The sequence below is a fragment of the Epinephelus moara genome, chromosome 21 (assembly GCF_006386435.1).
Source record: "Epinephelus moara isolate mb chromosome 21, YSFRI_EMoa_1.0, whole genome shotgun sequence".
NCBI lineage: Eukaryota > Metazoa > Chordata > Actinopteri > Perciformes > Serranidae > Epinephelus > Epinephelus moara.
The window spans coordinates 16,143,559-16,285,007 of record NC_065526.1 but is presented as its reverse complement, the minus strand read 5'-3'; the positions used below and the strand labels follow the sequence as shown (position 1 = coordinate 16,285,007).

At 41.4% G+C, this 141,449-nt stretch overlaps 12 protein-coding genes across 12 annotated transcripts in view; 5 read left to right on the top strand and 7 right to left on the bottom strand.

Annotated features, from left to right (window-relative positions):
• Positions 1-5,745, bottom strand: part of LOC126382681 (uncharacterized) — a 17,005-nt gene extending 11,260 nt beyond the window's left edge. Inside the window, exons 1-13 of the mRNA XM_050032698.1 lie at positions 5,635-5,745; positions 5,352-5,556; positions 3,645-3,799; positions 3,458-3,570; positions 3,279-3,360; positions 2,962-3,099; positions 2,242-2,404; positions 1,976-2,091; positions 1,713-1,859; positions 1,245-1,358; positions 1,024-1,140; positions 777-935; positions 302-463 (exon numbers count right to left, since the gene is read on the bottom strand). Of these exons, the coding sequence (XP_049888655.1) occupies positions 302-463; positions 777-935; positions 1,024-1,140; positions 1,245-1,358; positions 1,713-1,859; positions 1,976-2,091; positions 2,242-2,404; positions 2,962-3,099; positions 3,279-3,360; positions 3,458-3,570; positions 3,645-3,799; positions 5,352-5,556; positions 5,635-5,640 (1,677 nt within the window). The 5' untranslated portion in view covers positions 5,641-5,745. The remainder of the gene's footprint in view (positions 1-301; positions 464-776; positions 936-1,023; positions 1,141-1,244; positions 1,359-1,712; positions 1,860-1,975; positions 2,092-2,241; positions 2,405-2,961; positions 3,100-3,278; positions 3,361-3,457; positions 3,571-3,644; positions 3,800-5,351; positions 5,557-5,634) is intronic.
• An 859-nt stretch (positions 5,746-6,604) lies between these two features.
• LOC126409177 (uncharacterized) lies at positions 6,605-8,001 on the bottom strand. Its single transcript, XM_050075143.1, has 4 exons — positions 7,849-8,001; positions 7,235-7,570; positions 7,025-7,156; positions 6,605-6,619 (listed from the first exon to the last, which is right to left on the bottom strand). Exons 1-4 carry the CDS (start codon positions 7,999-8,001, stop codon positions 6,605-6,607), a joined length of 636 nt encoding a protein of 211 aa, XP_049931100.1.
• Positions 8,002-36,862: 28,861 nt separating this feature from the next.
• Positions 36,863-44,000, top strand: zgc:153115 (uncharacterized protein LOC768186 homolog). The gene is made up of 2 exons (XM_050032580.1): positions 36,863-37,655; positions 39,363-44,000. The coding sequence occupies exons 1-2, from the start codon at positions 37,151-37,153 to the stop codon at positions 39,611-39,613; spliced, it is 756 nt and encodes a 251-aa protein (XP_049888537.1). The 5' UTR covers positions 36,863-37,150; the 3' UTR covers positions 39,614-44,000.
• A 700-nt stretch (positions 44,001-44,700) lies between these two features.
• On the bottom strand, positions 44,701-52,634 carry colgalt2a (collagen beta(1-O)galactosyltransferase 2a). Its single transcript, XM_050032755.1, has 12 exons — positions 52,175-52,634; positions 51,787-51,897; positions 51,534-51,651; positions 51,169-51,303; positions 50,871-51,075; positions 49,277-49,396; positions 48,857-48,930; positions 48,671-48,777; positions 47,057-47,189; positions 46,791-46,918; positions 46,296-46,502; positions 44,701-46,219 (listed from the first exon to the last, which is right to left on the bottom strand). The coding sequence occupies exons 1-12, from the start codon at positions 52,417-52,419 to the stop codon at positions 45,940-45,942; spliced, it is 1,863 nt and encodes a 620-aa protein (XP_049888712.1). The 5' UTR covers positions 52,420-52,634; the 3' UTR covers positions 44,701-45,939.
• A 720-nt stretch (positions 52,635-53,354) lies between these two features.
• Positions 53,355-56,321, top strand: tsen15 (TSEN15 tRNA splicing endonuclease subunit). Its single transcript, XM_050032537.1, has 4 exons — positions 53,355-53,556; positions 53,639-53,720; positions 54,827-54,962; positions 55,070-56,321. Exons 1-4 carry the CDS (start codon positions 53,491-53,493, stop codon positions 55,239-55,241), a joined length of 456 nt encoding a protein of 151 aa, XP_049888494.1. The 5' UTR covers positions 53,355-53,490; the 3' UTR covers positions 55,242-56,321.
• A 153-nt stretch (positions 56,322-56,474) lies between these two features.
• zgc:55943 (uncharacterized protein LOC406337 homolog) lies at positions 56,475-64,369 on the bottom strand. Its single transcript, XM_050032538.1, has 7 exons — positions 64,263-64,369; positions 63,968-64,139; positions 62,730-62,871; positions 60,044-60,123; positions 58,057-58,127; positions 57,819-57,882; positions 56,475-57,409 (listed from the first exon to the last, which is right to left on the bottom strand). The coding sequence occupies exons 3-7, from the start codon at positions 62,818-62,820 to the stop codon at positions 57,371-57,373; spliced, it is 345 nt and encodes a 114-aa protein (XP_049888495.1). The 5' UTR covers positions 62,821-62,871; positions 63,968-64,139; positions 64,263-64,369; the 3' UTR covers positions 56,475-57,370.
• Positions 64,370-64,399: 30 nt separating this feature from the next.
• sec22ba (SEC22 homolog B, vesicle trafficking protein a) lies at positions 64,400-67,173 on the top strand. The gene is made up of 5 exons (XM_050032535.1): positions 64,400-64,539; positions 65,794-65,903; positions 66,049-66,209; positions 66,317-66,463; positions 66,665-67,173. Exons 1-5 carry the CDS (start codon positions 64,465-64,467, stop codon positions 66,817-66,819), a joined length of 648 nt encoding a protein of 215 aa, XP_049888492.1. The 5' UTR covers positions 64,400-64,464; the 3' UTR covers positions 66,820-67,173.
• A 22-nt stretch (positions 67,174-67,195) lies between these two features.
• Positions 67,196-71,714, bottom strand: imp3 (IMP U3 small nucleolar ribonucleoprotein 3). The gene is made up of 7 exons (XM_050032536.1): positions 71,487-71,714; positions 69,901-70,008; positions 68,753-68,827; positions 68,585-68,664; positions 68,390-68,441; positions 68,187-68,259; positions 67,196-67,927 (listed from the first exon to the last, which is right to left on the bottom strand). Exons 1-7 carry the CDS (start codon positions 71,621-71,623, stop codon positions 67,901-67,903), a joined length of 552 nt encoding a protein of 183 aa, XP_049888493.1. The 5' UTR covers positions 71,624-71,714; the 3' UTR covers positions 67,196-67,900.
• Positions 71,715-74,037: 2,323 nt separating this feature from the next.
• On the top strand, positions 74,038-91,822 carry slc35a3b (solute carrier family 35 member A3b). Its single transcript, XM_050032781.1, has 8 exons — positions 74,038-74,253; positions 82,917-83,163; positions 83,335-83,477; positions 83,658-83,780; positions 83,982-84,156; positions 89,465-89,583; positions 89,705-89,838; positions 90,918-91,822. Exons 2-8 carry the CDS (start codon positions 82,959-82,961, stop codon positions 91,009-91,011), a joined length of 993 nt encoding a protein of 330 aa, XP_049888738.1. The 5' UTR covers positions 74,038-74,253; positions 82,917-82,958; the 3' UTR covers positions 91,012-91,822.
• A 305-nt stretch (positions 91,823-92,127) lies between these two features.
• fam78ba (family with sequence similarity 78 member Ba) lies at positions 92,128-97,949 on the bottom strand. The gene is made up of 3 exons (XM_050032782.1): positions 96,705-97,949; positions 96,265-96,544; positions 92,128-94,876 (listed from the first exon to the last, which is right to left on the bottom strand). Exons 1-3 carry the CDS (start codon positions 97,037-97,039, stop codon positions 94,634-94,636), a joined length of 858 nt encoding a protein of 285 aa, XP_049888739.1. The 5' UTR covers positions 97,040-97,949; the 3' UTR covers positions 92,128-94,633.
• Positions 97,950-98,045: 96 nt separating this feature from the next.
• cmpk (cytidylate kinase) lies at positions 98,046-108,103 on the top strand. The gene is made up of 6 exons (XM_050032785.1): positions 98,046-98,303; positions 101,409-101,555; positions 102,708-102,860; positions 102,986-103,062; positions 104,155-104,251; positions 107,346-108,103. The coding sequence occupies exons 1-6, from the start codon at positions 98,160-98,162 to the stop codon at positions 107,385-107,387; spliced, it is 660 nt and encodes a 219-aa protein (XP_049888742.1). The 5' UTR covers positions 98,046-98,159; the 3' UTR covers positions 107,388-108,103.
• A 2,635-nt stretch (positions 108,104-110,738) lies between these two features.
• bcl6ab (BCL6A transcription repressor b) lies at positions 110,739-116,797 on the bottom strand. Its single transcript, XM_050032773.1, has 9 exons — positions 116,678-116,797; positions 114,276-114,447; positions 113,955-114,176; positions 112,986-113,849; positions 112,753-112,880; positions 112,487-112,654; positions 112,267-112,397; positions 111,655-111,792; positions 110,739-111,454 (listed from the first exon to the last, which is right to left on the bottom strand). The coding sequence occupies exons 1-9, from the start codon at positions 116,706-116,708 to the stop codon at positions 111,311-111,313; spliced, it is 1,998 nt and encodes a 665-aa protein (XP_049888730.1). The 5' UTR covers positions 116,709-116,797; the 3' UTR covers positions 110,739-111,310.
• Positions 116,798-141,449: the final 24,652 nt, after the last annotated feature.

The following is a 141,449-nucleotide window of genomic DNA, read 5'->3' as shown; positions in this document are numbered from 1 at the left end:
GTTTCAAAGGGTTAAATGTGGCCTACGCAAAAATGTGAAAATGCGAATGGCCATATTAATAGCCAGTGTTTGGTTTGTCTGTTGTGGGCTACTGTAGAAACAATATGACAGACTCCTTACAAGAGGACCCATTTGTTATGTACATATAAACACTTATTCTAAGGTAACGAAAACACAATGACTCTGAATATTATATACCATTTCTGTTAATAGATGTTCCTAAATTCTACACACAGGATGTTTCTTTACAGTTCTTAACTGTGACACATCACTGAAAATTAATTTCCAGAGGGTTGTTCACCTCAGAGAACAGAGACATGTTGGAGCCCTGAGCAGCGGAGGAGTTGGTCAAGGCAAAGGTGAGGCTGCACTGGTAGGGCCGTCCTGTCACTGACAGGCGAGACTGCGTATACAACAGCTCCTCTCCTGAGTTCACTCTGTGGGACCCGGACCACGACAAACTCTGAGAGGCACAAAGAGAAAATAAACCACAGCTGAAGAAAGGAAACAGGCACAGCCGCACCCATTAAGTCTACAAACTTACAAGACACACAACACAAAATAAATGATGTAAAACACCTTTCCCAAGGGATGTATGTTAGGAGACTGCGCAGATTCATTACAGTAACCACATACAGACAAACCATTAGTCATTCATAGCAACACAGCAGCTCCATTCCACCACAATTTGTCTTCAGATGTGGTAGAAAACCCCAAACTATAAATCACCACATGAGAAAGCAGTAGAAACACAGGATGCACATGTGTGGACTCACAGGCTGTGGTGGGCAGAGGCCCAGCAGCACTGTGTGCTCCAAGCGATCCCTGAGGTTGGTTTGAATCTTAGTCAGGAGTGTGTGTGACGGACAGGGCGCAGGAGACACTTTGTCCAGGCCAACATTCACCTGAAGGCTGTGCATTCCCCGAGGACCCCTCTAAGAGATAACACAGGAACACAAACATGAGTCAGCTGCGATCACATGCTAAGAGAAGAGAAAGGAAACATCACAGCTTTCAGAGCACCTGGTACTTCAGGCCTTGTTTGATGCTCCTGTTGTCCCATCTGAGCTCTGCATTCTGGGAATACGAGTTTCCCTCCTGAGCTGCTGACACACAACCTTTGACAGAAGACACCACCATCTACACACACACACACACACACACACACACACATGCACAGATAAAGTAATTAGGTTCTCAGTAAAGACAAATACACACAACACCTCTGAGGAGTCCACACCAACCTGTTGCGCTGAGAACAGAGCACACGCCTGCCCCCTGCTGGAGTTGTTCTGCCACTGTTTGTTCAGGCTGACGGAGATATTGACAGGGACTGCGCTGACCCATGACAGATGGGTCTGCATGCAGAGTAAGAAAATAATAAGTATACAATAATATACATAATAAAACTCTCAGCTGTTCATGTTTGTGCTTAAAGTAAACATATTGATCAATTTCATCACTTTTTGCTGTGTAAAATATTTTTGCTATGGCTGCCCATTTCATAAGGTGCACATATAGAAATTATGGAGAAAAAAATAAAGGTTGTTTCTTGTTCAACCTCGAAACTCAGAAAATACTAAAGCCATTTTGAGGATTTGTTTCCGTACTAACTGTGCCCCCCCGGTGAGACTCATTTCTGAGTTTAATGACTTCCTGAGATAATTCATACTTCAATAGTGTAAAGAAAAGGTTGAAGTGTTGCACCCTACCTGGTGGCTGCTGCGTTGTTCCCTCTGTGAGCTGTGTGACAGTGTGTGAAGAGACATCTGGCTGAGCGTAGAAGAGAAAGGCTGCTTCATCTCCAGTTTGGTCTCATTCGTCTCCTCCGATCGACTCCACAAGCTCAGAGCTCTGACCTTGAAAGACCATAGAGAGATATTTTTTTCAGAAGGAAATACACATGAATCTATTGAACTTCATACACTGGATTCATGATGCCCAAACATTTTTCACACATGTTGTACAGTCTGACCTGCTCAAGTCGACCATGCCTCGTCCAGCCCAGTAAAACACTGTCTAGTCGGCCATGTAAGGATCGCTCGAGAGTCAACTCCAAACTAGTCCAACGGGGAATGCAGTTGATCTGAACTGAAGTCAACAACAAGAGGAAGACAACAATCCATAGTCAGCCAAAGTCGTATGTGGTTACTCATCAAAAGCTGCATCTTTTATCTGTCTGGACAAACATTGTCCCTGTGATGGTTTATCGCTCTGCAGAGTTGGTCTACAATAGTTTACCCTTCAGGGTCTGGTTCCCCATCTCCAGTGCTGCAGGTGCAGAGTAGAGACCAGACAGGATGAACTCCTGACTGCCCCACACAGCTCCATGTTGAACTTGGTAGCTCCAGTTCCTGGCCTCATACACAGTCCTCACTGCGACAGTCCTGGGCAGCGGCTTCAACTACAGAACAAAGACCATCACTGAAACATTTAGGATGTCCGTACAGCGTGATGTTCAGGGTGTGGAAAGACAAAAATGTCTATTAAAGGGACAGTTCACTTCACACCAAAATCAAACATACAAATTATTCCTCTTACTTGTAGCGCTATTTATCAGTCTAGATTGTTCTGGTGTGAGTTGCAGAGTGATAGGAACTGTTTTCTTATTTTTTTGGCGCTTTGAGCACCACAAGCCGAGTGCCATCTAGTTCCATTATATTGAAGAGAAGGCAGACATCTTTTCAGCCGATATCTCCAACACTCTGCAACTCACACCAAAACAATCTAGACTGATAAATAGCACTACAGGTAAGAGGAAAAATATGTGTTTTTTATTTTGGGGTGAACTGTCCCTTTAAAGTTGATCAAGTGCACATTTTTAGGTCTGAACATTCTGTGCGGTCATCTCTGACACAATGAAAATGTGACGTATGCCTGCATATTTATAAAGTCTTACATGTACTACAAAGTAGGACTGTACTGTTCTCATAGTCAAGAGATACTTCAGGTGAGAAATACCTGTGGGTAGGAGTGTTTGAGCTCTAGAGCCTGTCTGTATCCACTCTCTATAGCAGCCAGCTCCCCCAGAGCCCACAGCCTCCTCCTGCCTGACATCACCTCCACCAAACCTGCCACACTGGACTGAGACTGGTTCAGCTGGAGAGAGGGAAGAGAGATGGCGACACATGCTGTGACATGTCATGCCTATAAAACTCTGTAATTACTAAAACAAATGCATGGAAAATAATAACATAACGACAGCATAACATAAGTAATGCCAGCACATATTTTGCAGAGCATGTTCTTGTTTTACTGTGTTTAGAATAAGACCCCACCTGAGAGCGAACGTTGAGCTGAGAGGGTAGATAAACCAACATTGTGGGAATATTGTGGACCACCTTCACCATCAGGTCCTTGCTGGACAAAAGAGCAGCTGTCACTTTAAGAATGTGTGTGTATGTGCATGTGTTTGATTGAACAATGACGGAGTGTGAGCGATGTGTGTTTACAGTACCTATGTGGCAGATGGTGTCCCTGGATGATGAGTGCCAGCGAGGAGCTGAGCTCAGGGTTCACAGCCATGGAGCACCTCAGCTGTGACTCGGTAAGTCTTCCCCATGCCTCCACCTACGTCCACAGTCACAGAGATGGTTAGCACAGACGAGTAAAGTTGTGGTAAGTCTGGGGTGTGTTACCCTCACCTGTAAGGCAGGGCTAGATTGTCCCTGTATGGTGTGTTTTAGTGTGACTCTGGCCTCCTTGGACCCTCCGCGTGCCCCCCAGCCTCCTACGTCCCCCACCACCCGGACTCTCCAGTCGTGAGAGTGAACGTCTACTGAGGCGCTCCGCAGAGGACCTGCAGAGAGGATCAGCACTGTTGTTGAAGGTAAAAGCCATGATACTTAAAAAGCTCATCATAAGAGTACAACTTGTCTGAAAAATATTTTGTTTCTGCAAAGAGAAACTGAGAGCTGTCTGCGTTTCAAAAATGAAATATCTGTGACTTTTACGTCATGATAAAATTCATCTTTAAAATACACATAAAGTCAAATGGTGACATCAGCTGGTCAGTCTATGATACTGCAGTTGAATGGTAGAAAACATGATGACACAGAGAGGGAAAATACAGACCTGAAGTACAGAATTTATGGTAGTGCTGGTTATATGAGTTTTGACTTTCACCCATATAAACAAAAAAATAGATCATCTTGTCATCTTCACCTTCAAAAGAGAAACAACTGCAGCCGCATTTACACATCTCAAACTTCGCTGAGTGCAAAATCCAAAGACAGAGAAAAGTCTTGATGAACTGAAGTAACAGGTTACCGTGTTTAACAACAGCAAAACTCTATACTCCGTGAATCCAGACCCTTTAAAACACCAAAGTCTGATCGAGGCAGTGGTAGACCAGCATCTCCCATGCTCAGCAAGAACAAAAAAATCACTCTTTTATCAATGGAGAGCGGGTCTGAGGGGAGGATCGAAAAGTTTCGCTTTCAGGTTAGTTCCCCTTTGGACAGAGCTGTCTGTTTGGGAAGTACTAAGCATACGACTGGATAAATGAGACTTGGATTATATTGCACAAGTTGTGTGAGAGCTTAATGGATGTTTTGATGTAGTTTTGTTGTTCATCAAAATTTATCTCCGCTTTTGGATTCTTCATTCACAGCAGGCATGCAAGAAAAACAAAGTTATCTTCTTGAATTCGAGGTAACACAGGGAGTTTATAACCTTGGACAAAAATGCTTTTTTTTTTAGATATCTCCACATCAGAGACTACTTCAGTAAAGAATTCAAACAAATAAAGGATACTGAACCCAGTTTGATTAATATATGCACTGATGTATGCAAGAATAAAGACAAATATATATATCAGATTACAAAATTCCACAAATTATTCCATTGGCCAGGTCAAACAGAAATGGGAATCAGGCCTGGAGATATCTGAGGATGATTGGAATGATATTTGGGAGGGTCAAGATAGGACCACCAATTCGAGATCCTGGTGGGAGTTCTGCTGGGGAAAAACATAATATGATATTTTGTGACTCCAAAACTGAAATCTCTACAACAGGAGTCTCAGGGGCGGGATGATGCTAGAGGTTGCGTGGTAAGTTAATGGCAGAACATTTTTATATTTTTTGGGGATGGCCTCTAATTTCTCCATATTGGCAAGAGTTTACCAAAAGCATAAGGAACATCTCAACAACAGATAATCTCATGACCCAGGACAAATACGTTTACGAAATACTTTTGGCTTTTCTTTAAGACTGCGACTTGATCAATATACAAAACATTGGAAAAAATTGGACCGTATACACAAAGGGATGTAACCTATTGACTGGTTAGTTGAAAACCCTGCTCTGTACCACTGTGTACAAATAGATCCAGCTGTTATACAATCTGACCTTTGAACTGAGCAGTCAGGGTAGCGTCCATGCTGCGCCGTGTCCCTGTTTGATCAGAAGCTGGTGGAGAGTAGGAGAGCAGCAGGGCCAGACGTCCATCGGCCACACTGACATTCAAGCCGGAGGCGAGCAGCTTGTGTCCATCCACAGTGAGCCGAGCTCTGGACTGAAGCTGAGAAAAGACCCCCTGGATGGAACACAGAGCCTTGGAGAAGAAAATCACGAGAGGTGTTTTAAATATCAATTCGATAAACCAATATGATGTAAAGATGTGTTATGTTACCTCCATATTAAGTGGCAGTCCTCTGTCCTGTAGCCACGACCAGCTGTGCCACACGGTTCCTCTTATCTCTTTGGTCACTGGGAGACATTTTATCCTCAGTCTCACTCCTGCCTGCTGACCTCCAAACTGGGACTGTAAGGTCAAAGCATTCCCCTCAGCAGAGCTGAGCTCTACCTGCACACACAGTCACTGTGACATCAATTTCATTCACTCAGTGAGCTGTTTTCAAGGGACAGTTCACCCCAAAATTAAAAATACATATTTGTCCTCTTACCTGTACTGCTGTTTATCAGTCTAGACTGTTTTGGTGCGAGTTACTAAATGTTGGAGATATCGGGCCGTAGCTATGTCTGCCTTCTCTCCAATATAATTGAATCAGGATTAATACATCTTTCATGTACTAACTATATTCTGTCAACCAAATTACACCTGGGGAAGGGAAGTGTGCATTTTATTTTGGGGTGAACTGTCCCTTTAAGTCAATGAACTGTTAGTTCTTTATGGTTGAGTTTCTAACCTGGATGCTGTTGTTTGCAGGGACTCCCAGTTTCTTCAGATAGTTCACCGTGTGTCTAAAATGACTCCTCACTCTGAGTGTTTCAGACGTCTTTGAAAATGTCATCTCTTGAGTGAGCTGTAAAACATTCAGAGTATCAACTGCAGCAGCTGTTACATGCAGTAAATGTGATAAAGCTGATAAATGCACATGCAGTATATCGTTATGGTCTGAGACTTCAGGCTTGTGAAGTTGAAAGAGCATTTGCTGATGCTGCCTCCTACCTTTTGGCTTCCTGTGCTGCTGTGTAATAGTGAATAGTACGAGCCATTGCCGTGATTCCCAGAATTCATTGTCACTGCAGCATGAACAGGGAGACCGAGCTTCTTCAACAGGGGCACAGAGTGGTTTAGACTGAGTGCAGCTTCATTTTTATTCTGAAAAAACAACAACACTGAATTACTGTACATGACATCACGTCCTTTGTCTCTGAAAAGAGATAATTTAGGGCTACAGCTTTGTTAGATGTATTACAGGGCCCAGTTGTACAGACGTAATCTGATCTTATTTCGGCTACAGGATTGGGTCAAATCTTGAAAATGGGTTGCTGATTATCGCAATTTTTTTGGATATCCCAATCCTGCTACATAGTTTTGAACAACACATACTAAGTGTTTGATCTAGATCAAAACCAAAACTGGATTATGTGATCTAATCCGACTTCAGAATCCTTTTTTTTTCTCTTTTGAACAACCCATTTTCAAGATTTGATCCAGTCTGACGGCTGACATCCTGAACTCTGTCCTAGTGAAATGTGATTTTTACTGGATTTTAAAGGAAATAAATGACATTTTTTAAAAGTAGAATCACAAATGTTTTAATGTATTTCCACACCTTATTTTTCTTAAGAGCCACTGACGCCTGTAACTCTGCATCATCCATTGTCATGGAGACCTGAGATTCTGCAACAGTTGGGGAGACAACCAACAACACAGAGGACTGCATCCCGTCCGGACTACCCCACTCCTAAATATTGATAGCAAGTGATACAGTGAATCTATTTGAGATCCAATAGGCATTCGGATAATCTCGTAGTATGTTTACCTGAATCACTGTGCAGTTGTTGTGATACACCAGCGACCCCCGCAGGCCAGGCTGTGACATCACAACCCCACTGGCTCCCACAGTGCACTCCTCCGTCTGTATGACGGCTTCAGTGTCATATCGTTGTTTTCCAGCCCTGCAGGTGACTCTCAGTCTGCTGTGCTCAGGTAAGTCTTTGAGAGCAGGAAGGTTGTGAGTGAGCTCGCCCTCCACAGTCAGCTCCGGCCAGGGCCTTGCATTCAGCCTCAGGAAACCCCTTTGGCCATCCAGATTGGTGTCCACCGTCGCTGTCCAGATACCCTGAGGGTTACTCCACACTGAGCCATTCAAATGAGCCTAAAATGGACAGAACAGCAAGGTCATTATCACTGGTGGTAGTTGCAAATAAAACTAATTAATGCACCTCAAGATGCCTCATTCTACCACATTTTAACAAACAACATTTACCCGTAAAGGACCTTTTAATCTGGCAATCAATTATATTTGTAAGAGTAGTTTGACCTTTGCAGCATATTCAGTTTTGTTCGGATTATTAACTGTATGATGGAAACGGCCACATTTCTAAATATTAATGTGATGGACAACGGTGCCAAAGCTTTAGTAATCATCCACACCTGTAACATTGGGCACTTTGACTCCAGAGCCCAGAGCCACTGTGTCCTTCCTTTGGCCTCTACGACTCTATTGGCTCTTATATAACACGTCCCCGCTTTAATGAACAGGGCCTGCTCAGAGCCTCCAGGAGCAGTGGCCTCTATGGTGATCATCTGGGGCACACCGTGGCTCCTCAGCCCAAGGAAGGAGTGTGTGAGTATCCCAGAGAGAGTCAGAGGCCTGCAGGACTGACTCAGCTCCAGGGAGAGGTCCTGGTTGTCTGCTCTCAGAGACGAGGTCAGGGTAAGCTGGCAGGGGACGACTGTCAGGAGAGACTGGAGAGCCAGGGATGCTGGAAGGACTGTTCCCTGTGGTGCAGACATACGTGGAGAATGTTAATTGGTGTTGAGAGACTGGTGGAAGGAGAGTGATTCTGTCTCTCTCCACAGTGGCAGCAAGTCAAACAGGGCTCATAGTAACCTATCTTAGCAGCTGTGTCATCTGTTGTGTTGTTCTGCTGCTGTAATAAATTAGCTTGACCTTCTATTGAGCTGTAAAATGTATTTAAAAGGACAGACGTGAATCATGCAGGAAATCCCAGTTCTATAACTGTGATGAAAGAAATGACAATGTATTGTCACAGTCAGATGTAGCAGTAATATTTACAACTTAAACATATATGTTTATTCAGGTTTCCATGAGCAGTATTACAGGGAACTGATGGATAGTCTGACCTGTAGAGCTGGACAGTAGTTGGTCACATTCACAGCATAGGAAGACTCCTCTGTCTGTGAAGCCTCGGTTTTCCCCAAACTGCCCCTGAAATAACAACGTCCCAGCTCCAGGCCAACCTCCACGCCAGGCAGATGTGAAACCTTTAAGATTAAAGCTCCGTGAGCAGGAAATCCCAGCGTCTGTATTGCCTCTATAGAGTGCTGCACAGATGCTCTCAGGCTAAGGTGGGGGTGACATGATAAATGCAGACTAAGGCTGCCTCTTTGCTCGCCGTCAGCCTGGAGAACGGTGCTGAGATTTGTGGAGCAGCCAGAACGGGTGATGGAGATGTTGGCTGACGTCTGCGATGGCAGGAGAGTCTATAGAGGAAAAATTAAAAAAGGGAAGATCAGAGCCAGGACTATTCTTCATGCTTTCCAGACAAATCAGATACAAGTACTCACTTTATAAAGTTGTGACACATGTACAGTCCTACAGTTAGATTGCTTTTCAACACTACATCAGTGACACAAATACAGAATTACACAAACAAGACCATTGCTGAAAGGATTCACTGCTTTAGAGTTTACATTAGTTGCCAAATACTGTTGAGATCATTCTGGGATGCAAAACTATGATGTCATTAGTTCTGCAGGTACTTGGTCATAAACCAAAGTACTAAATATATTTAGTACTTTGGTTTAGACACTCACTAGCAAAGCTTGGAGAGCACTGCGGCACTCGTCTCTGACCTTAGTCCTGACATCTGTGCTACTATAATGCATAAAGTTTGCGGTGCATGGGTCAGGTGGTGAATTAATGCGCATTTCAAGCATTCCGTGCATCTTTTTTGTTTTACTTTATATCAATTTCTAAAGCTATTAAATATGACAACTTGTTTGGGGTTCACTTTCTGCAGGAGTTCCTCCACTTCAGAAGTTTTTTTTAAATGTTTGGAGCCATGTGCACTACCCTCTATAGAAATTTTGTTTGGGATTTCTTGACTTAACTCTCCTGACTTTTCTGTTTCTTCGTTTCTTCCTCTATTTCTGTGTGTGCACATGGCCCCTCAGTCTCATGCCATTTTATGGTAATTGGTGGGGCGTTTACCTATGCTAATTAGGATCAACTGGCACAAGCTTTCGACTTACGAGGGCAATCGGATTCAATATTATAAGAACACAGGTGTGAACAATTCTGTGGTTTAAGAACACGTCATGAATCTGACGTAGACTTTTCTTAAGGCCTTTTTTAAGGACAAATTTAAAGGGGAACACCACCTAAATAAGGAATTCCAATATGTTTTTTTAAGGCCGAGGAAAGTAGGAAAGGTCAATCAATATTTGTGAACATGAGCTACTCTCTCTCAAAGCCAGAAACAAGAGAAGTAAGTCTCAAACTTCTGATGTCATCAGGTATAAAGTCTGGAGCTGCTCCATCCACAATGAATGACAGCCTGATTTTGTGGACCCATAGAATGTTTGTTTTCCTTTTAATACCCAAATTAGCTTTATCCTATTGTAGTATTCTCAGCTCTGAAACAGAAAATGTACCCATTAGCCCAGAATATTCCCCTGGCTGCTCTCAGTGTTATCTATAACACCTTTCTCCATTCATTGTCTATGGAGCAGCTCCAAACTTAAAACCCTATGACATCGCACATTTGAGATTTAACACTAGTTTTAGAATTTTGGAGAGAGTTGTTCATGTTTACTAATATTTTTGGACTGTGTTAGACCATAGGAGTAACACGTATGAATCTTGAAAATGGGCGTAGTTCCCCTTTAAGAAAAAAGCAGGAAGATGTTGGTGAATGAGGCTCAAAGGTCGAGGCAATCCAGCCAATAGTTGCTGAGATGTTTCGGACTGGGCCAAAGCGACAGATATCCCTAAAGCCATGCCACAGGTGTAAAACCCATTGCATGTATGGTCTTGTTATGACTTTCTGTTTACTACAGTATTGGTGTTATCAGTGTGATTTGTGCAAATGGAAAGACAAGAGTCATCTCCAAGGTGAAGATGCTTCTTTTGCTTTCCTTCCGCTGGGAAACAAGATTCCTGACACTTCTTGTTTCCTCTCTAACCTTCAGTAAGACACATCGCTGATGGACAAAAAAATTCCAGCTGATCCTCCTGTCTTCTCCTCTCTTGTGTTGATTTGCCAGGAGGAGCAAGGAGCACACATCACTTTCCACCTCCAATTCAGCTTGACCAGCAGTGGTCGACATGCTAACAGTGACCTCCTGTGGTGCAACAGTGGTGGCCAGGTTCTGTTGAAGTGTGACCCTGAAGGAGGTGGAGGGCTCAAAGGCAGCAGTGAGGTTGATCAGAGCAGAGCAGGTGTTGAAAGAGACCTGAGCACTTCCAGAGAGGGATGCGTCACTGAGCTGACCTGACCCCTGGAGGTCTACTCTGTTGGGGATAATGGAGGTAAGAGAGGCCCAGTGATGCTGGAGAGTCCACCCAACTTCAGCCTTTTGGTGCTTCAGCAGAACAGACAAGACGCACTGACACGAGTCCTGCTCATTTTCTAAGCTCAAAGAACATTTGAGTCCATCTTTCCCTGCTTGTCCCCGTACGGTAAAAGAGGTTTTCTGTGGTTCTCCTCCCTTGACTCTCCTAACCTGCACCCAGGCCAGCCTCCCCACCCCTGTACATCGGACAGAGAGCAACAGACTTGAGGTGTTTGAGTCCCATGCTACGCTGACATCTGCCCAGATGTGACACCAGCTTTCCAACCTCATCCGACCTGTCACCTCTGCTTTGTGTGTATCACTGCGGGTCCCAAACTCAAGCATCCCGTGCCAGCCATAAAGCCCAGGCCTCTCCAACCTCAGGCCCACATTCAAGTCCATTCTCCAAGGGCCAACAGCCAACCCGACCCCCAGGGCCCATCGCTGAGGGCCAGGCCGCAGCAGGAGCCTGACACTAGATGTAGAGGGCACGCCCAGGTATGTCAGCAGTAGCAGGGAAGAATGCGTGAGGTTAGCTCTGAGCTCCCTCTGACCATTGGAGCTGTAACAGCCTTTAGCTTGAACACTGAGGCTAAAGTGAGTGAGCGACAGGCCATAGCAAAGCCTGCTGTGTGGTCTATAGGAGCGAAAGACTCGTACCTCCACAGGGCGACCCGCCACATTTCCATAGCACTGGGCTGAGAGACGGTCTGCGGTGGCGTCCCCTGTGCAGTTCATCTGTGAAAACAAAACCCCCTGTTGGCAAAGTTTGTTTTTCAAGGAAGAAACTGAAGGAGGAGACACAAGGATTTGTGATGAATTACTGAACTTTAGACCAGACACATACAATTTTGTGGTACACCAACATGCTAATCTGAGCCCTTACTGTAAAACAACACATGCTTACAGTTGAAACGGTATTTCAGTTTTATTCTTTGTGGTTCATTTGATGCTACCGCTCATGGTGGAACGGTGGGTCAACTTCTTTAAAGGAATATTTTGAGAGTATGCTCATTCTCTCTCTCTTGCTGTGAATTATATGAGAAGATTGACACCACTCCCACGTCTGCTCTGCAAATATAAAGCTAAATCTAGAGACCTGTTAGCTTAGCTTGGCATAAAGACTGGAAGCAGGGGAAAAAGCTTTGACTTGAAGGCAAAAGGTAACAAAATACCAGCACCTCTAATTAGCTGTACTTTTCAGTATGTCACACTATTTCTGAGGTTTATGTCCTACATGAAGAGCACAAATATTGTTGTTCTGCTTTTGGAATGTACTATGTGAAAAGTTAAGTGCGGTGTCCCTCAGGGATCAATCCTTGGGCCCTCTTAATTCAAGTTATATATTCCTCCATGTGGACAGTATTTCAATTCTCTCTTATATAATATCCAACTCTTGCCTATTCTACTCTTACATATATATTTTGCACACTTGTAGTATAATGCAAATACAGTATTTGTAAATATTTCTTGGGCACATATGTGCACATATTTAATTTATTTCTATTTTTTTGATAACATAGCTCATATTTTTATATTTTTTTCCTATATTTTTATGTTTATATGTATATATTGTAGCATCATGCACATTTTTTCTTGCATACTTCTTACTCTACGTTTATCTTCTTATAATTTCTCTGTCTCTAAGTAGTATAAAAGCAACTGTAACATTTTCTAAATCTGTGACACACAGATTTACAGATCTTCTCACCATTGATGTCGGGCCTGTGGATTAACTGATGACTATATGTACTTAAGATTTAAACACAATGCTCCACAAATATGTAAAAAATTGTGGATAAAGATAATTTAAAAAAATTCATTCACAGGCAGAAACTTGAAATGAACACATGTAAATTATGTAAAATTCACCTGTAAAGAGGTGGGTATGACTCCCTGGAGCAGCTTCATCTGTTGCCATAGAGACAATACCAATATAGCTGCGCCGTTTTTTGATCCAATATTAAAAAGAACGTTGACCATTCTCTCATCGTCCATGTGAAGGGTCAAGCCTGTGTCCAGACCTTCTGTCTCTAACTAACAGTGGGAAGAAAAACATACAAATAAAGGAAAGATGGAAATGCATGTGTACATATTATAAGACAAATAACATATGACACATCAGATGTCGTTAGGAAAAAAAAAAAAACGATAGTCCTGCACCTGGTAATGTGCTTTGGCCTGTACGGAGTTTGATACACCGCTTTTCAGCAGGACTTTGACTTGATGCTGCAGCCTGGAGAAGTACTCCCATCGTGGGGACACCTGGTCTGTCCTGCCACCACTGAATTCAGCTTTAAGATGTTCAGGTCCAGCCTGCAGCTCTGCAAGGACTGACAGTCGACCGCCATCCTGGGCCCACCTCACCTGGACATTACTGCTCGCAGGTACACCTGTATCCAGAAGACAAAGGGATTCAGACACCAGAAGCGATTATGATGTATAAAATATAAAATATGTACGAAGTAATGATTTACCTGTGGCATTGAGCAGGTGGAAGGAGTGAGACAGTCTGGCGTTGACCTCACCCATCCCTCGATCCCAAAGTTGGCGACTTGCATTCACACACAAATGCTCCGCCCCAAACCAAACACACAGCCAATCACAGGCCACAGGGACTTTCTTTCCCATCGTGCTCTCTTCATCTTCTCTGTCCGGAGAATCTCCGGGATCCTCCTGATGTCTCAGCTCCACACTGTACAAGGTCTCCATCACTCTAACTCTCAGCTGTCCTACAATTAGACAAAGGAATAGTTCAGATCTTTTGAAGTGGGGTTGTATGAGGCACTTATCCATAGTCAGTGTGTGACATACAGTAGATGTCAGTCAGCATGCCCCCAGTTTGGCAGCGAAGCTAAGCAATGTACTGATGTTTTTCACATAAAGAAAATGTCAAAACAAACTGACATCATGTAATTATATGTTACTGTAGTTAGTATTTTCAAATGAACCTCTACCTTCAGTGAGGGTGTCCGACCGCCCCAGTGCCCCATCCAACCCCAGGACTGGAGGCAAGATAGCGAGGTTGGCCATGGAGTGCCTCAGGTCCCCAGACACAGCCAGCTGGAGACCCCGGGTGTCTTTTAGAGACCCTTTGACCTGAGCTAGCAGAGCCTCATGCCCCTGTATATAGGAGCCATGCAGAGACACTCTGGAGGAGACAGTAATGAGTTCAAAAGTCCATAAAGAGACATTCAACATCGTTTATTACATATATGATCATCTCTGTATATCTGGGTGCACAGACCTGTCTGAGGACATGTTGGCAGCCATGTTTATATGCAGGTCAGTTGTAGAAGGCAGCAGGCTCTGGGACACATTCACCCACAGTCCCACGGCTCTGTCTCCCCTCTGGAAGGAGTGGGACATCTGGGCGTCCAGCTTCACCCTGTCCTTCCCATCAGCCCTCACATGTACTGAGCTACTTCCTGTACCAGCCACTGAAAACATATCTGCAGTGGCCTTCACCTTAATAAGAAAAACAGCAAAATGAAAAGATAGTTCAGATGCTAAAAGGCAGACAATTTTATTATTTGTTCTTAATGAAATAAATTTATGGTAAGACACAGCCCACCTCTAATGTTTTGGGAATCTTTGATTTGAAGGGATGGCTGAGAGAGGAATAAAGGCCGACTCTTCCTGATGTTCCATTGAGCTGTACAGAGAGCTAAAAGAAATAAATTCATCAGACATGCTGACCATTAAACAGGCAATAATTAAAACACCGAGTTGTTCTTACTCACTTGACACTCCTGTCGCTCTATTCTCAGTTTCCCTCGGGCCTGATAATCAAAGTCACTGTTGTTTTTGGGGTTCCAACATACATTTCCTTCCACTATAGCGGAGGAGGGGAGCTGCAGCTGTAACAGTAATGACAGGTCACAACTTTGGCCTTTTCTACTGTAAACTACACTGTACGCTGTCGGAGGTGGACTTGCATCACTTGTTAAACTGCTGACTGCAATCACAATACATCATTCAAGTCAGCACTTGGCCATTGCGTTATAAGAGAGGCCAGTTTACCTGAAGCTGATGGGTGAAGTTGGCGCTAACTTTTATCGTTTGTTGACCTGAGTGCAGAGGATTCAACTGAACTTGTCCGAAGAAAGTCAGTTTCTCCTTGCTGCCCACTCGTAACCTCCCTTGTACGTCTTTCTGGGTCTGAAAAAGAGTGTGACACATACAACATGTATTAGATACACAAATGTTTCCAATATCTCGCTAGATCTTTCACCAACAGTATATAAATTAGATGCAATCTTCCACATGTTTTGAGATCAACATCAATGTGTATTTTGCGGAAGTTAGGGCATACTTACACTGACTTAAATATTCAAATCCAACACACCATTTTAATGGCTCTGATATCACATTAAAACCTCATAGAACTCTGCATGTCTGCATATTTCTCTGTAATTTAGTTCATAACCAACATGTTTACCTGGTTGCTGGTTACAGTCACACAGATTTCTGAGTCAGATGGAATAATGTCTGAGGCGAAAGGATGGATGAGTGCAGAACAAACCTAAACATGGAGGAGAGACACAAAAAATAATCACAGAATTTAATTCTCCTTTGCTTTATGTATCATACATCGATATATCAACTTGAACTTAACTTACAAAAGGGCTTGGTGGTTTGTAGCCAAGGGTGAGGGTGTGGATGACCTCTCTGTTGCCGTGAAAACCCGCTTTCGATTCCAGGACGTAGAGGCCTTTGAGGAGGTCGACGGTGAAAGTCTCACGCAGGAGGAGAGTCTGAGGAAAGGTCTGGAAGGGCTGTCTGTGCGATATGACATCGCTGTTAAAGTCAGCAATGTTCTTGCTGCCATTGTTTATTGTAATAAATTCACAACTATCCTAGAATACATCAACAGATTGATTCCAAGTTGTTCGGTCAGAGGCACAGACCTGAGCTGCAGCATGGCTGTTTTCTGATACATCTTCTTGTCCTTCTTCAGCTCCTCTACTGCTCCCTCAAACTCCAGTTCTGTGGACGGACTTTTCGGCTTCGAGAAGGTCATCTTCAGTATCGCTTGCCTCTTTTTCAGATTCTTAAAGAAGTCAGTAGACAGTCATTCTATAATGTGTTAAAAGCATTTAAAAGGGTAGAATTTGTTCCCAACCTGGACCCTATTTTCCCAGGTTTTTGTGTCTAAGTGACTAACGAGAACAACAAGTTTTGGAACTGGTCCAGTATTGAGCGAAATGGCTGCAAGGAATCGCTTGGGGCATGTTCGCATCGTCAGTTCACGCCCAACTAAAAGTGCTTGTTTTGCAACTGACAGGCTCAGACTGTTATTTTAAGTGTCTTACAATATTATGGAAAGTAGCTCAACAGAAAATGCCCTTTGTGTTATAGATTGAGATCCTTTTTTAAGCAAAAACAGCCCCAAAATCGCCATCACCAAACCCACCAGACTCCATTTAAATAAACGGTAATTTTTTCACTTTAGAACACACTTCATTTAAAGTTGACAGAAACAAAATAAAACTCACAAAAACCATCTTCTTTCATCTTGCCACTGTCCCAACAATCCCCAGCTCTGGTTTGGTTGAAATAAACTCTTAATTCACCCTGTCAGATGTGAAAATACGCTGCCTCTGTAAACGCTAAAATGACTGTTTTTTTCAATGAAGTCTGGTGGGTTTGGCGATAGCAATTTCGGGGCTGTTTCCGGGTAAGCAAAAAGGATCTTAGTCTTAAACAAAGAGGTCTATGACTGTAGGGATCCTTTCCATAATGTTGTCAGACACTTAAAATAATTATCTGAGCCTGTCAGTGTCAAAAACAAACACTTAAAGTGGACGGTGCACAAATGCCCTGTTTTGCGGCTGTTGGGTGCAGCAGTCTCCTTAATACTGGGCCAATTTTAAACTTGTTGTTCCCGGTAGTCACTTAGACATAAAAACATGGTAAGATAGGGACCAAGGTGAAAAACACCAAGGTTTCCCTTTAACACCCATTCAATGGCCCAGTGCCACCACCCACCTTATCCACTGTGTTGAGGGCAGCAGTGAGGCTGACGTTGTGCTTGGCATAGGTGGAGGCCATCTGCAGGGTGTGGCTGAATTTCGAGCTCTCCAGAGAGACATCTCCTCTCAAGGTCGGAGTCCACAAGGAGCTTAATGAGCCAGAGGCCTTCACACTGCGCTTCCCCACCACGCCCCACCCTCCTGCCTTGGGGAAGGACAGAGGAGTTGCAGAAGGTATGCACATGTAAAAATGATGTAGCATAATTTCCCCAGCTGGTGCAAACAAATAAAATCTCATTATAAGAGATTTAAATTTTCCTGATACAAATATAGCCCCTCATCTCCTCGCCTTACTTGGATGTAGGTGGCAGCTGGTGTGTAGAGCTCCAGACGGGCCTCCCTCTCCCTGCCCCTGTCCCTGTAGAAACCCTCCAGCATGAGGCCACGGATGATCAGCCACTTGTTGGCCGTCAGCTCTGAGGTGAGCTGGAGCGTGTGGCGCTGGTGCTGGCTCAGTCTGTGGGCAGTGTAGATGTACAGCCACGGCGTGTCCATGTTAAATGTACCTGGATGATAATACGAGAGATGCTGACCAGTGCCGAAATGCTTCTACATAATAATTTGAAAACATTATATGATCAAATATAGCTGTTTTACCTTCCCATTTTTTCTGCTGGGTGTCTTCAGGAGGGGTTTTCCAGTGTAATCCAGCCACCAGCGGCATCAGGTTGTTGTAGTTGATTTTGAGGTGAGTGCTGCTCTCAGACCCGAGCTGTCTCAGGTGAGAGTGCAGAAGCTGAGTCCTGTAGTTTAAATTCTTCTCTGGTACCTGGAGACTGAACTGGAATAACAAGAGAGCAAATATTTTATTGTATTAGTTTGGAATAGAAAGTATTTTGAGCCATCATAGACGCAGTTCTGTGTACCTCCAGTGTGTAGCTGGTGTGATTCTGTGTGGATTGGTTTTTGAAGGACTGGCTCAGAAGAAGTGTGCGCTTATTGTTGATCTCATCCCAGTGTTTGCCGTAGCTCAGGTCCAGGGATGATTTAATGTGGCTGGGGCTTTCCTCGTGCCTGAGGTGGATCTGTGGACGCACAGAAAAGAGAAACCGCCGAGCTCTTGATCACAGAAAGGACCTCTGCTGTTCACTTACCTGTTTCACCCAACCAGGAATGTATCAATCTCAGAGGCATGCATGGCAAGTACCTTGTGGTTGATAGGAGCCGTGTTGGAGCAGTAGAATTCATGATCTGCTCTCATGATGTACGTGAGGTTTGAGTCCCTCTCGCTCCTTAGCCTCTGAGACGTGTAGCACTCCTGACGCAAGTGCCTGGCATCACCTGTATAGAGGTCAAATGTCAGGGCAAAGTGATGTCAATGATATATTTGTGAAATGCATATTCTCCCTAAACTTTGCAGTCCCTCACCTCCCAGACCATATTTGAGCCTGAGCGCGGAGCTCCACAGTGAGCCCTTCTGCTCCATCAGTCCCAACATCCTGGTGCCGACCACGCCAGGTAACAGGAGCTCCGCCTCCACAGAGTACTGCCTGCTGCTGCCGTCCCGCCTGCGCTCCAGGGCCACTGACGTGGGTAAAGATGAACACATGTAAAATACATGTAAAATGTAAACTAGTGTTGTTAGAGATAATAGATGCATATTATTTGGTTGGATACCTGACAGTGATGCGGTTTCTCTGAACACATTCTTCACAGTCGCAGAGAAGCTGGTCTTCCTGCCCAGCCCACGAGTAACGTTAGCAGAGAGGATCATTGGATGTCTATTAGCGGCCATTTTGGCTTCAAGATGGTAGCGCGTTCTCTGCTCTGACAGGAGTGTGTGAGTGTCGACCAAACCCTAATGATGACAAAATGATTAACATCTTTTATGGTTGGAAAATCATTTCAGGATTAAATCCACTCTGCAGGAAAGTTACAGACAATCTCAGTACTTACCATGATATAATATTGAACACCATCAATCAACAGCTCCAGCTTTCCTGACTTTATGTTCCTCTCTTGCTCCAGTTGCCCTGAGAAGACAACACATTATCAGTATTAAACCCTGACAGATGGTGAGTTGTTTTTTTTTTATATCTGTGACCAACCTTGTATGTGGATGGTTTTCAGAGGATGGGTGATCCTCAGCAGCAGCCTGTGAGGGTTGAAGCTCAGGTCCAGAGACATGTCCCTGGGGATGGAGGACTGAGGTGTGGCCAGGAGGAGGTGGATGGAGGCCTCTCTTGGGAGCCAGGTGCCTCTCTGAAACATAAGTAGGGGTAGCTTTGGGTGTTAGCCACTGTGAGACAACGTAAATAGAAATATTCAGAGTGAAGACAGAATCATCTCAAAGGAGAAACCCATCTGTAGAGCTTTGTACTTCCTCACACCTGAGGGAGCAGTGAGTAGGCAGCCTCCAGCAGGTAGTAATGGAGGCCTCTGTCCAGCTTCAGCAGCCTGAGGGAGAGGTGGACTGGTCCTGGAGCGGGAAGTGAAACACCTGTGGCAGGTGACGGGTAAGAGGCATTGGAGCACAGCTGCCAGCCGACCATCTTGGACCCTGTGAGGAAGCAGTTACATGGTGGCCAAAAATGGCAAATAAGTACTGTGAGAAATGTTTCATTCCACATTTAGAAAGGTAGAGATAGTAGGGATAGGAAATAGTCAAAAGCAATTCAAAAGAGTTAATATAAACAATTGAATGATTTCTTTGTGTCATGTATGATGCCACACACAGTATTTGAGGACTTACATGTCTTTGGTGTGCATGTCGTCTTCTGGACTCGACTCTTTGGCCCCTTTATTTCCTCTCTGTGGTCTCCACTCAGCTGAAACACTCTGGAGCTGAAGAACACAAAAATAACACACACTTTAAGGAAAACATCATTCGAAACACCTCCTAAAGTTTGTCATTATATATTATTATAACATATCCACATATCATTATAAATACCAACTAACAGACACTAGGTTTAGTTTTTTTGTGTTGAATTCAATAACAATGTATTACTGCTATATACTTGTTATTCTAAGATAATGCAACCATTTTAAAAAATATACAAAAAATAAGTGTAAAATATACGGAAGCGTAATACGTAGCATAATGCATTAAAAAATATTTTCCCTATTTTTCTGAACTAATATGATTATCTCAGAATTCCAAGAAAAGTTTTCACAGAAAAAAAAATCTGCTTTTGTTTTTCTGAATTAAAAAGATAATAACGTCATTATTTCAGGATGACAAAAATATATCAGATTATTATCTTAAAAATCATTTTTAAAAAAAACTATTTTTTTTCCTCTGAAAGATGTTCTGAAGAAATAATCTTGTAATTTTGGAAAAACAGAGCAGAATTTTCTTTCCTCAAGTGAGTGCATTACATTTCATTGAAAGAAAAGAAGTGAAAAATTCAGCAAGCAAATTTATAGTAAAGCACTGTACAATACAATATGATACGATAAGACATGGTTCTGCCACCGCCTTATTTACTGGAGGCAGCGTCACATTGTAGCAGGATGTCAAAATAAAAGTCCTCTGCTACTGTCATGTTTGTATTGGGGGCGTCAAATGCACATGTTCTAAATATTGAGGGGGGTGTGTTCCCTGCATCCGAACCCAAAATCTACACCTAGGCAATGTATTGCAGGTAATAAACCTATACGATCTGTAGGAAAGAAGCTGAAACATGCAAAACTCCTCCGTCCAGCCTCATCCCCTAGTTTATTGCCCACATAATACATGTAAACCCTCTGCTAATCCTTGTAATCAGAGCCCACACTCACCTGAGAGAGATGATGTCCATGACGTCCTCCGGTGTGTTAAGTGTGACCCTGACATCCCGCCCCTCCTGCAGCTGCACACTCCCATCCAGACTGGTGGAGCTCCTCAGTTCAGAGACCCAGTCCACTGCAGCCTGACCCAAAGCTCCATCAACCCCCATCCTGGCAGACAGCCCCACGTAGGCACTGAAAATAAAGACAGATATTAGACTCTACTGAAGGTGCAGTTTGAAACCAAATGTCAGAGTTGCAGCCCCTGTTCCATGTGGTAATAAAAAGGTACTTGGGTTTGATGTATCCAGTCAGGGAGAAGTGGGAAGTGTCTCTGTAGTTGATGTTGCCCTTCAGACGCAGCGACAGGAGGGAGGTCATGTTGATGCCCAGTTTGATGGGCAAACCAGACAGAGACGGTAAAACCAGCTCGTCTGTCATCAGCACGGCCCTGTGGTTCAGCTGAACCTCATGACCCTGGAGGACAAAAGAGGAAGGGCGGCAGAGAGAGAAAATGAGAGGGTCTAAACAGACAGAGAAGAGACGTCAGACAAAGTTAGCGACTGTGTGAATAATCTACCTCCAGTATACCTTGAGCAGTTTGACAGCCAGTCCTGCCATGCTCAGCGACAGCTGGTCGATTTGTCTGTAGAGATCGTCACATGTGAGCACACTCAGCTCATTGCCAAACACCTTCACGCCGACCCAACACTTGAGACGGTTCTCCTCTGTTCTCCTCGTCCCAAACAACTGGAAAAGACAAGGACCAAACATGGGGTGCAGACTGATTGTTATTAATGAAATTACCGTCTTTCAATGTAAACGTTACGAGTAGAAATCTTAAAATGTATAAAATGCCCCTGCAGTGTAAACCCTTTTCACTTGATAATGAAGTCATTTTAGCTTTTGTTATTTTCCCATATGTACCCTTAAAGTACATTTATATAGGTTTCTGAGTAACTGGTGGTATTTGTTACATGTAAATATGCAGAGGAATTTATAATTATTTAACAGCCTCTGTAATGACTCCTTATGTGTCCTTATTGTTCATTTTAAAGTATAAAACTCCAGCAATGCTTTGTTAGCAAATCATACTGTAAGTTCTCCCAGATTAACCCAGCAAGAGCATTTCCAGGGTATTAAAAATGTACAGCAATTTGTACTCCTCTCTAGAATTAAAATTTGACTAGAAATATTCCTTGTGTTGTTGCCTAATCTTGTCTTTTATCTTAGCAATTGTCAGAGCACTCCGTCTTCGTCTTTGCTGTCTTTACTCGTCCGATTCATCGAACTAATCGTCAGTTGTTTTTTGCTGATTTATTAATGGTTTAACTTGGGTTTTTTGTTTTAGCAAAAATGCCAAATATTTGATTAGTCCTGCTTCTCAAATGTGAGAATTTTTGCTTTTCCTTGTCTTCTCATTCTTGTAGACTTAATATCTTTGGGTTTGCAACTGTGACAAAAAAAGCAATTTGAAGACATCAGTTTGGGCTTTTTCTGACATTTTATGGATCATGAATTGACTAGTCAAGAAAATTTATAGGTATACTATGCAGAAGTTGTTGGTTACTGTTTTTTAAACAATACTGCCAGCAAAAGCAAAATTAGAAGCAACCCCAGATTAGTGTTTCGCCTTGCCATATTTGCATTTTTTCAGATCTGTGTCTGAAATTTTCGTAGCGTCCTCTTGCTTGCGTGCTGCAAAGTCCCAAATTCAACTGCGTGCTGTGCCCAGGAACATCGCAAACACAGCAAAAAAAGTAGAAAATAACAAAATAGAGGCACAGGGTAGAGTCCCTACGTATTAATACACCACCACACGCTTTGAGAAGGATTATTTTTCTTTTTTTTTTTAAGGAAAATCCTGCATAGTAAACCCTTAATTGATATGAACTAATCATTAGTTGCAGGTGACCCTAATCTCAGCATTTACTTTCACTATCTCAGAATTTTACAAATGCACTGTCAAGAAAACAGTATTGACGAAAAGTCTAAAATCTCAAATGAAATGTAAATGGCTTCTGGTCTGCTGCAAAAACCTCCCCGCCTGTCGTACAACAGTCCTGATCTCATTATCCCACGTGACCAAGCGTACATGTTAAACTTGCTGCCCCCTGAGACGTGATGACAGTCTGACAACAGTCACAGTGACCTCACCATGGCCCTGGCCTGGCTCAGATAACTGTTGGTGCTGGATAAACACTTCTCTTTTTCTCCTCTACGGCCATCATCTGTTTTTCTTCTCGTCCTCCTGGCCTCTTTGGACTGCGACTTTTGACTTTGAGCTGCAGACTCTGCATTGGAGTCATGAGTCTGGTGACCGAAAATGTTCTTCAAAAGTGCCTCAGCATTTTCAACGTGAAGGTCCACCTTAGTTGGGAAACAAAATACATGCATTCAACATTATTTTGTAAGACTTAATATACTTTTGGGAATCAAATGGATACCAAACTCACTTCCAGAAGGTTGTGCGCTCTGCCATGAAAATATAGTGTGAGGTTTGCAGTGGCAGATCTTGGTAGAAATGATCTGGGAGAGAAAACCAAAGATGTTTCCACATTTGTAATTCCCATACCTGAAACAAACAAAGAAGCAGAAAAAGGAACAGAGTACACACGCTGCACCTTTAAATTCATCAGTTTATCTCTGTTTGTCATGCATGATAGTTTTGTTTTTGCAATCATGGAAAAGTTTGACAACTTGCAGCTGAGGTGAAGGCATCATTACCTGATGAAACGGTGTAGTCTGAGTAGGAGGAGTATTTCAAAAACTCAGCTTCGAAGTCTCTGCTGATGATGTCATCGGGTAGTAACTCGATTAGGGCCTGCTTCATAGGGTCCTCGCTCCTCAGGACATTAGTCAAGTGACTCCATACATATGAGCCCACTGGAGAAGCAGAACAAGAAGATAAACAAGATAAGATGGAATCACCTGCCATTTCCTTTGTTGCCCTCATACCGTTCACTACATTTAGAACAATTACAGCATCAATAACTAAAGAAATTCCATCAACCAATTTAACTCTATAAATCAAACAATGGTTTCAAAATAACCAATTCATAAACAGAAATCAAACGTGCAGCTCAGAGATACATAGGATACTTTAATAAACAATAAACAATAAACTATAGATATTTAATTGGGGCTACAATTCCGACACAGCCTTTTTGTAGAAGAAAGATTTTGTGACTAGTTGTAATATAGGTACTCAGACTATATTGCAATATGAGAAGTAGGCTACGGTTAAATTAAAGCAGTGGTTCCCACAAAAGTGGGTGGTGGGTCTATTCTAAATTAACCACAAGCGACTCGCGAATGTGTCAATTTTTCAAAAAAACACACTTTATATTGAAGTACAGTGAATTTCTGGAACATAACTTTTAATTTGAAGTGTCGTTTCCTGCTGTAGAGTGGGCGACCAATGGACAGCTACTTGACAGAGACAGAAAACTAGCTCAACAACATGGCTAAACGCAAGTATGATTCTGAATATATCAAACTGTGTGGACCTTGAAGTAATGACTAAGGATAAATCTGGACCCCGCGGCTGGACCAGTTGGGAACTACTGGATTAAAGAATAATAAAGCGTATGAAGAGGTTGTGTGTTCGCAAAATAACTTAATCGCTTAATTATACCAAAATATTCGGTTACATTTGAAACACATAATCAGTGTCCTAAACAGCTCAAGTTCTCGTCAATCACTGTTCAAAGGAATTGAGTTGCCTGGATATGAGGCCTTCTGTTATTCTCAAAATTAGTTTTTACAACATATCAAAATTCTGAAGTTGGATTTTGGTTGCTTTGAATCATTTTGCATCAGCAGATAACCAGAATTAGCGTCTTTATCGATGACTGAATAATAAAATGTGAAAAAAATACATTTTGTGCAGTCTACAAACATTATGGAAGAAATTCTGCTGGACAAATGTAGTAAATCATTTATACAAATTGAGAAATAACAGTGACCCAAGAATGGAGCCCTGGGGCACACCAAACTGTAATTCTGTTTTGTGAGAATGGTGACCCAACATCTGAACAAACTTTTCTCTATTCCGAATATAATTTTTTTGGCCATGCAATTGCTGAGTCGTGAAAACTATATTTCTGCAGTTAGAGTAATAAAATATAGGGATTCACTGTCACAAGTGCTTTTAATTGATACAGAAATATGGTACAATTTTTTTTTTTTTAATCAAATGCAGGTGAGATTGTATCTGTCATAAGTGGTGTAGTCTTTATAAGCCATACTGATGTGTGTAGGGAATATAGCTGGATTTTAAGTCGGTGAAAATTTTTATAAACAATTTTCCAAGCATTTTTGGAGAAACATGGTAGAATTGAAATTGGTCTATAAACAGAAAAACAACACGGATTGTCAGAACAACTGTAGACACTTTTACGCCTTGTGGCACAACACTAGCCCTAACCAACTACTCAGAGATGAAGAAAATATATGTAAAAGCGGCTACAATTAAGAAGGTTTACATGTTTGGCTAAAGCACAAATATGACCATGTGTAGCAGAGGCCATTTTTTACTCGGAGAAGCTGCTATTAGCATCTCGTCTACAAACCACGAGGTTTGATTCAGACCTTGGCTGGAGGTCTCGTTCCTCAGAGTCGTCTTCACCACTTCAAACACGTCCTGATCAGGGCAACGCATGAGCTGCTGGTATGCAGCGATTCTGACCTCGGGATCCTCCTGGGAGGAGCGGTACAGCTGCAACAGCACAGACCTCTGAAGGAAGGAAACTGCTGTCAGTCACTGATGTTAGACTGCCTATCACCTCTTCACCTCCACCTCAACTCATCATGAATCAATTAGAAAGGTAGCCTCTGTATTACAAACATATGAGAGATGAAATCTTCTTTTGAAAATTAACATTGGCTTATAATCAATCAATAGGTACGGGATAAGTGCCTTGTCAAAATAGTTTGCTATGTAGAGTGAGCTGGAAGTGATGTATTTCTACAAATGCAGCAAAAGATATGTGAAAAAGTGTGTTGAAGAAATGTCATGATGTCATTGTAACAAATGATAAAATTACTACAACTGACTTAAGAATTAGTTTGAGAATTAACTCACATCAGCTGAGCAGGGAAAGCGTCTGAAGGCTTGGATGGCAGCAAGTCTCAGCTCCAGTGCAGATGAATGGCCGACCATGAAGCAGTTTAGCAGAGGAATGAAGGTTGGAGCAGACAGACCAGTGTTTCCCACTGATTTCAGTGTATAAAAAAGCTGTCAGGTGACAAAATATGTACATATTAGGCACTGCTCACTAGGTTCAGTGTCAATATATGATGTGAAGTACACCTCTATCTGAGAGCACCTTATCTTGGGTGGGCCGTTCTCCCTCGCAGCCCTCCTTCAGGGTGTCCTCAAGCGTCTGCATGAAGGTCTGTACCGGAGGAAGTTCACTACAGGAGGCTTGAAATGTTTGGCACAGCTGATAGACCAGAGATGATCCAGCTAACAGCGCCTTGGGCCGCACTTCATGGACCTCCAGTAAGGCCTAAAACAGACAGCAGAGATACAGTGACGCTGAGCCTTCAGGCCTTCATGTGTCTTTCACAAGAGTTATAAGAAATTATGAGGATGTTTACTCGTATGGATGGATGCAGACGCTACTTATCTAACACATTTCTATATGATAACTCTGACTTCATATTGACTATTTTGTCTCAGGAGTGAACACCAAGGCCATAGTTTCGGCCTAGAGTCGGGTCTTGAGACCAATTTTTTGAAGTCTTGCACTTGTGTTGGCTTCATGCCATGTCGGACTCGGATTGTCTTGGTCACAGGCTCCACTTTTGAGAAGTGGTCAGATTGTTCCTGGCTGCTGATTTGGGTTCAGTTGTACAAAACTTTGCCTGATTCTACCAAGCCACCAGGAACAGCGCCTGGCTTGAAACAAATTTGACATAGTGGCCAAAAACTGAAATCAAGTGATGCCTCTGGGGCCAAAAAGACTTTCCACCTAGACTTACATTGTGAAATAGACATCTGTAAATCTCTAGATACATTATTTTGAGCACCACAACCCCCATAAAATGACTAATTTCACTATCAAAATTCGATTCATTAGGTCTGATCACTTTTCTAAAGTCAAGAAGAGCCGCACAATAAAATAATTTTGTGCCAGTTTTGCAAGCAATGCTGGCTCTGAGCTCAGAACTTGCCACCACATACTGCTAACAGTAACATCACATAGCTACCTCAGCTAACGTTAGATGGCAAAATATCTGCAAATTCCACCATAACTTAATTTGTTTTTCGAACAGGATTCAATTTGCTCTGGACTCGACAGTTTTGACTTGGTCTTGACCGCCTTTGGACTTGGTCTTGACCCTTCGACTGAACCTGGACTTGGACTCAATTAAGTTGGTCTTGACTACAGCCCTGGTGAATACAGAAAGTAGCATTGATAAAAGGTTTGGGTCATCATTAATGTCACATTGCAGTTCCTACATTGATGGAGTCGATGATCTGTGGCGATGGATGAGGGATGAGGGCGATGGTGGTGAGAAAAGCATTAGCCTGCTCCTCCTCCAGCTCTCTGTTCCTCATCAGGTCGGTCAGTAGTACAATGCAGCTTTCAGATCCACAGGCTGGTAATGCATCCAACAAAGGCTGCCTGCCCAAACAGTTAATCAGCATCAGTATCAACCCCTGTCGTAGAGTGTAATGTGCTGTTGTAAAAACGGCTGCCAGCTGTTTCCTATGTACAGTCTATGCTAGGCTAACCAACTGCTAGCTGCAGTTTCATATTCAGACGTGAGACTGGTTATCAGTGGCCCGTCAGGATGTTGTACTGTTTCTTTAAAGGGACAGTTCACAACAAAATAATAAAGTCTTACCTGTAGTGTTACTTACTGGCCGTAGAGATGTCTGTTTTCTCTCCAGTATAATGAAACTAGATGGCACTCGGCTGGTGGTGCTCAAGGCAAAAATATTTGAAAAACACTGCTACTGCTAGCTCACCTAGTACCACTGAGCTAGCTAACGTTACAGCTCAGCTGAGAGGATACTATTTATGTTTATATCTCGCATTGTCACGAACATGAGCTTCTCATTAATGAGTAGTTTGCCCTCAGGACCACTGCTTGGTCTTGCGTTCACTTTTACCCAGTGGCCATTCGTGGTATTGCAGCACAAAAAAATTCCCTGTGACACACAAAGCATTTTCTCCACTGACCTCCATAAATGACACAACACCTTGAACTGCAAACAAGGTCAGTTATTATTCTTCCATTATGAAGTTTTAATCCATGGAGGTTTTATTTTCGTAAAACTTTCCTTAAGCCGAAAACAGCAGTTTAAGAATCCATCGTGTCATCACAATGTAAAGTCTATGAGCCGAGCAGGAACTCGCAGGAGGAGGCAGCGGGAGAAACACTACTGTGCATATTCAGTGGGCTGCACACCCTGGAAGTAAACCCGGATGCTAGAAACTTTTTTTGGCGTATGCACAAGGCAAGCAATTCTGTTGGACTAAATAGGCGCCATCTTGGGGTCCAGTATCTCGTATGAGTAGATGCACTCTTCCTTCTGTGTGGTGATATGGTTGGCAGGTATAGTTTGGTACAAATAGTTTCTACAAGACACTGCTCAAAAGAAGGTCTGTGGATTATCTTGAGTATCTGGGGTCATGTTTTCTGGCAAGAGACATTGCTGTAGTGTTTTACAAATGTTTTTTGTATGTATTTTCAAATTTTGGGATGGAACGTTCCTTTAATGTTGCCTCCATTGAGTCATGTCAGTGACTCATACAATGAACAAGAATGCACAACATGACTGTCACACATAACTGAAATGACGCCACCGTTAATTATGTGGTCAGTTACACCTGTGTTTGACAAATGTCCACAATGATAAGGGTGTATTTGCTATATTTTGTGATAGATGATATTAAGGACTGGGGGAGGGGGGGTGCTGTAAGTCATCTGTGTGTCAGAGTAGTTTCTGATTGGATCAGCTACGGTCCCACACAGACTGTCTTTTGTCTACTTTGTGACTTGGCCAGAGGCTGTGCGTTTTATAATTATAACCCGTAAAGAGGAGTCCGTTCAGCTTTAATCAAATTTACCGGGAGCACAAAATATTTTATTAACTATAACTGGTGTGGAAATGTGCAACTCAAACTGTCATGTGGAGAAATTGATGAAGAACTAGGCATAAAACACTGAGGAAATACTGACCAGTCATTGCGGCACTTGAAAGACGCCTCTTGCCAAAGTGTCTTGAGTTGAGAAAGAGTCAGATCTCTTAGCTGGAAAGCCAGTTGAAGGAACTCTTGTGACACCTAGGAGCAAATCCAAAACACATATGGACTTACATTAAAGGCATAATAAAACTAATGAAATGCTACTCCCGCCCCACCAGAACCAATAACCTCCTGCAGAACTGTGAACACACGTTTTCATTCCATCAATCACCCAATCCTCACACAGTAATTAAATTGCAGAGTGTGTCAGGCTCTGGGTCTGACTGCCTCTTTTAAATACCTCCCATGTAAACAGACTCTGATGAAGGCTGCCAGGAGGTTTGACTGGCCTCCTGTGTGTGGGAGACATTAAAATGATATGCAGCATACGCTCAGGGGAAGTCACATCGTGAATACGAACACAAACAAGCCAACAGTGGCCTGGCAGGGTACGGGCTCCTTAAAAGTGATTCATATTCTTTGATGAAAAAGACTGCAGCATGAAATTAAACATACAATAAATGTTCCTTACAGATAAATACAGTTACAAGCTGAGTAGAACCTGTTGAGACCTACCAGCTGTGGGTCTGAGGTGAGGCCACATAACATCCTGACAGTTTGACTGGCTTGCTGAGGCGTCGATGCTCTGGCTTTTCCTGGCCTCGCAGCCCCTTCATCCTCAAACTGCAGGTCAGTTTGCACGCCAAGATGTAGTAAATCTGCGTGAGCATTGAGGAGAACAGGTATCAGGGTCATGATTGTGACACAGTATAGCTCCTAAGGGCAACTGTGGAAGTGTAACTCCTGACCGACCTGCTCCTGAAGGGGTCCCCGACTGGGCTCGGAGCAGGAGCAGGGTCGACACTGTTTGGGTCTTCACCAGCCCTGCAGTCTTGGACCACGTTGCCATGGAAACAGCCTCAGTACAATTGACCTCTTCCATCACTGTAGATCCATGCCTTTGAACACAGTGCAGCTCTGACTGCACTGACTAGTGAAAAAAAAACAAGAAAACATAAAATCACTGATGTAATATTGATGATAATGGGCTAAAAAGGGACATCCTCTTATTCAGTGGTGCAGAAAAGTGACAACCAGGCAGCTTCAAAGCCGTCTTTTAACTTCCTGTTTTCTTGAACTCAGATACTAGAGAACAGAAAAAAAATCTACAAGCATAATGCACCATTAGGCCATAGCGAGGATTTTAGAAGTACTGAGGTCATGAGTGGGAGTCCAACAAAGCAACACACCGTGTCTATTTTGTGTTTAATTACTGTTTATATCCAAATGAAGAAGAAGATAGACTTTATTAATCTCAAAGAAGAAAATCATTTTTTTCACTCTGTTGTCATATAGACACAAACAGAACCTATACATGCATTAAATGGAAAGATGTCGGGTTTAGGGGGCACCCCGAGGACTTGGGGGTTCAATGCCTTGCTCAAGGGTGCCTCAGCAGTGCCCAGGAGGCGATATGGGACCTCTCAAGCTACGAGTCCACACTCCATATTTGGTCTGGATGGGGACTTGAGCCAGCAATCCTCCGGTTCCCAACCCAAGTCCCTATAGACTGAGCTACTACCGCCCATGATGATCTAAATGCTATTTTTAAGATTATTTTTTGGCCTTATTTGATAGGACAGTTGAAGGTAGACAGGAAAGGGGGTCGAGAGAGATGGGATGACATGCAGCAAAGGGCCAGGGGTTGGAATAAAAAACCAGGCAGCTGCAGGCCGCTGCAGTAAGCACTCAGCCTTTCATGTGTTCTATGATTCAAAGCTCCAAATGGCAAAATAAAATTGAATCATTTACATATTTATTTGACCTACAGACATTCTGATTTACGTATACTGAGCCTAACAATATTTAAATCAGCCTATAACATAACCACCAATGTGTAGGTTTGTAATTGTAGAATGTAAAGCCCCTAAAAGTTGCAAAAAAAAGAAAGAAAAAAAATCCCAGAAAAAAACACCTAAATTTACAAACACAGTACAGAGGCTTCAGTGTCCTTAGTGGTAGCCACATTTTTAACAAAGAAAAAAGTGAGGCAAACTCCCCTAGTGGTGTGAAAAATATGAATTAATTCATAAATAGCGATTCTAAATATTTTAATACTCATCTTCCACTGCTGCACTTTCACACTTTCTCTTATTGTATATTTGCTACAGTTATTCTGCTCTTGTCTACCACTTACCAAGAATGCTGTTATATTTATCTTTTAAAATGTTACCTTGTATGCCCTCAATGTCAATTTGTCTCTGTGATAACAAAAATTATATCAAACATTGACATTTTTTGAGGTATTGTGAGCCACCGCCAACAGGGGATACTTGGATGTGTGTCGTGCACTCCAGACAAGAAATATAATGTTTACTGAGAGGGTTTGCAGAGTTGTACAGTCTGGGGAACACTCTAACTCCAGTGCAGACAGACTTTGAAAGTCCACACCAGAGCCAGCAAGCGAGCGCAACAACACATGTACAAAAAGCGAGAAGTGAAACCTAAACACATCTACGTAGTTCCGGTAGGGAGGTAACATTTCCGTAACAAATACTGCTATTATTTCAACATGCTGCATAACATGGGGGCATAGGAACACTAATGCCATTAATAGTACCATTATTACAGTATCAGATTAGAAATTCCAGTATCGTAACGACACTAAACTCACCGTGTCTTCAGTTAAAGATACTGAATGGGGCCAGAAGTTTGCCAGCCTGGACTGTTGGCACTGTTTTAGATCCCTGCTCTTCATCAGTAGATGTCCTCTCCTCTCATACGTGCTGGTGCACATCCCGTACACATCCGTCTGAGGCATTAAAGAAAAGTCGGATAATTACCATGTGAATGCCCTGTATTATGTCAAGATGATGTTAATGATGGTTATCGTTTGTAGCAGGAGTAAAGGAGGTATTTGTCAGACTACAAGACGTTTTATAATATATATGTTGAAATCTCCATGAAGATTGAGGAATTGCTGTGTGTATACATTTTGCAATTGGGCATGTATAGAGTGCTGCAGGAAGGAGTCCTGAAACGAGGAAACGACGAGATAGCATTTTTGCACTTCCGCTTCCCTCATCTTGCAGTCAGTAGGTTAAATAAGGACTGAAGTTAACTCAAGTTTATAAGAGACTTTGTTCTTTGGCGTAAAACACATCAGTAAATAGCACATTTGTGAATTTTGAAGCTTTTACATGACTGAAAAAAGGCAGTAACGGACAAGTGGTTAAATGAGATGACAGAACATCATCACATGTTGTGGTGGTGACATTGAAACCATGCAACTGTGGTGTAGTTCATTTAAGGCCCACCATTAGCTTTTTACTTCTGGCGATTGCATTTACGCTTCAAAAATAATAAAAGTGGTGTTTATTTGTGAGGATCAATCTTACTGAACAAAACCGTGCTTATTTTCTGCAGTAATTTAAAATCCAAAGGAAAAATCCCGCAGGCTTTTTGTCGAGGAAACGAGGGTGACTAACTTCCAGGTCGACCTACAAAAAAAAACGTCATCCCTGCAGCGCTCTATTACATAGAATATAACCCTCATTAACCCTCACCTCCTTTTCTAATTCCTGTTTGGAGGACATGCGGGAGGTCTGGAGCATGCTCAGTAGAGCCCTTTTAATGTTGAGGGCCCACACCTGCTCCCCCTCCTGGAGACAGAGGGCCATGACCTTTCCCCCCTGGAGGGAGAACTTGAGGCGCGTTCTCTCCAGTGACTCCCTGGGAAACAAAAACACCAGATGAGCCCCCCGAGACCCGAGAACACAGACAAGTGGAGCATCTGAACAGAGTATCACATTCATAGGAAAAACAGTCGGAGCATTCCAAAAACGATCTGGACTTACACTTTGGATGCTGAATGCAGACAGAAACACACGTATACATGCAAATTCACATTGACTCAATCATTATACTCAATAAAAACACATGAAATTACAGACCTTAAGCTCTTTAAACGCTGCACAGAGTGTTCCTTCTGAGGGGAAAGCCGCTTTATCTGTGGATTCCTGATCTGTTGGACAAGCATGTGCATACATCATTGACTTTTGCAGCATTAATTGATTCCTTCATTCATTTTCCGTAACCGCGGGACTCTTTTGCAGTACTTCATTTTAATTTTTCCACACTTTCATTAAAGCTGACCTGCATCATTAGGTGACACTTGGAAACCACGTCGATATCAACCACACAGTCCAAAGCCAGTCCGTTCCTGCCAGCGTTGGAGCCATGAAGGGTTGTGGTAATTGTTGTGCTATACCTGTAAGTGTACCTCACTCCTCTCTGATAGGATAAATCAGGAGTAGGAAACCCTAGAGACATAAAATAATAATCAGAAGATTCAATGAATAGAAATCTTGAAGTACAAATTTAATGTCTGGCATGCATCATATATGATATGAAACAAACTGGATTCTCACCGGCACAACTTGAATCACAAAGATTTGGCTCTGTCTCAAAGCAATCACCAACTGCACAGAAAATTAGATCAGGAATCTCACACATAATGACAAAAGCGTGCAACCCTTCTCAAAGAAAGCCTGACAAACTTCTATACTGAACACTCAAAGTCATGTCACCTAGACTGAAGGCAACTCTGCTTTCAGTGCAACATTAAAGAACCACTATAGCACACAGTAAAAGACATAAAACTCACCATATAGCAGGAGAAAAATCAGTATAACATGCAGACAATTGAGAGGTAACAAGGACACAGCCATAGCAACCCTAAGCCACTGCAGGTCCGGCTGCCTCCACACCTCCACATGTAAGCGAGATGAAAACCAAGCACTGTTCACAGCCACTGAATGACCACGCTTGTACAGGGGCTTCCACAGTGACCCACGGTGCTCACAACGACCAATCAGGAAATACCTTCCAGGCTGGAGCTACAAACACTCACTGAGCCAATCACTTGACAGGGCACCGGGCCTCACAAAAAATTGGGGTTTCTCATCCCCCCCCCCATTCACTTGGACAGACATTAGACATGAGCTACATGTGGAGGGGGAGCTCTGTTTATTGCAGGACAGTTTGAAAATCTGGGACATATAAGAAAACCTTATATAGTGCAGTAGGACTGTAAAACAAAGCATGTAATAGTAATCATCCAAGTGTTTCATCATCATCTTCAACAATAACAAAGATTTGCTTGGAGATTACACACCCTCCTACACACTTACACACACTGCCAATATGGCCATAATCAATAAGCCACACAACCAGTGTGTGCTCTAACCTATTAAAAGCTGATTCATAAACTTCAACAGAACAAACAACCACAGTTCAGAGAGGGAAGCAGAAGAGAAGAGAGACATCTAGTGTCTTATGGACAGAAACTGTTGACAAAGTAGATGTTTGTGGTGCTTTCATGGCTCCTGATTGAAGTATATTTGGCGGAAATGTGAAATAAAAAGCCCTGCACCGTTCAGCCACGTTCTTCAACCTCTGACTGAGCTACAACTAAATTACCCATCGCGCCTTTCATCCACATCTCCTCCTTCCCCCCATCATTACCCAAGCTGCCTGCCTGCCACCTACTTTCCACGATGCACCCGCCGCTTCGGTCCACGCCCGTGCTGCGACGTCAGTCACTGCGTGCTGCTGGGTGACGCTGCGTTCGCAGACACAGAAAAAATTGTATTCAGGAACTTCCTCCGAGAATACCGTCAACCCGGTTTAACCCCAACTTCTAAGGCAGTTGTGTAGTTTGTCACATTAGTTATGCCAATTATACTTTAGTGTACTAAAATATAAAACAGTTACACTTTTGATTCAGTGGTTTTATAAAATAAAAAAAAACACTTGAAGAACCCAATTAGATGCTAGATGTTCACTTTTCTATTATATTAAAATTTGTGATTTTCTGTACGACAATGTGTTAAATGTAACACTCATCAAATCAATATTGGGGTAATTGTAAAGGCAAAATAAAGTTTTTTTTTATGTGTAAATCCTTTATTTGACTTTATTGATACAAACAAGCCAGGCACTTTTTCAAGCCTTATTCATTAGGTAGCTTCTGTCTCAGGTTGAGCAAAGAAATATAAAGCCACATACAAAATGACAGAAAAAGAACAGAAATAAAAGCAAAACAAATAAATATATCAATTAAAACAGGACTTTCTTAAATTAATTTAAAAATATCTAGTAATAAAAACAACTTTGACAAGTTTCAGTGACTTACTCAAGAGTTTTAACTCATTCTTCCAATGAATCAAACTAGATTTGGTCTTAAAATATCTACATTTGTGTATGAAAACGTCCATGGTAACAAGACAATATTGAGAGCAAAGTCTGCATCCTTGTTTCTACACAAACACCAAATCTGACTGTCTTCTAGGGTTGCAACGGTATTAGATTTTCACAGTACAACTGTCTCAGAAAATGTTGCGGTTTCACAGTATTACAGAATTTATATTATTATCAGTCAGAATGACCCTTAAAGGAATCATATTGGAAGGATTATTCTTGGTTGAAAAAACATTTTATTACTATAATTAAAACTTGAAACCATTTTGTTGATGGAAATATGTGTAAAAAGTCTCCCCTTAAAAAATAACAAAAAAAAGGGGAGATTCTCTGTCCAGTTGCATGTTTGTTTGGTTTTTTTATTACAATATCTTAGTTTAACAAATGTACACAGTATGATAACCACCAACTTTTATATCCTCCTGAGACCCAGACGTTTGTTTGGTATGCATTTTTAATTCCTCCTCGTTATTTAGGATCAGTAGGATCTGATAAGTATAAAAAACCAAGCATTGTCTATGATAATAAAGTCTCAATGTCCTCAAATGAGAACATCCTAATTGTGGTCTTATTACCACTACATGGCACAAAAAATTGTCTATAAACAAGGACAACAGGTCTAAGTCAAGCAGAATGAAGAATAAAGTGAAGGAAATCAAAAATGTGATGTCCTCATATGAAGACACAGGGTCTCAGGATGATATTGGTATATACATTAAAACAGGTATATCACTGCAACCCTACTGTCTTCACTGTGAAGGGTGACAACTCAGCCTCTCTGGTCTGCAGCCTGCATTGCACATCACTCCAAAGGGGCTGCTCTGATTCGTATCTTTTGTTGCTTTGTTTTATTTGTTGAATTGCCTTTGTTGTTATTGATTGCATGTTTTATTGTTTGATTGCTTGATTGTATTTTGTGAAGCACTTTGTGAATTTCATTTTTGTGAAAGGTGCTATATCCTCCTGAGACCTGAACTTTTGTTTGGTACGTGTTTTTAATTTCTCCTAGCTATTTGGGATTGAAAGGACGAAACATTATCAGTGATAATAAAGTCCTAATGTCCTCATATGAGGACATCACATTTTGGGTCTACCTGACCTTATAATTCATTCTACTTAATTTAGACCTGTTGTCCTCAATCATGGACACTTTTTGTGCCATCTATTGGTAGTGAGAGCACAACACACTAATCCATGTAAAAACAAGATGGCAGCCATCTCTGTCAAGTCAACCTGCAGCCGACCCTGACACAAAAGTGGACAAGGTCCAAAACCTGATCACATTTTATGGTTGAAACTTGTTTATTTATACTTAATAACGTTTGTAGGTTCATATGGCAACAAATTTGACCAACAGTATCAAGCTAAGACTGTGAATTAGGAAGTACTCATTTGAAGACATTGGGACTTTATTATCATCTCGTTTGAGGGTATTGGAACTTTATTATCGTTCACGATGTTTAGTTTTATCGGGTCCTACTGAGCCCAAATAGCTAGGAACATTTAAAAAAGCATACAAAACAAAAGTTAAGGAAGCTAAGTACTAGTGTGGCTTTTAGAAATTCAGACAGTAACGCCTCCCTATAGTTTTTAACCGACAGGCCCTGAACGCATCTTTAGTCCGGACCAGGGGGCGTAGGTTTGACCGGCTTGTGAAGCTCAGACACAATGAACCGTCAGACGGTGCGGGGTACGCATGTTGGGCCGGAGGCATAGGCACGGTTTTAGCACATTATTCTTCTTAATTGTGCCTTTTCTTGGATTTATTTAGTAATCTCCAGACTGCTGAAACACTGTATGGCGGTAACAAGGCTCAGCTGGAAACGGTTGATTCGTCGAGTTTGATGAAAACGAGGTCAGGCTCAGACTACCGTTAGCCCCTCCTGGTGGATTCTGTTTCCGTTGTTTTTTCTAGATAAAGCCAACAAACCGAGGCAGATAACAATGTCGTTGACTGCTTCGTCTGATTATTTCGCTGCCGAGTGTCTGGTGTCGATATCCAGCGGTCCTGTCCTACACAGACCCACCCCAGTCGCCCCCGCCAGCCAGCCGGCCGTGGTGGGCCTGCTCCCCGGGGAGCCCGACGTGTCGAGTGAGGACAGGGAAGTGCGGGAGACGCTGAGGCTGGAGGGGGCCAACATGATGGCGGTGGCCGGTATCCTCACCGACCTGCACGGCAAGTTCCGCCCCATGTCGGCCTACTCGGAGAGCAGCAACTCCTCATGTGGTGGGGAGAGCGGTTACACCACGTTGTCCGACCCCACCACCCCTACCATGACCCCCACCGCCACCCCTGTCCCGGGGCAGCAGCAGCTGAGGGGGGGTGGAGGTGGAGGAGGCGTGGGGGCCCCGCGGTCCCCGGTGAAGCGACATCAGTGCACTTTTGACGGATGCGACAGAGTTTACGGGAAATCGTCCCACCTGAAGGCACACATCCGGACACACACAGGTAGGGAGACAACAACAGCTTGGGTCACATGTGTACAGCTAACCTTAGTGTAAACTTTGTCTCCAACTTCTGCTCTGTCGATGACGCCCATTTTGTTATTATCACTGTAATCAGAAAATATGGGAAGTGTTACGCTCTTTTATTCTTTATGGGATTAACTAACAGCGTGGTGGTGCCAAATGTTTCCCATACAACCCTGACTTGGTACAATAAGGTGGCCAAACAAAGAGGCAAAGACAGAAAAACTCCCCTCCAGTGACTCTGACAAAGAAGTAAACTAACAAAAGAACTGGGCTGGACGTTAAAACCGGTGACGAAGGTCTTCCTCCCGACTGGATTTGCATATGAAATGAACGTAAGACGAAACCTTAACGTCGAGGGCTGGGAGTTTATTGTCGGGCATAGTCTGCCCTGTTGATGGCAGCAGCAAGTGCTGGATGATTTGGCTGTTGGAGTTTTTCTTTGGGGCACCACCTCCTCTCCCTGGCGTCTGCTGACGAGTTAAAATCGATTTTATTCCCTGCATTGTGTAAATTATTGATAAAATACGTTTGGGGAAGAGCTGCAGGAGGCGCGTCCGATAATGGATGCGCCACCCCTTCTGTCTAAATGAACACATTTTCATTTATTTTTGGATGTCTGCAGAGGAAAATAACTGATATGTAGCTGCACCTCACTGCACAGTCCGTTTTATACCTCACGATGTTTCAAGCCAGATGGTTGGACATGGACCCGCCCATCAATATGCAAACACAGCTCTTGCTACTGAGTCAAATCGTGCATGGGATTTTTCACAAAATGAGGGGAATCGGTGCGTTCAGGGTCACTGAGCAGGCGCAAACGGATTAAGGGCAGGAAACGGCTCAAAGAAACTGTGGTGGGAACGCCCATAAAGAGTTCTGCAACAACAACGTGGCCTGGCTTTGTGATCTTGAAAATGGCACCGAGCATCCTACTCGCTTATCCTGGTTTTGCTCATGTTGCCTGCAAGAGATTAAGGCTAGTAGTAGTTTAGGAAGACTAATCTGGAGAATCTAAAGCCTAGATGTGTTTTGTCACGTATTTAATTTACGCAGAGATTAATATTTTTGCCTATATTTCATAATGCGTCATTATCTCGGTATTTAATGTGCTCAGGTATAATTTAATGACGTCGTAGGGATGCAGTCACACATTTCCTACCTGTATTTTATTAATTAACATAAATGTGCAGTGACCAAAAATATAAGCAAACTTATTCTGATTTAATTTGAAAGCATATGATTATTTTATCTTTAAGAAACATTAAAACAAAATGCACAGACTATGAAATACTTGCAAAAATTAAATTATTAAAGGCATGCTAGATGAATTATTAAAGGCCTGCAGAGCGGATACACATGCATAAATTGCACATATTGGAGTCTAAATGATTTGTGGATTAATGGATTTGTCATTTGACAGAAAAGTAAGCTAAAATCTAACAAACATTTTCTAATTTTAGTTTCAATTGTGAGGATTTTTAAAGATCAAGATTAATCGATAATGAAAATAATTGCATATCCTCACTGGTTTGTGGTATAGAATGGAAATAAATTATCCTTTTCCAAGTGTTTAAGTTATTAATATATTTTAGTCATCAGAAAACTCGGGTGCTTGTGGGGCAAACTGAAAGGTATGATAAATAATATGGTGGTAAATGTTCTCCCCTCTCTTCTCTGCCAACAGGTGAGAGGCCCTTCCCATGCACCTGGCCAGACTGTGAGAAGAAGTTTGCCCGCTCCGATGAGCTCGCCCGCCACACCCGCACCCACACCGGTGAAAAGCGCTTCCTGTGCCCACTGTGCGAAAAGCGCTTCATGCGTAGCGACCACCTGATCAAGCACGCCCGCCGCCACCCTGACTTCCAGCCCTCGATGTTGAGCCGCACCAAGGGCGCCTCCTCCTCCTTGTCTCCCAGCCCGGCCATGCACCATTAGGATGGTCTTGGTTTGGGTGGGGGGGGGGTTTCCTAACAGGAGCACAGAAGGTCACGGTGGTTTCAAGTTAACCAGCTACAATCAGATCCACTGATTTAGGATTTAGCATTGCTGTGTTGTACTCAACAAATGTGCACATAACACACACAACACACACAAAGCTGGATGTGAGGGGGGAAAGCGGCTTCATCCCTCCATCTGCACAGATGAGTCATGTGACCACTATCCACCTGCTCAATAGAACTAGGGTTGGGTATTGAGAACGCTCCAAATCTTAAAGAAGTGAGGATTCGTTAAGAAATGTGCTTTTTCGATTCCACTTATCGTTTCCTGAAAGCAAAGTTTGGACCTACTTTACTTCATTTACATCGCAGATTACACGTGTATCAAAGCACGTGTATAATGTTTACAATAAGACGGAGTGGGGCCTGTTTTCAAAAGTGGCTGCGCTTCACGAAAGACCGTAATGATGCGGTGAAATGTAATCACTGCATGAAAATAAATATATGCAAGGAAAGAAAGTCTAATACAACAACACATTTACTACAGAAATAAGTAGAAGGCAGCATTTTTATAAAATCCTGTATCATAGTGAAATGAATTTAAACATTTTTATAGATCAAATAACCAGATAGGAACGTCTGTTTTTGGTAAAAACACTCGATTAATTTCAGGGCAAATCAAGGTACTTCATCACATTGATGCAAAAAGTCTGTAAAACCAATTATGCCACGAAGCAGTCCTGCTCATCGATTTACAACACAACATTAATACAAGGCTTTAATGCCTCAAAAAGCAAAATCAAATGTAAAACATTCAGCTTTTCTGTGGCACAACAGAGAATGTTTATATATATTTTCCTTTTTTAACCAAAAATCACAAAACACTTCCTCATTTATTACATGTTTATGGCAGCCTAAACCTTTTGGAAATAAATGTGTGGTGTTTTTTATGTTGAACATACTTTGTTTTCTTTTCTTTCTCAGGATTCGATGAGAATGGGAATCATTAAGCAGATTTGAGTCGATGAAATAAACCCAACCCTAAAAAATAACCTCAGTTTCTCAAACACTTCCACAAATTGCAGGGATTTTTCACATTTTTCTGTAAAAGTCTGCACATTCATCAGCCAAAACTCCTCTGTTTTCTAGTGGTTCATTTGTAGACTGTTGTTGTGCTCCTCGTTTATTTCCCATGAGTAGCATAAACTTGTGATGTTAGGTAGCGAGGCGCCGACTAGAAGCCTTTTAGCTTTTCTTTTTTTTAGCTTTGCTGATTCCATATAAAAGTTTATTTTAGTGGTGACACATTCCTTAATTTTTATTGCATCGGTAACCATCGTTGAGGCAATTTTGTAATGATTTCTATATATTCAGTTTAACTATAGATCGAGTATTGATTTTGCCAGAAAGTGGATCAAACTTCACTGTAGAAAAGCTGATTGCACGCCATCCTTACGTCTAGATCAGTTATCACACATGAAATGCTGATACATAATACACAGTATTATGTCTAATACTGATGCAAATGTATATAAGCTTTAAGCTTTTAATGTAGATTAATGGTAATGCTACTAGCAACTGAATTAATACATGTGATGAATTGTAGTCCTTATATTAGGGGTAACGGTATACTCTTGATAGGATGGCATTGCTTGTGAGTGTCGGTGTGTATGTGTTTTTATTTACATTTTTGTTAGCGACAGAACTGGGGAAAAAGTGTGTATGCGATGATATCAAAATGTTTTGGGGAAACAAAAATGACATGAGTCGAGCTTGACTTTTAGCTGGCTGCCTTCGAAGTTAAAGCCATCACCCCATTCATCAGGGGTGTGGAGCCAGACGGCAGAAGGCATTTCAGGATCAGGAGTGCCAGGTGTTTCTGTACACGGTTTGAGTCTTACATGTAGAGTCACAAAAAATAACCTGTTATAACTTTTAGTGTGGGAATCAAAATTGGTCTAAAACTTGTGCTAATCTGCTCCCATTGAGGAAAGCTAATACCAGTAGATCTTTACTGAGTTTGACTTATCAAAGCATAAAAGCACAAGTGCAACTGATAAAGTTAATAATGGCTTTATGTTATGTACAATAGTCATGAACCAGCAGGCACTTGTAAATGGGATGCCGCCATTAATAATGTTATTAGTTACACCTGTGTCTGACAAGTCAAACTGTCCTCTGTGATAAAGAAACATTACAATGTTGGAAAAACAAACGGGGATTTGTTAAAGGGTAACTTACGTATTTTTTGGGCTAGACCCTGTTTTCCCTTTTTTTTCATCCAAGTGAATAATAGGATAAACAACTTGTCCAGTACTGAGCAAGAGCGCTGCAGACGGCAGCCACACAACGGGCTACAGTGTCACCACCGGGGGAAATTATGTGTTGTCAATTTACACCCATTAAAAGTGGTTATTTTTGCCACTGAGAGATTATTAGAGGAGTCTGACGACATTATGCAAAGGATCCCTACAGAAATAAAACATTTGTTTAAACATAAATTACCCTGAAGTCGGCATTACAAAACCCAACAGACTCCGTTTAAATTAACAATAATTTTGTCATGGTTAAACATGCCTTATTAAAAGTTAACAGAAACAAATTAAAACCCACAAAAGCCCTCTTGGTGTGTCTTTCCACTCTTCCAACAATTGTCAACTCTGGTTTGGTTGAAATAAACATGTTAAACAGCCAGTCAGATGTGACAATATGCTGGCTCTGTACAGGCTAAAATTACTGTTTTTTTAAATGGAGTCTGGTGGGTTTGGCAGTAGCAATTTTGGGCCTGTTTCTGGTTAAACAAAAAGGATCTTTCTCCTTAACATAAAGATCTATCTTTGTAGGGATCCTTTCTATAATGTTGTCAGACACGTAAAATACTAATCTGAGCCTATCAGTGGCAAAAACAAGCACTCAAAATGGTGCACAGATGCCCTGTTTGCGGGCTGTCTGCGTAAGCCCTGTTGCTCAACACTGGACCAGACTTTTTGTTGTTCCCATTAGTCACTAAAACACAAAAATGTGAAAATAAGATCCAGGTTTACCCTTTAAAAACATGTTTAGTACATTCAAGAAAACTGGCACCTGAATATTCCTATATGCCAAAAACAAAGTCAACAATCCTCACGTATTTCAGGAAAAATTAACATTCAGGAGCAAACCTCAAATAATTAAGATATTTAAAATCTATCAAGTACATACAGTGTCCAGGTCTGATTATAGAGAGGTTGATTTTTTTTTTAATGTTTCCACACTGTTTGTCCAGCTCATGGACATATTCCTTTATCTCAGTGAACAACACTTAAAGCCTTAAACTATGTCATAACTACTTTGCACCATGTTTACAGTTGGATCATTGTATAGGTGTATATGCCCCCCTGTGGGCTCATAACAGATACTCATTATGCAATATGGCACTTTTTTCTTACAGGTGTATTTGGCTGAATAGTGTAATGGCTTGCACTGTCACTATGCTTCTACAAGCAAGCACTGTGGAACTTTGCTGATGTGTTGATAACCAATGGTTTGTAAAACTGCCTTTTTGTCCAAGTGCTTTAGAAAGCGTGATACAAGAAGTTGGTAGGTTTTTTTTTTGTTTTTGTTCTTTTTTTTAGTGCGTAGTCATCCAGGCCATCTCTTGTTGTGGATTTTTTATTTTCTAAAAGGAACACGCTTCATTTGTGTTTCCAGATCGGTCGACTTTGTCTCCTCCACGCTAAGACTTCAGATGTCTTCCTCATTCACATGTCAAACCATCTTAACCATTTCACTGTTGATCTCATTTTTAATGGGAGCTGTACTCAATTGAGTGATTGCAATGCTTTGGAATTTTGTACACATTTCTTCTTCTTCAGAGGTTCAATCTGTTGACAGTTCGTGGTTGCTGCTGGCAGTAGCCATGAACACATGGACTGTATAACAAACACACACAATATACCTGTTTTTTACGTCTTGAAATGGGAAGATTTCCCTCCGTCTCCTCTCACAGATGGGGGAGTCGTCTCACACAGACTCTGTCCGGGTCTCAAAGCTATAAAATCACAATACGAACATACCTCACTTTTTTTTCTGTGTCTTTACAAAATCCATCCAACCCGTCGTTCAGAAAGTCCTATAAAGCCATTGAGCCTTGGATTTCAGAAGTTAGTCTTTATCAGCTAGATGGTCTGCTATGTACCCTTGTCCTTATCTTGTCTGTATATGCAACATCACTACTACCTGTGTAGCAGCAGAATTTCCTTTTCCCTGCCTCAGTGAACTTCTGTTGTTAATGGACAGTAGCAAACGAATCTCCGGGATGAATCCTGCACCGACAGCCTCTGTCAGCAAAGCCCAGCAGGAGTTTTAGTTATCAAGGGAAAGACTCGCAGCTGACTCGGGGGGGGTGGGGGGGGGCTTTTAAGGNGGGGGGGGGGGGGGGGGGGGGGGGGGGGCTTTTAAGGGGTTTTAAAATGTAAAAAAAATACCTGTAGACTGTCACTTCACTGCAGATTTCAATTGAAAGAGCTCAGTCCAAATCTATTTGTTCATATCACTGAATGTGGCTTGATGGCAGAAAGCGTTATCCACTTTGGATTTAATTTTTTCGCTGCCTCACTGAGAAGAAAAATAATTCTCTTGTCACCACACTAATTCAGATATGCACATTGTACAGAAACGGATGTTTTTTAAATTGATGCCTAATTTTTACATTAATGTAATTTTTTAAAAATCCTCTTATCAAAGCTTTAGTTAAGGTAAATAGGAGGAACTGTGGAACTAAATAATTGCTGCAACAAGCTGTTTTGATATTTATATTCTCAGGTGTCTTAAAAATTTTGAGCATTGGAGTTTCAATATTTCCTGTGCAACACCTAAGTACAAGCATGTTTTATTTCTTTTGTTATGCTGATTAATTTATTCCAAAAAATGTATCATTTGTGTGGTTTAATTATTCTTTCATAACTCATTTTGTGACATGGAACAGTACTAATATTAAATGGTTCCATTGTTTGCTTGATATGAAAATACCAGTGCTTTTTTTTAAGAATAAAAATCCTCAAGTCGACACCTGTGTTCATCTTGTGTTTTTTATCTGCACCATAAGCACATACAGACAAAAATAACAATTAAAAAAATGTCAGCCATAATAACATGAACAGAAGTGAGTCTATTTGATGTGTACAAAATGCTGTCGCTGAATCTCAATTGGTCAGCATCGTCAGCTCACAGCAAGAGGGTTCCTGGTTCGAACCTGGCATGGGGGAGCCCCTCTGTGTCAGCGTGGGTTTACTCCTGGTACTCCAGCTTTCTCCCACAGTCCAAAGACACGCAAGTTAATTGATGACTCTAAATTGTCCGTAGGTGTGAATGTGAGTGTGAATGGTTGTCTGTCTCTATGTGTCAGCCCTGTGATAGTCTCTCGCCCAGTGTCAGCTGGGATAGGCTCCAGAAGACATTTTGCGTTTGAAAAACACATCACTGTTATTTGCCAGTCTTGGTCTCGGCAGGTGGTTTTGGTGTAACCTAGTCATCAGAATAAATGTTGGCACTGTACATTTCTGCAAACCACTGATATGTTACATTTCTACATTTCATATGTAGTAGATCTGTTGAAACTTTACATTTCGATTTCCAGCTTTATGTTGTGACAACAACTGTGGTTAACGTGTGTTCGGCACACACACCACTTGGTAACGTTTAGGAAAAGGTCATGTTTTAGCTCAAAATACCCACTTTGGTCGCTACAAACACGGCTGAAAATGTACTGAACGGTCATTAAAAAGCACCTGCTTTTGCTGGTCTTGAACAGTGGTCTGTTTTGCTGCTTGTGTGTTACACCATCCACCATCCCTTCCTCCCCTTGATGAGAAACTCAGCTCATAGACATGTAATCAAAAGTACTTCATACTGTAGGTATAAAACGTGTAAATGTAACATAAACCGGGGTTTGCAGTGCCGACATTATATTCTGGTGACCGGGCTGCTTGATGTACAGAGGGCTGAATTACCACTATAGCAACTGCACTGGAGGTGCACAGCTTGTGGGCCCCCGAAAGCTCCAAACATAAGAGGCTTAACTGGCTTTTGCTAATTAAATTGAAAATTTGTTTGAAAAACTGTACCACTGAAACCCTATATCAACAAGTTTTTATTCCTTACTATTAGCTTTCTGCCAAAGAACACAGAACACAGATAATGTCCTCCATCTTAGAAAAACTCTACACACTGCACAGAAAGGGGGAGGAATAAAGTTGAATAGGGGCCCAGTTGCTAATTGGTGCCCCACGGCCCCCCCTGAGGATATTCAGCTGGCCATAGTGTGTAACATGACATGACATGGCCTCAGAGTTCATCTCTGTTTGCACTGGCAGAGAGAGGAGGCACGCCACCGCGAGCAGAGCGAGGAGCCTCAGGTCCAAACCCTACTTCCTCAGTTTCACGCCGCTGTTTGGCCCCCTCTCTGTCCCAGTCTGTTTCCACGGCCTCGTCGTCCCAGATGGTGGAGGTCTCTGTGTCGCTGAAGTAGCCGGGCTCGCCGGTGTAGTGTGTGGGGAAGAGCAGCAGAGGCTCAACTGAAAACGCTTTCAGGTCCCTCTGCTCGAAATGCTGCATGTACTCATCTCTGAAGGGGCAGGAGAAGACTCTTACTACACTTCAAAGCCAAACATTTGTATATGCACACAGTGGGTGAGACTCACTTGGGGTGCTTGTTGAACATGATGGGTAGGAACTCATCAACAGGCAGCATTTTGTTCAGAGGTTTTGCCTGCAGGAGTTTCCGGGCTCCGCTCAGTGAGAGGACGTATCCCAAGGTCCAGTAGGAGTAGTATGGGTGCACGAGGTTGCTGACTCCCTTCACCCAGTGCTCTGGCTCCTTCACCTGCAGCCGCTTACGGCCTACATAACTTTAAGAGGACAGAAAAGTGACTGACAGGCACCACAGACATTAAGAAGCGTAATTTGAGTATGATGAAAAGCATTAAAGGGATAGTAAGGATCTTTTGAAGTGGGGTCATATGAGGTACTTATCCAAAGTCAGTGTATTACATGCAGTAGATGTCTGTCGACACACCCCCATTTTGGAGAAGCAGGCTGGCACTGACAGACATCTACTGTATGTAATACACTGTCTATGGATAAATACCTCAAACAGTCCCACTGCAAAACCCAAACTATTCCTTTAAAACACTAACATGAGGTCCCATTCAAGCCCCACTCGCTGTACATTTTCCATGACAGCCACCACTCTGCTGCAAAACCTCGGCTCAAATCTCACATCATCCTCCAGCACGAGCACCTGCTGCAGTTCCTGCTCCACCACCTAGAGGGTGACACACAACAGCTCAAATTTCTTTATGCTGTCACACCCATAGACTGTGTACATTTAAGCCTACTGCCACATCACCTTCACTGAACTTAGATAAGTTATGTTTGAAACAGTCACGGAGCAAAGCTGCACCTGTTTCCAGATGTTGTAGTGGCTGAGGAAGCAGCCGATCTCCCCTCTAGTCAGCACACGGCCTGAGTATGGGTCTTTGTACCCAGGCAGCATGTCTATACCCATGGCCAGCAGCTGAGAGGAGTTCAAGGCTCTGTGGACAACACATGGAAACACATGTCCTCATAGTCAAAGTCAGCTATAAGACATTTAATATTTTCTTACAAGTGAAGCCTCATTTCCACTGTTAGTTTCTACAGCGGTAATTCTAAATACACCAAGTTAAACTGTTTAATCAAAAGCAGGTGTAAATATTACTCTTTATTACATCCCAAATTAAAAGCAAATATGTGGGGCCATTAAACTAGACCATTCACATATTTTTTTGTCCTGAAATTGTACAGTTGTAGAGAAGTGTTCATATGGTATTCTATGATATACCTAGGTCATGCAAAACACTGTACTTTGGCAGGAGATATTGTGACTCAGAGAAGACACGTATCGGCTGGCAGTCTTGTTCTTAGCTTGTAAAAAGGCCTCTACAAAGAGATGTCACAAGGCAGAACCACCAACACAAAAAGGATGTCTGAAAATTATGAATGATGTGTATGATATGGAACAGTTAACTCACAGGATAAGAGCTCAACAGGAGTGATGTTGAATATGTCACAAAAATGAGTAGGTTTTGTGAGACAGGGTGATCCAGAGCTGTTGTTTTTTTCTCTTTCGTATGTATGTGGTGTTTCTCCATAGATGCAGATTTCAGGGGGGACAAAGGGGACAGGTCCCCCTCAGTATTTAGAGCATGTGCTTTTTACACCATAAATTGATGCAGAAAATGCACAAATTAATGCATTAACATTTACCAGAATGCAGGAAATCAAGTGTTTAACACTAATAATTTTCTGGCATATGACCTCCAAACCCCTCCTGTTTCATATGTGTCTTTTCCGATGTTGAAATGAAACCTATTCAACTGTGTTTCTGGAAAAGCCAAAAAAAAAGACGACACAGAAGATGAACGTATAAAATGTGATGCACTGTTATGAAAAAAACAACCCAGCATTACATGAAGTAACAAATCAGATCTTGCCAGTTTATTCCTGACCTTGAAAACAGCAGTTGACAAAACCAATGTCCACTTACTTGCTTGTCCTACAGCTTTCAACCACATCACATGGTCCTCATCAGCAGACTTAGTTTGCTTAGTTGCCACGGAAATATAAGCAACTCTAGCACTTCTTATCTGTGTTGAAATAAAAGCTGGCCTATTCATAATATGCTGATGAGGACCATTTAACGTGGTCAAGCAAGTAAGTCAGATCATGTTGTGAGCAGTTTAATGTGGGAACTACTTTCTGCCCACTGAACTACACCTGCCAAGCGAATCACCATGCAGAAAGAGGTGTGTATCAGCTGACATCTCTACAGCTGATATCTCCAACACTTGGCAACTCACAGTAAAACAATCTGGACTGATAAATAGCACTACAGGTAAGAGGGAAAGTATGTATTTTTGATTTTAAGGTGAACTATCCCTTTAATGCTGGTAAACATTTGACTGACTTTGACTCCTTAAGTATCTGAATGCTACTTCCACCACTGCACGATGAGAGGTGTTACTGTATATCATACTTGCCATCCACGGCTTCTGTCAGTGTGGCGTCGATGCCGAGGACAGTCAAAGAACTCAACATCCTGTCCCGCCGGTCTGAGCGGCGCTTCAGATTGATCAGATAGATCTATAAGTGGAGAATAAAATGACTGTTCACTTAAACAGCACTCCATAACTGGAGAAATACCTCTTTAGTGAATCTGTACCTCATCAAATCCCATCTTTCCTGGTTCTTTAGGCAAAGTGTGCACATACTGTGAAGGCTCCATGGTGTAGGCAACTGGAAAGTAAAGTTACACATTCACATTTCACATGAAGTATAGTAAATTTGCCTTTTCCTGCACAGTCGTTTTGGTTTCAAGAGAACTTCTTAGATCAGTTGAACATCTAACTGATGTGAAAGAGTCAAATGAGAGGGGGAGAAGAGGAAGTGAGAGGCAGAGGGCCTTAACAGAGGAGTGAGACATGTGTCAGGGCTGTGAGAGCAAAAAGGCCCAAATATGCTCACACAGACGCAGGGAGACAGCAAAGACTGGAGATCGAGGGCCTGAAAATTACCCCCGTTGTCCAGAATTGTCAATTATCAGTGTCAACAACATTTCAGCACGATTAGAGGAAGTGCCTACTGAGAGCCTCCGTCAGTGTGTGGGTGAAACTCTCCTCTTCTTCCTCCAGTGTCTGGTCTTGTTTAAGAGGCACTGGTAAGTATCCATAATGGTCCTTATTGCACACGTACATCTGAACCCCTGCAGCAGAGCAGAAAGATCAGGTCGCAGTGCATCTTTTCTTTATTAGACATGCAATATTAGATACATTTCACCTCCAATAGTTAGCATAGTGTATGGTTCGACAAGACATTGATGCAGTTACAAAGTCATATGATTATGATATTATTAAGGAGGGTGATAATAAAGTTCATATGTCCATGTTTTATAGAGATGTTAAGCACATAGTACAGTACCTATTGCTTCATTCTAATCAAGATTTAAAGAGTAATTTAAAACAGTGTTTTATTTTCAACTAGGACTCCTTTTTGCCCATGATTGTGCATCTAACTTTTTTTTTTCAAACCAGTCCAGTATTGAGTGAGAGCGTGCATCCAGCAGCGAAACACGGTGCAAAGTTACCACGCATGGAATTTCCCTCTGTCAATTTACGCCCACCAAAGTGCATGTTTTTACCACTGACAGGCTCAGATTGGTATTATCAGTGTCTGACAACATTATGAAAAGGATCCCTTCAGAGACAGACTTTTGTAAAAGAGTAAGAGCCTTCTTGTTTAAATCGCTGTCACCAAACCCACCAGACTCCATTTTAAATAAACAGTAATTGTAGCGTGTATAGAGCCAACATATTTTCACATTTTCACATTTAACTGGGTGAATTATGGGTTTATTTCAACCAAACCAGAGTTGGTGATTGTTGGGACAGTGGAAAGATGAACTAAGACAGTTTTTGTGTGGTTTATTTTGTTTATATTGACTTTGAATGAAGTGTGTTTTACAATGATAAAATGACTGTTTATTTAAATGGAGTCTGGTGGGTTTGGTGATAGTGATTTCTTGGCTGTTTCTGGTTAAACAAAATGGATCTTACTCTTTAAAAAAAGGTCTATCTCTGTAGGGATCCTTTCTGTAATGTTGTCAGACAATTATAATAACAATCTGAGCCTGTCAGTGACCAAAACAAGCACTTTATGTGGATGTAAATTGGCGGTCCAACTACAGTGGCGGGTGATTACATCCCTGCTTCAGAAATTGTTCCCATTAGTCACAAAGACACAAAAACATGGGAAAATAGGGTCCAGGTTGAAAAACACCAAAGTTACCCTTTAACTATTGTTATTGCCTTCCTAAATGTAGTAGAGTTAAATTTTAACATGAATTATTGCACATGAGCATTATCATTAGTGTATACTAATGTATATAAACAGGCATTATAAGTAATTATTTAAAATATTTTTTAGGGGTAAATAAATGGTAGATCATGTTTTTTGCCCCTCATATTAAAACACAATAATATATGCCACTATTCCATCGTTCTGATGCATTTTAAAAAAGGGAAAAATGGGGAAAATAATCTTCCTACCAGGTAAAAAAACACACATCACAGTGTGCCACTGATGACAACCACCAAATGATAATCAGCAAAATCACAGTAACATAATCTCATGAGGTGCAACTTAAATTGAAAAGCACATATTGACAAAGACCTGCTGACCTGCTTGCTGTGAAGAGAAAGCGAAGGCCATGATGTCATCTACATTGTAGGAGTACTGGGGGTGAGGAGGGTGGAACGCCAATGCTTGGCTGGCTCTGCGCCTCAGGTCCAGCAGGAAGGTGGAGTGCACCATGGGGACAGCAAAGCAGCCCAGCCACTTCCATTTACGGATGGGAACATACTCTGGGGTTCGCCTGTAGTAGCCCTGTGCGTGTAAGAAGACCCTGGACAATCAGTTTCCTGCAGTTTTCAGTCAATATTCCACACAGGAAATATATATTCTGTTCTGGTCTCTTACCTGAGGAGTCACGCCACACCAGAAGTTGGAATAAAGGCTCTTTGATTCCAGCATTGGAGCCACAATTGTCAGATTCTCTGCTATCATGTCAGAAAGCACCTGAGGGTTTGTCAGCAAGTTGTCACTGTCCACAAACTGAGGGGAAAAGAGGGAGCATGACAGAGTGGTGATTTGATGCACCAGATAATTTGATTGTGGATAACTCCCCTGCACAGCAAGATATCTCCAACACTCAGCAACTCACACTAAAACAATCTAGACTGATAAATGGCACTACAGGTAAGAGGAAAAATATGTTTTTGTTTTTGTATTTTTTTCCAAATGTCCATTTAATTCTTGCTCTTTATGCTCTGTTACTGTCTCACCAGTATGTAGTCAGCCCAAAGTCGTCTGGCAGCTCTGAGTGCCGCCTGCTTTAACCTCATCACGTGGGTGAACCGAGAGTCAGGCCAGTGTTTGGGACCCTGCTCATCTGCATAAGAGCTGAAAGAAAGAGGGACAGACTAATGATATGAATATTATAGGATCAGAGGATATCAGATTTACCACCACGCTGTTAAATATATAGGATGGCTGATAATAAATGGAGCTGCTGCCTCAGAGACAAAGTTTATGCACCTCGGTTGCTCTGCAGGCCTCCACTCCACTGAGTGGTAAAGGTGTTGAACTCCTCTGAGCCACTCGTGAAGCATGGCTGTGCTGTTGTCCACACTGTGGTCAGAGGCCGCCCTGAGGTCACAAGGAACAGTTCTGAACACTGACTTCATCTCTTTGTTTTCAGCTCTCTTTCTTTCTTTCTCACTTGTCTGAGAATGACTTGTTTGATGATGAACAGTGTTGTAGTATGTGAGGAATGACATTTACACAGTGCTGTTAAAATGCCCAAAAGTTGGTCAAAATCTTCCATGAAGCAAATTTGACAGCAAGGGCAAGTTTTCCAACTTTTTTCCAGAAATATGAACTCAGTTTTTAATCAAATGCAATAAAGAAATTACTGTAATTTTACCAGATGGCGACACGGTCCTTTGGATAGTCCAGTCTCTCAATGCATCCTAAGAAATAAGGGAGGCTGTGCTGTGCATTGCGGGCGAGGATGGTGATCAGCACTGTGGGCTTCAGCACAGAGGACTCCTGCTGGGCCGGTTGGAGGAGACGATCAGCTGACAGCTCCTCTGTGCCGTCCGTATGCAGGAAAAACTCTCCTGCTAAAATCATGAAATATAATCTGAATCCCACAAATCCAAAAGGCATTATTCCAGCAGGGCACCTTGATGTCTCTGTAGCCTCAGACTGGTGCAAGTCAGGAAGAGAGAGAGAGATTCTCACACACACGATAACACACACACACACAGAAACAGGGGCAGAGGGAAGGAGAGAAGAGAGACGAAAAAGAGATTGAAGACAACCGACATAGATATCAGAAGTTATACATTACTATTATTACTACACATTTATCTATAATTCAAATAAACGATTATTATCACTAGTACTATTATTATTATTATACAATAATGTTTTTTAATCTTATTTTATACTTGTAAAATTGCTATTTTTATTTGATTGTAAATTGTAAATGAAATGTTAATTTTTACATTTGTTTTATTTTTTGTAAATTTATTTTTATTTTTATTATGAAAAGGTACAATGAATAATGTTATATTTTTTTTATCATTTGTGAATGCATATTATTATCATTATTATTATTATTATTATTAATAAAAGGTGTTGTAAAACATATAAACAATTTATAATGTTTTTATAACCTTATTTTATAATTGTTATAATTGCTCTTTTATTTGTTTATGTATAACAACAATTTATATTTTTTTATTTTTGAAAATGTATTATTATTAATACCATTATTATTAAAAGGTGTTGTAAAACATACAAACAATTTTTATAATTTTATAATGGCTATTTTATAATGGCTTTTTTTTTTTTTTTTAAATCATTTTTATGTTTAACCACGGTTTAGATTATTATTAATTAATTTTTCATCTTTTGTATTTCCTTAACTATTTTTTCTAATATAATATATATAAATGTACGGTCTTAAAAAGGATTAAAAAAAATATTTTTTGATATTGAATGCTTCAGCAATGGTTTGGTGTTATTGTGCTTTTTCTGACCTTAGTTTAATTTGCTGTGTGAGGTCTGCCATGCTTCCGCTGACAACAATTATGTCTAACAGTTTCCACCCGGACATATTACACTGCTGCACGCCGGCAAACCTGAAAACAGACCTCACACATGCCGTGACAGCAGCAATATATCCTGACATTAGACCGTGGCTAATGAGACAGTTAAGGTTTACTAAATAAAATGTCGGAGGCTTCACACAGAGCAGAGAAACCTCCACCTCCGAACTGGATCCTTCAGCATCCGGCGGTGAGTGTTTGAGGAGCTCCGTGCTGCGTTCACGGGTCTGATGATAAATCATGCAGTAACCAGAGTTTGTTTCTTGTTTTAGTATCTGCAAATGAAGAGTCTAGAGGTTGAAGACAGTGAACAGCTACACGCAGCTTTCCTCGTGTACATGGATCTCACTGAGGGTGAGTTTGACAAGTCAAAGAGTTTAGCAGGAGCCATTACTTTTTTATTTGTTTGTGTATCATGCAGAGACAGGGGGTGATTAAATTAGCTGTATGAATTATAAAGGTGCCATCTCATATGTACTCTCACAGATTTACATAACAAGATCAATTCAAGTGAGGCATTTTAAAGAATAAAATAAAAGATTAACTAAAGTCTAATCCTGACCAGTTGATATACTACACTTACTGGCCACTTTATTAGGTACACCTGTACAGCTTGTTAAGGCAAATAGCTAATCAGCCAATCACATGGCAGCAACTCAGTGCATTTAGGCATGTAGACATGGTCAAGACGACCTGCTGAAGTTCAAACTGAGCATCAGAATGGAGAAGAAAGGTGATTTAGGTGACTTGGTTGGTTTACACACAACCATCTTTAGAGGATAGTCCAAGAATTTGGTGTAAACAACATGAAAGCATGGATCCATCCTGCCTTGTATCAACGGTTCAGGCAGGTGGTGGTGGTGTAATGGTGTGGGGGATATTTTCTTGGCACACTTTGGGCCCCTTAGTACCAACTGAGCATGGTTTAAACACCACAGCCTACCTGAGTATTGTTGCTGACCGTGTCCATCCCTTTATGACCACAGTGTACCCATCTTCTGATGGCTACTTCCAGCAGGATAACGCACCATGTCACAAAGCTCACATCATCTCAAACTGGTTTCTTGAACATGACGATGAGTTCACTGTACTCCAATGGCCTCCACAGTCACCAGATCTCAATCCTGGATGTGCAGCTGACAAATCTGCAGCAACTGTGTGATGCTATCATGTCAATATGGACCAAAATCTCTGAGAAATGTTTCCAGCACTGTGTTGAATCTATGCCACAAAGAATTAAGGCAGTTCTGCAAGGTGTAAGGGAGCAAGGTGTACCTAATAAAGTGGCCAGTGAGTGTATATTAACCTATAATGTTTTTATTTGTGTCTAGCCTGCCAAAGAAAAAGTTAAAAACATGTTCTAAACTGGAAAAGGTCCTGCATCTCTGTAATAATGTCTGAAGTACCCACTGCAGGAGGCCATAGACTCAGTTAGGCTCTGTGTGTCTTGCTCTCTGCAGTGCGTCAGTGGAAAGAGGTGTCTTGTGTCAAGAGCCCTGAGCTGCAGATGGTTTTGCTTGAAGCGAGGGAGAAGGAAGAAGCCCCCGTCCAGACGATTCTTCCACTTCCTGTTCACCGATCTCTGAGCCACAAAAGGTAATGAGATGCTGGAGAAGCTCTCTGCCCTCCTCCTTCTTTTGGTTTAATGACTGTTGATGTCTCCTCAAACTCACAACCTCCTCCTCCTCCTCTCTGCTGTGCAGCATACGTCACGTGCTGGACAGAGGCTTTCCTATGTTGCTGTGTGCCGTAGCTGCTGACTCCACCCTGGTCTACCAGAGGATGACTGACGGATTGGTGACGCCAGACCCTCCTGTTGGACCCTTCCAGGATTTAGGTCGCCGGCAGCACCGGAAGAGACGGCAGAAGCACTGACCAGCTGGGGAGAGGACACCTTGGTGTTGTCGGTGAAACACAGTCGATCAGTTGGTCCGTCTGTCTGTGTAAGCTGCTCCTAAAAGAGAGCATGGCAGCCGGTGCAAATGGTGCTCTCAGTGAGAAACAGAAACTTGCTTTTGGTTTCGGACTCCTTAAAGAGAGGTTCGTGGACAGTGTGCTCACACCACCGTACACCTCACAGTTTGTGGTCGCATGCCTTCCTCAAAGTCTTTGAGCAGGACCTGATGAGTTGGATCCCAGGGAATCCACAAGATATTCTGGATAAGTAACTATTAGAGCCTGACCGATAGCAGGTGTTCGAGCCCTGCCTCCTGCACTGCTCTGTCAGCTCCTGGTACTTGTTGTTTTGAATCAACATTGTTTTCACTATTGTTTAAACTATGTTCATAAAAATTCCAAAACATGTCTAATGTCACATGAAATGTTTCATGTCTTACTAAATTAAAATCTAGTACTTGCTGCCTTGTGCTATCATGTGACACACACCAGACTGGCATCATCGCCAAGGCCACACCTCTTTTCGGGTCTCTGATCCACTTGGACGAGGAAGACTGACGGGACATGACTATGATCAACCTTAATTTATTAAGGTATCTTGAACGTTCAGGTTAAGGCAGGGTCGCAAAACATATATTAGACATGTCTATAGAAGAAATGTTTATTTAACAAGAAATAAATGTATAGAAACTTGTGAAAATTATAATCCAAACATGTCAAATTGCATCGACATCTGCAGGACCTTTGGTTTTCTGTTCCCAAAAAGGGGCGTGGCCTTGACGTTTTGCGAAATGTCTGTATGCGACAGTCTGCTCTGTTGTCGTACGCAGCTATTTGCCTGCAGGAATGTCTAATGAGCGAGTAAAGTTAGCTAACACTAGCAGTTTGCTCATCCACGAATGCCTGTGAAGTGCGTGTTTAATAACATATGGCTGTATTACTATATAGGCAAATCCATTTAAAGTAAAATCATGGAAATGGGGTAAAATTTTATGAAAAGTGATGGAATTTTTTTTGAAAATTAATTGGTAAAAAGACGTGGTAACCCTGTATATGGTTGAGCATATTTAATCTGCAGTAATAGGGTATTCATTTGAATAATATCACAACTGTCTGAGCTGTAATAAGTATTATTGTTGACAAAATGATTCACCTGGCAGGTTGTTCTGTTGGCTTTTCTTCAAAGTAAAACCACATCATCATCTGGGTGGATAACTTACTGAAAACACTTTTTATTTTTCTAGAAAAACAAAAATTCAACATAGAAACTGAACACAACAACATAACACTGGTGAGCGAAATCAGACTTCTATGTGACGTAGCTGTGTCCACCCTGCGGGGTTTTAGTAGGGACGGATACTGACGCAGGGGACGTCAGTAACCCTGCAGTGTGAGTGCATGAGTGTCTTTTTAATGGTGCAACAGTGTCTTAATGGGAGGAAGGACTTGACTACATGAGACAGAGATTACAACACTTCAACCCTGAGCCTTATTCAACATAAATACTCTACATCATCGCAGAAACAGACATGGACAGACAAACACACCGTACTGGCCGACGTACTGTAAAAAAGAGGTTCATACTGTGTCTTGGAATGCAGGAAGTTTCAAAACTGTTGACTTCTCAGGGAGGCATTCAAGGACGAAATATTCAAAATGATGCAGATAGAGACGTTATTTTCGCTCTGAGTGTCCACGAGAGCGCGGGTTGCTTCTGCTGTTGATTTATATGTGCAACAGTTTCAAATGTCTATAGGAAGTCTCAGTGACGGCCACGTTCCATGACTTATTTCCAAGGAGGGAAAGAAAAGCAGGTGTGTTTTAAATCCCAACATCTCTGGCATCCTGTAATGGCTTCATTAAGGAATAAAAATACTAAACCATCTTTGATTTGGGGTCATTTCTCTCTTGGTTGATATATGAACATGAACTGAGGTTGTGAGCAGGAGCGCAAAAAGGTGCTTGATTCAAGTCAGTAATCTGTTTTTCACAGGCGTGTACATACGAGGGACAGTCCCCCTCTACATAGTAACACATGGTACGATCCATCCATAACACTGCCATGAAAGTTTTTTGATATTGGGACTGACGGATACACGACCACAGTGCTATGTCATATCGTCCTCCTCTGAGCAGTAGTCACGGCCCTGTAAAGAAAACAGACAGATGTTAGTGTGCATTACATTTTTAGTCCGTCTATTAGTGTGTATTTCATATTCTTACTATCACGATATTGATATATATCATGCTATGGCAAATGTATTCAAAAGTCAATGTATAATAACAGTTGTGTACTTTGTCCACCACTGCAGCACTCAGTGAATCCTGTTTTCAACAATACGTACTTTAAATAACCACACCAGTGAAAAGCACAGGACGTGACAGATTGAGGCTTTTTTTTTTTAGGTATCATCGTGTCATCTGTCATGTCCTCACTTCCTACAGATTTGCTGCTATGATAGGATTAACCTCCATTGTGTCATTTAGCAGGAGCTTTTTGCGAAAAAAAAAACAAAACAAACTACAGAGACAAAAAGTGGTGCTCCAATTTCTTACTTTTTCTATTTTCTCATCCAACATCCTGAAAAATTCCTGCTGACTCTCTGAGGAGTGGATGCTCCTGCAAAGAAAAACAGTACAGCAGGTTAAGGCCTTCCGATGTAACTCAGGGCATGATGAACAGTTTAGATGATGTCGAACAAAATAGACAAACACACAACTAATGTACGACATATAAATCCATGTTAATGCTACTGCAATAGCAACAATAGCTTCATCAGACAGTGACACTTACAGAATCTTTCCATTCCCGTTTGACCCTGTTTCATCCATGTGTTGACCTTTACCGAGGAGAGCACTTTTCTCCTGCAAGATATCCAAGCCAAGCACACACATGATCAACCATCTGATCCAAAAGTGGTCTCATGTCCCATTATTCAGCCAAATGGAAAACACAGCATGAAATAAAAATAACAATTAACTAAGAAATTCTCAGCCCAGTCGGCAGGAAAAATGTTGTCATTGTAAGTTTCTGCAAACCAAGGATACGTTACATTTGCACATCTGCATGATGTAGCAGATACACTGAAACTTTATGTTTCTTGGTTATGGTTAGGAAAAGATCATACCTGCTTTTGGGGGCGCAATCCTGGAAATGCAGTGGTATCTTAGTTTAAAAAAAAACAACAACAACACTTTCGTGCCACTATTATGGCAGAAAACACAGCAAAGTCTCTGAAAAAACAACCACCTTTCATGGCACAACCCCCACTGGAAAAACCGTGACAGTTTGCCACAAAACACCCACATTTAAAGCCCCAAAAGCCACAGGGAAAACAGTGATGGATTGCTACAGAACACCCAGGTTTGGAGCCTAAAAAGCTGGAGAAAACACTGCGAAAGGTCACCACAAAAGACCCATGCTTAGAGCCTAAAGAGCTGCAGAAAACACAGTGACTGGTTGCTACAAAACACCCATGTTTAGAGCCTTAAGAGCCACAACAAACACAGGGAGGGGTTGCTACATAACACCACTGTCAGGAGCCTGAAAAGCTGACGGAAACACAGCGATGGGTCTCTACAAACCCTTATTTAGAGCCTCAAAAGCCATGGGGAAAACAGTGATGGATTGCTACAAAACACCAAGGTTTGGAGCCTGAAAAGCTGGAGGAAACACAGCGAAAGGTCACCACAAAACACCTATATTTAGAGCCTAAACAGCTGCAACAAACACAGTGATGGGTTGCTACAAAACACCCACATTTAGAGCCTAAAAAGCTGCAGGGATTACAGTGACAGGTTGCTACAAAACACCCATGTTAAGAGCCACAACAAACACAGGGAGGGGTTGCTACATAACCAACTGTCAGGAGCCTGAAAAGCTGTTGGAAACACAGCGATGGGTCTCTACAAAACACCCATATTTAGAGCCTCAAAAGCCATGGGGAAAACAGTGACTGGTTGCTACAAAACACCCATGTTTAGAGCCGCGAGAGCCACAACAAACACAGTGACGGGTTGCTACAAAACACCCATGTTTAGAGCCTTGAGAGCCACAACAAACACAGTGACAGGCTGCTACAAAACACCCATGTTTAGAGCCTCGAGAGCCACAACAAACACAGTGACGGGTTGCTACATAACACCACCGTCAGGAGCCTGAAAAGCTACAGGAAACACAGCAATGGGTCACTACAAAACACCCACATTTAGAACCTTAAGAAATACAGGAAACATAGCAACGGGTTGCTAAATAACGCCCACGTTTGGAGCCTAAAGAGCTGCAGGATACACAGCAATGGTTCGCCACAAAACACCCACATTTAGAGCCTAAAAAGCTGTTGGAAAACAGCAATGACTCGCTAAATAACTACAGGTTTTGTTGTTTGTTGCTCTCCATCAGTAGCCTGCAATGCTCTGCAGCTTGGCAGGCATCTCCCCTGGGTGACACCCCATCTATCCCCTTCAACTCCAGATGACAAAGTCAGCTTATAAACTACATCACTTTAGAAACGATGATATGATACTTGTGAAATGTGCAAATGTAATCTTTTTGTGGTTTACAGAAAAGTATAATGGGAACAATTTCCTCTGGCGACTGGGCTGAGAACTCTACAGTTGCCTTAATAAGGCAAACATGTCTAATTACAAAGTTTACGTCTTGACATATTTTGACAACAAATTGACTATTTTTACAGATAAACAGACGCTATCATAATATACAGTAAATGTCCCATTACAGATGACAAATAGAATACAAAGAGTAAAATAGAGCCACGCACTGTGCTGTCCTGTCCGTCCACTCCTCCCTCGTCTCCACTGATGTACTTGACTTTCTCCACCCCTTTCATCTTGTACTCATCTGTGACAGAGTGGGAGACAGAGAGAAAGGGGGGAGCACATCTCCTCTTATTAATACGCGACAGCAGAGGACGACACACACAGCCACCCTGATCAGCACAATCCTCTGGGTTAATAGTTCTCACAGTTCAGTACTTGGCAAAGTAATTATGTGCTTGAGTTCTCACGCTCTGGACTAAATCCTCTCTTAACAATGGTTGGCGAGCCGCGAACACATGAGCTGTCAGCCCGATTCTCTTCTTTCCTCTGCCTCTCCATCTTTTCTCTCGCACATGCACAGCCCCCTCCTCCATCTCACTCCCACGCATGTAGAACGGAGGAAATGAAAATACAGTTGCGATGCATAGTAATGAAGGCCAGATGGACTCATGCACTCACAACTCATCAGATTAAAGGGATAGTTATGATTTTTTACAGTGGGGTTGTATGAGGTCTTTATCCATGTCAAGTGTATAACCTCCAGTAGATATGAATTTGAGGCAGCTCCGGTGTTCTGTGAGCTGAAACTACTGTTTCTGCAGAAGGAGTCTGGCTTTGAAGAGAGCATATGTAACAGCTTCAGTTGGAAATGACACCAAGGTCAAGTGCTGAAAATATTCTAAATGCAGCATAAACCTTAACTGATATTGGTTTTTCTTAGATAGCTAAAATACATTTTGCTGCTTCTCCAAACTGAGGGCGCATCGACTGACCTCTACTGTATGTAATACACTGACTCTGGATAAGTACCTCTTACAACCCCACTTCAAAAAACACAAACTATCCCTTTAATGGGGTGCAAGATATTATTGAAGTTCACAGTTATTTCTCTTTCCAGAAATCATAACTTGGTTACTCAAGATAATCCACAGACTTTGTTGTGAGCAGTTTCATGTCGGAACTATGTTCTTTCTACCAAACTACATCTGAGGAAAGCGTGCATCTGCTCATGGACGAGAGGCTTGCACTCATGACAGTGTGAGATGTAATGGCGTCCTCTTCGGCTGAGCTGTAACATTAACTTGCTCAGTGGTGCTGGGTGAGCTAGCAGTTGATGCACACTTCCCTCTGTGCCATGATACGGTTGGTGGGTGTAGTTTGGAAGAAAGAGAATAGTTCCTACATGAAACTGCTCACAACAAGGTCTGTGGATTATCTTGAGTAACCGGATCATGATTTCTGGAAAGAGACATTGCTGGTGTATTATTTCTTGGCACTTTGAGCACCACTAGCCGAGTGCCATCTAGTTGGAGAGAAGACAGACATCTCTACGGCTGATATCTCCAACACTCTGCATCTCACACCAAAAAAAGTCTGATGAAGACTGATGACTGATGAATAGCACTACAGGTAAGAGGAAAACTATGTGGTTGTGGGGAACTGTCCCTTTAAGTTTGCATTTACACAGTGTTCTTCTATTATCATTATTATCTTTTTTTTTTAAAGCACAACTTTTCTGTCCCATCTGACCTCCAGTTTATATTAAAAAACTTGAGATGAAACCTATGAAAATACTCATTCTGTTTACAGAGCAATATGAGATATTCTTTTACATCCCAGCAGTGACTAAGGCTTACTCATACCTGCAGCTATTTTTGTACTTTCTTTACTTGTATTTCAGTCATTCATTTTCCGTAGCCGCTTATCCAGTTGGGGATCATGGAGGGGCTGGAGCCTATCCCAGCTGACATCGGGCGAGAGGCAGGGTACACCCTGGACAGGTCACCAGACTATCACAGGGCTGACACATAGAGACAGACAACCATTCACACTCACATTCACACCTACGGACAATTTAGAGTCACCAATTAACCTGCATGTCTTTGGACTGTGGGAGGAAGCTGGAGTACCTGGAGAAAACCACACAGACACGGGGAGAACATGCAACCTCTGCACAGAGGGGCTTCCCTACCCGAACCGGCAATCCTCTTATTGTGAGGTGACATTTTGAGTTCCTTTTCAGGCAAAAATACCACACAATTACAAGCTTGTCAAGTGTGAGAATCTGTAGCTGTTTTCTTACATAATGCTAAATTGAATATCTTGAGGATTTAGACTCTTGTTCAGATAAACAACACATTTGGAGATTTACATTTTTGGCTTTGAAAAATTGTGACATTTTTAAAAGCATTTCATGGGCCAAACGATTAGCACAACATTACTGCTCTATTATCTGATGATAAAATTCATTGTTAGTAGCACCCCTAGAAAAGATTAAATTTAAAAACAATGGTAGCAGCTTATATAGCTCTAACTGACCTTTCATGCACACCCGCCTTTAATAAAGCACTAATTAACAGTTCCATCATTATCTGACAGCATCTGGATCACTATTCAATATTGCTAACAATTTTCAAGAAAAATAAATGTTTCTTCTACACAGTGGACTTTTTTTTTAAATACTCATATAAACATAATGTTGCCTAACCTTTAAAAATCCAGGCATTGCAGGAAGTTTTACAAATAAACTTCCATGTCAACAGTGAATAACACTGATGAATGGTGGCAAATATTTCATATCTATCAAAAGTCCAGTCTCAACCAGAACTAAAACAAGGATATTAAGAGAGCAGAATAGCACCTAAACATAGAGGTGCATGGGAAAATGTGTGCAGTAAACAGACTGACCAGAGAGAAGGTCCCCGTTGCTGTAGGCTTTATTCTGGCCCTCCTCACCGTTGGGCACGGCTGACACCTGCTTGGCAGAGGTGCAGCCCATCTCCTCCTCCTCAGCTGCTCTCCTCCTCACCCCTGAGCATTACAGGCACACCTGAGGTCGTGACACAGTATGGTGAGATATGTGAGTTCAGGAAGTTATTTTGTGAGCCTCAGATCACTGACAAGCCTCTTGATTAAGGTCTGTCTCTGGGGAAATCATCTGAGGAGCATCTCTCCTTAGAGACATCCATTTGAGAGTGTGGCCCCTGTAATTATCATTACTGAAAGGGCTTACCTCTTAAAGGAAATAACAGTAAACAGATCTTTATTTCACAGAGGAAGAATTCCCCTGAACTCCAGCTTGGGAATCACTCATTTTTCATAATCAATTAGTCATGAAGCGCCCCACCCTAGAGTTAAAAGACGCGGGCATCCCTATTTATTCATGAAAAGACAGTAAGATAGACGGTGCAGTCGGGCTGTGAATCATGCACACGCCGGTCTGGGAAAGCACCAATCAGAACGTGCGCACGGCGGTGCCAGCTGCACCGCAACAATAAGGCCTTTCAAGCTGTCAGGATGCCACCGTGCCAAGCAGACGGGTCATTTCTATTAGTGAATGGGGGGTTTCTGTGGCGCTCAGAGGATTAAACTGTGGCCGCCGCACAAGTGCGCCCATCTCCATCGTTATATCGGCTTGTAAAACCCGCAGCACTATGGCAAACATGACGGAGCGTTTGACCAAATCACTCGGTGGTGTTGTGCATTAAAGCTCTGTAATACGCAGGGTGATTGATCTCCATATGGCTGATCCTAAACGCGCTGACTGCACAGCTGAGTGCAGCTGCAGAGTCAGCTGCTCCGCACACAGCATCATCATCGTCCTCACTACATTTATGCATTTATATTGATACAAGCTGCAGCACATAGACAGTGCATCACTGGGGTATCTCATGGTATTATAGGCAAGCAAATAATAAACGAGATTTGCATTCGCTTTAACCTGCAAAATGTCAACCATCGTGTCATTTCACAACATCACAGAGCGGGGGGAACGATCGGGATTCCTTAAACAAATAATAACAATAGAAGGTGCGAAAAGAGCAGCCATTGCACGGCCAGCAGGAAGCGCCGACACGATATGGCAAATACGGAACCAAACAAACAATAGATTGCAAAATAAACATGCACCAATAGGGCAGAATTACCTCCCTGGTTTGTCCATGGTTCCTCTGGTTGTAGTTCAGAGAGGCTTCACTCCAGACGGAGGACCCAGACAGACCGCATCATCTGCACCTCTCGGCTCAATACAGGCATCAGCAGTGGAGATGCAGTCAGTCCGTCTGCCAGCTGTCTGGTCGGAGCTCATGGCCTCATACTCTGTTAAAGTCATAACATGGCGCCAAACGGTTAGCAAATAAATAAACAAGTAAAAGAAGAATTGAATTTAATATATTTGTTGAGGGCTCGCTGTTATTTACGGCGCAAGACACACCATCTTACCTTTTTAAGCGATGGAAATTTGACGACGAAGTTTCATCAGTTGCCACTCGGGCCTATTTCGGCGGCGCACCAGGAACTTCCGGTCTGCTCGTTCTTTCTGCATCATCAAAGTTGACAGCATAAAAACATTCAGAGTTTTTAAAGTTCACTCCCTGCGACAAAACCCGACAGCTAACGCCGCCGATTGTTGACCTGCATCGACATGACTTCACTAACGATGATCGCTCGTGTGTCGGACGGACTTCCGCTCGCTGCGTCGATACAGGAGGATGAACAGGTATGAATGAAAGCTAGCTTCCCCATATAACCCCTCTATATGAGGAGCACTACACGCCAAACCCCATTCAAAAAATGTCGTATTTAAGACTGCTAGCTTATCCGCCAAGGCGTAGACCTCCCAAAAACAAGCTTAAAGACTTAATTTTGATTTTTAATAGTGAATTGGAAATTCGGTATATAAATACGGTAGGTAATCCACGAAGCAGCAATTTATTTAATAACACTATAACTTAAAAACATAACGTTAACGTACGCAGCTAAGTTAACATTTCTGCAGCCCATCACTGTGTAAATCATTTTACCGGAAAAATGTGGAAATAAAACAGCTTATTCAAAGTTTAGCTAAAATGAACATATATTTAATGCCGAAAAATTGATCAATTCTTTGAGGTTTAACATTGAATATTATTTCCGTCTACCAATAAGCATGACTTTCACATTAACCTGTCAAATATATTAAAGGGGGACGCCATCTAAATTAATAATTCCACTATGTTATTTCTATCCCTTGGAAAGTTCAATTAATATTTGCGAATATGAGCTACTCCCTCAAAGCCAGAAACCAGTCTCAAACTTGTGACATCGAGATATAACGTAGGGATGCACAATAATATCGACCGATATTGGCTGTAAAATAAAATATCGGAATCGGCCAACATGCTGATAACACTGGCATGTCATCGGTATGGGCCAGTATCTCTTTACAATGAACTATCAGAACACATTTTTCTTAATTTGCACAATGACTAAATATTACATATATTTAAAATTACTGTATTTCATGTCTCCATCTGCTGGTGGGCCATCACAATAAGAGTATGCATGCATAATATGATGTTAATTCCACTACAGAAGAGACTTGATGATCACTAAAATTAGGTGGGGAAAAGTGGATATATTGATATCATTTAAACGAGTTATAACATATCAGCATGTTGTGCATCCCTTGTATAAAGTCTGGAGCTGCACCACATATTAATTGGAGCCTGATTTTGTTAGCCTACAGAATGTTTGTGTTTTTTATACTCAAATGAGCTTTATTCTAATGTAGTGATCTCAGTTCTGAAACGGAAAATGTACCCCTATACTCAGAACATTCCCCTGGCTGCTCTGAATGTCACCTATAACATCTTTCACCATTCATTGTCTGTGGAGCAGCTCCAGTCTTTAAACCCTCTGACATCACAAGTTTGAGTTTTAGCACTCTAGAGTGTTGTTCATGTTTACTTACCTATTTTTTTTGCTTTGTCAGTCAGGAAGAGACCTCCAGCAGTACCAGAGCCAGGCCAAGCAGCTCTTCCGTAAACTGAATGCTCAAAGCCCGGAGCGCTGTACCCTGGAGGCCGGGGACATGAACTTCCAGTAAGTTACAACTAGCACCAAAAGGAAAATTTGCGTTGCTTCTGTAATGTTGTGCAGTTAGTTTGGTGAGATTTAGTTTGATACCAGGCATCAAACTCATAAAATAACCACTGAGTCAGACTGAACTTGTATTTTTCGTTCTCAGCTATGTAATAGCACAGGGTGTATGCTACCTGTTCCTCTGTGAGGCTTCCTTCCCCAAAAAGATGGTTTTTGCATACCTTGAAGACCTCCACAGTGAGTTCTATGATCAGTATGGACGGAGAGTGCCCACGGTGACGAGGCCATACTCTTTCATCGAGTTTGGTAAGACTGTTTGTGATCTGGTACATTTTTACCTTCTGCAGAAATAATAAAAAAAAATAAAAATAATAAAATCTGACTAAAATTATGTCATACATGCATTGTTCCAGATACATACATCCAGAAGACAAAGAAATCGTACATCGACAGCAGGGCCAGGAGGAACTTTAGCAGTATTAACACGGAGCTACAGGACGTCCAAAGAATTATGGTGGCAAATATTGAGGAAGTTCTGCAAAGAGGAGAATCTCTCTCTGGTAAGTACAGGAACAAAAAACTAATTTAGCCAGGGACAAAATACCAAGAACCAAACCAGTAACAACTTTGCTGTCACTACTACCTTTGTGAAAATCTAACTTTACTGTGTGTGTGTCAGAGATGTCGATTGTACTTCAAAGTCAGTTTTTGTCTATGAAAGTGTCCTGTTCATCTCATCTCGATACTTTTATTCCCCTCAGCTCTTGACACAAAAGCAAGCAATCTGTCCAGCCTGTCGAAGAAGTACCGTAGCGATGCCAAAGACCTCAACACCCGCTCCACATATGCTAAGGTGGCTGCTGTGGCAGTGTTCTTCATCACACTCGTTGTTTATGTGCGTTTCTGGTGGCTCTGATGGACTCTCAAACAAGGACTCTGACATATGGGAGAGGGTGAAAATGCATCTACACTGATCCTGTTACCTTTGTTCTATACCAGGGTGCCTTAAAGGGATCATCAGTCCCTACTGAAGGTAGAAATCCTTTTCTGTGCTTTATCCAGCTTTGACTTGTGCCATATATACAGTATAAACTGAGCCATTATAGGTCTGTGATGGGACTCATCTGTGTATAGAAATGCTTCATGTTGAGTTCAAGTACATCTGCTAACTGGAATATTTAGAGCAAGGTGTTGATAGTTAACATGTCTAACCTGGTATAGGGGTTTCTTTCAGAGTTTGAGCATTAAAGAGAAACCATGTATGAATCTGCAGGTTTTGTTTAAAGTCTTAATACTGTGACAAAAGAATGTTTATTGGTCAAAAAGTTTACATTGTGACAATGTCTTAGTGAAAATATTAAATATTTATCAAATTGTCGTTTCTGATTCACAGCTGTATTTCTGACACAAGTTATGTTAAAGGTATACCATGCAGGATTTCACTGGGCTTGGCTTTCATTTTGTCTGGCGAGCACTGAAGGAGAGGATGGGGCTGACTAACCAACAATTCCTGCACAGTATACCTATAATATCATGAACACACACAGTGACAGTCACATTCTGTACATACACACCCTGTGAATCCAGCTCATGTTCGCACAAAGAACATGCAGAGTAAACGACATGGACGTACAGGAGAAGGAACCGTCATCTACACACCTCTGGAAGCTGCTCTGTACAACCAGAGAGTGGACGATCAGTGTTGGAGTGAAACGACAGAGTCTGTGGAGGAGCACGTGATGCTGACAGACATAAATACAGTCTCAGATGGTTAACTGTCGATAGATCAGATTTTAGTTGCAGATGTCGACGATATCAAAAGAGAGGTGAACAATGTAAAGCCTGGAAGTGCGCTCCTGCCGCTCCTGCTCCAAGGAAACTCGACTTCCTGTTGTTGTTGTTGACTTCTGGGCTGTTTTTCACGCCACCATTACAAGAGCAGAGTTCTCGTCCCTTTCTTGTCCTCCAGGGTGATGAATGGATGTTAGACAACAGGCTTATGCCATCAGATCAAAGTCATCTCTCTGCAAAAGAAACACAGCGGTTGTTCTAATCAGCATCAGGCTTTAGTCCAGAAAAATCATCAGTGACACTTGTAGATTCACGACTCTGATTCAAACACCAGATGGTCATTTGCATTGAAACTAAACAGTTACGCGGGGTGTGTACAGCTATAAACACTTTAAGTCCTTTTTAATACCACTTTAAATGTGTGGCAAGGCATTTCAAGGACGCACGGCCACCCTGTTACAGCAGATATGTGAGCAGCTCCTGAAAACTCACCTCATCATTATAATTCATGACATGCTGCTTGATCTTGGAGGAGTCCACCCAAGTGACAAAATCTTCCATATTTCTGGGGAAAAAAAAGTCACAATAATAGCGTCAATATTAATTTCTGCGTCTGCAGAATGGGACAGTTTGTGTGAAATGCTCTTTGCTGCATTAAATGGTGGTTCAGGACAAAACAAAATGTGGACACTGACCTTGTGACGAGAAACGCTGGGTCTGTGACGATGTCTGGGCCGACGCGCACATCTGAGACTGAGTCAAGGTCAAAACTGCAAAACAATTTGAACGCTTGGGCGGAGACAAAACACACCAATCTCTGAGGAAATTCAAGACATAAAACTTCACTACCAGAACATAAACTCTTGCAGTAATGCAGTGCTGAGGGATACGTCCTTGTTCGATGAAGGTGATGGCTGTCTTCAGGTTCTGAGCCATACGGAGGTTCAGCATGATGCTGGGCAGCCTCCTCCTGCAGGAGTCACACAGGTGAATTGAACGACAGACTGGTGATATATGATCACATAATTAGAGTATAACATGTTTTTAGGGTGATTTACCTGCAGAATGAAGAAGCTGTGACTTTCTCTGTGAGGGACAGATTCTGTTTGGTGGGCAAGAGGCCGATACTGTACCTTATGTGAAGAAACAATAAGATTATCAGTGTGATGTGATTTTAAACAGATAAATAAGAGTGTCCAAAACCACAAAGGACAACAAACACTACTGCGTGTCAGTACGGAGGAGCCTGTGTCATGAAAATTGTTGTCATCTGTATCTTTTAACTCCTCCTTTTAACTTGTCCTGATGTACTTAAGGTGACAGAGGATGAAAAGGTGATACCCCCGTGGAAATGCAGGGGTATTAATAAAAACTCAACAGCAATGTCTCTTTCCAGAAATCATGACGCAGTTACTCAAGATAATCCACAGACCTTGTTGTGAGCAGTTTCATGTAGGAACTATTTTCTTTCTACCAAACTACACCCGCCAACTGTATCACCGTGCAGAAGGTGATGTAGCATAAACAAGACTTAAAACAAGAGAGGCTCAGACAAAGAGTTGCACAACTTTAATCTCAAGAGAAAAAGCCAAAGACTTGATACATCATGACAATTCATAGTGTGTGACAAACAAGCATTGTTGGTACTGTTGGTACTTTCCAAGTGTTATTTCCTGCCATTCAAAAACCCGGCTCAGAGAACAACTGATTCTCCCAAATTGAGCCAGAACTCCACCAAACCACGAATGAAGTCACGTAGGCCCTTAGACTAAAGTCACGTCGTCTGTAAAGGAAGTGAGCATCCCTGGCTAGCTCACCTAGCACCAGTGAGCTAGCTAATGTTACAGCTCAGCCGAGGAGGACATCATTAATGTTTACATTTCACGATGTCACAAGCACGAGCTTCTCGTCCATGAGTAGTTACACCACAAGCGAGTGCCATCTAGTTCCATTATATTCGAGAGACGGCAGATATCTCTACAGCCAATATCTCCAACACTCAGCAGCTCACAGTAAAACAATCTAGATTGATAAATACATGTAAGAGGAAATATATGTAATCTTGATTTGGGGGTGACCGGTCCCTTTAAGCCCAAACGGAGCAGGATAACTCACATATCTCGCTCAGTGACACAGGCCCCAGGTGTTGACTGAAAGTTATTAGATGATTCTATCAAAGCAAACAACATCACATGGAGAAACTCACAGTTTTTCCAGCAGTCGGTGCGTGCTCTGAGCTCTGAAGCCATCTTTCTCATCCAGGTCTCTGATTTTCTGGGCAAGATCTCTGATGTTTCGACTCAGCTTGTTGTACCTGAGAGAGAAACATGATTACTAAAAAATGAATTTGGTATTGTATGTCTATACTTGTTCTGGTCAGTTAATAACCTTAAAACGAGTAGAATTTGACATAATTTGGTTCATTCAAGTTATATAATTAATATAAAGGTTTAAAAATTCTGACACAAAGCTTAAAACAATCTTCAGGCTTTAAGCTCTGATATCTATTATTTGGCAATTTTAGGTAGTGAAACTTTAGCTGTACTGTGAAATAAGATGAGAAATATTTTTGATTTAAATGTTGATCTAACTATTTCAGAAGTCACCTTTTGACTCCCACACTTACTCACCCTGTGTCATGTTGAATTTGAGAAGAAAACCTTGTCTCCACAATGAACGAAGAATCCAGAAAACATAAAATTCTTAATGACTAGAAGTCATAGGTGACCATGTTTAACAACATCAAACCATCAAAAACAGTAATTTAACCTCGCTGAACACAGGAGCTGCTGGTCTACGACTGCCTCCATCAGTTTGTTGCATTCCCACCGTATGTTATTCTACACAAAAATTCGGCCCACTTTTTGTCACCCTACTCCCTCCACATTTTTCAACATATCATTCAAACCTCAAAATACTCAGCTAAATTGGGATATGTGTGCTTGTGTTGTTATCATTCATATCTTTATAACTTTCTGAAATATTCACCGTTTTCCAAGAAATTCTCATCATTCAAATGAACAGAAGAATATTCAAATTCAACATTTTTCAAGCACTTAAAAGCCTATTTCTTCACTCATACATTCACATAGAAACTCCATTAAAACTTTAAATATTCCCAAAAGTTGGAATGGAATGAGAAAGTTGACTACAACTGAGAATGTACAAAAGATAAGGAGCATTTTAGACTTGTTTGAAGCTTGGTAAAAATTCCCTTTTCAGGAATGGTCAGAGCTAGAGCTGGGGACTCAACTGTCAAGAGTGCAGAGAGCTTCTTACATTTCTCTTTAACTCAATGTCACGCCCACAATTGTGCCTTTGGTGTTTTAAAGGGTTAGTTTGGATTCACCAAAGTCACTATAAAATATAAAATTACTATAACTATAAATGGAGTCTGGCTTTGAAGGGAGCATGGATAAATTTCAGTTGTCTGGGATGTACTGAGCATACAGCTGAATAAATGAGACTTGGATAACATATTTAGAGATGTTTTTGATAAAGTTTAAACGTGGTCTTCTATGACTTCAATTCCTCAATTATTTGGTCGGTTTTTGGATTCCCCGTTCATCGTGGAGGCATGTGGGAAAATAAGGTTTTCTTCGTGGATTCAACGCAACACAGGGAGAGCAGTTGATACGCCCATAATCGTTTTGTGCTTTAAATATTCCCTTAAACTCAAAATATACACACTTGACGTTTTTAATCGTACATTGGGTAAATTTAAGGCAAAAACAAGGTAAGCAAAGTGTACTGTAGCCAGCACTACATCCACAGAGCCGCTGGGTTTCTTACTTGGTGTAGTCCTCCCTCTTTTCGATGCGATACTTCCGCAGTACTTTGACCTCGTGCAGGTTGTTGTCCACCTCCCAGTTGATGAAGTCAACCTTCTTCAACAACTTCTGCTCATGGTGCTTTAATTTACGCACCATTTTTACAACATTCACTGGCTAAACACAGTTTAGTTAGACGACCTCCTCACCATTGAGACTGACGAGAAAACACAGGAAACACGTGTGCTTCTTCTTCGGCGATCATTCAAGGACGAACTTTAAGTCAACGTGGGCTACAGCGCCATCTACCGCAACATTCAATCAAACGCAGCTAAAAAAAACAAACTTAATTTAACATCTTTACCTCCTTTTTTTCAAACCTCTTTGCTAAACAGGCGTTCCCATTATTTAAAACAGTAAAGCTTTACATTCACAGTGTTGTTTTATCTCTCTAAAATATTATATATATATATTTTAAAAACTTTATTTAGAGCAGTGGTCAAACAAAAGAACCAAAACCAGACATCAGTTTCATCATCGTTACTTCATGGGGGAGAAATGTGCATTGGTAAAGTATAAAAATTAAAATGTACATTAAAAAAGCATTGAGCTAAAATTCAGTCAAGAAAAACAGACAAAATATGAAGGAATACATACAGAATATTGTATTAATACATACAAAATTTGAGATAAACGTCAATAAAGAAAAACAGATAAAATATGAGGTAATACAGACAGCCCAGAAAAAAAGAGACAGGATAATATTATAATTTTTTACATCACTACCAGTGTTTCCAATTTAATTTAGTTTACATCATTTGGTTTAATTAGTATAAACTAAATGTATCCCTACCTGGTTTATTTACAATAAAGAAATTCAGCGTTAATGCCTAATTAATTTAGTACAAACCAGTGGATATTCAAAGAAAATATATCAGGCCAAAGTAATCTTTTTCATTTCTTTATCTATCTATTTTTGTATTTTAAATTAAAGTACCACACTGGAGTTAAAGAATAAAAGGTTAAAAGCAGGAATTGTATCTTGTCCATCCAGATGCAGTGATTTGATGCTGCATTTATTACCAAAAACGTCCTGCAGCCCTCTCACAGAAACCCACTGGTATGGTATGGCATCACACCCACTGAGCAGGTTACAAAAAAGGTAAATAATTGGGATGGGAATCATCAGAGCCCTCCTGTCCCGACCTGATACTATATTATCACGATACTTAGGTCAAGATACAATTTTATTGCCATTTTAAATATTTTGCGATATGCTGAGTATTGTGATAACATATATTACAATAGATTGCAATTTGTTACCTTTTTATGGACTGTAAATTAAGGAACAACTTTATCAATGTTATTTATTATCTAATAAGATAGTTTGTGAATGTGTGTGTATTTCGGGCCTGTGTGTATATGACAGCAGAGTGAAAATAAAAATTTCCCCTCAGGGATTAATGAAGTATCTTCTTTTCTTATTCTTTAGTCTATTCATATCACCGCAATTATTTTTACAGTGCAGCAACATGTATCTGGTGGACTGAGAAAGCAACTGATTTTTATTATGCTAGCACGCTACCAACAGTTTAATTTGTATTTGCAATATTAATAATTTATTTAATTAAAAAAAAGAAGATACTTGGCGTCCATGTTTCGACACAATATTGCCATCCAAAATATCTCAGTTGATTTTTTCCCCCCACCCTTAGTAAATAAGGTGCCAGAGTGCGTAAGAAAACTACGGAAGTGTATTACTGCCACATCAGGGAAAAAATAATGGATCAGTATTACGTTATAACGTGAAAAGTTTATTGTTCTAACAAGAAGTTTTTCACGTTATAACAATATAGTTTCATGTTATCCGTGTTTTGGGCCATGTTGGTGCCTGTTCATTACAAATAGCCAAGTGTCAAATCAAAATCGGAGTACTGTATATGGGTGCACCTCCTCCTGCGACCAAATATTGCATTATAATGTGGAACTTTTAATGTCCTAACAATATAAATTATCATCTTATAACATGAAATTTTTCACATTCTTACAATAGAAATGATCAAGTTATAACATGAAAAACTTCTTGTTAGAACAATAAACTTTTCACATTATAACGTAATACTGACTCATTCTTTTTATCCTGGTGTGGCAGCAATACGCTTCTGTAGAAAACAGCATAATAGACCGTGTTGATCAAAAAATATTTCCCCCTACAGAGGTCCGGGTTAAGCCCCCAATGGCCTCAAATCCTAGACACACCCCTGTTAATAAGGCAACGGGCTTGGCTGGTGAACATGATTAGATGGGCTATAAGCTTCTGATTAGTATCATTCAAAATTAAAATAAATTTTCCTTTTTGATAGATGAAGTTTTTTTTTTTTTTTAATATTGCAAGGATTCTTATTTTGTGTGTTGTTGTTTTTTTATAGGAGATTAAAAAAAATGCATTAGGTTAATCGCCTAGGTACAAAGTTGTAGTACCCTTCTTTGTCCAGCAGGAGTCGCCAAATGTTAGCACTGTGTGAGCAGCAGTCCACATGCTGATGTCTTCATTCAGCACAGAGAGGCAGAGACTGTGTCCCGACTGGAGGTTTACTCAGAGTAACTTTTTCCAGCTAACAGCTGTCAGAGAGTCGTTTCTGTCTGCCATATTTGTCTATAAGTAGCGCTCGGCTTAACTTTAAGAGTGTTTTAATAAATGTACAGAGCAGCGAAGAAGAGAAGACCATCCAGCGAATGAGTGTCCGGACACTTTCATCCACGTCCTCAGCTGGGATCCAGACCGACAGGTAAGTTTATGATGGAGAGTTTTAGAAGAGGCTCTTTGAGGCATGGAGGGGAGAAGGTACACTAAATTTACATACTTTTACAGATGTCTGCAGGGACATCTGTTACACGTCTGTTACTCCTACTATTTCTTTCCAGTCTGTCAAGAAACCTTCAGGGACAGTTTGATCAAATGCAACTTTGTTATCAGCATAAAGCAACCGAGAGGAACCTTTAAAGGGATAGTCCAGATTTTTTGAAGTGGGGTTGTATTGGGTACTTATCCATAGTCAGTGTGTTAGGCACAGTAGATGTCAGTCCACACACCCCCAGTTTGGAGAGGCACTCAGGAGTCTGACATGGAAGGCAGGGTCAGCAAAAAACCAAAGTAATATCAGTTCAAGTCTATGTTATATTTAGGATATTTTCACCACTGTACTTTAATGTCAGACAGGGATTTCCAATGGAAAAGTGAAGCGGTTATAATGCTCTCTTCAAAACCAGACTCCATTGAGAAAAACAGTGATTTAACATCAGTGAAAACAGTAGCTGCTGTTGTACCGCTGCCTCCATCAGTTACTTAGTTTGTCTTATTGTGTGACTTTGGTGTTTAAAAGGTTTAGTTTTGATTCAGCAGACTCAATACTTAACAGAAACTAGAAGCACTACTAGACAAGCAGCCCCTGTGTTCAGCGAGCCAAAATGACTGTTTTTTCAATGGAGTCTGGTCCGGCTTTGAGGAGAGCAGAGATGAATGAATGAATCCATTAATGGCTTCCTTGTCAGAACAGGCTGTCTTACCAAAAGGTAAAGCAGTGAAAACACTTTCAATACAGTATTGTTTAGGTATCTGAAATACATTTTGTGTCCTGCCTGCTTCTCCAAATGGGGGGCACACTGCCTGACATCTACTGTGTGTAATACACTGACTATGGAGACAACCCCACTTTGAAAAATCAGAACTATCCCTTTAAGGGCTTGTAGAAAAGGTTTTGCTTTGATTCATTAATTCATTCACTAATCTCCTTCAATTTGCCTCCTGGCGGATCCACATCCGGATGTTGTTGTGATGTTCAATATTTGTTAAGGTGGACTCCCATTAAAACAAATTAATGAAGGTTTCCTCATTAACACACAGGTCCACGTCACCACCTGCAGGCCACCTCACGTGAATGACTTGTCAAACTCAATCCGTTCTCAGCACATCCCAAAAATCTCAGCATCTCTGTTTATATTTGAAGCATGTTTGCAGTTTGACCTGCTTATCTCACTAGTTTAGTTTATTTAAGGAATCCCATTAGAAGCACAGTGTGTTATGTTATGTTATGTTGTCCTGCATGTTGAATGATCACAATGTGGAGCTGTACATGTCTCAAATGTCCCAAAGGTGGAGCAGACCTTGGTGGACGCCCCACCCTCACTAGGGCCACAGTCACCGCTTTCTTTGACCCGAGTATGCCGCATATCGGTTGTCTGTGTTATCTGATGCTACACCTGCTCTGGAAATGGAAATGTAATGCTACATGTGCACCTGGATCCGGGTTTTGTCACAGGCCTGTGACTGTATAGTCTTACACACCTGGCTGGTGTTTTGTATTCAGAGATCCATGCCTTGCTCATTATTTGTGATGGGAGACATGCATCTATATCAGAAACAGTGTCAGCGTGGGTTTCCTCTGGGTACTCCAGCTTCCTCCCACAGTCCAAAGACATGCAGGTTAATTGGTGACTCTAAATTGTCCGTAGGTGTGAATATGAGTGTGAATGGTTGTCTGTCTCTATGTGTCAGCCCTGTGATAGTCTGGTGACCAGTCCAGGGTGAACCCCGCCTCTCGTCCAATGTCAGCTGGGATACGCTCCAGCCCCCCCACAACCCCAACAGGATAAGCAGCTACTGAAAATGAATGATCATTCGTAACATTGATGTTTGAATTCTGAATCATCATTCGAACTGTTTCCGGCTCGTGAGATCCACACATTCCCAACTCCAGAGCCTTGTAAAGTCCAAAAAGATAGCTACAATAATTTCCAAGAATTCACAACATGTTTTCATCTAATGAAATATTCTGCTTCAGTCCATATGTGTTTGCAAAAAAACAAAAAACTGTCTGCTCTCCGACTCGCACGCACCTGTATGAACCGGGTGATCTAGCAGCAACGGTTTCATAAATTACATTTATTATACAGAGAAGGTTGATACAATAAAAGAAAAGACTAATCTGTAATTCAATTAATCACTTTCATCAAACTGAGACTTTTGGTGGAGGATTTAAAAAAAAAAAATAGAGTGATGATGTCATAAAATATGACAACACACCCCAGTAGAAGCTTGAAATGTTAAAAAAAAAAAAAAAAGAAAAAGATACAGCACTAGTTTTAGGAACATACTGTACCTGGCATTCATTACAATGTCCTCATTTTCCTAACATCAAACTGCTTGTCCACTTCTGCTTTCCCTCTTGAGGGGACTCAAAGTCCCCCCTGCTTTAGGGGAAGGCGGCAGGGAGAACGTTCTTTAAACTAACGGAGCCAGGTGAGAAAGCTCTGTTCAACAAATAGTGTCACATTTATGGGCACGTTAAGCTGGACTGTGTTTCCTGGTTCAGTTTCCCCTCTGTATGGTTGCTGCTGGATTGTTTGTGGAGCTTTAACTAACTGCAGATATCTGGCACAGAGCAGAGCCAGAGAAGGTGGGTGGCGTCTGGGGCTCCATCCCTAAATGTGTTTTTTGAAAAGCCCCAATTCCTCAACTTTGTGTCATCCAGGAAATAATATATGCCTGTGTTGCTTATTCTTTATCCCTAGATTAGTCTAATATAGTTGAGTAAATGTTCCTCTGTTGGCCTAATATTTACTTCAAAGTACCGAAGACCACATTTACATTGTTGGGGATCTTCGACTCGCAGTTGGAGCAACCCAGATTATAATAGCATGGATTCAAATGTAGCAGATTTATTAGCTAAACATTGTGTCTGTGAGCTCTACTCCAGCATAGTGAAACAAAAATAGATTTCAAAACTACTACTCATCAAACAAATACATTGCTGCTTTGAGGTGGCAGGAGTGAAAGTGAGTCATCCTCAGCATGTGCTGTGTTATGGTTTCAGAATGATGACGACAGTTGGAGAACAATCAGACGCAAAATAGGATGTAAGCTCTACAGCATGATTTTTCTTTCCCTTGGCAACTATTGTGTTGTTCCCAAATGATAAACAGATTTTTTGGCATTTATTATCTCAGATGGTTTGAAAAATAGTGCATATAGCTGCTGTAAAAAAAAAAAAAACCTTCCCGGGGGAGCCCCCTAGGTTTGGACTGAGCCCCAGATGCTTTCAGCATCTGGCTCCACCCCTGGCACAGAGCCTAGTCTAACATTTCATATGTTTGTGCACAGTGATTGAAGTTGATTCTGTTAGAAGATAAAGGATAACTGTATTCTAAGGTCAGGAGTCAGTTGATTGAACGTAGTGTTGACAGCAATGATTGCAGCTCTCATCAGACGGGGGATTAGGGTGGATTATAAACAGATAGCTTTTAGAGGCAGATGGTGTATGACAGCATTACTGTGTTGTGTTGGCACTTTGTGTGCGAAATAATCCATGGAAGAAGGTCTCAGATCCTTTACTTTAAGTAGCAATACCTCAGTGTTAAAGTACAGAGGTATTAGTAACTACAGCTGTCAGATAAATGAAGCAGATTAAAAAGAACCTCTCCAGCTACCAGTCCACGCTCCATATTTAGTCCGGACGGGGAATTGAACTGACGATTCTCTGGTTTCTAACCCAAGTCCCTGTGGACTGAGCTACTGCCGCCATAAAGTAACAGGAAATGGAAGTACTCCAGTACAAGCACTGCCAAACTGTATTGAAGTACAGTACTGGAATAAATGCACTTTTCACTACTGTTCTACGGTGTCTTTTAGAGCAGTTGTACCCAAGTGGTGCGTCGTGGGTCCATTCTGAACGGACCGCAATGACTCTTAAACTTCCATCCATCCATCCATTTTCACCCGCTTATCCAGTTCGCGGGGGCGGGGGCAGCAGGCCAAGCAAAGCACCCCAGACATCCCTCTCCCCAGCAACACTTTCCAGCTCCTCCTGGGGGACCCCAAGGTGTTCCCAGGTCAGGCGAGATATGTAATCCCTCCAGTGTGTTCTGGGTCTGCCCCGGGGCCTCCTACCAGTGGGACTGACTCTTAAACTTGTCAAGTAAAAAACACACGTTATTTTGAAGTACAGTGAATTCCAGGCACAGAGCTTTAATTCTGAAGTGCCATTTCCTGTTGTAAAGTGACTGACTAAAGGACAGATGTTTGACAGAGACAGCGAACTAGCTTGACGACATGGCCAAAGGAAGTTTGATGCTGAATGTATGGACCTGTGTGGACCTTGAACTAATGACTGAGGAGGAATCTGGACTCTGTGGCTGGACCAGTTGGGAACCACTGTTTTAGAACAGCTTGTGATGATATGACCTGATTTACTGACGCAGATAGCACTTTGTGTGATGTGGCATCTATATGCATCTTCACATCTTCCAATTATAAACGTAGATCTTTTATTTTCATGCGTCTGTGCCGGCGATACTCATGGCTAGAGGCAGTATGTTTTCAGGTTGTCCGTCCATCCGTCTGTCCCATTATTGTGAACACTTTATCTCAGCAATGTCTTGTGGGAATTCCTTTTTTTTTGTGATTAAATATTTTCTTTTTTATTGGAAATCTTGGAAACATGGGCAGTCATAAATTATATTTTACAAAATTGGGAAACACAAAAATTTAGTTATGTAAAAATATCTCTTCAAATGAGGCGTTTGTGTTGCATTTGTGGAGGTACAACTATGAGTCAGTAGTCCAACATCTGGACTATTTTTCCATCCAACTGCAGGTAGATATATGTCTCACAACGTAAGCCTGACATATTTGGTATCTTTGGAAACTTTTAGATCTGCACTAAAGATAAAATAAAACTCATGTAGGCTGTGCAGGATGAGTTTGTAAAGACCGATCCACCACTAGTATTCTGCGAATTAAGACGTTAAATAGTCAATCTTTTTGTAGCTGTCCCAAGAATGAACAAGTGTAAAGATGTTTTTGTAGCCGGCAGCTGAAAATAAAAGTCGTCAGTGTTCTTAAAATGTGCTCAGAGAGAGTGAGAGGAGAGCTTGTTGGGTGTGTGTAGAAGGACACGCACACATATTGACACACACAAACAGAGAGGGATTGTGCAGCCGTGCCCCTCTGCAAAGCAGAGCTGCTACATAAGGAGCTCAGTGTGTTGAACACACCACGCCTCTTGTTCTGTCAACACGTCTTTGGCCATCGTGGCTTGTCGTACATCCTCTTCACCGAAGCAGGATAAATAGGCTGTCATAGTAGAAACTATAGGACCATTTTATGACATGGCTCAGTGGACTTTGCTTCTGAGCTTCTCAGTAAATAGATTTACACATCGTTTTCTGCCTTATTTTTACCAAAGAACTGGTTTGTGTGCTTGAAATAAAACCGTAACTGTAGAGAAGAAAGAACTGCAGTACTGTCAATCAGGTAGGGGTTAAAAACTGTCCTATGGTGGGAGCGATATAGTGTGGGGGGTCACTCTTTTCCTCCCCCCACTTGAAAGGGGCTGCAGGCTCTGTGACGTGACATCGCTGTCAGCAGTTTAGCGTTGTTAGCCTTTCATATTCGCACAAGAATTTTTGAAATTTTGGTCCATTTGGATGAGGTGATGAAGAAAACGGCGAGTACCTGTTTTGAAAAGAGATGCCTCAGCCAGGAAATGTATGGCAGAAGAGCTAAGAATGTCTGCCTGCAAGCCTCCAGGACACCGTAGTTACAAGACCGCTAATAATGACCTCATTACTCTCAACCTAACCATCAGTGCATGATGGGTTTGGTGCTTTGTTCAAGGCTGACGGATGAGATACAAAATGTTCTGGTGACGCAATATGTGTTTGTGTTGGCTGTGGGTGGAGGCAGCAGCAAAACATGTTTTAGCCACCTGATAAATTAATATCAGTTCAAGTGTACGCTATATTTAAAAGTGCATCACCTCCTTACTTTCTGAAGCCATGATATTGCTTTCTTGGCTCAGACAGAAAGAGGCACAGGAGGCTGGCTAGGGCAGTGGTGTTCACACACCAAAAGGCAAATCAAAATCTCAAGGCACACCTGTATGTACGTCTGTATACAAAAGCTAATATAACATGTGCTGTCACTCTTATATTTTATCTCTTATCTTATGACAATAAAGTGATCCATTGTCCCACTCACTGCTCTAAATGTTATCATCCTCACACCGCCTGTCAATCATTGCTTTTAATGTGCCACACACTTTTAATTCCCACGCGTGAACGGCAACAAAAAGGTTCCTCATGATATTTTTTTAAATTAAATCCAATTAAATTACAATTTTTAGCTAGAGTTTGCCTCTTTATTAGGAAATGGGTGCGCACAACATACTGATACAGTCAATTAAAAATGAATTCATAACCTCTCACAGCACACCTGGATTGACATCACAGCACACCATTTGAGAACCAACGGGCTAGGGCAGGGGTAGGCAACCTGCGGCTCCAGAGCCACATGTGACTCTTTGGCCCCTCTGCAGTGGCTCCATGTGACTTCAAAAATTGATATGGAAATGAATGACGTCATTTTTTAAGATTTTAATTTTCATTGATCACTGTTGTAGGCCGAAAGTGATTCTTGAATTCTCCAATTGTAAAAATGTGTAGCCTATACACTGAATAAAAAAATGTTTTAACATTTCGTCAACTAAAATGTGCTTCGTCATTCTACGACCAGGCGCCTTTTCCTCTATATTTTGCCAAACCTCAGTAGCAGCGCCTTTTCCTCTATATTTTGCCAAACCTCAGTAGCAGTGGCTGGTCTTGAGTCTCCCTCGATAAGCTAGCTATAAATTCTTAATCCAAAAAAGGGGGAAAAAAATGAGAATTTGTTGGTGTGTGAATAGGTTAAATTGATTTCACCACCAACACTGCAAAGTTTAAGAACTAAATAACCATAGAAAGCCCACTTCAGAGTGACCGCTTTGTGTTAAAACATATTAATAAATGCTTATTTAGACCTACTGGCTAATTGTTACCTTCATTATAAGGCTCTCGTATGTTTTTTGCAGCTCCAGGCAGATTATTTTTCATTTTGTTTTGGCCAAAAATGTCTCTTTTAATGGTAAAGGTTGCAGACCCCTGGGCTAGGGGATCTATATTTAGTCATGTGGGCAAACATTTATAGAAGGGCTGACATACAGATACCAACCAAAATTTGAATTTTTGGATTTGAATACACTAAAGAAGCAACAGAAGGACATAGAAACCTCAAAAAAATGAGATTACCTTTGCTGCCTAAGAGGATAAATTAACCTTGTAGTTAGATGGATATCAGAAAGCACATAAACACAAAATAGCTTGTGCAAAGGGAAAGAAGGTTGTGGCTTATGCTGACAGGTGATGGTCACTTAAAGGTTCAGCTTGATTCACCAAACCCTCCTCTCTGAATGAGCAGTTTGTTTCTGTTGGTGGACATACTTCCGTGCTCGGTATACGGAGGCTGACAGCTGTTCTGGACTTTTAATTTTACTGTAAAATACATGTTGTCACCTCCCCATTAGTCTTATTTATGGGCTGGTCTTTATTTGATGTGCTCCAGGATGTCAGGTCGGTCACAGGGATGCCATGCGTTGCCTCAGGGTGGACTTTCTGTTTAACTACCCTTTAATTACTAACCACAGGACACATGTTTGTGGTCAGTCCAGTTATACAAGTGTGATTGCGTGAAAGACTTTGGCTGGGAGGCTCCATTAAATAAAGGAAGAAATATAAAGTACAAAAAATAGAAACATAAGAACAAAAGATAAGAGGCAATAAAAAAGATTTCTGTATCTTTACATTCAAGGCAAAATATATACAATTATAGTCATATATGAGGTAAATGTATGTGTGTGTGTGTGTGTGTGTGTGTGTGTGTGTGTGTGTGTGTGTGTGTGAGAGATATTCATTTACTAACAGTTGTAGTAGCAGTTATGGCCCGGGGCAGTGATACTCAACCCCTGGCAACTTGTAGATTGGGTGCTGGGTGAAGGTTGCTGATTGATGGCCCCCAGGCAGAGTAAGTAAGTATCCCTGGCCTGGTATGTGCAGCTGCAGGCTGGGCCGTACACACCACCCTCACCAGCACCTTGTGGTCCACGCTGGTGCAGCTACCATACCAAGTGGTGAAGCAGCCTGCCAGGAGCCTCTGTATGGTGCCCCAGTGGAAGTGCCTGAGAATTTGGGACCTCAGGACAAATTTTATCAGGTGCCTGAGGTCACACAGACAATGTTTGGCTTTATTAAGAACAGGTGTGATGTAGGTAGCCCATGTCAGGTCATTGTGAATATTTGCCAGTGACCTCCTTCCTGTGGGCCGAGGTCCCACAACAGAACTTCACAATGGTGTTTGAGGCCTGTGTCTGTCTGCAGTTGTGGGTGTAGAGGGAATACAGCAGGGTTCTGAGAACACGGCCTTGTGGTGCTCCTGTGCTGAGGGTCAGCAGTGAAGAGATGCCAGCATTCCTGATTCTCTCCTCTCTCAGACTCTACTCTACTCTTTTCCACTATTCTTCTTCAAAGCAGAAGTTGAACTCACTCATTAAATCTGCCTCTTTTCTGTCTGTCCACCCCTAAGACTCCCTGGTTGTCTGCTGAATCGCACAAAGAGTCCTCCAAGATGGTGTTGTCCTCACCACACTCCTACGGGCTTAAGTATATGTCTCTGGGGGTGCTGGTGCTGCAGACTACCTCACTGGTGCTCACCATGCGCTACTCCCGCACCCTGAAGGAAGATGGCCCGCGTTACCTGGCCTCCTCTGCTGTGGTGTCGACCGAGGTGCTCAAGATCCTCGTCTGCACCCTCCTCGTCTTCAAGGAGAGCAGTGAGTAGGAAAAGTCTGTTCGCAGGTGTAGATTTGAACACTACAGGGGACAAGATTTAATATGAATGTCCTCCAGTCTTCTTAATACCAGGACGGCTGACTGTCTCCTCTCTTTGTCTTGTCACTCCATGGGTGGTCCCTCACTGACAACACACTCTCTGTCTCTGCCAGATTTCAGTCCACGGCTACTGAAGGAGGAGATTGTGAACAAACCCGTGGAGACCATGAAGCTGGCGATTCCTGCAGGGATCTACACGCTGCAGAACAATCTGCTCTATGTTGCCTTATCCAACCTGGACGCAGCCACCTATCAGGTAACATATGAGTGTGCTGGTTCAAGTTCAGTGTGTGTGTGTGTGTGTGTGTGTGTGTGTGTGTGTGCCTATAACTGAACTGGCCACTCTCATGGCTTAGTTTGAAACCAATGTTCTCTCATCATATTTACACACCTGACTGTGCGTCTTAGTGTTGTGTTTGTGTTGTGCGCCACACAGGTCACATACCAGCTCAAGATCCTCACCACAGCGTTGTTTTCTGTCTCCATGCTGGGGAAGAGGTTGGGCTTCTACCAGTGGCTCTCCCTGCTCGTACTAATGGCTGGAGTCACTCTAGTGCAGGTAACAGCAGACACTGAAGCTGCACAGTGCCTGAGCAGTTTACACATGCATTCGGGTTTATCTGCTGCATGGGTGTGGGATCTGACTTCACTGACTCATCACACAGTTTAGTTAGAATAAACAGTTTTATTGCTCTAATTGGCAGATGTTTAGTTCTGCACTCCTCCCTGCATGTGTTGACCAGTGTTTTATCCTCCGCAGTGGCCCACAGAGTCTGAAGGTGACTCTGAGCAGAAGATCCTGACAGCAGGCTCCCAGTTTGTGGGACTGATGGCTGTGCTGATGGCCTGTGTGTCCAGTGGCTTCGCTGGCGTTTACTTTGAGAAAATCCTCAAGGAGACCAAACAGAGTGTGTGGGTCCGCAACATACAGCTGGGTGAGTAACTATGGCCTCGGTTTGTCTGGCAAGAAGTGACCATAATATGTCAAAGTTGGTGTGTGTGTTTCACTAATTCATCCTCCTCTCACACAGAAATTCATGTTAAATTTCAACATGAACTGTAGAAGGTTTCATCATTTTATTGTTGGTCATTGCCTAAGCAAAGATATTTTCTGAAATGTTATGCCAATAAAGCACATTTAGCTTTAAAGTTAAAATTGGACAGAGGGATTTTTTGCAAGCTGGCAACCCAAAGTTGGTCTTACTGATGGGTTATCACTGATCTATAAAGACTTAATGATTGGTTTAATAACAATAAGAAAGCCCTTAGTCACTGTTTTTAAATACTCATAAAATAAACCAAGTTTTGATAGAAGGTTTTAGCAAAAAAGAAAAATTCCTTTGTTTTGACCATTGATTATTTGCGACTGTTCGACACCAACACACAACAACACTGATTGACATGGGTGTCTTTTAGCGTTGCTGTGTTTCCACCCCGGATAGTGCCATGAAAAGTGTTTTTATGCCTCCGCACTGACAACAGCGGGGACTGGAGGATTATGTTTTCGTGTTGTTCATCTGTCCATATCATTCTTGTGAACGCAAAAATCTCAAGAATGCCTTTCTTCAGATTTGGGACAAATGCCCCCTTTCACTTTGACCAAAGGTCAAGGTCACTGTGACCTTGTCTGTCTCATTGACACAGTATCTCCAAAACACCTCGAAGGAATTTTTCTCAAATTTGGGACACACGTCCACATGGGCTTAACAAAGAACTGATTAGAATTTGGTGGTCAAAGGTCACTGTAAACTCACAAAATATGTTTCACACAAATGTCTAACAGGATGAAATGATGAAGTGCTGACATTTTATGTCCAAAAGGTCAAAGGTCAGCCTCACTGTGACATCATAGTGTTCTGCAAAAACACTTTACTCATTACTCAGTGTCATATCTCAGGAACAGAAGGGAAAACATTTGGTCAGATACTGAATTGGTGACACTAATCTTGAAACCTTGAATCTGTGCTGATTGTGTAGATCTTCTGTGCTGCCAGAGGGAAGATGTGTGTGAAGCATCCATGATTTCACAGGCATGGATGCAAACTGTAACTGCAACCTGACTGGTTCACGTGGCTGTAGACTGATGTTTCCATATTCTGATAAAATCACCCAGGTGACGACATCAGAGTTAGGATTCAGGGGCCAGTTGCACAAAACACCTTAAGTTAAGATTTTCCTTCAAGTCCTAGTTAAGGTTTTTTCAAAATAAAATTGGGTGTACAAAACACCCTAAAGTCTTCTCTTCAAGGTTTCCTTATAATGTTTGCACAAGTTTTCATAGTTTCCTCCTCCTGTCTCGGTCTTGTACTTTAGGAACCTCTAGACTGTTGCACAAAATACCTTAGCAACCAAAGCAAGGGAAAAAAAGGAAACTTAAGGTACCTGACTCTATCTTAACTGCAACATGACCGAGTTTATGGTGATAAATGAAAAAAACGAGCACACCCCAAGAAGAGTATTCTGAGACCAGGAGAACCCAGTGGATACGCTTTTGATTTTACACATAGATTTGACTGAATTAATTTTCATTGCTTCCTCCTACAGTTGTTTTCTATTTTGTGGTATTTGAGGATCAAATTTACTTTGTAGGATGTGCTTTCTGTGATTGTATAATCTTTTCCTCCTCTGACCAATATGGTTTTCTTGCCTTTTTATCTTCTGACATATTTTCACTATCTAACTAGAAGCCAACTTTGTGAGACGATAACAGGCATCACAAGCGTGAGTCCAAAAAACTCCATGGAAACTTTTTCTGCTGTGTCTGCACACAAAAAGTAGCACCGCACTATATATCTGTGAGCATCAGATGGATCAAACCAGCCGGATCTTGTAAAATACTCCCTTTTGTTTTTAAAGTGTGAAATTCAGCCAGGTGAAATGTATCTCCCCCTGTCCTACTGACACATGGGAAATAATACACCTTTTGAATTTCAGTATAACAAAGAACCCTGTTTCACTGACACACCTAATGTTGGCGCACTCCGCCTCTGCATTCATGTCTTTAAAGATATATCGCCACAAATAAAAGATAAGTAATGAATAACAATACAGTGACAGTAATTATTAAATAAATAAATGGCTTATCTTATCTTAGCTGCGAGCCTCTATTGTATGTCGCTGTTTTATTGTGCCTCTTGATTGCAGCAGAAGCTCATATTATGCTCCCTATTAACTCTGAAACAACTTAAGTACTGTGTGCCAGTGGAAATATATATTGTTTGTGATACTGATATGGCCTACTGTTGTTATTGGCCATTCTGCTCTGGATGTAACGGCTTAGTTGATGTGAAACTAAAATACTTAGTGAGATGAGAATCACACACTGCAGAAGACAAAGAGAAAATTCTGTCTTTCACATGAACACCAATTAATTGGATCCAATTCTACATGCCAGTGATCAGTAATGAGTTTGTTGTGTGGAATAGATTACAAATGGCTCATTTCCTGATAACATTGTAAAATCATTCATCAAAATATCATTTCAGTGCCATTGCCTTTTTTTCTTGTAGCTTCACAAGCCAGATTAACAGGTTTCCTCTCACAGAGATTACAGATAAGAAAGGTAATGTTGCACAAGTGACCTGATTATGCTTTTAAAGGAATATTCCACCCATAAATTAACCATTTGTTTATCAATTACTCACCCCTGTTACTTTGAATTTGGACCCTCTTTACTCAAGTTAATCAAGACTCTTAACTATTTTTGGATTCTTCGTTTACTGTGGAGGTGTGCAAGAAAAACAAGGTTTACTTCACAAATTCAAGGTGACTCAGGGTCAGAAATTGATTTATGGGTGAAGTATTTCTTTAAGGCTGATAAAGGGAGGGTGCTGCTTTACTAATTCTTCTCAGATATAAAGTTGGCAGCGGACTGTGCCAGCCGTGGTAATCAAACTGTTTTTTCTGTTACATTAAAACTCAAAGACATAATATTCCTTCTTCATAACTAGATGACAACAAAAGAATATGATATTATATTGCTCACTGCTCAGGCAAGAAGATTGCAAAATATATATAACACAGCAAATGCAATTGCTATCTTCCTCTTAAAACCTGAAGTTGTTTTTTAATGTTAATGGAAACGTGTTTAGGACAGGAATCTGGTCAGATCAGGTTTGATACATTTGATACGTAACATTTAGTAAAAGCAAGAATCTGATTTTCCCTTTGAGAGCATGGATGGATTGGTTGAACCTGGCCTTCACCTGCAAGATATCACCCAAATTGATACATACCAACCACAAGGAGACTCAAAATGACCACAAAAAGACACATATTGACCTTTACAGAAACACAAAATGACAGCAAAGACATGCAAAGGAACTATGGGAGGCACAAAACAACCAAAAATGACACAAATATACATTAAAGAGACACAAATGACTTTAAAGAGACAAAAAACAACCAGAAAGGGATGCAAAGGAACTACTAAGAGACACAAAACAACCAAAATCGACATACATATACCTCACAGAGACACAAAAAGACTTCAAAAAGACACATATTGACCTTTACAGAAACACAAAATGACAACAAAGACATGCAAAGGAACTACAGAGACACAAACAACGAAAAAAGACGCAAATATAACTTAAAGAAACACAAATTACTTTAAAGAGACGAAAAATTGACCAAAACGAGATGCAAAGGAACTACTATGAGACACAAAACAACTACAAAGACACACAAAACAACCAAAAACGACACAAATATACCTCAAAGAGACTCAGATTGACCTTAGATAAACACAAAATGACAATAAAGAGATGCACAGATGGCTGAGTGAATGGAGCGGACACCTGTCAGACTTGACAAAACAATAACATCTCTCCTGAAAGACCTGAATGACCGTGTGTGTAAATCTCTCACTAAATGTTACACTCAGATGAACCCTGTGGGAAGTAGCTTTGGCTGTTACCTCAAATACAGTGACCTCTAGTGGCAGCTTGGTGCAATGGGACAAATTCTGAAGGCATCAAACTGATAAAAGAGGAAAACAGCCCGTCCTAAACTCTAGCTAAACTAATGGCACCATCCCATCATGTTTGCTTTTGACTTACGAGGAAAGACTAAAGTTGAATAGGGTAAACAACTATAAGGAATAATAGATATCTAATTTCTTACATTAGGCAATTATTTTTGTATAACAAGTTTTCTGGAATTTTATTTTTTAATGCATATTGTGCACTATCAAATTAAATATGTGCTAATCTGCATACATTTCCAAAACACTGGATAAAGCCAGGTTTAAAATTCTTCAAGATTTTCAAAGAGAAAAAAAGAAATTTCACCATGTTTTTAGGAATAAAATATATAAATCTTGCTATGAATTACAAAAAGAATTCCCATAAACCTTCAGAATATAGACAGGAATAAAAGTCTTGTGTATGTAAGTGCATATGGAAGTGGAAATTTCTGACTCAGAGTCTGAGGGGAAAAAAATGCATTTTGAGAAAAAAAATCCTTTAAAGATATGTATTGTAAAATTGTCAGACCAAAATAAGACACCACAGGTGAATCGGGTAAAAAAAAAAAAATTAACTAAGCATAATAGATTTCAACATGAAAGTTCCCCAGTTAAATACTTAGATTAAGACAATTACTTTTTGTATTATAGGTTTTCTGAAAATGTATATTTAAATATGGAAATGAGGCATTGTCTAATTAAATATGCACTTTTTGCATCAATTTCCAGGACAGAAATCTGCACTATAATAAACCTACATGTGTATTTTGGATGCTTTCTGTCTACCAGTCTACAGGAGCAAAAAAGCCCAAAATCTCAAAATTGCAGTGCATGAAAAAAACGTTTTCACCTGTAGTGTCTCACATTAAAGGTCCAGTGTGTAGGATTTACGGGCACCTGCTCGCAGAAATTGTCCATTTGATATTCATACTTACGTTTACATTAGTATGTAATCACTTGAAAATAAAAACAGGCGTGTTGTTATTACCTTAAAATAACTACATATGGAGCTGGTCCTCATCCACAGAGTCTGCCATGTTGTTCTACAGTAGCCCAGAATGAACAAATGGCTCTACATAGGGCTATTTGCATTTTCGGGTCAGCCATTGTCGTCCTACACGCTTGGTACACGGTTTCAGTTCTGTGACCTCACTACTAGATGCTACTAAGTCCTACACGCTGGACGCATCTTCTTTTAATGAGGTCAGTTAAAGCATCACTATATCTTGTAGCTGCCACAATAACCTCACCTCTCTGTCTCTCCTTGTGTCCTCCAGGTTTGTTCGGCTCTGTGTTTGGCTTCTTAGGAATGATGGTTTATGACGGCCAGAGGGTGAGCGAGTCGGGAATGTTCCAGGGCTACAACACCATCACCTGCACGGTTGTTGTCTTACAGGTTTGATCATGATGCTTCTCTTCATTCTGACATTTTGTAAATTGCCACTAAAAATTCATTTCGTGTCCACGCTCATATCTTGGTTCATGTTTTGTGTGTTGGTCTGGAACTCTGTCCGCAGGCTCTGGGCGGGTTGGTCATAGCAGTGGTCATTAAATATGCAGACAACATCCTCAAAGGTTTCGCTACCTCTCTGTCCATCATCTTGTCCACAGTCATTTCATATTTCCTGTTGGAGGACTTTAACCCTACAAGGTAAACACATGCATGCTCACTCACACTCCCGCAAGGCCTGATTGTGATATGCAAATTATTAATATATATAATTATTATTTTTTGACATGCTAGCTGTGTGGCTCTGTGCAATGTCAGGCTTTCAGTCTTCTGTTGGTCCATCCACCGCTTTGGTCCAGAATAAAACAACTATTAAACAAATTGCCATTGAATTTTGTGTAGGCATTCATGGTTCCTAGGTGATGTAATCTACAGAACTTTGACGATCCCCTGAATTTTCATCTAGTATCACTATGTGGTTGACATTTTTAGTTTTGAATAAAACAGCTCAACAACTATCTGATAGATTTCCATGAAGTTTGTACAGGTGTTCAGGTTCCACGAAAAGAGTTGTTAAAACAAAAAAAAATACTGTTTCTCGAGCTCATCCAGCAGGGCAAAATTTCAATTACGATCAAAATGATCAAATTCCTGCAAAACTAATAACATTCCCATCAGCCCCAGCTGTACTTTGTGTTTAGTGCTAATTAGCAAATGTGGGCACGCTAACATGCTAAACTAAAATACTGAACGTGGCAAACAAAACAATAGAGACTTCCCTCAGCCAAGCAGTTAACTTCTGGTTCAGCACATCGCTGACGAGAATGGGGATAAAAGGATTGTGCAGCTCTTCTTCTAGACTTTACAAACGTTATCAGACTGAATAAATCAAATGCTGATAGTGAAACAAGTCATTTTGCGGGGGCTGTTCTGCTCAAAAAAATGTATCCACTGATTTACATCTCTTTCGCCATTTAAGACAAAAGGGGAAAAAGTCTGTTTGGGCCAAAGGGCATGATGTAATTATACTATTTGGCCTCTACTAAATTTGGCTTTGAAGTCCTGTGCACCTCCTGGGGGCCTGGTAAGAGATAAAATGTGATTTTGATTTTGGGGGTAAACTGGCCCTTTAAGCACAGCCTCACAGAGCCGCTAGCATGGGCTGTAGACTCTTAATCATATTCACATGACATACGCTGAGTACACAATGTGATAGTTTTTTTAAATTCACTATTAATGCCTCTTTATTTTCCCTCTTTTGTGTCCTGTTCCTGCCTCAGTGTATTCTTCCTCGGGGCAATGCTGGTTATTGCTGCCACATTTCTTTACAGCAAGGAGAGCAAACCTGCCAGCGGCAGCGCTGTCAAAGTATAAACAGTTACCTCTGTGAAGTACTCTACCTGACAGACGTGACGACTGGTACCTGACAGAGACAAGAGCAGGACTCTGTGAACTGTGTCAGCGAGTCTGGCACGAGGAAATTAAGAATGCAGGAAATGCGATAAAACCTGTTACTGCCAAACAACCACAGCTGGAGATGGTTGAGGCTGAATGTACCCACTCCTCTCCTCACGCTGGAAAAATGCTGCTTTGCACAAACGATGGGGGTCAGTAATATGAAAAACATTTGCTTCATGTATTTTTTAAAGGGTTTTCTTTTGAAATACGAACAGGAGTACAGTGGAGCAAACTTTACACGTCAACAAACATTGTTGCAGTAAAACTAATATGCTGTATGACAATTATCTGTCAGATGTACTGTAAAAACAATTTACAGGGACCAGGAGGAGATTATGAGGGCCTTGTGGATATTTGGGAAAAGATTTTTATATATTTAAATATATTGTATTTATGTTTTGTGGTATATGGGATGTTTTTACTTAACAGAAGGGCATTAACGGTGCTGGTATCGCCTGTCTCAAAGAGAGGAAAAACCTCAACAGAGCTTCCATCTAGTGGTGGAATGAGGCGCAAACTTGCTGCAAAGAGGAGGGGTTACCTTTGGTCAAAGATGCTGAATGTCCTTTTTATATGAGATAAGATAAGATGGCATATGACTGCTTTCACCTTGCTGCTCACAGTCTGAGTATTTTTGTTTTATCAAAAACATTCATTCCTCTGTTATTTAAATGCAAAATTGAGGTCTTTTGTGAGAACAAATGAATAAATTAAAGCATTTTGTGTTGAAACAACCAGCTTTGCCTTGATTTTTTTTCTTACTTCAAAGTGAAATGAAGAGACACATCGGAGCTGTGTGTGTACGTGTGCACACTCTCTCTCACACACACACTCATGCATACACACAGGCACACCCATGAATATTTTGAACCGTCTTTTTTTTCAGTTCCAGTTGCAGTGCACTCGGAAAAAACCAAACCAGTCTCTATAGCAACAGATGGCTGGTTGAGCTGCGGTGCAGCGACAAATGTAGACACACTGAATCAATATAACCTATTTTAACCTCTCTGAGTACATTTACAACAGCCATTTTTATTCAACCCTGAAAAATAAAAAAAGGAGATTGAGGCAAATGAAAAATACACATCTTTCCCATGTTGCCAGTTTTTCTCCCTCTGTTTTTGTTTACAGTCACAGATAATCTTTGCATAGTTGTGGAATCAGAGTGTATTTGGATGGAGATAGTGTGTGTGATGAGGGTGGACGGACAGGGGAGAAAACAAGCAAGCAGATTGGGAAGGTGAGGCGTGAACCTGGAGAGAGGCACAGATGGAGGATGAGTCATGTGACTCCTGTGTAGAGTGGCAGGCAGGGACTTGGACTGAGACCAGGATAAGCCCACTGGACAGACCAAGCCATGACACAGGAAACCTTCATCTGTGATTATCTGCAGAGCCATCTGCAGAGCAGTATAATATACGTCAGGGATGCTCAACTTGGTTTGCCACTTTTGCAGAATGACAGGAGGCCAGTTAAAGGTCCAGTGTGTAGGATATAGGGGGGTATTTTGACAGAAAAGGAATATAGAAGTGTGTTTTCTTTAGTGTATAATCACCTGAAAACTCAAATTGTTGTGTTCTGGTGACCTAAGAATGAGCTTTTATATCTACATAGGGAGCAGGTCTTTGTCCATGTTGCATCGCCACGTTAATACAGCAGCCAAGAACGGACAAACCCAACACTGGCTCTAGATAGGGCCATTCACGTTTTCACGTTGGCAGCCCCCCTGCGATGAGCCAAACAGCGTTGGAAAAACACAGAACTTACTTCTTTATTCAGTGTCTTTACCGGTTTAAATCACCGGGTCTGTTTGTTTTGAAGAGGAAAAGACCTCTGCGGATTATTCGGCTTCCGCTAAAAACCTCCTGAACAATGAGCACTGAAGGAATTCTAACCAGGAGTTCACGCTTTCCACGTGAGCGAAGGTTCAGCTTGTGGCAATCTGCAATCCTCACCGCTAGATGTCACTAAATCCTACACACTGGTCCTTTAACAAACATTAACAATATTTATCAGTATATATAATAAATTAATTGCCAGTTTTCAACCTTTTCGATGTTTGCAACAGGCAAACCCAGTGGCAGCAGCCCCTGTGCAGGGCTGTGTGCACAGGGGTGTCTCTAGGATTTGAAGGCATTAGGGCCTCAGCTTGCACTTCTGCCAGGGAAGTCTGGGGGATCGAAGCCATGCTTCTTATGATCTCTCCAGAAAAAAATACAAAACATTTCCAGTGTAAATCAATTTATTTGCTTTTTGAATTAGAAAATGGTTAGCTGGCCACCCTGCACCCGATTGTGAGCCCGTAAGTTGAGAACCACTGATATACATTAACGATATAATGAGAAACTGTAATATGACCTCATAAACCAGTCTTAAATAATGGCACTAAATTGAACAAATCATTTTCAAAATGCAGTCTGGTTTAATTCCACACCAAGGAAACCATTAAGAGTACATTTAGATTCCCTGATTGTAGGAAGATTTATGTAACTCGGTAGTGCAACATGGCCTGATTAGTGCCACATCGAATCTACCTTAGGTCTGAGTACAATTCGGCTTCATTCCAGCTACCGCCCTCTTGTTTTAAATTTGCTGTATGGCACTATTCCAAGTCATTTACACTGCACTTATTGAAAGCATAGTTGACATTATTTATTTAATGTGGTAACAGGTCCAGCTCCTTCCTCTGATCGTTTGTCACCCATCTGAATAAAATATCAGCTGCACGACTGAGTTGAAAATACGTTGGTGCATAAGTTTGGTGTGTTAGCAAAACTCCAGTGAAAACTACAGCAGGTTTGTTCTTCTTCCAGACTTTTATGCAAGGTGGGTGCTCTTAATACAATCTGATTGATGCATGAGTTAATCTTAACCTAAAAAGATTCATATAATACTTTGTCTCTTTTAAAATTCTCTGAATACATCCTTTAACTCTGGTACTGAGTGTGCTGAAGGCCTTAGTTGGCACTGACGAGGTTTGACCAGCCCGCAGGGTTTTTTTTTGTTTGTTTTTTTTGGCTGACTTTTCAATCAAAATGTCTTCAGGTATCAAGTTATACAAAACAAATGCTATTCTTAAACTTCTCAAGGACGATTTCTCTTGTCTCTCTCACGCTCTCATGCAATAAGATCTACATAAGGATGCAGGATGCAGTTCTCGTTGGTGTCTAATACCTCTGTGGTACATCTAAAAACAGCGTTCCTTGTTTGCTAAAAAGCAGGCAGAACTCTTTAATGCAGTCCAAAACTTGTCGGGGGCCAAAAACAGCCTTGATGCAACCCAGGCTCTTGACACAAGTTTGTTGTAGATTTCCGTTCTGACACTGTGTTGTGTCAGATCCAAGATGTAATATCCACTCTGGCTTGTTATAATGGTCCACTTAAATCTTTCAGGGGCAATGAGCCACTGGCATCTTAAGCGCAGGGAAACCATCAATTCTCTCTTCTCTGATTGGCTTCAGGACTTCATCACCTTCATACCCCCTATCCTGCAAGAGGGAACAATCAACACTTTAGTATGTGCAACCGTTTGACCCTCTTATTTTGGCGGGATGACCACTAGTGGCGCTCCTCTCCGTGGCCTCCACATTAGCACTTGGGCGTCGTTGGCATTCGGCCTCCCCAGCGCATTGGGGGGGATGGGCTCCTGGTAGTTGAGGATGTGCGGCTGCTCCTGGTAGGGACGACCCACCAACGAGGCCCGAGAGCCTAGAGGCATGTCAGGGTCCACGGCAATGTCCACTCGCATCCGCCACCGCACCGTCTGCAACACAATGCGCTCCTGGGGGAGGAGAGCAGTGTAATGTTAAAGGGACAAATCACCCCATATTCAAAAATACATATTTACATGTGGTGCTGTTTATCAGTCTAGATTGTTTTGGTGTGAGTTGCTGAGTGTTGGAGATATCAGCCGTAGAGATGTCTGCCTTCTCTCCAATATAATGGAACTAGATGGCACTCGGCTTGTGGTGCTCAAAGCGCCCAAAAAACCACGCTTGAAAAACTCAACAGCAATGTGTCTTTCCAGAAATCATGACCTGGTTACTCCAGATAATCCACAGACCTTGTTGTGAGCAGTTTCATGTCAGAATTATTTTCTTTCTACCGAATTACACCCATCAACCGTATCACTATGCAGAAAAAAAGCATGCATCTACTCAGAGGACGACGTCATTAATGGTTATATCTCGTGCTCTCGACCATGAGTAGATGCACACTTCCTTCTGCACGGTGATACAGTTGGCAGGTTTTGGTCAGTAGAAAGAAAATAGTTCCTATATGAAACTGCTCACAACAAGGTCTGTGGATTATCTTGAGTAACCAGGTCATGATTTCTGGAAAGAGACATTGATGTTGAGTTTTTCAAATGTACTTCTTGGCGCTTTGAGCACCACAAGCCGAGTGCCATCTACCTTCATTATATTGGAGAGAAGGCAGACATCTCTATGGCTGATATCTCCAACACTCGGCAACTCACACCAAAACAATCTGGATTGATAAATAGCACTACAGGTAAGAGATAAAATACATATTTTTGTACACACACGCACATGAAGAGTCAAAGCTTCAACTGATTGTGCATTATGACCTCTTCGGCTAATCAATGTGTAGTTAATGTGCATCTTAATAAATGATACATCACTTTGGTTTTGTTGAATATAATTTTATCCTAACTGACACAGAAGAAAGTTTAGCTAAAATACAGATCTTTAATGTCAGTTTTCTGTCCCTATACATGCATGCTCTTCCTCTGCTCTCCACGTTTCAACCAACAATAGCCTAATCTACAAAAGCCTAAAAAGAATATAACTCTTCCACAAAGACAGTACATGAATACTGTCAGCATTTAGACACATTTCAAGCTAGACTAACTCCTGATGGGCTGTTGCAGGGGCTTCGTTCAGCAGAGTTGAAGGCAATGATGATGTACTTTGTAACTTTACACCACAAAGGAAAAGTGCAGGGGGGGGGGCGATGATTACATCACAGTCAGTCTGTGTGTGTAATGCAAGAGCAGTCTCTGAAGATGTATAGCCAGTGTTTTTCATTTAAAGCGGGCAAAACATATAACTGTGACAACACTGGAGGAACAACACAACATTATTAAGACATGGTGCAAGTGGGAACACACTTTTTCATCTCCAATACCAGGCTGTGTTTTTGTCCTACCTTGGTGACGGAGTTCATCGCCACCAGCCAGGTGATGAAGCTCTGGTCCCGGGTGATGTGGGTCAGCATGGGCGTGTTGCTGTTGCTGATGGGCACTGCCCAGGTCACGCTGGGGTAGAAGTTGTCGTTCATGCTGACCGTCAGACGGGACGGTTTGGATGTGGGTCCGGTCAGGGTGACTGTCTCGGTGGTGTTGCCATACCAGGGGTAGCTGACGCCGTCTGAGTCGCTGATGGCCTTGACCCGACCCTCTCGCAGCTCTGGTAACTCCCAGCTGGACCTGCGGCAGTGGACAGAAGAGGACAGAGTGAGAGGCTTTTTTTGGCAGTGGCAGGTGCAGGGTCTGGATGTTCTGAGTGTGTGTGAGAGATGTGCGCACTATACCCAAACACACTGAGCTCAATCAGTTGCAGAAAGTTAGGGTTCTGCTATACACTCACATGCCAATATCCCCATAGGTGTTGTAGAACTCCATCTGGGTACAAGCCTGGATCCAGCCCACCACCCAAGTTTCATTGCGGGGCACTGGTGGCATCACAACCCCTGCTGAGGCCCTGAAGTAAGGCGTCTTGTAACGAAGCACAATCGGCGAGTTCTCCTCAATGATGGTGGGACACTGGTCAATAGAGGCTGACACCTCATACACCACAATGTTCTCCCGTCTGATGCGGGGCTTGCATGCGATGCTCTGAATACAGCCCATAGTGCAGGCAGCAAGCAAAATGAGCAAAACCAGAGAAGAAGGGAGCAAATGATACCTGGCCAGTATGCACATCAGTCCCCTCCGGGGTCCACCCTTGCCTGGAGAGCAGATCTAATCTTTTAATTGCCCATCATCACTGATTGGTTGGGAAGGAGGTAAAAAGAAGAGAGAAAATGATGGGGAGTGTCACAGTCACCATTGATGAAACATAAGAGCTTCCACCATGATATATTCAGGATGATACGGAGGTGAGAGCGCAGTGGGGCCTGGGGGGGAAGTATCACAGATCTCCGCAGCCTCCTCCCCCCGGTCTGCCTGCTGACTGCCGCACTGCCCTTGGCGCTCGTCCCCAGAAACTGCAATCCGGCCTCCCCTGGGCTGCTGCTGCTTCTCCGCCGTGCGTCCGGAGGCTCCTCTGTTCCCTGTCGAGTCCACACGTCCGGCTGCACGTCGGTGCCCCTTGATCCTGCTGCTCTGCTCCCGGCTCTGCGCTGTCATGTCAAGTGGCGACAGGGCAGCCAGGTGCGTCAGAGGAGGGGGGCTGGATGCCTTTTGTTTGCTTGGCTTTCCTGTATTAGCCCTACATTCGCGCGGCGCCCTCAAAAGACAAAATCGGGCTCCTCATCACCTTGACCTACATGAAAAGAAGCTTCATCAAACGAGCGAGAATGTGTCTTACAAAAGCGAAACAACAGGGCTATAACAGGCGATTTATATGTTTTCCTCGCAATGTGTTTCCATTCTTGGGGATGCATGAATGGTGCATCATGAATGGAGGCAGCGAGGCAACATAAACGTGCAGAAAACAGTGACTATACCCAGCCGCTCGAGCGCCTCGCGGTTAGTCGTCTCATCGTTTGGTCTCCTCGCGCTGGTGAGCATCGCGGACCGGAGAGCATCCTTTTCCCGGCCGCCTTGTTCAGTTTGGAGGTGCTGATGCTAGGGAGGCAGGGGAGGGGCGTCACCCGACCTCTGCATTGAAAAAAATAACAAGTGCAAGTGGGCGTGTCTACAGGCCCGCATCAGCGCTTCCTGCAACCCCATTGGTCGCTGGAGTCAACAGCGGAAGTGGTGTCGTTTGCCTCATCGACTTCCTACCCCCGGATAGTGACACGCATTCACCGGTCAGCTCCGCTTATTCTTTGGTGTCCCCACCCCGCTGGTTTACATCTGTAGCTGCCGGTGCTGGTTTATGATCTTCCGTTTGTTCGGTAACGTGTCTCAGAGGGTGCCGAGCTTCCTGTACCGGGTGCTGCTGATGATGAAGCCGCAGGTTGTGTTCGTGCTGGGCGGGCCTGGCGCCGGCAAAGGGACCCAGTGCTCCAAAATCGTGGAGGTAACGTTAGGAGAGATGGCGAGAGAAAGGACAATGAAAAGTACCGACTTTGATAGTCGGAAGTAAGCAGGTCGTAATGGAAATGTGTTTAGTTCATTTTAGTGCCAGTTCTCCTTTTAGTAGCACCTTTTTTATACGGTAATGTCTAAATTTGATTGACTTCCGGTTGTCCTCTAAAATGAACCTGTGTTAGCAAGCTAGCTAGTTAGCCACAGTGGTTATGTGCCTCTTTAAAAGCCTATACTGGCATACAGGAGCTAAAAACATTACTTATTATTATTCTTAATCATTGAGAAACTCCCCAGTGTGTGTTTCTGAGTGCTGAGTCAAAGCAGTAAAATATATAATGTTTTCTAGCCCACTGTTTAATGTTATGTAGCCAAATGAATTAAATGCTTTTTAGCTTCACACAGTACAAATAGAGCCAACAGGAGGAGATAACCTATTGACATTTGCTCTGTGTTGTAACCCTATCATTAACTCTTCTGTTTAGTTGAGGTTATATATAGGTCATTGTAAGTCTGGGGTGGGCTCGGTTACTCCACCATAGACTTTGAGCAGACAGGCACAGATGGTGATGTGGACATTTATTGGGTGGGGTGCTTTTTATGTCAACATCAGGTGTAAGGGATGATGGGCCATACTTCAACAGTGGTTGGATGTAACCAGGTTCATTCACTCAAGTACTGTACTCATGTACAAGAGTGAGGTACTTTGATTATTTCCATTGTATGCTTCTTTATACCTCTGCTCCGCTATAGTTCAGAGACTATTTTTCTACTTCAACTAGTAGAGCTGCAAGGAATAATTGGTTAATAGTAATAATTAACTTTTTTTATATAGCACCTTTCATACAAAAAATGCAACACAAAGTGCTTTACATTACGGGAATTATAAGCACTGAATGCTTCACATAAAAATAGAACATCAGAATCAGAATTGGCCAGCATACCTTTTTCTTATTTTGCACAATGAATGAATTTTACATACATTGAAAATTATTGTATTTCATGGCTGCATCTGCTGGTGGGCCAACACGATAAGAGTATGCATGCAAGTCCACTACAGAAGACTTGATAGTCACTGAAACTAGGGAGGGAAAGAAGCGGATATATTGGTATCGGTATTGGTTATGGGTCAAATGAGTTGTTACATATCAGCTATTGACAAAAAAATCCTATTTATTTTTCAGAGTCAATTATTCCAGGCAGACACAAACTCACCAGTAGATATTGATTAACCAAAATAAGCATCTTTCAGCTTACCCTGGAACGTCTTTCCAAGGGTTATCCTCACTGTGGGTATTGTTTGTGCCGGGTACAGCCCTCAGCTGCCCCAGAATCTGCCAGCCAGTTGTGGCGCTGTGGATCAAGTAGAACTCACCACAGTCTTTCTCCGTCAGATCCACCTCCCACTAGTCACAGAAAAACCATAATTCTCAAAATCATAAAATAATTAAATCGTAAAATCATGGAATCATAAAATCAAGCAAGATACAACATTTTGAAACAGAAGAGTTTCAGACCTGTATCAGGAAAGTCAAAGCTAGTTAAAGGCCAGAGGGAACAGTTTTTACCTGTCTTTTAAAACTAATTAGTGGGCTGGCTCCCCTGATATCTACAGGTAGTGTGTTACATAGCTTTGGGGCGTAAAAAACAAAGGCAGTATTCCTGATTTTCTTTCGGCTGTTGCTGTGAACCTTAAATAAACCAGCAGCAGATGATTGTAGTGTTCTTTAAAAGCAAATAGTTAACAAGGGAGTTAGTTAAACAATTTGTTGTCAGGTATTAAATTAATCGCCAACTGACTGAATAATCAGTTAATCGATATGAGTAATTTCTGAAGAAAAACATAAAAATTCCATCTTCTTAAATGTGAATATTATCTGGTTTGTGACACCTTTGTGATGGTAAACAGATTATATTTGGGTTTCGGACCAAAACGTGGCATTTGAGGAAATCATCTTCAGCTTTGGGACACACTGATAGACATTTTCCACCATGTTCTGACATTTAATAGACAAAAAACTGATCAGTTCATGGAGGAAGCAATTTTAAAGATTTATCAACAAGTGCAGATTTAGATTATTGATACAGAATATAATGAACAAATAAACTTATGTATTATTATAGATAAAGCTACCCAGCAGTATATAAAAAATGAAATTAGCTCCACCTTTACCAGCTTTAACATTAAAGTGATGCTTAGATATTAATTCATCACTAATTGTAAGCAAGCGATATTATAAACGATATTCTGAAACAGGCCATTCTGCAAAATTAGTACTTTTACCTTAGGTGTTTTAAGTAGACTTTGATGCCAATACTATGCCACTCCATAAAATATCTGGGTCCTTCTTCCATCACTGTACTTCATCGTATATTATTCACTTGGCCTAAAGTTTCTGCAGTTATGTACACAAGAATATTCCGGTATCCTATGATTGTCTGCAGCTACTCATCTGCTACGTTGTTATTCATAATAAAACATGACATAAAATCAGACTAAAGACTGGGTAGGTCTGGAGAGCATGACTGATGCTAAGTAGGGTGAAACGGTCCATGGTCTGACAAAAAGCTATTTTTAACATCCCAAAAGTTTGAAAAGCCAGAGCTCTACTTAAGGATGCTGCTTTGATGTTTGTCTGAAAGTCATGAAAGCTCATGAAGCTGCAGCTCTACTGGGGGGCAATGTAGATTCTTTTGATGTGTGTGTGTGTGTTGACTGAGAAAGAGAGAGGTTCAAATAAGAGAGACTTTATAACTACTTCTGTTCACGGATGTAACTGGGTGTTGGCTGCCGTGCTTCAAGTAAAGTGGTTAGTCCTGAATGGCAGCCATACAAAGAGGCTCCTTTCATTCAGCACACACGTACCGACTTCTTCCTGGTCTGTGAGTGAGACGACTTTAGCCTGGCTGTAAAGGCCGCCTTCTCAAATTTAAACTTTTAGTATCAGTAGAAATCTTTTTGTAAAAGACCAACCATTACTTTCTCCTCGCCAGAAATCGACTCTTAATGACTAGCATTGAAGTGATTTAGTTTGAGATACAGTTTTTATCACAAAAGATCAACTTATCATAGTTTTAAAAAATGTTTGTCCTTCAGAACTACAGCTACACCCATTTGTCAGCGGGGGAACTGCTGAGGGCAGAGAAAGCAAGAGACGGGTCAGAAGTCGGACACCTCATCTCCACCTACATCAAGGAGGGCAAAATTGTCCCCGTGGAAATCACTATCAACTTACTCAAGAAGGTACGCACCAAGCACAGGCTGTAAATCTGGTTTGTGTTTGCCTAACAAGAGACAAACCTGACCAGTCTGTCCAGGATCAGACGGTTCTATTCATGTCCTGTTTGCAACCCAACACAACTCGGCTTTTATTTTGGTATATAGGGCTCAAAAATAACTTTACTGTGGAAAGTGAAAATTAAAGTTAAACTCTGATCACAGATCAGTTTTTGATTCTGCTAACTTGGCTAATCATTTTAATATCTGGGCAGAACTACTCAGAAACAACCAAGGCGATTACTCAAACTACAGAATAGTCAAAAGTCACAATCAATACATTGATTACACTGATGCATGAAGTCATTTATTAAGTAAATACACAAAACATGTGCTTCTCCTATCCTCAAGAATATGATGACTTAGTATCTCTTCCTGCTTCATGTAATTTAGATCAGAATATTTTGGTTTTTGGAGGATTGTTCAGTTATGAATGATTTGAAGACATCACTTTAAGTTTCAAGGTTACAGAGATGTAATGCATTCACTTTACAACAAAAATATTTGCCTTGTTTTTCTGAATTAAAGAGATAATTATCTTGTCATTGGTAAAACAAGAGCAGAATTTTTCCCATGAATCGTTTTCTCAGAGATTTTTGTTAATTTTAAGAAACGGCAGAATTCTATTTCTCAAATATATATTTATAACCATATATAAAAACATTTAAATTAGAAGAGAATAAAATGAAGCCATATACAGTTACTTACATACAAATCGTTATATACTTGTATACCAAGAGAGATTATGGTTTAGAGGAATACTAAAAATGACCATTTGTATATCAGTTAGTCATGACAGGTTACCTTGAATTCATGACAAAAAAAAAAAGTTTTTCCCACATGCCTCCATGGAAAACAGCGAACGTATTGATTTATTAATTGAAAGGGTACCACGTTTAACATCAGCAAAACTATATCAAAAACGTCACTTTACAAGCTCTCACACAACTCGTGCAGTAAAATCCAGTTGTCATTTATCCAGTCGTATGCTCAGTACTTCCCAAACACGTGCATTTTCGCTAAAACCCTTTGTTTTTTAAACATCATTAAGGTGTTTTTTAAAACCTGAATTCACATTCAGAGTAAAATATTTATGTGTTGTTGTTTCTGTTTCGTAAGGCAATGGAAGAGACCATGCAGAAAGACGAGAAGAAGTTCCGTTTCCTCATAGACGGTTTCCCCCGCAACGAGGACAACCTTGAGGGGTGGAACAAAGTCATGGACGGCAAAGCAGATGTTAAATTTGTGCTTTTCTTCGACTGCAGCAATGAGGTGCGTCATGGAAACCAGGAAGCTAAAACCCTTCCAGCTGTTTTTAGATGCACACAGAAAGTGGAGCTGATATCCTCAGAGACATTTCACACCGAGCACACAGTTTCTGCCTTTTCTGTCCACAGGTTTGCATCAGTAGATGTTTAGAAAGAGGAAAGAACAGTGGACGCACAGATGACAACAGAGAAAGCTTGGAGAAAAGGTACAGTCCTGCAACATAAACAAAACATGTCATTTTAGACTTTAACAGTACTGAACCCCAGAGGTGTGTATTTACCTTTAACGGGGACCTGTTATACTCATTTTCAGATTCATACTTGTATTTTGGGGTTCGACTAAAACATGTTTAAATGCTTCAGTGGTCAGAAAACACTTTATTTTCCTCATACTGTGCTGAAACACCTGTATTCACCCTCTGTCTGAAAGGCTGTTTTAGCACCTGTCTCTCTAAAGCCCCCTCCCAAAAAGCTCAGTCTGCTCTGATTGGTCAGCATTTCCGGGTCTTGCGCATCTTGGTGTCTCTGCACCATCACTGCAGCTGGGGAATGACTGTAACAGAGAATAGCAGCACTTTTTACCATGAAAAATCACCAATAACAGCTTCTAAACACAACTGGACATGTTCTAGCAGGAATATGGTTCGAAATCAAAGAGAAATTGACAACATCAGTAACAGATTACATGTTCCCTTGACATTAGCATGTAGCTACATGTAGCATTGTAAGTAATGTAAATATTTACAGTTGCATGCGTGGATCAGATGACCATACTACGAAATCCGTCACAAGCTGATGTCAGCTTGTCTCGAAAGTAGGGGTGCAGTATTTATTAATTATACTCGATGTACTGTATACATGAATGTGTAATAAATTGTTCATGTATTATCAAAAAGGATAAAGGCCATATTGCCCAGCCCTACTCGGAAGTAGAAAAACACTTGAGAACAGAATTCAGAACAACCTGAGGCCTGAGGTTTTTGCTCACAGGGATTACATTTACCTCATTATGTGTAACTTTGGCCACGTTTAATATGAACTTACTTGATTTTAACCTTATATATGTGACAGAAAATAAGAAAAAGCACAACACTTCCCCTTATACAATGAATTGATTTCATAAACTGATTTCTTTCTGTCTGTAACAAAGTACAACAAGCTTATCTGATCAGTATAGATCTGTCTGACCCACTTAGCTGACTGTTGGATACCTGCATGTATGTTTTTGGCCTATTTTGTGTCTCCTTTGAGTCCCCTGTGTCGTCTGACCCCAATAACCAGGCATATTTTTCTTGCAGAATCCAAACCTACCTGCATTCTACACGACCAATCATTGAACTGTATGCTAAACTCGGCAAGGTGCGCACTATAGACGCCTCGCGCGATGTGGATGAGGTGAGTAAATGGCATCGACTGGAAGAAAACATCCGTGAGCGGCACCCATAGATTGTTTGTTTGTGTGGGTGGGGCGTGAGAGGAGGTGTGATAAACCTGTTAATCAGGGCAAACAAGCCCATAATGAGAGACTTAAAGAGTTTTCTCACATTGTCTAATATTTGCATTTTGGATTCCAGCTTGTAGATGTAAGAATTGCAGCTTAAGGCAGTTCAACAGTGGTTTGATCACCGGGCTGTGAGGGATTTTAGTCAGGACAGATCAAGTAATATAAAACAAAAAGAAGAGAGATTGTCAGGTAACAGCGTTTAACAGAAGCCCTTTTGTCAAGTAGTTTATTCCATTTGTCATCAAAGTCTGTCAACGGCTTTAGAGAAGAGGAAACAGAGGACTCACTGTGTCACATGGTAGAATGTGGAAATCCTCCAGTGAAGCAAGAGGGAAAACTTCCTTAGCAAGCCAAAGTGGAAATCCCGTAATATATACTAAATGCTATTTTTTTTTAAAAACTCCAAAAGGAAACCTAATCTTAGCATTTGTGAAGTCACCAGTCTGACTCCACGTATTATTAAAGAATTCATAAGCTTCACCAGAAACAAGGGTGACATCACAGACAAAGGTGTTCCCCCGCCTTGATCGAGCACAGGCTACAGCCTTAACCGTAATGTTATTTTGTGGTTTTGGTCATCACTGCTTTCACTTACAACATTTTACGATTAAATGCTGAGATGTGGGGAGTGAGCGACTCTGTCCATTTTGGGAAAAAGGAACAAAACTGATTTTAAAGTTTCCCTCCATTCAAAAATATGTGTTGCTTATTGATACTTGACTTGGATGCATCAGACTTTTTTGTGGAGAAAAAAAACATAAGTAACTGTATTATTAAAGGGAAATAATACCAGTACTCTCCAACCTGGACCCTATTTTTCCTGTTTTTGTGTCTAAAGCCCTGTTCAGACGGGATTAGTTTAACGTGGAGACGTGGGGTAAAGTAATTATTACCAGGGATTTTAGTCCCGTCCGAACGGACCATGTCTGTAATCATTACGGATAATGTCAGTAAAAATTACGGCTCCTTTACCTTCTGTAAAACGGTCTGGAGAAAATACCTTGGGTAATATTAATCCCGTGCGAACACAATCCTCTGTAAAAATCTATGTAAATATTTCATCACGTCCTGTTTACAGCCATTTTCCCGCACTTACAACTAGTTTTCCGCGTTTTTTTGATGATGGAGAAGCATTCGGTGTTGTCGGCAGTCGTGATAGTGGACATTCTTCGAATGATCGCACAGCCCTACGTTGGAGACCAATCAAAAAGGTCGAGAAGAAAGCACTTTTCAGAGCCACGAGACTTCTGGTTGTATTAGGTAGGCCTAATATAAATCCATATTGCTAATCGTTGTGTACACACAATCCTGATCATGGGCAGTTTTTCATATGGGCTAATCATGAAATATTATTACACATACAGGAAGCAACGTAGCACGCACATGTCGACAGGGAGGTGACGCCAGGGTGCAAATCGAGTTACCACTCCCATCTCTGGTAGAATTACGGAGATTTCTTGTCCCGTGCGAATCGAACATTTATATTACAGACATCCTGTGGTAAACTGACATTAGTCCACATCCCTATGTAAAACTAATCCTGTCCGAATAGAACTTAGAGTCAGTGGTTCCCAACCTTTTTCTTGAGGGACCCATATTTTAACCACTTTAGTGCCCCCAACACACGTTATTTGTTTTTGACACATAAATGACTTAAATTTTGACATGTAACGCATTAAAATTAGGGGGTCATGCCCCCCGGTTGGGAACCACTGATCTAAGTAACTAATGGGAACATCAATTTTTGAACATGGTCCAGTATTGAGCAAGAGCGCTGCAGCCGCCAACTGTGAAACAGGCTGCAATGTAGCCATTCAGGGCTTGTTCACACTGTCAGTTTACGTCCACTTAACGTGCTGTTTTTGTCACTGACAGGCTCAGATTGTTGTTCTGAGTGTCTGACAACACTATGGAAAGGATCCCTACAGAAAAATTAAACTTTTTTGTACATTTTGCTTGTTCTGTTCTGTTTTGTGCCCAAGTCTTGCTGCGGACTTTTTCACGTTGTTGAAATCAGCTCAGTATTCAGCCATGACATCGAACGACATCCTTTAGATGACACTAAAGGCCCTGACACACCAAGCCGACAGTTGGCCATCAGTCAAAGATGGGCCGTTGGTGTTCCTCATCATCAGCCCTATTGGATTTTTTTGGCCATGTTGAATCAGCAACAGCAGAGTCCGTTGGTGAATGATATCACTCTGATTGGTGGTTCAGCTCAGCGAAGAGAAACAGAAATGAGGAAAGTAAACAAACAGCTAAAGTTAAAAGGAAGTGAGATCAAAACATGTTACAGTAGGTAAGACTGTTTTTCTTTAGCAGAAGTGTCTTGTGATGGTTTGTGTTACTGTATTTTCAGCACTGGATTGTGTTGTTAATGTGCTGACTGGTTAACTACCATCAAGACGGTCTTCCTGTTTCCCTTTTTGAATGATGAATACAGACGACCGCCGTCAGCTGGTGTGGAGAGTTATATCCTCTTACATAGGCGCAGAACGCACATGCTGCTTGATCATAGTCTGTGTAGCAACTTTGCAACTTTTTGGCGGAGACACAGGCAAAATGAGTCGACGCAGCCACTAATTCTCTGAATTTAGTTTGGTGTGTCTGGGTCTTTAGCTACACTCGCTGTGCTCCAACACAACACATTCTCTCTGGCACTCCTCTCTCCAATGCTTCCACACCAGCAGTGTACTCCAAGTAGCTTCTCCACTCCGCCACATATTTCTCCGTCTTGTCCCCAGAACTGAAAGAGATTTGTTCATATGATGCAACATTTGACGACTCCGTGAACTGTTCCTTAAAAGAGGGCTCACCTGGTTTCCTCCAGTTTCCCATTATAATTTCCCACCATTATACTGGTCTGAATAAAGTCCCTGGCTCCACAGTCAGATGTCATGTGTGGGTAGTAGTTCCAGTTTTGAAATGACTCGTCTGTTTGTGTCCTGACAAGTCAAAGTAAACTCTCCTGTTTCTCTCTTTCAGGTGTTTGCTGATGTGAAAGTCATCCTAGACAAAGAGGGTTGAGTCTCTCCAGCTGCCAACAACATTCACTTACATTTTTAGTTTTCTTTTTATCAACTCCGAGCACACTATAATAAGTTTATATGTCCATTCATTTTACTTTTTACTTTTGGTTAATTTTTGTTTTCCATTTCTTTTTGTAAAATGCTGCACTGTTTGTTTGTGGATGTGTGTACAATATGTATTGATCTGAATGAAAAGTAGAGTTGCCTAGCAGCTATTTGTGATTAAGTAGTTCATGCTTAGAGGAGCTCACAGCTCGTCTGCACTGTCTTTCATCATAGTTCGAGGCCTTCACATAGGAACAAATGTAAGGTTAGCATAGACACTTTTTGGTGGTGTATATCACTGATGTCTTCACTGATGAGTATCATGTCACTGGAAGCAGTCATCGTGCTTCAGACCAAATAGTTTGACCTGATGACGATATACTGGGTTTGATTTACGACTGGCAGGGCCACCAGTAGCCTCCAAATAAAATGCATCAAACATCTGTGTCATGCTTAATGGACAGCACTTAAGGGACATGACCAGGTTTATCTTTCTGTTACCCATTCTGCAATGAATATTTGACTGTACTAGAACATCTGGATGTGCTTCGTCACAGCTGTGACAGCTGGGACTAATCACAGAGAAAACATGAAGATAGAAATCATTTCGTTAAATCAGTACTGTATCTGCTTGAAGGACGGGGGATAAAACTGTAAAAGTTAAAACAATGACTCCTTTCATTTGTTTTGTTCAATTAATCCAGAATATCAAGTCAATACTGTGTGACAATATCCTATTTATACGGTATGTTTTGTAGTTATTTGTCTCTGTATATTTAACTATACAAGTATAGAGCTGTAGTCGATGATAATAATTTGATCAAGTTATTAATTGCTACACAAGATTTTACAAAATTATGAAACCCCTAATCTGCCAACAGGCAGTGCTACATGTCAATGTAGAAATTGAGCTGGAACTTTTATTTCAGTCAGTTAAATAAATATAGATAATGGTAAATAAATAAATGTAATTTTTACACATCTACATTTTATTCTTGTATTTCTACATTTCTACTTAAATTATTTACATATTTATATGTATTTTTTTGGAAAGCATAGTCAAGCATTTCTGTATTTTAGCATTTGTTCTTAAATTTAAAAGGTTATTTACCAGTTAAAAAATGTAATTCTTTGTATATTTCAGTGTTAATGTATGCTTAATTTATTCAGTTAATTATTGATAAGTCAGTAAGACAGTTTTGTCCTCCAGAGATTTAGTTATTTTACCTACCTCCAAATATTTTACCTCCAAATGTTAATTGTAAGTCAGTCTTTTTTTAAATTTATGTACGAGAATAAATTTTGATTCATAGGAGTGAACACCAGGGGGAGCCAGAGAGAAGCAAGTATACTACGTACATAACCACACAACTACAGTAATACTTAAAGGCTCAATTATGTCTTACTTGCAAATAATGAACATGATTATTGCAACAAGTGCTACCTAATACATTTTTAAATTAAGTTATTAACTGCTTGAAGACTTCTGAAAAATCACAAACCCCTCATCTATCAGCAGGTGGAAATAGATATGACTTGAGCGGGTTTATCCAGGTTTTTTTTTCTCCAGTCAATTCAATAAATATAGCTAATTAATGACTATAGAAATAAGGTGCAAATTTATTTCTACAAATTATCATTATGTTCTTGTATTTCTATGGAAGCGCATTGCATTCACTGAATAAATAGAAAATTAAAAAAATATATTCATTCAGAATGCAATGTGCTTCCATACATTTCTACATTTCTGCTTTTATTATTCAAGTATTTATATAATTTTTTTTAATTAAGCATTTCTGTATTTCGGCATTCATTTGCAAATTTTGGTTATTTACTAAATCAAAAATATTCTTTATATATTTCGGTGTTAATACATGTTTAATTTATTCATGTAATTTGTGATTAATGAAACAATCTTGTCCTCCATAGATTTACCACTTTACCTACACATAAATGGAGGCTAGTTGATCAACTAACCATAACTAAACCATCTGTGCTCCTCTCTACATTCACTGCAGGTCATTTTCTTTTTTAAATCTATGTAAGAGGATAAATTACAGTTTATACGAGTGAACACCAGGGGGAGCCAGAGAGAAGCAAGTACTCAAGTAAAGCAAGTACACCTTCCATATACCCTTAGGTGTAGATTTCAGGAGGCATGCAGAGGACATGTCCCACTCAGTATTTAGAACATTTTGTGCATTTGTCCCCTCAAGAAAAACAAAATGGCAGAGAGCTTTTATTTTGGCTAAATATGACATCTCCACCACAAAGCGAGACAGAAAAGTCACAAGGTAGTGCATAAAAATCCACCAGGATGTGCCTTGTTTCATATGTACCCCACCCACAGTTGAAACAAAACCTACTCTCCTACATTTAACCACAAAACTATAGGAATACTGTAGGCGCCCAGTGGCTTAGCGGGTAGAGAAGGAACTCTATATACATCTGCAATGTCCTCGCCACAGCAGCCACAGGCCTAATTCCAGTCTGCAACCCTCCACCGCACACCCTCCCACCCTCTGCCCCCTCCACACCGAGACTGCCCTGTCCAATTAAGGCAAAGAAGACAAAAATAATAATCATAACAATAAACTATAGCAATACTTGATGAATAATGAACACAATCATCGGACCAGGTGCTACATAATACATTTTTATTTTCATGTCATATATATATATATATATATATTTCATATATATATATAATCTGCAGTTACAAAGACATTTGCTTACATATTACTAATATTCCTGAGCATTTTTTTTGTTTTTGTTTTTTAGCTTGAGGCCTGGTGTATCTGCATTTCAAGAGCTACACTCAACAGATGACTAGCTTCCAAAATAACAGTACCAGACATGCGTACACATGACAACAGAGCAACGTACCAAATGTGAAATGCATCACAACAGCAGTTAATACCGAGGCTTAGTCAAAGTTATACCGCGTTAACAGTTAGTCTGAGAAGGTAGCAAATAGAGAGTTGTGAATGTAAGGCACTGTTAATACACTGGTTGGTACGAGTGCACTATAATACATGATGGTTAGATAAAATACGTTCATGATCCGGCTGGGGATCATTGCAGCACCAAAATGTAATAGAATACAGCAAAGAAAAATTAGAATATAAATAAGAAAATAGCAAGTGCTGGGCACGCGGTCTAGCAAACAATTCGACGTGTCATGAACATTTTAAGTAGAAATATTTGAATGAATAGTATGAAAATATATGAATTACAGCATTATGAGTATGTGCAAAATACCAACAGGCTAGAAATGATTAAAAAAAAAAAGAAAATATGTACATAGCAATTTTTTTTTATATGAATGACAATCTGTACATATTACAATACGTACCACAAACTATGTAATGGCAAAATAACAAGCCCTTGTGTTATTGACAAACAAATATATTCGTACTCTGCCAGCAGACGGCAATCTGAAAATATATATTATCTTATTTACAAAACATAAGCGAATGAAAAACAACTGCATAAACTGTGACCACATCGCTGGGCAAATTCATGCCAACATCTAAAGCGAAACTGTAACAGTGATTCTCACTCTGAGCGAGGAAGAGGACTGTCCTTCAATGATAACACTCTGTTAGGTGATTTGCCAAATAGCGAAATGCCTGCTCAAATTCACATTCAAAATGTACATTCTCTTGTTAGACATTCACGACCAAAGCATAAACTTCTACAATCTTTGAAATACCAAAGAGCTTACATAAATGTGCATCATTTACAAATGCATAAAGGGCAAACATATACATAATATTTATGTTTCTGTTTGTTAACAAAAAAAAAAAAAAAAAAAAGTCTTTTGACGACACGGCAGCCGATGCAAAAGGAAAACAAAAGTGACACGCAGCCGGCTCAGCAGGTGTTCACCAGGCCTGCGGTGATGTTGCTGGGCGTCCTGCGATACTGAGCCTTGGTGTTAGTGACTGCGCCGTGCTTCTGCCGCAGGTGAAGCCTCAGCTGGCTCTTGTGTCTGAAGTGTAGGTCGCATTTTTCACACTGGGGGGAAAAAGAATAAAATAATTTAGGATCACCTTTCTCATCCCCCAACCCCCACAGGTACGCACAGCTCTCCAGGATTACCTCCCAGGACTTATAACTATTGATAGGCACATGGATCATGGAGGGGGGAGGGATTACTCTCTTCTTAGCCAGCAGACACAGTGGATAAGAAAAGGGGGTCAGACTAGGAGGCTTACATGATAAGGCTTCTCTCCGGTATGAATGCGCATGTGGCTCTTGAGCGTCTGGAGGTGGCGGAAGTGAGTTCCACAGATCTCACAAGGGTACGGCTTCTCTCCTGTGTGGATTAAGACGTGGGCGCGGAGATGAGCCACCTGGAAGAAAATTAAAGCATATGTTAACATATACACACACACACATACCTACAGCTACAGTAGCTTTCATAAAAATAAGTTGTTGTATTTGCTGAAACTGTCACTACATCCACACAGTAGTACACGAGACAGATTATCTGTGCAGTTGTTCTAATTTTACAGCTAAACAGTACACTAAAATATGTTTCTGAAAATGTTTGAGGTGAGAAATAGGCAGTGCAATAACAGAATCTTGAGTCATATATGATCAGCGCTGCCTAGTTTGACAGTTTGGACGCAGTTCAGGACAGCTACATTAGAGTTGTTTTCATTTTAATACTTGCAGTAAGGCCATTAGAAGCATTACTAGGAGGTGGAGGAACATGTTTTTTTCCCCACAGATTATCTGTTGCATGTACTTTTGTGTTGATATTGTGACAGTTTCAAATATGACAAAAGCAGTGGTTTGACATTTGCTTGTCTTCTTTCCCTCACCTGGACAAATCTGGAACCGCACGTGTCACACTTATATGGCTTTTCTCCAGAGTGGATGCGTGTGTGGGTCTTGAGGTTGGCTGGTCGGTTGAACTGAGCGCCGCAGATGTTGCAGCGGTACGGCTTCGCACCTGGAAGTTAAGATCACCAGGTTGCGCAATGAATACAACAGCCACATCCATTAAGTTGGCTTGATGGTGCCTTTAATTATTAATCTTACCAGTGTGAACGGTCTTGTGGCTGGCCAGGTTGCCCTTGTAGCGGAAGGCAGCCTGGCAGCAGTCGCACTTGTATGGCTTGTCACTGTGCACCTGGGCCATGTGTTCTTTAAGGGAATCTTCCTCCGTGAACTTGGAGTCACAGCCATTACAGAAGTAGATGTTGTTTTCTGTACAGGGAAGCAATAAAATCAACAGAGGTTTAACACCTGAATTAAAAACTTAACATATAAGCTAAGGAAATCGGGAGCTTCTGAAGTCCACGTACCAGAGCCGGAGGAGGAATAATCTGAGTGTGATTTGGTGGCATCTTCTCGGCTGTAGGAGTCAGGAGACAGGTGACCCATTTCCATGCACTGAGGGCTGTCACAGCCACAGGAGGAGCATCTGCGGTAGCTGCACACAAAAGACAACCAGTGTTAAAATAAAATTAACTTCCTCTCTTTAACAATTTTATATTTAGTTTCAGTTTACAGTTCTCACAGTGAGTGTGAGTTTTACCTGATGCTGCTACAGGTGCTGCTGCTACAGCTGTCGACACTCTGAGACATCAGGACTTCTTCTCTCTGTTCGCCAGTTCCCTCTTCTGACTGGATCTCGCTGTGTCCCCCTGCTGCACCACTCCTGCAGGGGCTCAGCGCAGGTGACATGGCTGTAGCTTCAGCGCCACCTCCCTGAGACTCCTTTTCATTCTCATCGGGAGTTTGGTTCATAACAATCAACTTGTACTTCTTCCAGTTGCGGGCCTTGGCGTCGTTGGGGCAGTCTGAGGGCTGTCTGAGGCTCAGCGTGGCGTTTTTGCTGCTGTTGGACTCAGTGGGCGAGTTGGGCTGGCAGTCAGATCTGAGGGGGCTTTGAGGGCTGCAAATCACACCTTTGCTAAAACCTGGAGACAATCTGAGACAGCTGGTTTGTGGATGCTGAATGCTGTCTTCCTCCATGGGGGAGACAGGCCTTTGAAGGCTCCCGTGGGCTCCTGCGGGTCTGATGATAGTGGTGGGGTAACTGGGGTGGGATGGCACAGGGTGGGAGATGATGGTAGTGGACTCACTGTGAGCCATGTTGGTGCTGGGTACCTGCGAGCATCGTTTCTGAGACAAAGCCCCTGCTCTGGGGAGGTCGCTGACCTTATGGGAGCCTTCCGGCTTCCCAGCAGTGACATGGAGATCACCATACACATGATAGGAGCCAGATGTGTTGATCCCCCTGAAGACATTGGGGATGTAGCCCCTGCACTCCTGGAGAGGGGATGAGGTTGATATGTGGTTGTTTCTAAAGTCTGGTTCTTTCTCATCACCAAGCCTCAAAGCAGGGATACCCTCAGCCAGATGTGATGAGTTGGTCTGTACCTCTTCGATCTGATGCCTGCAGGAACATATTCAATGATTAATTATTACCTCCAACTCAGAGCCCTCTCATTTTCACCGGCAAATCAGATCCTGTCTTGTCACATTTTCTATTTCCCTTTACCTGGACTTGATGAATCTGTGGCAGGTGTCGGCCACGTGTTCCATCTGGAGGTAGATGGCTGTGTTCATGGTGGCCAGGACCAGACTGTCCTTAAGGTCCAAACAGGACGTGTACATGAAGTCAAGCAAGATGGAGAACCCCTTGGGGTCCACTTTGGGGTCTAAGCTGATGGCACTGAGGTTTGCGTTCTTGGGGTCCATGAACACAGAATAAAAGAAGCCACTGTAAGAGAGCAAAGGAGAGGAGGATACAGTGTTAGAAATGCGCACAGATACTAATACAGGTGCTAATGCTGCTGTCAGATCTCATGATGTTGCATACCTGCAGGCCACCAATACGGCCTTGTGAGCATGAAAATGTTGTCCGTCCACCTGTATGGTGACGTCAGTCAGGATGTTCCTGCTGCGGAGGCGGTTGAAGTTGAGCAGGACGTCACCTGCATGGCGTGTGAATTGAATGCAGCCATCTGCAGTCGTGGCCATGCTGTCGCAATCTGAGCAAGGGCAAAAATAATAAATATTTAGATCATTATTGGTTAAAATCTGCAGCAACAGTGATCCACTACTAAATTAAGTCGCACAAGAGAGGTGCACAAACTGTAGTCTGGGTATAAAAACATTACTACCAAATAAATCATTAAATCTTCTGACAACATTAGAGATAAGTTTTATCTTGCAGCTTAGATGGGCTTTAAATTTTGTACATTCTGGCCCAGGTGTAGATTTCAGGGGTGGGGTGCATGGGACGTGCTTCCCTCAGTATTTAGAACATGTGCATGTGTTTTTCAAAAAACCCATGTTTGATATGTGTCCCCCTCTATATTGAAATAAAACCTACGCGCTTGCATTCTGTTACACTTCAGAAATCATCTTAAACCCCAAAATTGCACGATCAAAATTGTAATAAATTATAATCAGTTAATGACACAAAGTTTACTCCATCACTTTCAGCTCTGACCACTGATACATTACATTTGTAAGCTATTGTGGAACTTTACATTTAAACAACACTGTGGTTAACCTCAACATTTGGTTATAGTCTGGAAAAGATCATGTCTTGGCTTAAAATATCCATTTTTGGTGGCACAATCCCGCCTCAGTACGCAGCGATGTGTTGGAAAAACCTTTTCGTGGCACTATCTCTGCAGGAAACAGTGATGTCTCGGTAAAAATGAACCCCTTTTTGCGCAAACCTGTCTGTCAGAGGACCCCCACCCCCCCAAACCTACGCCCTTGCATTCTGATACACTTAAGAAATCATCTTAAACCCCCAAAATTACACTCTAAACCCAACTTAAGTCAATTAAAATTGTAATAAATGATAACCACTGAGCTATACATGCAATAAAAGACAACAAACACTCTTTGTTTATCACCTCGGGCTCATACTTCACTAACACAAGCCACCTGCCTGCAGGGTTTACAGTCAATAACAAGCTTTGAAGTGTCTTGACAGTGTTTCATCAAAGAGCGGCGCCATTGCAAAGAGAAAAGTAAAAGGGAGTTTCACTAAACCTCTCGAGCCATGCCTTACTTCTTATCGGGCCCTGATGACGGTGATATTATTGCATAAGCAATATTTAAACATGTTATTATTCTAAACAGTGATATTTATCAGTAAGTCAACATCTATGCGAGGTTGACAAACGCTTATCATGATTTTAAGACGATAAAAAAAATCTCAGGAACATGCAGCAAATGCACAAACTATTAATTGCAAACACAATCCTAAAGTGCTGAGGTGTGAGATATAAATGATGCGGGTATGATTCCCTCATGTCTGCTCTCTCCTTGCAGTTTCACAGCGTGTTAACAGAGCACACCAAAGTGCTGGCAGCCTGCAGCCTGTAGGTTGTAAACGTGTTTGACGTTGAGCACATTCCGTCCTGGCTGCTCAGATTAGGTTGCCAGTACACAGAGAGGTTTCCTGTTCCCCGATATAAGTACAGCTCATCTCATTTAACCCATTAACATTTACTCTCCCGCAGCTTAACTTATCTCTCGAGTCCATCTCTCAACCTGAAATATTAGACCAAACTCAGACGGTATGATTCGGTGGGGATGTTATTCCAAGGAGTGGTTAGTTTGTTGCTGCGTAACTTGGGCTGTGCGCCACCGAGCAGGCCAGCACAAGTCCGTTCAAGTTTAGAAACTGTGCTAAGCTGTCATGTCTGGGGACTGTCCTGTACTTTCATTATGAGTTTAAACACTGTCTGCTCGAGTCAAACTACTAATATGAAGCCAGCGGCTCTGCGTTGGAGACATTCAGTGAAGTGAAAAGATTGTCCCTCGACATAAATGCGCAGAGGAAAATTAGATATGACAGAACCAGACCGACTTGTCCTGTTGCGCCACTTTTGTAGCCTCAAACTTGCCAAATACTCACATACAGCTACAAAATGTGACATAAATAACATTAAGTATGACTATAAAGTGCTGCTTCGGCTAAATGTTAAACCTGCTGCTTGTTTTCAGTCAAAGAACAGCCACTAAAGTGCAAAATTAACCCAGCACACAGCCTAAAAGTCGCACTTCCGTCTAAAACAAAGTTAAACACAGTGCAGCTGTCAACTCTACTAAGTTCAAAATGTGTTTCAGCTAAAAGCAATCACAAAACGTTCAAAATATTGACAGGTTTCCAGCTCCGGAGCAGCCTCACGAGCATCTGCTACTTCACTACACTCCTGACCTAATGCTGAGAAAATAGGAAGGAAAAAAAGTCACCTTGTAAAAGTTTCCTCGAAACTCTGTGCATCACCAGTTCTGAGAATCCAGTTCTAAGAAACACAGCAGCTCAATTCTCGGAATTTCAACAGAGGACCGTACCATTATCAGCAGGGCGGGGGAGCTGCTCGCCACCAACTGCGACACTACAACCACTTCCTGTCAATATTGTACTATAAAACATGTCCTTCCTCATTAACATTACCAGTAAAACATATTTGTCCGATTAAAACAGAATGCAACCGAGATTATATTAGTTATTTAGTTTGTTTCGAAGTGGGTTAGTCTCCCCGTGTGGTGGATGCGTTCAAGTGCAAGGTCAGCTGACCGAGTTATAAATACCGTGGGGAATATGAGAGCATGTTGTCGCTGTAAACTTGCCCGAGGTGCCACGAAGAGATGGGAAAACGCAGTCACATTATCTTCTAATAATCTGAAACGTAATGCCCTCGGTTTTAGTTTGTTTTTCTTTGACATGTCCCCACCAGTCGGTTTGCGTCACAACGGTTTGCTGCCTTAGAGTAGCTGCGTTTTAGCAGCCAGTGAATGTTGCAATGCTGCTTTTACTCTGTAGTCTGCTTTGGCCTGGAGCCATGCTTCATCTGTTTACACTGACTGAGAGGAACATTTTGAATTCATTCATATACATGAACAGTTTGTCTTTAAGTTTGTTATAGACAAGTGCTTTCTTAGGGAATTGTGCAGTGCTGAAAATTAACAGCGTGACAAACTTGTTCTAACATCTGAGAGTGTTTGTGGCCTTTCATGCATAAAGAGACTTGCAATGACATCCTATTTTTATGTCACACACAGGCTATTGAAAGCATTGTGTGTGCGTGTCTGTAAAGTCCTCAACTCTCCAAAAGGCTCACTTGCGCTGTCTGTGTGCCCACCACTTCCTGTCTCAATATCACAGCTGTATATTCATCTGGGTAACACAAAATTCTGAGTACTTACCGATTCATGAGTCAACAAATCAGGAACTAACTGCTCTTTAATCAACAACTAACAATAAGTTCCTGAATAACTGTGGATCAAGAACCACTGCGTGTCATAAATATTGTCAATAAAATTGGAACAGACTGCTTAATATTAAATTATGTTATTGAACCAGTGTGTTCAACTCAATCATCAGACAAAAACTGACATCTTAGATTCCTAAAAACCACAGATAAAGTACATTTGTATGTTATTATGTGGTGGATAGGTTGAAGCTTTACATTTCAACCTTGCTGTAAATAATGTGTGGTTAGGTTAAGGCACAAAAACCATGTGGTTACGGTTAGGAAAGGATCATGTTATGACTGAAAATACCAGTTTGTGGGGAGCAAAATGACACCTAGAGAAGCAGCGATGTCTCTGTAAAAAACAACCAGTATATATCCTGGCAGGAAACGCAGTGATGTCTCAGTAAAAAACAACCAGTTTCAGTGGCACTATCCCGGCAGGAAACGCACAAAACTAATGTGGATATGGTTAGGAAAAGATAATGTTTTGGCTTCAAACCCATTTTTGGGGGCATAATCTCACCTGGAAATGCAGCGATGCTCTTGGTAAAAAGCAGTCACTTTTCGTGGCACCAACCCGCAGGAAACGCAGCGATGTCTCTGTAAAGAAAAAAACTGCTTTTCTCCTTGAAACTCAACACTTCAACCACGCTGTAGTTAACTTGCAATTAGGTTTCGGCACAAAACTAATGTGGTTACGGTTAGGAAAAGATCATGTTTTGGCTTCAAGCCCATTTTTGCGGGCATAATCTCACCTGGAAACGCAGTGATGTCTTTTCGTGGCACTGTCCTGGCAGATAACGTAGCAATGTCTCTGTAAAAAACAATCGCTTTTTGTGGCACCATCCTGGCAGGAAACACAGCGGTGTCTCGGTAAGTAACAACTGCTTTTCGTGGCACTAGCCTTGGTGGAGACACAGTAATAGGGTGCTAAAAAACACCCAGGTTTGGTGACTTAAAACTGCCTGAAAAACGGAAACAGGTCACTAAAAAAACACCCACGTTTGGTGACGAAAAGCTGCCTGAAAAATGACGACAGGTCACCAAAAAAACACTCACGTTTGGTGACGAAAAGCTGCCTGAAAAACAGTGGCGGGTCGCTAAAAAACACCCACATTCAGTGGCTATAAACGCGCTGGGAACGGAGCGATGATTTACCAGAAACAGCCGATTTTGTTGTTTGATGGTCTCAAACAGTGGTCTGCAGGCATCTCACCTTAGTGACACGCCATCCCCCATCCACTCCACCCCCTGATGACAAATTCAGCTCATAAATGTCATTTTAGAAAGGTTATGGTGCATATAAAACATGCAAATGTTTGATGATTTATTTGTGGTCTGCAGAAACATCTAATGCCAGTATTTTCCTCTGGTGACTGGCCTGGTGATGACACGTTCCTAAGTATCTGACCACTTTCTTAATGACTCATTTCTGATTGACTCCAAATCAGCTGCTAACTGGCACAAAACAGATCTTATTATATATTTGTTGCTGGTTTTGCATTTCCTTGGTAACAACACAGTGTTTTGTGTGCCTTATGTGTTGCCTTAATCTGATCAGCAACCTGTTCGTATGTACACAACCTCAGCTCCACTGCACAGTGTGTTAAACTTTATCTGGGAATACAGAGGTAGCAGGCTTTTTCTTGTGCTAAGTGCATGTGATTAGACTGTTTCTGTATTACTCATTATGCTCTGTACAATCTCTTTTATATCCTGTAAATACTTGTATGTTAAATTACAGCACGTCATAAGCCAGCACATACAACATAATGATTTCCCCCTATTTCACTTCCCTGAGCCATTCAAATGCAATGGTGAAGAATGAAAGGGTTTTCTGTGTTTTCCGGTTGTTTATGAATATATAGAATTACCATCTGTTGGCACCACCTTTCACTCTCACAGTGCAGAGCTGCAGCGAGGCTTTGCTAAACAAACACTCAGGCAGGTTAGATGATTCAGTGGGAGGAAAAAACACAACCACAGTAATTGAGAACTAGAGCTAGTAATTGTGACTTTACCGAGGACCGTGTTTGTCACTGCAATAAAACATTTAGACTTCACTCACCCACTTTTGCTTACATTTGTTTGACATAACCATAAGTACATAATTAACAGTGATCTTGTGCATGCATATTTTCAACTGCTCACATTGGCAACTATTAATAAACTAATTTCCAATAAGTCTTAATGAAAATTTGAATCCTACAAAGAATATAATCAGGGTCAGAACTGTGGTAACACACTATGATGTTTAGTGACATTCAGCACAAGTAACAATAAAAATAATATGTGTTTATTGTTTACAGACGTCTTCCTCAAATATTAAATTTCTGCTAGAGCTATCACCCACACATACAGCAGTGCAAAATAAACATTTAGGAGGAAAACAAGCCAAGTTTCCTGTCATTATGCTTACTCTATATTTTGCAGAAATGAAAAAGTCTCAGGCTGGATTTTTCCCTGTGAAATAAATGTGCAGTGCAGCTCAACAGGTCTAAATTACAGCTGTTCAGGTGGCTATGGCAACAAAGAGGTCTATTTCTAGTTAATGTTTTCACTCTAGATGTTTTTCCCCTGCGGTTATCTTTAGTGGCCCAAGTTTCTGTGGGTTGTTCATCTTCACATCCTTTGAAAAAAGCGATACTTTCTGGTCTGAATGAGAAGAGACAAAACTTTTTCAGCCTGTAGGAGAGAGCCTTGATTTCCTGGTGTAGTTGTTTATATGCAGGCAAGAAGATGATGCATAGATCTGATCAGTAAGCCTTTCCCTTGCTCATATCTGTGCAGCATCTTTAACGTCACATTAGGGGTTTGCTGCAGTGCGATAGCAGATAAGGCTGAGCAGATGTGAAACACACAAACTGCCGTGTGTGGTAGATATCTGCTCATTTAAGAGTCAAATCAACATGATTACGCAAACATGGTGCTTCTGGGTGGATTTGCAGAATAAATGTCTTGTGGTTTGTTTTCTTGTTTTCTTGCATGGAAGACCTGATTCTTTCTGCAGCACAATGCAAGTGGAAAAAATGTGTTGGTTAATTCTCTTAGTCACAGAAGAAGGTTAAAGGCTTCATATCAAAGCAATTAAACAGGCACTGCAATGATTTATTTCACTATTGGCTTTCAAGAGAAACATTAAAATAGAATGATAAAATCAAAGCAGCTGAGATATCCAGACTTTTCAGGTTTCAAAATTGTTGGATCCTACACTTTCCATGACGCAGCTTGATAGTGTATGTCCTTGTACTGCGTTCTGTTGCACTGGGAAGTTGAAGTTTATAAGTTCCCAGTTGAAAATTTCAAGTAGAACCCCCCCGATTTCTGATTTCTGCCTTGAAAAGTCAGAGGAACCTCACCAACCCCGACCTCAAAATCCAAGATGGCATCATCAGTTATGAAAACTATAGTAATATACTGTTTATTAGCACCTCTGTCTTATTTGTGTCTCATTAAATCAGTTAAACACAGTACTATCCAACTTCTATCTGTGGATATGTTGGTAAAAATACAGCGTTATGCATTGTTATGAACTTTATTGCTCACATTATCTTTGTTTTCTGACTTATTGCACTGGAATGCATCAACTCAACTGTGTTGTCATTCCCAGCTCCAACTTCTGAGGTAAATGGAACGGAGCATTATGCCCAGGACACAAATATGGCAGCCAGGTCAGTGGCCCTCGGCTTCTGTAACCAACACACAAGGCACCCTACAGCGTTTGTATGAGACATAGTAGAAAGAGTGAGAACATCTGAATAGGGTTGAAGGTAAGGGTGATGGACAGGTCAAAAACACACAGGACTTTTAGCGAGGAGAGCAGTGTTTGTGTCCCATTTTACAACCCAAAGTCAGGTTTTTAACCACGTGATGTAGTTAATGTCATGCATCACATAACGCAGTGGTAAAGTGACACACTCATTAAGTTACTGTAACAAATGTACTTACATTAATCCAAACCGTGAGCTTTTTTCTTAACATAACCAAGTAATGCACTAAATTCCCTCTGATGATAAAACTATCTATGCACCTGTAACAACAACAAAAGCTCCAGTTTTGATTGAAATAAGAAGTACTGTAGTTTCGGTGGCAAAACCTGTTTCCAGTGAAGACAGATGTTTAATGTGAAAGCCACTGTAGCATGTAATGAGTGGAAACTTACACAGAAATTGACACATCCAAGACTGACGCTAGAGGTACCTACAGAGTCACAGTCTGAAGCATTGAAACCAAAGACTGAGCTGCTGTATTTGACAAAGTTGGGAGTGAGAATGTGTTGCCTTGCCATGTAAATCCCACTTCTTTCAAAGTCCACACTTCAAGTTTCCTAGAAATCTGCAGTCTCTGAGCCGACTCTATATATAAGGGCAATAACCCTGATGAGATCACTACGATATCATTAGGGTATTTTTGTTTAGAAAGCTCCCTTAAAGACACAGAAGGTATTTTCCAACTGCTTTCACTGACTAAGGATGACTAACCATGATGAGTAAACTGACATCAGTTAAATTGGTGAAGTGCCCCTTTAAAAAGATTTAAAAAGTAATAATCAAAAGTTTGTTTCTGGTTATGTGTGCCTGTGTATCAAAAAGCCGCCCTTTTCTTTTTCTGCAGGGCCCATCTGAAGAATGCATGTCATGAAAACAACACTGCATGGGATTTTTCCAGCCAACCCTGGAACAAATTTTTTGCCGTTCCACTCTCCTTCTCAGTCAGTGAAAGAGGCTGTGCTATGTGTTAACAAGCGCTCCCCATCCCCCACTCGTGAACTCCCCTGACCCAGGGCCTAGACGTAGACGGATATCAACGTGCCTGTCCCAAAACATGACCCAGGCACCTGGTTGCCTGACAGGGATCAAAGGTCACGTCAGTAAAATATGACTCTGAAACTAGCTCAGTCTTTGCAGCCCCTTGGCCCGAGATGGAAAGATGGAAGTATTCATTTCTGTTGAACCAGGTCACACACTTGAATTTGGAGAGCAGCATGCATGAGAGAAATAAAACTGCAAGACAGTAAGACTGTTGTCTCATACACCACAAACGTGCTACAGAAAGGCATAAAGATAATAATAGTATGAAGCTTGTTTGTGATCAGAATGTATAAGGGTAAAACAAGACGCGTGAAAAAAATACCTGACTCGTTTATTTATAGCACAAAGTTCAGTGTCATTTTCAGCAGCTGTTGATGAAGTATACACTGCACATAACCCATGAAACACTGACTACGGAAAGTCCATGTGAGCTAAACATAGTAAACTTTGAGCTACTTTCATGCAGCCTGCGTGGGATTTAGTGAGAAGTATATATATTTAAACAGCTGGTATGCACCTTTTACATAATAACTAGTGAACTTCAGGTGACCCGAATACATCGGAGTTACTGTGGGGTCAAACAGCCAATAATGTGTTGTCCTGCACAGATAAGGGGGGGGTAGCTCCTTTCAGTGCAGATGATATGTAAGGGATAATGTGCAGCGGGTCATTATTGCGAAATAAACCCAGACGGGGGTCCAGTGTCAGAGTGCTGCATCAGCCTGTCAGGGTTTATTTTGCACTAATGATCCACTTGCTGTAAATTATCCTTCTTATAACACAGCCACTCACTAAAGAAATTATTTTATTGCTTTACCAAAGTCGATCAGAACTCACAAAATTTGTTTCACTTGTTATTACCTGACATGCCGAGGCCTCTGAACACAATAACCCCTTTTCACCAACATTTCCAGGAACTTTTATTTCTAGGAATTTATTCACCTGGGTAAAATAATTCCTGGTAATCTGAGTGGTTTGCATTTCCACTGCACCTCAAAGTTCCGGAAAATGTATACAAATCAGGCTGATGACGTAGATGATTCGGCGTGTGCCCTATATTTAGCTCCGCCAGCTTATTGGCTGATAACATGGTAACATTAGTGCTGGTAGAAAGAGGAGGGGCTGTTTGTCTCAGCCAGCAGCTAAGTTTAAAAGTATTTCAAGATAATTGATTTAATCAAAACACAAACGAAGTGAAGCTTGTAGAAATGAAATAAAGTTTGCAGCCACACTGGCACGGAAGTGGGGAACGCTGCAAGTGTGTGTTCCACCAGTCAGCGTTCAGTTTTTTCCCTGGGTAATTTTGGTGGAAACGCGTCAAGGTTTTTCAAAATCCCGGGTAAATGATTGTGGAAAAGAGGCTAATATATGGAATGTTTGATAACCAGTTTTTGTACCCCTATGTGGTCATTTCTGTGTTAGCACTGCTAAGCTATGATTACAAGTTCATTTTATGCTAACACAATCTCGTGTCCCTTGATTTGTGTAAGGGCTGGAGTTTGCACGGTTGTGTATGACGGAGGATTTCTGTTTTTGCCACCTGTTGTCACGTATGTTTTTTGTTTCATTGTGCTTAATTGAATGTAACATGGCGCCCCCCTTTTGCTTTTGTGCTCCGTGGGAGAGGGGCTGGAGTTTATATAGTTGTGTATGATGGAGCATTTTTGTTTTGCCACCTGCTGTCAGGAGAAGATATCCACAGTCTGGGCCTCTTTTTATCTACATAATGCAAACATCACTAGAGTCCACCAGTTACATCCATACACTTCCACATTGGTCTCTGGGAGCTGCAGAATCAAGAATTTGACAAAGCCATGTAATATTCTACTATAAGTTGAATTAGCTGTGCTTTATACACTGCACTTGGTCCCAGGCTAAGTGAGCCTGGGTCTAAGAAAGCGTTCACACTGGCACAATCCTGACACATTCCAAGTGGGTTAACCCTGACTTCAGCGTAGGACCTTTTTGGCTCTGCGCCAGAGCAGGTTTAGCCCTGAGTTTACAGAGCTGATAGACTTGACCCAGGGCTTAAAGTTGCCAATGTGAAACGGGGCTAAGTAAACAATAGAATTGTAGAATATCAACAAGTTAAATATTCTGGCCAGACTGTATATACAGATGGACAATGTGTCTCCACTTTTTATTTATTTATTTATTTGGATCCCCATTAGTCACTACCAAGGTGACATTTACACAAGCAAACATTGCATCATAGAGTAAAATAAATATATCATTAATCCAAGGCAAAAGGAAACAAAATACAACAAGAAAACAGAAAAACTCCAAAGCAATAATAAATGAAAACAAATTAGCAAACAAAACCTAGGAAAGGACTGAAACTAGCTCACATTAATATTTGCAGTCTCAGGAATAACACTGAAGAAATAACAGATGTGCCTACTCCCACTTCACAAAAGCCAAAATATCCAGAAAGCTGGTGATGTCATTTTGAGCCTGAGTCTGAACAGTAGCAATATTCACAGTCTCAAGTTTCTGCAAGCAGTGTCACTGATCATGAGCGCACCGATTGGCACACACAGCTGTCAGGCATGATGTCATAGCCCCTCTACATAGCATCAAATGACTGAAACTGAAACACAACTTATTAGAAAAATTAAGACTTGAATATACATTAGCGTGATAAGAACTACTTAAAATGACAAAAAAAACAACTTTTGAAGAAAAAAAATTCACATGTACTTTGATCTTTTAGTTTGGCAGTTGCTCCATCCACTAACATGGCGGGGGCGGGGTTTATGACCTTTACCGCAGCCAGCTTTCAGGAGAGGATCAAGATGTTCTGGCTTCTCTTTAAGGGAGCTGTAATGTCATCCCTCTCTTTTATACAGTCTATGGTTCCAGCTGACATTTCAATCACATATCGCCGCTTTGGCAGCAAGATTTCACATCCACATATCACGCGCCAGGTATCCTCCTGTGTCTGCTGTGGACATTACAGGATGCTGCAACCAACACTGAGACGTCAACAAAAGCGTGTGGTTAGGTTTCGAAAAAAAATCGTGGTTTGACTCTACATTCATACAGGAAGTGAACACCAGGCTCTGGGGTGAATGTCTAGGGTTTGTTGGACCCATTCACTGCCTCTCCCACCCATATAGGGACTTTCCAGCTGCTTATATTATGTCGTCACCAGCAGCATTTCAAATTAATGACGTCCAGTAGTCTGGCCATGATACAAACTGACAGCACCTGACAGCGTATTATGCCGCCGCAACCGGTGCCTTTTAGCATTGGTGTCTGACGCTGAAATCACTAACAAAGCAGCAGCATTTATCGAGTTTGGAATGAAGATGGGCTGAACCTTTAACCTAAGGCTGGTAGAAGTGCAGTGTGAATCATAAAGCCTGTGCTCATTAACCCTGGATTAACTGTTAACAGTGTGTGTGTCTGTGTGTGTGTGTGTGTGTGTGTGTGTGTGTGTGTGTGTGTGTGTGTGTGTGTGCGTACGTGAAAATAGGTTAAGTGATTAAGTTAGCTAGTTCTCCTGCATGCTTGGCACACGAGAGAAGTTTCATTTGGTTGCAAGCTGCAACCTCAGCTGCTAGATGAAACTAAATCCTACACAGTAGGCCTTTAAGTACTTTCTGACATTTTGTAATAAAAAAATATTGATTAATCATGAAAATAATTTAAGCAGTAATTAAAATAATTGTTGCTGCCTTAACTCAGACAGTCACAAACACAACAGTGTCAGTCACAAAACCTGATTAGAAGGTGGTCTGAGCTTTTTGTCAAGTGAAACATGGTTCATTCTGTCTGTCAGTATTTCAGAAAACATTTTATCTGCACGTCCTCTGATGTGGTGTGTTGGCGTTGAAGACGAGTTTCATGTGAAGTACAGTGTGTACCTTCAGAATCAGACAGGAACCCTGCTCTTCATTACTTTCATATCTGTGGTTTCCACAGCCTGGCTCGGCACCAGAGATGGGGACGTGCTTCTGCTAAGTGTCACATTAGGCCATCATGTTTCCTCTAAGTGACTCCTGTGAAATAAAAAGTATAAATCCTGTGTTTTATATGCCTACCTTGTATCGTACGAGTGTTTTTTTAATTGCTCAGAGGGTCAAACACATTTCAATCAAAGCTGGGGCTTTTGTCGTTGTTACATGTGCACAGATAATTTTAGCATCAGAAGGAATTCAGAGCATTGCTGTTTCATTACAATCATACCAGTGATTAATTAACAAAAGCAAAAACTTACATAAGCAAGTTAATTAACAGCGACAATTCATTAACATTCAAAACATCCATTTAAATTCAACATGTCCACCACACACTGAGCACACTGAAGCAAAAACAGGCCAGCGTCCTCAGCACCAACCCAAATATAAATTGCAATATTTGGATTATCTCGTTGGTTACAGGTCACTCGAGGACATGGACTCATGTCCTCGTGGTCCAACCTCAAATAAAGTGCTCAGAGGGGACACATGAATGGTGGCTTTGTTGCACCTCAAAGAATGCATCCTCAGTTGTAAGTAGCTAAACGGATTGTACATGCAGAGAAAAGGTCAGCTCTGAGGACCACTGATGGTGTCACTGTCTGGAGAGTCTCTGGACAACACACACTTCCCAGTCAGAGTTTATTGAAACTACATTAATGGACAGACAAACATGAGGCATGTCTGACAGCACCGGCCTAACAAGGTCACTTTTAAATCTTTGTTTTATTGACTTTCATTTCTACTGCTTTGTCTTGAGTTTACCTTGACTGTATGGAATGTGAGGCAATAAATGTGCAAAGTCAATATAAACACATGTTGCGACACTCAGCCTCTCACTACATGTTATCTGTGGAAAAGTACCAGGGGACGCCGTGTCACCATGGCGGATTCCCCTGTTGTTTTACAACTAAGCCTCAGGGAGGAGGATGAGGAGGGGGGCAGGGCTGCACAGAAACAAGAGGTGCGGTGTGTGTGTGAATGTGTGAGTGTGAGTATGTTTGTGTGTGTATGCATGCATGTGAGAGAATGAGAGAAGTTATTGATGTGATTGTGGGTGCCTCTTCAGCAGTTTAACTTTGGAAATTTACCTTCACAATGGAGCAGCTGGGAAAATTTGGATGGGGAAAATGAGCGAGGCATGATCACCTCAACAGCACACTGTTGACCCACACAAGTTGACTTGACTTTTTTATTTTTTTTATAGAGGAGCAAATTAATTTGAGCGAAATTAGGTTGAAGTAACAATTTAAGCACCACACTAAAAGCCAAATTAAACTATTGAACTTTATGTCTCCAGTAAAATCAAGTTACTGCCCTTCTTCAACTCTGCTGATGATTACATTTTCCAGTTTGATTCAGTGTCTTTTATCATTCATTTGAGTCATATATTTAAGTTCAGAACTCAAAATGTCCTATTCACGAATAATGTGAATGCAGTACATTCATTAAAATATAATTTTAAGGTATAAAACAGCAATAAAACACATATTGTTTTACATAAATATACACACTAGGGCTGTAACGGTACACAAAAATCTCGGTTCGGTACGTGCCTCGGTACACAAGTCACGGTTCGGTTTTTTTCGGTACAGTAATGAAAAAAATAGACAACTATTAAATATCTTTTACTTATTGGTAACCTTATTAAAACATACCACCACAGCAGTTAACTCTTTTTACACAATTTTTGAATGAAACAAATATATATAAAATCCTGCTTTTTCACATTGTTTGAATGAAAATAGAAATATAAAAGTGAAAAATAAAATCCTGCTGTTTTTTTAACACATTTTTTGAATGAAAAATATAAATATACATTTCTGCTTTAACAGTTTTACTCAATTAAAATAAAAAGTATAGTGCAGCTGGTCAGCTTTAAAGCCTGCTCAGATTCAGTTTTACTAGGAACTTACTTAGCTTTCCCACTTTGTTAAAGTGCAGTAAACAAAACATGCTTATATCTAAAGTGCAGCTTAAACAATTTTACTCAACTCCAATGGCGTTGGTTATTTCTTTAGCGCGATGGTCAGGGAAACGCTCTTTCTTTTTAAACGACGACGATATCGTAGTTTGCACCAGATTGCTTTTTCTAGTCGTGCCGGTTAACGTTCAAACTCGGGTGGTGTCGCTTTAGATGCGTTAGCATGTTAGACGTGTTTCCAAGTACATACCCGACCGCTGTTCTGCAGTGTCGGCACACTGCTTTTGTCTTGTCCACTTGTTTATTTCCATCTTCGTATTTTACCCTGAAACCAAAGTGTTCCCAAACGGAGGACTTAAGGTTTGCGGGTGGGTCTTCAGGTTCGTCAGGCTCACTTGCCATGTTGTCAAAATGCGAGAATGCGCTGCACAAAGTGAAAGCGGAGATTTACGGGACTCGGTCCGTCACTCAATTATGTCCATCGGGGAACTAGATATTTTAAATGGTTCGGCTCGCAAAAACGGAATTAAAATAAAACAAAATAAAATAAAATAATATCCTGCAGGTGATTATATTAAACAAGCTGCTGCTACCTGAAGCTACATGCTAACGTCAGGAAAACATGTAATCCTGGTTGCCGATATTGTTAAATTCTCCTCGATTTTGGATCATAATCCTTCTGGAACACGTCTGGTTTTGAAGATTTTGATTTGCAAGCTTTTATTAATGCTTTTTCACAGTATACTCCGTTACAGTAATTCCTGCAATGACAGTGCAGGGACACTGCAATAAGGAAGAGCAGACTGGGCGTTTTCAGGAGGTACTGAAAAAGAGTTTTGGACAGAGGGTGAATACAGGTGTTCCAGCACAGACAGTATGAGGAAAATAAAACAATTAAAGCATGTAATTATGTTCCAGTAGTTCCAAAATACAAGCATGAACCTGAAAGTGAGCATAATAGGTCAGCCTGAAAGTTTCTGACACACTTTGGATACTCCAGGTACAGTCCATAAATTGGGCCAGACAAGAGGGAAGTTGTCGAAGGTGGTTTCTTCTCCAGGATGTTCGCTGCTTGTGATGGGTTCAGGTGAGGAGAAACAGGCTTTTGGTCACATCTTCCCAAAGGCAGAAGACTCCAACAGGAATGTCTTGATAGCGATGTCATCGCCGAGAGAACATAACATTGGCACTAAACATAATAGTATTCCCATTTCACTTGTGAACCTCGATTTGTTTGCACAGTGTGATTGGAATCACTGAGTGTTAATAGCTTAAAATGTAAAATAAAATAAAGTTACTCACTTACAAACTTGCAGTCAACAGATCCATATTCTTCCAGTGAAAATGTCTTTTTTTTTTTACTAGATAACTAGGCTTGTCCAGACCACAGCTGAGGCGAAGGTGCCTTTAGACCAATGATGTGAGAAATGGTGAAGAGAACATGGTGGTTGTTTTATTTGTCATTAAACAAACCCTTATCAAGTTGAGTGAGTTAGCCAATTAGAAGCTGGCAGAGTGCTGCAGAGTTGGTCCAGACTCAAATGTATGTATTTGAGTCTGGACCAACTCAGTCTGTTGAAAATATTAGTGACAGCAACGATCCTTTCATAACAGAATAATACGACTGGTTACATAATGCTGTTTAAATTCAGGGCCAGCAGTGCAGAGTGTCACGACAGGGCAACAGCGGATGACTGTTGTTTCACTGAGCAGCTCCCAGAGGTCAATGCTGAATTGTATGGAGATGTCATGTTGCTGAAAAGGTATATTTTCTAATACACACACACACATCAGGTTATCCTTTTGAGGGATTTGCAGTCATAAAACAGTTATTTGTTATTTTAATATTCAAGAATTTGTCTAGTCATCTTCCTGTAATAATGTTGGCACCAGGGGCGTTTCTGGGATTTGAGGACGTAGGAGGCTTAGCCCAGACCTCTGTGGGGGGTCTGCGGGATCCTCCTCTGGGTATTCTTTTATGAACAAGCTCTTTTTTGATGTTTTTTAATGCACTCTGGCATCTTATTTACCCTTAAAAGCAGTTTTTCCCCAGATTTATTGGGATGTTAAAAATTTTAGTAGTTGATTCATTCATTCTCCATAACTGCTTATCCTGTTAGTGGTTGTGGGGGGCTGGAGCCTATCCCAGCTGACACTGGGCAAGAGGTAGGGTACACCCTGGACAGGTCACCAGACTATCACAGGGCTGACACATAGAGACAGACAACCATTCACACTCATTTTCACACCTACGGGCAATTTAGAGTCACCAATTAACCTGCACGTCTTTGGACTGTGGGAGGAAGCTGGAGTACCCGGAGAAAAACATGAAAGAACATGCAAACTCTACACTGAGGGGCTCCCCCACCCTGAGCTCAAACCAGGAACTGTCTTGCTGTGAGGCGACAATGCTAACCACTGCACCGCTGTGCCGCCTTAGTTGTTGTTAGTGATTAGTATTGAGCAGAAACTGAAAACTTTGCAACTGCTATCATTTAAATTTTGAGAATTTTGAGGTACTTGTACTTTCCCTGGGCCATCAGAACTCTTAACTCCAACAGCACACACACACACACACACACACACACACCATAGAGAATAACCATCATCTGCTGAGCACTTTACCCTTTAACTCTCAACATTTAAATGCAATATACTATATTTTTAAGAGCGATACATATATTTTTTAAGTGGAAAATCCATCCGTCTTTTTAAAGTATTTATTTCAGTTTCATATTTATTGAATGAGTGCTTGTTGTCTGTCTTTAATTTGTCTTATTACCTGCATTAATTGCACTGACCACGAGTAGCACTCCTAATTTCGATGTACTTGTACAATGACAATAAAGGCTTCCTATTCTATTCTTCATGCTACTTTATACTTCAACTTTTTACTCCACTACATTTGTTTGTCTGCTTTAGTTAGTTTTAAGACTCAGATTCTATAAAATATAATCAACTAATAAATGATGATGTGTAATTATAGATTTAACTACCCAGTATTATATAATTAATTTATCATTTAAGTTGACTTTAACTTTTACTGGCTGCAACATTAAAGTGTTTACTGGGGTTTTCTCTCTCTTGCGTGTGATCACACAAAGCACTGCTTGAATGAATTTTTGATCAATGATATATCATTTTTGAACGTTTTAATGCAGGAACAAAATGACACATTGTTAGATCTGGGGCTTTTTCATTATTATTATTATTAGGACTATTTTTATTTTTATAAATATACATACAGCTTAATTAGGTCTGGGACTATTCATAAAGCATTCAGGGCTGAAGCCTCGGATGCCTAGGCCTCGCGACGTCACTGGTTTGCACATCTTTAATTCAATTCAATAGAACTTTATTTATCCTGAAAGAAATTCTTGTGCCAGAGAATGCTTCTGATTACAGTAACACCGGTAGAGTAACTACAATTTAACATTTACAACCAGAACAACCAGTGTGTCCCCGGGTCAGCGTCACTCACTTGGCCCAGTTTTAGAAACAATAGAGTATTGAATATCTGTCAGTATGTACAAATATACAAGATAAGAGGTCTTTTCAAGGAGCAAAAGCAAAACAAGTGCCTAATAGAGTAACAGCAGGAGTAGGATAAGTACAAGAGTTACTGAAAATGAACTAAAATGGTGGAAAAAGCAGACTGCACCTTAAAGGAGTAACAAAACAAGTGTCTGCAGTACATGTTTGTTTATGTGTGTGCATATGTATTTGTTTACACTGCACCCCTATACACTGTCCTACATATTGTAGCAACAAGAAAGCACCAGCAGTCAACCACACAATCACATGCACAATCAATGCATACCATCTTGCTCGATTTGAGGAGATAACAGTTTCACAAACCTGAATTCTACTTTCATATCTCCTAATTTGAACACGTGTCTCATCTCCTTGCTGTAACTGTTTCTCTGTAGTATCTTTGTTTCCCCAAGAACGTGCTGGCAAAAACCTGTTTGGCTTGTTATCTTTTTCTCAGAGATACTGTCAGTAAAACACAACAAACTGAAGTGGAAAGTCGTGTGAATGTCACTGAAATATAAACTGTGGCTGTGGATGATGCTGGGAGGCAGTTTGCTGTTTTCTTGTGCATGCTTGCTCAACAACTTGGTGACAATGCAGGGGGAACACTAATGTGCCCTAAATATAATCTCGGGCAGAAAATCATCAGTTGATGTATGACCTTATGTTTTATATCAATTGTAATTAATAATCTAATTTAGATAAAGGCATTGAAAAACATGATATCAGATAATTGATGCCATAACAGGTGATATTTCTAAAAATGAGCTTAAACCAGGGCCTTAAACATGTGCCAATGTATAGGAGCTGGGAGATAACATGAGGCCATGGTGTGTGGTGCTATATTGGATTTTATTTTATGTTAGTGTAAACAAGAATGACTTTAATAATATAATATTATCCAGAATGAGCAATAACCCAACAGTGGCATCAAAAACTCCCATAGCGTTGAATCACCTCCTCTGTATAAGTGCACAAAAAGTGGATGTTAGAAGCTTCACAAAGAGGGATTGTACTGTCTCCCAGCATGTTATTGTTGAGGTGCTTTTGTTGTCCCCACTCCTTAAACAGACCTTATGCAAAAGAGCATGTCCTATTTTGTGTGTAACTGCAGTCAGGTGTTCTCCTTTGAGACGCACAGTAAATACTGTGCAGTGATTCATTCATATACAATATTTATACCCATTCACTGTTAAAATTTCCCCCAGAGATTTGACATAAATTTCCCCTGAACCAAAAGTGAGCACACTCAAACCAGCAAAAGGCAGAGAAGTTGCTGATCGTACCTTTGAAGATGGGAGAGCAGAGAGCTAATAATATTAGCTGCAGTCTGGCTGCCAGCTGCAGCCACTGGGGAATTGTCATATGACAAACACGCTGATTAGCAGATAATCCGGATGTGATGTGTGAATTAGATAACTTGGGTGACCTCTGAAGAAGCCAGAGGTTCATCTCGTCCCGTGCTGGTGAGTCAGTGAAAGTAGTTGATAATCTAAATGGAGTTGGCAGCAGGAAGATTCGACTGATGATGCCAAAAGTCTGCAGGGAAAATGAGAACACAGAGCTCTGAGGACAAGAAAACATTGTTTCTAGATTTGCCGCGGTTATACAACAGATATTTCTACAGCTATTTTTGCTTTTATCGTTAGTCAAAGGCTTAAGTTACTGCAGGCAACTTCAGCTAAGGGACTGTATGAAAATGACTGGAGTGAATAAGGGTAATATTGCAACACCCTCCCAACGATATCCCAGTTATGTAACACAACTGAATTGGAACGATTTGTTATACAATAATAAACTGTGGGAAGAATTAAAGATGGTGAGCTCCAGTTTAAACCTTAGCATGTTACCAACGTAATAATTTTCAACACCATATCGAAAAATATATGTATCCAGGGCGGTGACTGTAGATTTTGGCATTGAAAAAAAAAAAAAAAACTTTCAAAACCCAAACCTGAACTGACAGAGGACTCATTGACAGTGAAACACTTGTAAGTAAAAAAGTTTTAGCACTGAAAAAGTAACACAAATAAATAAAACACAAACATTTAAAAAAAAATACAAAGAATGAATGCACGAATGCATGACCATGAATGCAATTAACTTTATCTTTTTAGACATTATACTTCATAGTTATTCTGTTCCTGTTAAGATTAGAATAAAATAAAGGTGGGAGTGGCTGGTCAACCAGACAACTATATAATTATTTATATAAATGGGACACAAAGCATACACATGCTGGTATTTTCCCCTAATACATTAATCAAAAGTAGCCCTGGTACGATACTGGGGTACAATGTACATATATAGTGTTCTCTTTACTTTTATTATGAAGATAGGCAACAGATGTGATATGTCACACAACTGGCTCAGGCACTATGGGTATCTAAGATCACGACTTTCTGTCATTTATCAGAAGTCTGAGGAATTTTAAAACGTCACTCTGTATTAAAATCCCTCTAAATGAGAGCTGCTTGGTGTGCGGACTTATTTGTTTTCTACTAAGCGGCTGTTCCACCTATCCATCCATTTTCATCTGCTTATCCATCCCGTTCTCAATCAATCAAGTCATCGAATACTGGCGTTTGGTCAGTGACTTCCAGCGTCAGATACCAATGAAAAAAGTCGTCCTTTCACGGTGGCATGATACGCTTCTGGTTGCCCTTACTGTTTAACGCCACCTGGCAGCATCAGGGGGAAACGTAATGGGACAACAATGTAAGTTAAGGGGGTGAAAAGTCCAATTAGGGCGGGCGGGAGGGGTGGGGGATGGGTCCAACAACCACCAACTATCACGCGGGAGGTCGATGTTCATTCCTCATAAGATTGTTAAGCCAAATCCTGTTCTTTTTTTCTAAACCCAACCACTTGTGTTTGTTGTTGAAGGAAAAAATCGTCAATTTGCGGAGTTTTACCAACGTAGTGTATTTATTTAGAAAGAGACTGTATGCAAACTGTACATTTCCTGTGAAAACATTTTTTGACTTCTATATGTGACGAGGTCAGAGTGAGAATGTGTTGGCGTATCCGAGGGGATCCTGAGGCATTCCCAGGCCAGATGAGATAAATCCCACTGGCGGTTTCTGGGCCTGGCCTGGGGTCTCCTACCACTTGGATATGCCTGGGTAACCTCTAACGGGAGCTGTCCAGGAAGCATCCTGATCAGACGCCCGAACCACCTCAACTAGCCCCTTTTGATGCAAAGGGAGCTCCTCATCCTATCTCGAAGGCAGAGTCTTGTATCCGCGATCTCATTCTCATTCTCATTCTTTTGGTCACTACCCAAACCTCATGCCATAGCTTCATCATAATGGTTCAGTGCAATGCCCACATCACTGCTGAAGCCGCGCTGTACTGTCCGTCCCCGTCACGCTTCATTTTACCCTAACTCTTGAACAAGACCTCAAAATACTTAAATTCCTTTGCTTTGGGCAGTAACTCCCAACCCAGAGGGGGCAGTCTAAGTGTTTTCTGGCACAGGACCATGGCCTCGGACTTGGAGGGACTGAGTCTCAGTCTAAATGCTTCACACTCGGCTGCAAACCACCCCAGTGCGTGCTAGAAGTCACGGTCTGACAAAGCCAACAGAACCACATCATCGGCAAAGAGGAGAGATGTAATTCTGGGGTCCTTAAACTGAGCACCCCCCCCCCGGGCGGCGCCTTGAGAACCTGTCCATGAAAATCACAAAAACAATCCATGACAGCTGCTGTTCAATAGTGACAAACGACATGCTCTCTGAAGAGATAACCCTCTCTCTGTCCAATATAAACAACCTTCCCTTCAGCAGAAAGAAAAATACATAACCCTCCACCTCTCTGAACTCTAAGCCTCATAATTTTGGTACAGTCCCTAAAGTAAAGTTTTATAAACCTTGCTTTCTGCAAGTAGTAAATGTGTAACACGAGATAATATGCCATCTTTTTTCAAAAACATTAAACTATAAGACACATTTCCCTCATTTATTTAAACAGTTTGAAATTACAGGGACAGTGCACAGTAACAAACATTTCTGTAAATGTGCCAGTTTGCCAGTCTGGCTAATTTTTACAGGGAAACACATACACAGGAACATCAGTACAGTACATAGAACAGAGTACACTTCATAAGAGCACATAACATACATATAAACAGGGATAAAACATAAAGACAAAGCACATTTGAGATTTTAAATACGCTAGAGGGAATGGTCACACACGTGATTGTCTTTTAGCCATGATTTTAGGTTTAATGATAACTGTTATAACTTTAATCACCATCCCCCCTGTTCTTGTTCTTGCTGTGGAAATAGCTGTAACGTTCAGCTGCCTACTGGTAACCTTAAGGAAAGCATTCCATGCATGTTCATGTCACAGATCCACCCCCGACCTTAAGCAGGGGTTTGCATCTTAGGCATGTACCGTGCAACAACACTGCACGCTGTTAATATGCAAACTATCCAGTGACTTGTCATTGGATGTCTCCAGGAGATCAGCCCAGCGACATGCTAATAGTGGACAAGTGCATCATCAAGGGCTGCCTGTTATTCACCCCTGTTGATATGACTGTGTAACGTTAGCGAATGGCACAAATGTGATTCACTGAGCCCATCTGGTGTGAAACGACCCATTGCTATTGTGATGGGATGAAGTAATTTCCTCAAAACATAAATACGTTTTCTTCACGGACGCTTTAATACAAGTATAGATGTCCTCAGGTTTTGACTGTGAGTTTCTCCCACTCTCTCAGTTTGCAGTGTTGTCCAGAGCTGGATAGCCAACAAATGAGACGGCACATTATCCTCTCACTAAAGCATGTTTGGAACATGCCTGTTTGATTTTCAACCTTTTATGGCTGCTCCAACAACTTCTGATTTATTACACGTTCTAAAAGGGAAACATCTGCCCTCGAAAAACAGGTGAGGGAACAAACAGAGCGCTATGTTCTGCAGTGAAGGTATTTAAAAACCGGGTTAATGTATAACCTGCGTTAACATCAGACAAATGGGTTTTTTAAACTTTTTAACGGCAGTTCTGAAAACATATGAAATCCCCCCGCAGTGGATGTCTGCCCGTCTCCGCAGGGTTGTGTGGGAGATACACGTGGCTTGTTTTTTTGTCTGACAGTTAAAATATATGTGCTGTTAGTTTCAGGAATGCTGGTGGAACATGGAGAAAAAAAAAGGGAGTGTCACTCACAGAGCAGATGGTATGCTTTTAATCATCCATATTGCTCCGAAGCTTTTGATGTTTTAGTACTTGGATTCCGTCTCACACACCAAACGCCATTGTGTTTTCAACGTCCAACTTGTTTTGAAGGAATGGACTGCTGAGGAAACTGAGTGCAGTTTACAATAAATACTCGATTTATCAATGAAATATGAGGTGACTATGGTGAAAGTTAATCCACTCTGGTGCTTTTTCCATATATGTATTTTATCTATATGTTCAACTTTGTCTCTAGCTATGCCTCTTTACATTTGTCTTTGCAGTTTTCTCTGAACATGGAGGAATATTTTGGCATTTTGCTGGATTTTGGATTATTGAAGAATTATTTGCTCTGTGGCAAACAAATGTTTATGATACTTACATGTTTTGTTCAGAAAGATAATCTTCATTCGCATGACTTCATGTAGTGTTTGGCCACTTGAAACCATGAAAGTCTCTAAAGCTTGTGTTAACCACAGACCTTATTTCAGGCATCTAACCAAAAACCCATGGACTTTGAGACGAGGGAACCAGGAATGTTAAAATGCTAACTAATTTGCATGTTTTAAGACACATTCCTGGAGCGCTCTAGTGCGAGAGTTTCATCGCTGATGCTTAAAATGTTTGTGTTTGCTACAATGTCACATTTCCGGTCTCAGGCCCCTCTTTCTTCATTGGTTGTTTCATGAACTGTAGTGAGCTGCACTCAGCATGCCGTACAGCAGTGTAACAGTTAATAAGGGACCCCTCTCAAAACACTACACAGCGTGTACATAATGCACTACTCATAAATATGTCGCGTAGATCTCAAGAGCTCACACTTGACTGCACTCCCTCAGGTCCTCAGCAGCACACCAGTCAATTGACTGTCAAGTAAATCGAAGGGCAGACAGAAACGTCTTCCTTAGCATGTCTGTCTCATGTCTGTACAGGTAATATGAAGCTACAGCCTGCAGCCATTTAACTTAGATTTGCATAGATCTATACATACAGATATATTAAGTGTTTGCTAGTGAGCTTTAGAGGTGCAGGTAGGCAGATATTGTTATCTTTATAAACTGTGCTAGCTGTTTTCCCTTTTTCAGTCTACATGATAGAGGTCTTCATGGGTCTACCTGAATTGTAGGACCCGAGACCCAACCGGGGATCCATCCAGGTTGAGGTCTGCATTTTATTGTGGTCAATCAGGTCCATGCCAGAACCCATTCTATTACTGGGGGTCCTGGGACTGTCTATCATTAGTCCTATGTGTAATACCTGTATGGATCTAAGAAGACCGGTGATCAGCGCTGATCACGAGAGAAAGGCACAGGTGTTGTGTGTGTAACTCCCTCTGATGATTAAGCTAACTGAGGATCAGGCTACAAGAGCAAGTCAAAAATTGTGTTAAAAGTATCTGGATTTGTACTAATGTACTAATTAACACAATTAAGTATATACTTTTTTAAGAAGCTAAAAGAAAATGAATATAAAGAGGTGAAGCTCGCAGCACCTCCTCTGCCTGGTCTTTTTTGGTGTAAATGTTGGTCAAAGACGACAAGAAAGTAAGTGTATTACTTGTGGCAGTCTGCTACAGTCCGATTTGCCACAGTAAAATGGGTATAGGAGCAGTATGTTGTGTCCAACATAATAAATATGTTTAGCAGTAGAACAGCATTTTTAGCTGCGATTGTAATTATTGGGTATGTCAATTTTCCCCGTTAAAGGGTTTTTTTGGGGGAGATTTTCCTTATCCGCTGTGAGGGTCAGAGGGATGTCATATGCTGTAAAGCCCTGTGAGACAAATTGTGATTTGTGATATTGGGCTTTATAAATAAAATTGAAATTGAAATTGATGTTGGGTCCATAAAATAGACTGAGCCTCGGTCCATTCCGTCTTTCTCCTTTCCCACATGCACCAGGTCGGGTCTGTAATATCTCAGGCAAAAAAGGGTCAGGTATAGACATTTTCAAAAATTATCAGGTCCAGTCGAATCTTGGAACAAATTTTCTGGTCAATTAGGGTCGTCATTTTGGACCCATGAAAACCCCTACTTTATTCTTAAAGTAATCTAGCTGCCACTGCCCGTAGCATATGTACAGACCACAGTAAGAGTAGGCTTTCAGTCTTCTCATCTAAATGTCATCAAGAAAGCAAACAGACATATTTAGCAAAATATTGAGTTCCTTTAAACATGCTGTATTTTGACACCCATTATTTCTCAAACTACCATCAGAGTTCCAGGCTGGAGGCTGTTTTGCAGTGATGTTGATGTGATGACTCCGCCGTTTCTGAAAGCCAAAATAACAACTATGTCAGCATGAAGTGAGGTCCATAAGATTCATGGAAATCTGAAAAGAATGAAGCCATGGATAACAACGTAGCACTTTGAGGAACTGGATCCCAGCAACCAAAAACCTCAACGAAGCAAAACTTGACCAAAAAAATTCAACTTGTGCAGCATGCAGGCTGCGGTCCAATGTTGTGGGTTAGGAGGCACGGCCCATTAAGTTATTGTTTAGTCTGACATGTAATTCATTTGCAGCTGAAGCCAAATCTTTAACAGATTGTGTTCGGAATCAATGATACACAAATATTTATTATTGCATCAAAACTGGCTGGCAGCGAGGCAGACTGACCTCGTGTCCTCTTAACTTGTTGTTCAGTTCATTCTGTTCCGAGTGGCTCCTGCACGCTCTCATAACAATGAGTCAGTGACTGGAAGGTGCTATAATTTTCGCTTTTCCTTTTCCTGGTGGTAAGAATTTAAAAAATGTTTAATCTGTTCTCCCATCTGCAGCTGCTGTACTCTCTCACAATGCGGCAGATGTTTATGGTGCTGTAAATAAGCTTTTTATGTAAGTGAAATAACCCTTTGCTCAGAGGCCACCATGTTTTCGAATGATATGCACTCTGTTTGCCTTGTGTGAACTATGGCTCACATTCCCACCATTCAAGGTCGAACTATACGCTGAGATGGTAAATCCAGTTTGAAGAGTATGACCTGAAATATGATATAGCAGTGTTTTGCCCTGATGTGTGAAATGGAAGATTTCTCTTGTAATTACAGAGATGTTTATGGTGGTGAATAATGCCGGTTTTATTGTGTTTGCAGTGCTGATTATGCACGTCTTTCTTGCCCACAAATGGTTTGGGGGAGTTTTAGGAAAAAAAGAAAGAGTCCAATCATGTGAGTGCAGCCTCGTCACAAGTTTACCTCTCACACAGGGGTCAAAGGATAGAATTCCAGGTCATCGCTTTGGTTTCACAAGACTCGCCAAGGCACAACCGCAAGTGTAACCCGAGCTGGAGGTAAACAACTGCTCCACACAGGAGCGACAGGGAGGTGTGAAAGAGGGCAGCGCTGTACGAGAGACAAATCATCAGGGTTTATTTGGGTACCGGCCATGTCGTAGGAGGACCTGTTGTCTCTGCCCTGCATTCGACACCTGCAGGTGACAGATTTCCAGGACCAGTCCGTGTCCGCTGCCTGGATCAGTTTGCTCCGCAGTGCAGTAACACGGACAAGAGACAAGAGAGAGGAAACATAATAACATCACACGTCTGCTAGAACTGTGGCCCCCGGCTGTAATCCATACTGTTCACTACCATATCCACAAGTTGGAATGAAGACATAATGGAAACTGAACTATTACAGTTTTCTAGCTGCAAATATAATTTCTTTATTTATTAAATGTATTAAGAAAAATGATTTTCCTAGAGTGACGTATGGGATAAAGTAATAACTTCCCTTTATTTTGACCTAACTTTATCTTTTCAGCAGGTATAAATGTAAACAGGGACAACCATTGTTTGAGGTTCCAGGGTTGATCCATGTCCTGAGAGACCATAAACTGTAGGAAATAATGGACGTAACCACAGTGACGTCACCCGTTGATTTGTGGACTACAGTTTTGAAGCCTCGAGTTGTTTTTTTTTGCCTCTGGGCTTACACCATAGGTACATCACCTACCCAAGGTTTTTGCTGTGGTAGCAACTTGTCAATGGACGGCACCCGACTGTCACTTAAAGTGGCCATAGCCTTAATTATTCCTAATTTAAGGCCTTAGTAACATTTAAATAGATGGGTTACATAAAACAATCACCCCCCGAAAAGTTATCATGAAAGGGGAAATTAGTTATAGAGACCAAGGCTGTACATTTCTGCTTGAGTTGGGCATTTTAAAGGGATAGTGCACCCAAAAATGAAAATTCAGCCATTATCTACTCACCCATATGCCGAGGGAGGCTCAGGTGAAGTTTTAGAGTCCTCACAACACTTGCAGAGATCCCAGGGGAGAGGGGGTAGCAACACAACTCCACCTAATGGAGGCTTACGGCGCCCCAGATTCAAACGTCCAAAAACAC

Bases quoted from the DNA above. Each gene is read 5' to 3' on its own strand.
- slc35a3b (XM_050032781.1), top strand. From the start codon at position 82,959: ATGGTGTTGTCCTCACCACACTCCTACGGGCTTAAGTATATGTCTCTG. The intron at 83,164-83,334 runs GTGAGTAGGAAA...TGTCTCTGCCAG, and splicing joins CCTCGTCTTCAAGGAGAGCA to ATTTCAGTCCACGGCTACTG. The intron at 84,157-89,464 runs GTGAGTAACTAT...TGTGTCCTCCAG, and splicing joins GGTCCGCAACATACAGCTGG to GTTTGTTCGGCTCTGTGTTT.
- bcl6ab (XM_050032773.1), bottom strand. From the start codon at position 116,708: ATGCACAGAGTTTCGAGGAAACTTTTACAAG. The intron at 114,177-114,275 runs GTATGCAACATC...GCTCTCTTACAG, and splicing joins GCCGTATTGGTGGCCTGCAG to TGGCTTCTTTTATTCTGTGT. The intron at 113,850-113,954 runs GTAAAGGGAAAT...ATGTTCCTGCAG, and splicing joins CACAGATTCATCAAGTCCAG to GCATCAGATCGAAGAGGTAC.
- zgc:153115 (XM_050032580.1), top strand. From the start codon at position 37,151: ATGTCGTTGACTGCTTCGTCTGATTATTTCGCTGCCGAGTGTCTGGTG. The intron at 37,656-39,362 runs GTAGGGAGACAA...CTCTGCCAACAG, and splicing joins ACACATCCGGACACACACAG to GTGAGAGGCCCTTCCCATGC.
- colgalt2a (XM_050032755.1), bottom strand. From the start codon at position 52,419: ATGCCTTTTGGATTTGTGGGATTCAGATTATATTTCATGATTTTAGCA. The intron at 51,076-51,168 runs GTAAGAGACCAG...TTACACGCACAG, and splicing joins GGTGTGGCGTGACTCCTCAG to GGCTACTACAGGCGAACCCC. The intron at 46,503-46,790 runs GTTAGTGTTTTA...GTCCTCTTAAAG, and splicing joins GGGCTTGAATGGGACCTCAT to TTATGTAGGCCGTAAGCGGC.
- cmpk (XM_050032785.1), top strand. From the start codon at position 98,160: ATGATCTTCCGTTTGTTCGGTAACGTGTCTCAGAGGGTGCCGAGCTTC. The intron at 98,304-101,408 runs GTAACGTTAGGA...TTTGTCCTTCAG, and splicing joins AGTGCTCCAAAATCGTGGAG to AACTACAGCTACACCCATTT. The intron at 101,556-102,707 runs GTACGCACCAAG...CTGTTTCGTAAG, and splicing joins CTATCAACTTACTCAAGAAG to GCAATGGAAGAGACCATGCA.
- imp3 (XM_050032536.1), bottom strand. From the start codon at position 71,623: ATGGTGCGTAAATTAAAGCACCATGAGCAGAAGTTGTTGAAGAAGGTT. The intron at 70,009-71,486 runs GTAAGAAACCCA...TTTCTCTCTCAG, and splicing joins AAGAGGGAGGACTACACCAA to GTACAACAAGCTGAGTCGAA. The intron at 67,928-68,186 runs GTGAGTTTTCAG...TTTCTTTTGCAG, and splicing joins TCATGAATTATAATGATGAG to AGAGATGACTTTGATCTGAT.
- zgc:55943 (XM_050032538.1), bottom strand. From the start codon at position 62,820: ATGGGCTGCACCTCTGCCAAGCAGGTGTCAGCCGTGCCCAACGGTGAG. The intron at 58,128-60,043 runs GTGCGTGGCTCT...GATATCTTGCAG, and splicing joins TGGACGGACAGGACAGCACA to GAGAAAAGTGCTCTCCTCGG. The intron at 57,883-58,056 runs GTAAGTGTCACT...TTTTCTTTGCAG, and splicing joins AACGGGAATGGAAAGATTCT to GAGCATCCACTCCTCAGAGA.
- sec22ba (XM_050032535.1), top strand. From the start codon at position 64,465: ATGACTTCACTAACGATGATCGCTCGTGTGTCGGACGGACTTCCGCTC. The intron at 65,904-66,048 runs GTAAGTTACAAC...TTTCGTTCTCAG, and splicing joins GCCGGGGACATGAACTTCCA to CTATGTAATAGCACAGGGTG. The intron at 66,464-66,664 runs GTAAGTACAGGA...TATTCCCCTCAG, and splicing joins AAGAGGAGAATCTCTCTCTG to CTCTTGACACAAAAGCAAGC.
- fam78ba (XM_050032782.1), bottom strand. From the start codon at position 97,039: ATGTGCATACTGGCCAGGTATCATTTGCTCCCTTCTTCTCTGGTTTTG. The intron at 96,545-96,704 runs GTGAGTGTATAG...CCACTGCCGCAG, and splicing joins ACCTATGGGGATATTGGCAT to GTCCAGCTGGGAGTTACCAG. The intron at 94,877-96,264 runs GTAGGACAAAAA...CTCCTCCCCCAG, and splicing joins CGATGAACTCCGTCACCAAG to GAGCGCATTGTGTTGCAGAC.
- LOC126409177 (XM_050075143.1), bottom strand. From the start codon at position 8,001: ATGATCACCATAGAGGCCACTGCTCCTGGAGGCTCTGAGCAGGCCCTG. The intron at 7,571-7,848 runs GTGTGGATGATT...TGTCCATTTTAG, and splicing joins CAAAGTGCCCAATGTTACAG to GCTCATTTGAATGGCTCAGT. The intron at 7,157-7,234 runs GTAAACATACTA...ATCAATATTTAG, and splicing joins ACAACTGCACAGTGATTCAG to GAGTGGGGTAGTCCGGACGG.
- tsen15 (XM_050032537.1), top strand. From the start codon at position 53,491: ATGTCGGAGGCTTCACACAGAGCAGAGAAACCTCCACCTCCGAACTGG. The intron at 53,557-53,638 runs GTGAGTGTTTGA...TTCTTGTTTTAG, and splicing joins GGATCCTTCAGCATCCGGCG to TATCTGCAAATGAAGAGTCT. The intron at 53,721-54,826 runs GTGAGTTTGACA...TGCTCTCTGCAG, and splicing joins GTACATGGATCTCACTGAGG to TGCGTCAGTGGAAAGAGGTG.